General features: G+C 44.9%; 1 protein-coding gene across 1 annotated transcript; it reads left to right on the forward strand.

Moving 5' to 3' along the window:
* Positions 1 to 8,929: 8,929 nt before the first annotated feature.
* Positions 8,930 to 68,285, forward strand: GASK1B (golgi associated kinase 1B). Its single transcript, XM_066573592.1, has 4 exons — positions 8,930 to 10,134; positions 52,200 to 52,414; positions 63,861 to 64,087; positions 65,455 to 68,285. Exons 1-4 carry the CDS (start codon positions 9,243 to 9,245, stop codon positions 65,660 to 65,662), a joined length of 1,542 nt encoding a protein of 513 aa, XP_066429689.1. The 5' UTR covers positions 8,930 to 9,242; the 3' UTR covers positions 65,663 to 68,285.
* The last annotated feature ends 75,894 nt before the right edge of the window (positions 68,286 to 144,179 follow it).

A 144,179-nucleotide genomic window follows, 5' to 3' on the forward strand; every position in this document is an offset into this window, starting at 1 on the left:
CAGGGCTTAATTTTGGAGTAGGGCTTATATTTCAAGCATCCTCAAAAAGCCTGAAAAATCATTTTTCATCCTCAAAAATTCTGGAAAATCATGCTATGTCTTATTTTCTGGGTATGTCTTATTTTCAGGGAAACAGGGTAAATGTAAATGTGATAGATGGTATTTCATATCACATGATGACGTGTCACAATAACAGAAAAGGTAAGGCTGGCCATGCACTTTAGCCAGCTGACAGCTATTTCTCCTGGCCCATTCCCCCATACACAATTGGCTCGCCTGATTGTGCATGTGCTCTTAATGTGGAGAGTAAAGTTAGCCGCTGTCAGATACATGGCTTATCTCCCCTGAGGACAAAAGGAGATTCAACATGCCTGACTCTTCTTACCCTCTGACATTGGGGAAGTTTGGGGACACCACCATGCACATTACATTTACCATATTTTGGGAATTGAGGGGAAGTGGGACACAACAAAAAAATCTCAGAAAAGTTTGCATATACACACCTTACTATTTCTGACACAGTTATCACATTTTGCCTTGGTCCACCAGCACTGTGTATGTGCTGATATAATGTCCTCAAATGACCCCAGTTGATGTGTGACCCTTTAAATATCAAAATATTTCATCATGTTAGCCTATTTAGAGCCTATGTTAGAGCAGCAGTCCTGACTTGCAAAAATAGTAGTTTGGATAACAAGTGTGCCCTACTGATTTTGAGTTTTTCTGTTTAGTCTTGCTTTGGTATGTATATTCTAACCTTACAAGCAGATCTAGGGTCAAAGAGCTACAGCATTATTTCCCAACTCTGGTCCTCAGGTACGCCCAACAGGTTATGTTTTCAGGATATCCTATAGTGAGAACCCCCGTGGCAATGTCTGAGGCACCGACAATAATTACATCACCTGTGCAATACTGAGGAAATCCTGAACACATGACCTGTTGGGGTGCCTGAGGACTGGAGTTGGGAAACACTGAGCTACAGAGTCATTCCTGGATTTTGTTGCACTCTCAGCATTGTGAGTGTGGAATAAATGATTTTATTTAAAGGGGTTGTCTCGCGGCAGCAAGTGGGGTTCAGCACTTCTGTATGGCCATATTAATGCACTTTGTAATATACATCGTGCATTAAATATGAGCCATACAGAAGTTATTCACTTACCTGCTCCGTTGCTGGCGTCCCCGTTGCCATGGTGCCGTCTAATTTCAGCGTCTAATCGCCCGATTAGACGCGCTTGCGCAGAAGGGTCAATCAGGAGGCTGGAATCGGCACACGTGACAGGGCGGGGCTACGCGACGACGCGTAGAAGGGGGCGGAGCCAGAACGCCGCTCGTGCCGGACCAAGCCGAAGGCAGAAGACCCTTCTGCACAAGCACGTCTAATCGGGTGATTAGACGCTGAAATTAGACGGCACCATGGCAACGGGGACGCCAGCAACGGAGCAGGTAAGTAAATAACTTCTGTATGGCTCATATTTAATGCACAATGTATATTACAAAGTACATTAATATGGCCATACAGAAGTGCTGAACCCCACTTGCTTTCACGAGACAACCCCTTTAATGTTCAGCAGATCAAATGTTGTTGTAGTTACAGTATTTGTCTCAGTGCAGCACACCAGATACAGAAGACGTACAGATTTGTAAATGTTACATTTTTTGCCAGCAGAGGGCATAAAAAACTGTTCTTTTTAGCCCATATTCACATGGCCATACTGCAAGTTGTGCCCTAGAAGCTCGGACGCAACTCACATCAGACAGTCCGTCTGTTGTGCAACCTGCATGAACACTGCACAGTGTATGTCCCATTGTCATGTGTGAAAACGGACAAGAGTACGACATACAGTGATTATTTCACACAGACCCTTGACCCGTATGTAAAATCACTCACGTGTTTCGCCTTATAGGCCATAATTACGCCGTGTTCTGTCCATGGAATACACAGACAGCACACAGCCCAAAACTTCAGTCCCGTGAATTTGCCTTTAGTAGTAGGAAGAAGAGAGATAAAGGGATTATCCCGTGGAAGACATTCATTACCAATATACAGATTGGGTAATAAATGTATGGTTGCTAAAGTTTTCACAGTAAAGAGGAAAAGAAGGCTTAGAACCCCCAGTTTAGTCATTTGTGGGGGCCTCCAGCGATCATATGCTACTTATCCTGTGGACTGGAGACAAATATCTCTTTAAAAGGGTTTTGCCATTAGAATAAAAAAAAATTCTATACTTCCCTACTCCTTCCCCGTCAGTCTTCTTACCGCATTTTCTCCTCCACAATCTTCTCCTGGCTCCTCCAGTCCCCGCGGTCACTTTACCTCCAGCCGGCCGAAACCTCTTCTACCTGTGATGTTGCGTACATTCTCGGCAGCCTCCTGTGAACACTACATCACTATTGCCGGACTGTGTATGCACGGTGTCTTGCAGCTAGTGTACATATAATATATGAACACTCGCGCCAAGATACCATGAATGCGCAGTCGCGGTAATAGCCCCCAATAGCCCTAGCCTGAGGGTGCTGGGGATTCGGCATTCCCTGCTACACTATGTCACTAGTGACGTAGTGTACACTAACCTGCAGGAAGCAGAATGCTGCGAATGTACGCTACATCACAGGAAATAGAAGAATCAGACGGCTTGAGGTGATGTGGTTGAGCCAGGAGAAGATGCGGTGAAAAGACTGACGGGGGAGGAATAGGTAAGTATAGATTTTTTTTTTCCAATGACAGAACTCCTTAAAATGGTCAGTCAACTTAACTTTCAAGTAGAGTAAGGAATGGGCATCGGCATACCACTAGGGGTCACAATTGTGACATACCACGGGCCCCCACCATATACACTATCACTGCCGTGGGCTGGCTTTAGGTGACACTCAAAGAGGGGAGAGATGTTACCTGGGGCAGCCATCAGCCAATTCCAGACTTCCTCAGTGTGCGGTCTTCCCTTCCACTGAGGGACTGGAGATGTGATTTGCCACAACTTTAGTCTATCAGTGCACTGCCGGCAACATGACTGGTCCGGCCGATGGTGGTGGATAGCGGAGGAGGGGAGCGGCGACCATGCGGTTCAACAAGGTATGTGCAGTATATAATCATATATGTATAGCTGCTATAAGTTACACCAGCTGTATATATATATATTACTGTATATACATGAGATTTCCAGGTTACACCAGCATGCTCCAGATCACTATATACAGGGGGATGTACATCTACTGTATATAGTGATATGGACCATGCTCGTGTAACCTGGATATCTCCTGTATGAATTATATATGTACAGCTGATATACCTTACACATCTCCCTGTATACAGTGATATGGAGCATGCTGGTATAACCTGGGAATCTTCTGTATATGATTATATATGTATAGCTGGTATAAGTTATACATCTCCCTGTATATAGTGATATCGACCATGCTGGTAGAACCTGGATATGTCCTGTATATAATTATATATGTACAGCTGGTATAAGTTATGCATCTCCTGTATATAGCGATATAGACCATGCTGGTATAACCTGGGTATCTCCTGTATATGATTGCATACTTTATACACAATTAAAAAATCCATGTGGTTTTAAAGGGGCTGTCTCGCGGCAAACATCAAAATTTTACATTACCCCATTCCCCCTGTCACCCCCCTGGCATAAAATAGCAATTTAAAGCGGTTTTTAAGCCGCTTGCTACTCACCGATCCGACGAAATAAGGACTTTAAAAAATCTTCTCCCTAAGATGGCCGCCGGTCCTTTCCCAGGGATGCACTTCTGTTTTCTCCCATGGTGCACCGCGGGTCTTCTCCCATGGTGCACCATGGGCTCTGTGCGTTCCATTGCCGATTCCAGCCTCCTGATTGGCTGGAATCGGCACATGTGATGGGGCGGAGCTACGCGATGACGCGTAGAAGGGGGCGGAGCCAGAACGCCGCTCGTGCCGGACCGAAGAGAAGCCAGAAGACCCTTCTGCGCAAGCGCGTCTAGAAACGCCAGAAGACAGCAGAATTAGACGGATCCATGGAGACGGGACGCTAGCAACGGAGCAGGTAAGTGAATAACTTCTGTATGGCTCATATTTAATGCACGATGTATATTACAAAGTGCATTAATATGGCCATACAGAAGTGTATAACCCCACTTGCTGCCGCGAGACAACCCCTTTAAATAAACAAGTATATTTTTTTAAATCCACACCTGGTTTCTAATTGTGTATGCAGTTTTTTTTTAAATGTACATAGTTTTTGAATATCGTATGCAGTTTTTTATGTGTGTTTTTTTTAAAATTGTGGTTCAAAAATGCTGTCACAGTGTTCAGTAATGAGGGGACTCCCCGCGGAGATGAAGAAATCCTTGGCCACAGCTATTCCAGAGGATCGTGATCTTCACTGTATGTTGTCAATGGGGTTGGCGCTGCTGCTGCCGGCCCCATTGACCACAAGGTAAAACCCCTGGATATGACAGCATCCAGGGGTTTCACATCCAAGGAATGTGCATTTTATGTGCAAATTTTAAACGCAGCCAAGTGCGTTTTTTTTTCAGCATGACGCTTGCTTTGTTTATGCGAATTTCTGTGCGCATACATTTTGCGCAAAGAAAAATGCGCAGAAAGCAAACGGCTGTCTGACTGAGCCCTAAGGGACTATAAACCAATTTTCACTTGGTCCAGGAAATGTGTCATGTTTGGAAAGCTTATGCCAAGGGGCCACATAATGTATAAAAATTCATTTTGCAGCTGTATGCGGCACAATTTAGGTATGGGTACGGGTATAGCCCCTGGTAATAGGTATAGGCTTTGGGCCTGAAAACTAAGGTGGGAAGGTAGGAGTATAGACGCTTGGAAACACTGCAGTTAATGGCTATGTACATCTTTGCACTTTTTTAAATCAATGTGTTTTTGGAAATGAAGACTTTTTTGAAATTTAGTTTTCATAAAAGATTTCTGATAGTTTGATTTCTGTACTTGTATTGTTTTCCAAGACACTGCAGACTGGTGGGCTGTATGTATTACAGTGTCTGGGGATGGTGGAAAAGATCAGAAAGACAGAGAGAAGAGAAAGCTACTATTCAAGGGGGTTGAATCAACCTTGATAAAGTTTCTGCTCTTATTGAGTAAGAGGGAATGAAACAGCAGGTACTCAGAGAGAAAATAAGATATATGGGGAAATAGCTGTGTAGTATTGAGTGGGCATGGTTATGCTACACAGCCTCTGACAGATGAGAGGGGAGGCGTAACTGAGCTAGTGCACATTCATGAGTAAGACTAGCTGATCAGTACTGTAAATATCCCCAAGCCAGTGCTGGAAGCCTGAATGTAGGAGAGGCTGCAAACCAAGTATGAGGCTTTCTTAATACATTGGAAGGAAAACTCAGTACAAAAAAAATAAGTGCATCATTTTTGTACTAAGATATGTGTGTATTGATTTTTCCTGCACAAAGGTATTCATCTTTAAAAGGGTACATTAGGGTAAAATAATTGGAGATAATGGGCATTGTATAAATTATCCCAGTTGTGCCTATGTACTGTACCAGGTACATATATCCCTTTAAGCTGTGAATTCCTGGGTATTCTTATTTATTATCATACATGTCCATTGTAGAGGCTTCTTCATCTGCATCTCCTATATTGATATCACAGCACAGTGGCCATGCTTAGTTTACTACAAGGTACCACTAGATTAGCATTTGTTAAGTTCATTACAGTGAGTTTATTAAATACAAAAGTGCTTGAGTGCCCAGTTCTTTACTATTGCAGCTACAAACACATAGCCAACATTCCCATATTCTTTAATATGTCTTAAAAACCACCATATCTTCAGTGGATAATCTGATGGTCATGTGGAAGGGGAGATGCAGAATTTAAAGTTATAACAATTAATCACGCAATACTTAAAAAAATGTATCCGGTTTTATTACTGTGAACCTGTTAGATGAAGATAGCTGAAGCCGAATATAACAGTTTTGTCATTTCATTTGATATTCCATCACTAGATGGCAGAAAAGGAAAGAACAAGCCGCATGTTGTTAGAGCCAAGTGTGCAATGATAACCATATTGTGGGAGAAAGAAAGAAGTCCAATTTGTAAGTCATTCCTTGTGGGCACAGCCACTGAGTGAACCAAGAATGTGAGCTGTGACTGCAACATGTACAGAAGTGGTGCCGCTAAGTTACCGATGGTATGATAAGTGTAAGGCCTGTTTCACACGGGCGACAGCAAAATCGCTGCTACAAAATTGCAGCGATATCGCTGCTATATACACGCAATTTTGTAGCATCAGTGATGCTTTTTTCTTGGGAAAACTGTAGCATAGCGCCGCTGCTACCCGCAATTTTCTCGCGCTATAAAACCACACGATTTTATAGCGAGAAAGTTAATAGGACTTTTTAATGTTATAATCGCATTGCACGAAAATCGCAAGTCCGTGAGATGCGATAAACTAGGAGCTCCATAGGGAAACATGGGCTACAAAATATCGCAAGTCGCTGGCATATCTAGCAACCCACGATTTCTTTCTCTTGCAATGTCACAGGCTACAAAACATCGCTAATATGAACACAATAGGAAAGCATGGACTTCGCATACATGCGATTTGTCGCACTGTCGCATCGCGTGAAACAGGCCTAAAGCTAAGTCCACACGGACGATCGCGATTTTGCCGTGAGAAAATCGCGGCAAAATCGCATCTTTATTCACTGTGATTTATGAGTGCCAGCGGTGCTTTTTTTTGGAGAATAATCTGACATAGCATTGCTGCCGCCAGCAAAAAAAAGTGCACGATTTTTTTATCGTGAAGGTCAATGGGACTTCGTAATGTTAAAATCCCATCGCAACGTGCGTTTGTAGCGTTGCAATGCGATAAATAGAAGCCTCCATAGGAATACATGGGAGATTTAAAAATCGCATATCGCAGAAACATAGAGCATGCCACGATTTTTTATCCCCTCAACATCGCATCAGTGAAAACATCGCAGATAGGAATGAAACTGTTGTAAATCATTGGTTTCATATTCTGCTTTTTTACTGACTATCACAGCAGGCAAAAATCGTGTGATTTTCGCCTGCGCTGAAAAATCGCAACAAAGTTGCGTGTAAAAAAAGCACCAGAAAATTGCAAGTGGCACCAATGTTTTTGCAAGAAAAAGCATCACTGACGCTCAAACATTTCATGAACAAAAATGCGATTTTGCCGTGATTTTCTTGCGGCGATATCGTGAAGGTAACCTAACTATAGTTCTTGCATGTACATGTTGTGTTTATTGGTGCATGATCCCATTGATTTCAATGGGCAATTAAGTTGAATTAGTTTAATATGTGCTATGTTCGTGCTATGTTCGTGCGCAATATGCATGAAAATAGCACGTTGCTTATTTTTTTTGCGTGAACGAAATGCATGTGCAAAATACGATTATGTAAACGAACCCATTGAAATCAATGGGTTATATCCACTGTGTATTAATGTGCACAAATTTTGGGCCTGTTTGATTTCAATGGGTTCATTCAGATGCATGTATTTCAGCCACGCAAAAAAAAAAAAAAATAGAACATCCTCTATCTTTCTGCGTATTTGCGCATCAAAGCTCCCCATAGAAGTCAATGGGGGGTACACAAATGCATGCGCAATACCTAAGGAGATGCGTGAAACACTGCGCTGGAAAGAGAACACATTTGGAGCTCAATAGACAAATTAGGCATTTCAAGCCATGCATGCTTATGTCCCGTGTGCAAAATAACATGCTCTGCGAACTGAAGAAGTACAGTAAAATACGCGAACACGTTTGCAAAAACGCTTCGTTCATTGCACAAAAAAGTTAAGCTAAGGTGTGAGCAATTATGCCTCTGCTTGTATGAGGCCAGCCTTAGGTCTAATTTACAGGGCCGTAGTTACGCAGGGATTTAGCTGCGTAAAAAAAAATCGTCCAAAAATCGCGACCAAGCGAAGAATTGGATTCCAATGTATTCACTCAGATGAACGATTTTTGGGTGCGTAAGAAAATTGCGCAAAAAAAAAAATAGCATATATGCAACTGTTTTCAGTCACCAATTTAATATGCTGCGTCAAAAGATAGATCTTGCCCTATCTTTAGCTCCCATAGGCTTCTATGGAAATTGGAAAAAAGGGAGGGGTTTTCCTGCGTACAACATTGGGAAAAAAGACAGCTGGCTCTATTTAAGCATGTTTCGTCTTTCCGAGGATTTCTACTAATCGATGGTTTTCTTCACTTCAGCGTATTTTTATGGCCGATACGCAGCAGTGAATGACATGAAATACACTAATTAAGATCGGGAATCGATCACGGCAATTCTTCATTCGTGTGCTTATATGGCGTGTACGGGCGAATGTATAAACGCGTGAATCAGGCCTTACATTGAGTTACTTCTAGTGTTCCATACAGATCTCATCCAGCACGTAAAGCCCAGCTCTACCCTCCCTCTATGTTTGGACACATAGGAGCAGATCAAATAACTCCACGTGGCTCACCTTTTCCACGGCTACATAGAGCAGCGTTATTTCCTCACTGCAGAGCTCCCTTCCTACATGTAGGAAGAAAACACCCAGAAACAGAAGACGAGGTCAGTGAGCAGATGATTCCTCAGCTGCTGACTACAGAGAGATTACTGTACTTCCACATCACATATTACAGCTCGAAGAGAATTGGTTTTTCCAAGCCAGAACTAACAAGATCCAGCAAAGTCCAGGCAGAGCGAACAACCAAGTCTGCAGCCGGACATGACCCTATCGAACTTCATCGACTAGCAATGAACCGATCATTGTGACCCGTCATTGTTATAAGGCAATTACTAGGAAATCAGGGCGTTGGAGTCTTTAGACATTGTTTCCATTTAAGTATAATACACAAGTATGTTTCTAATTCTCTCTGGAATTCCTATGCTATTATATAATAGAGAGTTACTGTCTGCTCTTACCAGCATAGTTTTATATGAAGATACTCATTATGAGCCGAGGAATTAACTCTTAATGCACAGAAACATTTCCTGGCAGGGCAGAGAAGAGCTCCCAGTAACAATTGCTAGGCAGGCAGCCCCTGACATTTGCACTGGAGATCTCCTCCTCTCTGTGTTTACACAGTTGTCTCCATTCATTCACTTCCCTAGTGGTTGATAGAGGGTCACAGTTACATTCCTCTTCTCAGGCTCAGCACAGGCTCCTTCCACTGCTTCATATAGTATTTTTAAGCAGCATGCAAGATCCCAGCAGGAGATCCCAGCTTTTTAGCAGCTGTCACTATGTAGGATGCCTGAAGAGATGACCTCTAATCGCCCAGGAACACTCAGGGGCTCATTCATACTAGTATTTTTTTCCTGGATCTTTAGGGCTTGGGGTGGAAGACGACCCAAGAGCAAGAGGAATCTGCTGCTGGTCTGCATTGCTTGTTTGCTCTATGGGATTTTTGTAGTATCCCAAGCAGGTCATTTTTTCCCACAGCATAAAGATGCTAGGAGGGCTGATCAGACGGATGGAGATGGAGCTTCTGAACAACAGAGGAACTTTTTGGAACAAAACACTTTTTATGTTGAAAATTCCCAGCCACTTGGAGGCTCTCTAAACAGTTCTACAACACTTCAGCCAAATGTTGTATATATCACCTTGAGGTCCAAGAGGAGCAAACCTGCCAACATTAGGGGGACAGTGAGACCAAAGAAGAGGAGGAAGTTTGGAGTTGTTGGACAACATGAGTTTGGATATAGCATGCAGGACAATGGTAGACTGGAGGACAAGCTTGAAAGGTATATACACAAAGGAACCCCTACTCATAACTCCAGAGACACGGAGGCATTCATATTGAAGGATGCAAGGGAGGATAGTCAGCAGAGTAACATTAGGATTTACAGTGACCATGCTCCTCCTTGGTTTAGTGCTGAAGACATCAGGGCAATGAGGTTCCTGGCTGACTCAAGGATACAGAAAATAACACAGCTGCCTTCTAACCAGGCATATCTCATATATGAAACCCCGTCCAAGAAAAAGCTTGCTCCATCCTTGCCAGCCTCAGCATGCCAGGGAATTTGTGGTCTTGTTAGAAGACCCTTGGACATGAGTGAAGTGTTTGCTTTCCACTTGGATCGGGTACTGGGGCTTAACAGAACTCTGCCATCTGTGAGCAGAAAGTTTGAGTTCGCCCAAGGTAAGAGGATGTATTGTTCTATTGTAGTGTCGATCTGCTTTCCTGATGTATTACAGACACCTGTCACATCTACTTTTAGACCCTTCTATGTATTAGTATAGACTACTCCTGCGGTGTGTTCAGAAAAGCTTGAGCATTGAAAGCAAATGCAGGTAAATGTAAATCCCTATATAAAGTTTCTCTCTCCTGCCAAGAGAGTAAAAAATCTCTTCGGCTTCCTGTTTACAACTTCTGAGTGACAGAGGATGCAGAATAAAGGGTCGTTTACACAGCTAGATAAATTAAGCATGCAACCAACAGTGATGTAGCGATCTTATATAGTTTGCTCATTGAACAGTAATTGAGAAGTTTTGATCTTGCAATCGATAACTACGCCATTAGTCAACCCTTCTGACACTGTTTTCTAATTGGCAAATCGTATAACACCTTTTTATACCAAACAATGCAGCAGCAGACGAATGATAATTTTCAGGTCCATAAGATCGAATCAGCGATAACTTACCGATTTATCGCTGATCTTTTGCTCGCAGCACGCATTTACACCTGACAATTATTGTGCAAACCGCTCACTCTAACAATTATTTGCACAATAATTGGGCTGTATACAAGGGCCTTAACCATCACAGCTGCGTTCTAAATAACAACAGATAGAACAGAACCTTGCCTTTTACTTTAGGGAAAATAATGTTTTCTAAAGGGTCAGGAGTCAGGACTACATTATAGCAGACTACATGTTATGTTATGCCAAGTCAATTAGCAAGTGTTCCAACCTATATGAAACTATCCTTGGAACTCACTTGCAGGGTCATAACAATAGGGGATGCAGGGGATGTGGTTGCAGCAAGGACCAGAAGCCCTAGGGGGCCCATAGGGCCTCTCTTCTCCATATAGGGAGCCTAGTACTATGAATAAAGCATTATAGTTGTGGGCCCTGTTACAGAGTTTGCATTGGGGCCCAGAAGCTTCAAGTTACGCCTCTGTTTGGAAGAATTCTTACAACCATATAAATCACAACTCTCGTGTCATTTATTGCACATCCAAGTATGGCAGGTTTCACATTTGCATTGGAACCTCCAGTCAGCGGTTCCGCCACAGATCCAGCTCTAAATACCTGATGAAAATGCGCTGCATGCAGCACTTTTCTTCCGCCCAGAGGCCGGGAACTGAGCAGAAACTTAATGGACCCCACTATAGTCAACGAGTTCCATTTGGTGCTGTTCGGTTCCGTCCTGAGACAGAGCCGTTCGGCCGCAGGGATTCCCCTTTCCTGTTTCTCGAATGGAGCAGGACAGCTTAACCCCAGGCACAGGTGTGAAACCACCCTATGTGTGCTTTTGTTGTCTGTATCTTTCTTCTGTCAATGCACTTTTTTATGTGGGTGGATGAAAATTATTAGTATATTAAGGCCCTTTTAGACGGGACGACTGTCGGGCAAAGGATGCCTGACACTTGTCCGCGCACATACTCGCTCTCATGCTGCTGCACAGGAGCTAGTATCGTTAGCTCTCAGCGGGGAGGCTGCAGGAGATTTCTCTCCTCTAGCTCCCCACCCCTCTCTATTGACATAACATAGCGGCCATTCAGTACTGAACGGCTGCTATTTACACTGCATCATTTATGCTGCATAAACAATGGACGATGAGCTGATCACTCAGTGTAAATAGCAGCTGTTCAGTACTGAATGGCCGCTATGTTACGTCAATGGGGAGAGGCGGGGGAGAGCGAGGAGAGAAATCTCCTGAAGCCTCCCCGCCCTCCTGCTGGCCGCTCTGTTAGCGAGCCAGCGATACTAGCTCCCGTGCAAGAGCATGGGAGCGAGGACACACAGAGATGAGTGTCGGGCATCGTTTTCCCGACATTCATCCCATCTAAATGGACCCTTAAGTTAAATTGAGTAACTTTACCTGTGAGCATGGAAAAAAAAATAAACAACAAAACAACATGTTATAGGTTGATGTGTTTTTTTTTCCTATGGAGAGCATATTTGTCATGCAAAAAGGAAGGTCCCAGTAAAGTTGAGCATAGGACCCACAGAACACAGCAAAGAGAACCTCTCACCCAGCAGTAGGGAATGCCTACCGTTCATTAACGGGTGCCTGGCAAGGAGTGCTGGAAGGACAGTCTGCAGAATAGCGCTCTGGAGTCAGTGGGTAAGGATAGGGCCTATTCACACTAGCTTTTTTTCACAGAAAGCACTGGTCTCATTGGCTGAGCGCTCAGCCAATCACAGGCATCTCTCAGCCATTGATTGACAGCTGAATGCTGCCTGTGATTGGTCACAGCACTCAGCCAAACACAGGCAGTGCTCAGCCATTCATTGAATTGATGCCGTGTCGGAGAGAAGAGCCGGACTGTTCTTGTAGGTGAGTATAATTTTTTTTTTTTTACAGCTAGCTAGGGATGATTTTCAGGGAAGGGCTTATATTTCAAGCCCTTCTCTGAAAATCATCGCTACAGGGGCTGCCTGCAAACCACTGCTTTCAATGGGGCCGCAGCAGTGCCGACCCCATTGAAAGCAATGGGATAGCATCATGGACTTCTACCACAGCTGTGACAGAGAATTCCTTCATCCCTTTCAATGGGGCTGGCGCTGCTGCCGCCTACCCCGTTGAAAACACTGGGCGTTATCGCAGAGTTTTCTCTGCGCTGCGAGGATCTTGCTTTCGCATCGTTAGAAAAAATACCACTAATGGGTAGGCTCCCTTAATTTTCTGATTGTAGAATCTGACCTACATTTAACAGCATTTAGAGATTTGCTTTACAGCAGCTTCATGGGTCATCCACACAATGGATAGGAGGGACCCATTGACTAGTTTGTAGACTGTTCTAGGCATGTCCTGTGACTGGTGCAGGAGTCATTTTGCAGGGATATGATGAAGATAGTCACAGCTTTTCAAGTATTCAGAATAGTGGATCCTGTGTTATCTACATATAGGGGTTACCTCTCAGTGTAATCCTGTCTGTCTCACTAACATAGATGACTGCTGCATAGTTTTCTAAACAGATCAGGAGGTATTAGCCTATTATGAAGTGCTGTGAGCACTGAATAAAAATCCCCCAAAATTCTTAAAAAATGTGATTTACATAATAGGTCATTTTCTCTTTAAATCCATAGCATGTCAACTATTTGTTTTGCATTTGTATAGCTTTCATGGAGTGGGCTGAATTTTACTGCAAATTCTCACTACAATCCACATATAGCACATATGGATTTTTTCATTGCTGATTTTCCACTGTGGAAATTACACCCCATAAGGCAGTACCCTTAATCTTCACACATTTTTCACATGCTCGTGAATGATCTTTTGTAATATTCAATTCACTTACTGTGTTGTACAACATTTACAAATCTGCAACATTTCAACATGGTTTAGCATTTTATAGGGGTAATAAACATAAAAGTGACTGATAAACACATAGAAGAGATAAGCTTGCCCACAATGTGAAGAGATAAGTTTGCCCACAATGTCAGCCTCCAGGATTTCCTGCATGTTCCTGAAGTAAACAGATGGTTGAGGGGGTGAGGTTTAGCAAGGGTTTGGGACTTAGCATCTCTGGACTCCTATTGCAGACAAAGGAAGGAATGACGTTTCCTTCTGCAGCCAGTTGTCTTGTAGCCAGTACCAGGATTGTAAAGGAAGTGGCTGTTGGACATTAAGTGAACAATAGGTTTTTTTTCCCCTCATTTTCCTTTATGTTCCCTTAAACAATTAATAACACATTTTACTAAGGATTCACTAGATTTAAGTTTGTTGTATCCAATCCATTTGATGCCATAGAAAATAATAAAATGTTCTTACTTATAGAGCTATATTTTTGACTCTCTGATTCATGAATCCGTTTCACTTGAGATCATTCGACAATTAGGTTTGTTGTTACTTTGTCTCTTGAAATATATTAAACAAACCAACTCTTTATGTGCAGAAATCACCACCTTAGGGCGCCCATAGAACTTAAATGACGCCCAGCGTGATATGTAGGTCTTTTCTCTAGCAAGGGTTATCAACCTATAGAATCAATCGTAGTCGGTGTGGAAGGGTGAGGGGCACAAGGGATACGTATTAGGATAGGAGGGGAAAGAAAGAGAAATGAAGAGCCCCGCAGATTTACCCCACAGCTTAGGACTGCTCAGTTCATTTTAGGGCGTTATGCCATCCTCCAGCCATCTGTGGAAGGAAGGAGAATCTCGGAAATCTGTTCACCTAGTCCATGTAGAGTAAAAACCCGTAAATTCTTCATCATGGTCATGACATCTAAGTTCTTTCAAGTATTTCACACTATCTTCAGAATTAAAATAGTCTGTTTCCAATTTTTAGGAATAATCTGGCACACAGCTAATATAAAAAAATCTCAACAAGTGTTTCGTAGACCTGCAGACTGGGCTCGGGAACATGGAAAAGAGTGCAATCTCCAGAGTGATAACAATTGAGAAACCACTCAAAGCCTAGAAATATCTATCCGTAATGGAGCTAGAAGTGGGCACTCCCACCATATATGTAGCATTGAGCCCGTGAATGAGGAGCATCTCCAACATTGGTCTGAAATTGATTGTAAATTAAAAAAGTATTTTTTTAATTTTGAGTAGGGGTCTTATACCACTTTGATACTATTTTGTAGTTAAGCTCTTGTAGCCTACTTGATATAGAGATTTTAAAGGTCAATGTATAGGATTTGTCCCACAGCTCACCAGAATAGGATCTACGCAGCTTCTTTTCCCAGGACCCAATCTGGCTTTAAAATCCTACATCTGTCTGTTCAGTAGCAATCCATAGACCGAGGAGACCACACGTGAACGAGCCTCTGAAGACAGGCACATTTTTTCAAAAGGAGTAAGTTCAGCAGTCAAATTAGATGTAGGTATAAGGGTGTTGATATAACTGCGTAACTGAAAATATTAAAGCCAAGATCCTAATGGAGGTCTGGACTCTCCCGCTAAGTCAGAGAGACTTTGTATACATAACTGTCCCATCACATCAGCAAAATTATATAATGTATCTACAACAACTAGCTCTTCTGGCTTGGCTAGTGAAAGGTCTCTGATGTTAGTTGGCAGAGGTATCATCACTTATTAAGGAAAGCACCTAGAAGGTGAGTGAGGAGACTTATAAGGCCATTCATGCTCCTCTGGGAAATATATGGAGGTGCTCTCCTTAATGAGTGATTGAGTCTCCTTACTTACCTTTTAGGTGCTCTCCTTAAGGAGTGATGATACCGCTCTCGAATCACGTCATAGGCCTCTCACTAACCAAACCAGAATGCTATTGCACACTGATGAGGCGCAACCACCCCGAAACAGCTGTCTGTGTATAGTTTTTGGAATCGATATGCAAGAATGCTGCCATTCAATAGGTGGTGCTGCAGAGATATTGTTCTTTATGTGCCTTCCAATCTTCTGCTACATGGTAGTAACACAAAAATTGGAGAGCTGGATCAGACCTATGATGAAAATTGAACAGCGACAGCTGAACTCCATTGACTATAATGAGGTTCTTTCCTTTTCTGTCATACCCTTCGGTATTTTCCTGGATGAAATAGCTCAGCCTGCTGCATGATTTTGTTCAGTATTTTCAGACAGAATTGCGCTGGAGGTCGTAACGCAGCCTCAGATGGAGATTTGAACAGAGCCTAATCCACATTGAGAAATGTTCCCAAATTTGTCAGCCTGGAGTCTGGACTGTACAACTCACAGACAATAGGATTGTTTAGATGAGAAAGAATCGTAGCAAACTTTAAAGAGAAGTATAAATTCTTTGTTTCCCATTTTCTGACAGGCCTCCTGCACACGAGCAGGTCGGACCCCACGTGCGGGATTCCCACAGCGGAATTCGAACCAGTGCCCAGACATTGACCCTTGTGTTCCTGTCCAGTGTTTTCTGTCAGTGCTGGGGATATGACGGCCGGCGCTCCGTTGCGCATGTGGAGCAGCCGCCGGCGCTAGGCGATGATGCGGATCCCACTTTCTCAATTTCTGCTCATGGAGATGAAATTGCGATTTACCATAGTATGCTATGGGGCGGTATTTGCTGTGAAGCCTGGAGGCCGATGCCCACCGCGGACTCAGCTGGAGTGAGCGGCAGCGCCATCATGAGAGCCGCTGCTGCAGAGGTATTAGCAGCAGCGTCTGCATGTAATGTTGCATTTCATTTTTCCAGGCCTAGAGGGTTAGGGTGAGGGATTTTACATGAAATGTTAGCCTAACAGGACAAGTAACCCCCACGCTAAGCCTCCAGGCCACGCAGACATTCATGCCGACTCTGCTGCTACCACCCTTGAGAAAACCGCCAATCGGGAGTTAGGGGTGTGAGAGGGGAGTTCCTCCTGTCAATCCCCTAGCTTCCAGTGGCGTCAAGATACAATAATACCGGATAAAACATTGCTGTGCTAGAGGTCTGTAGGCCAAAACAACAGAACTCTGGCTCTAGTTCTGGGATTTCCGGTTAGGCCGCTGGGGAATCTTTGACCTCACTTCTGTCTGGCAGAGTGCCATGGGGGATGCATCTCTGTGGGCCCTGTGATCGCCATTACCAGCAACCACCAGCAACCACCAGCATCATTACTGAGAGAAGTGAGGGGGAGGCTGGGAGAGGCGAGGGCCTGTGCTATGGGTGCCGTTTCTCCCTATTAGAAATAGCGGCAGCCATCTTAATTTACATAAGGAGCACCATCTAATCGCAAATTTAAAGTTTCTTTCTCGAAGTGACACACCACCCGAGTTATGCTCGGTTTTTGGGCGAATTTTGACACACCAAGCTCAAAAGGTTACTTATCACTGCTCTAAGGACATCTGGTGTAGTAGTCCTAAGTAACAAACCTCACCAGTAATCGGTCTGCTGCACATTTGCTTACTTTAGTATCAATATTAAAATAAGCAAAAATACTACACTTAGACACCAATAACTCTGAAGTGAGGAGCACTGCTTAGTTTAACGGCTTTCTCACACCGTGCAACATCATAGCTGCACTGGTCATTGCTAGTATATCTCCAGACTCTCCAGTCATTGATGCCATTACAGGACTCGGGACACAATGACTTTGTACCATACGTTTATTCTGTACCATTGTGCGTAGGATTTTTCTCTATGGTAACAGCAGAATGTTTTTATTTCCATGGCTTCTTTCTTCCCAGAGGACCAGTGCTAGCTAATATCAGCACTACTACTCAGCATCTTCCATGTGGAGCTTTATTATAGCGTTTCTACTGTATTATTTAGAGACAGCATTAAATATCCAAGAGATGGCAACTTTTGCTTAAAGGGGTTGTCCCGAGGCAGCAAGTGGGTCTGTACACTTCTGCATGGCCATAATAATGCACTTTGTAATGTACATTGTGCATTAATTATGAGCCATGCAGAAGTTATAAAAAGTTTTATACTTACCTGTTCCGTTGCTGGCGTCCTCGTCTCCATGGTGCCGACTAATTTTCGCCCTCCGATGGCCAAATTAGCCGCGCTTGCGCAGTCCGGGTCTTCTGCAGTCTTCTATGGGGCTCCGTGTAGCTCCGTGTAGCTCCGCCCCGTCACGTGCCGATTCCAGCCAATCAGGAGGCTGGAATCGGCAATGGACCGCACAGAAGAGCTGCGGTCCACGGAGGAAGAGGCCATCTTCAGCGGTGAGTAGAGAAGTCACCGGAGCGCGGGGATTCAGGTAAGCGCTCCGGTGAGCTTTCTTTACCTCCCTGCATCGGGGTTGTCTCGCGCCGAACGGGGGGGGGGTTGAAAAAAAAAAAAACCCGTTTCGGCGCGGGACATCTCCTTTAATAGTAAAGCCTTTCAAGAACATCAGTGCCTCGAGTGACATAGTTATTAGACTAGTAGTACTAGACCTGAATAGAACTTCCTGACTTATAATGTTAAGTAATGACAGCAGAATGCCGTATTCAAGGGGCTCTATATTTGTATAATGAACTAACTACTTATTTAAAGGGTTGTCCGATTTTGTTTTTCTGAAAGCTGGTATCTCACTTGAAAAAATGCTTTAACACAAAAGATGACCTGCCAACTCCCCTGACATATCTGCTTAATTAATTTCTTGCATTCCCCCAAGATAACAATAATTCTGGAGCCTTGAAATTACTTTCCTGGAGCATCTTTTTTTTAGAACTCTGTATAGTGTTATTCCTCCTGTATGGATAAATTGACAACTGAATGCAACCATTCCCCTTGTCAGTGGGGTATGTGCCTACATGCTAAGGGCTCAGTCACACTGGCGCATCGGCGCCTGTATTACTGCAAGAGGAAGACGGCCGTACCTCAAGTCTCTCTGCAGTGTCGGGAGAAAGAACATGTGACCGGCTCCATTGCCGGTCATGTGTTCTTTCTTCAGCGCTGCAGAGAGACGTCCGTCTTGAGGTACGGCCGTCTTCTTCCTGCAGGAAGGGCTCAGTCACACGGGTGCATCGGCGCCTGTGTACGGGTGCCGATGCGCCCGTGTGACTGAGCCCTAAGATACTGCCTAAATAGTACTGACAGTGACAGAATGTGTAAAGACACTGTTGGATCAGCACCGGGGTGAAGTAACAGTATTAGCTCCGGTCAATGTGACACATATGTCAGTGCATGCTCGGTGCCATCACTTCTCTGGGGGTCGACTGGGAGGTGTGTGTCCCAGCTGGCCAATCGGTACCTTCAGTACACACTTTTTTTTGGCTCCTGCTTATGAAGGATGCTGGTTATACTACTAGTCTGTACGTGTTTTGGTCACATCAGCGGCCTCTTTCCTGCGTCATTTTCAGAATAATTTGTTTAGTGATCTGTACGTTCTGGTGTGTTTTGACATCTTTCTCCTGACTGTTGTTGCTACTGTATTCCACCCACTGTGTTTTCCAGAAAATAAGACCTACCCTGAAAATAAGCCCTACCAGATTTTTGTGGGATTTTTCGAGATGGCTTTCTTGAAATATAAGTCCTACCCCCAAAATAAGCCCTAACAGCATTACAATTAAAAAAACAATACATTACCTAGCATGCGGATCCTCCTGCTGCTCTCCTGAGCTTCAGCGCACCTGCTTACAGTCCTCAGCCGCCTACAGAACATTGCTTCCTGATTCATAAATCCCGCCTCCAGAAAGCGATGGCTCTGATTGTCTGAACAGTGTTAAAGAACCAATCTATGCACTGCCCGATGAACGAATACGATGGCTGTGATTGGTTCATCGAGCGCTGCATTGATTGGCTGAGCAGTACTCGAGAGCCAATCACAGTCATCGTGTTGTGGAGGCGGAATTTATGAATTAGCCAATCAATGCCACCGTTTAGCCAATTCATAAATCCCGCCTCCACAACACGATGGCTGTGATTTGTTCTTTGACCGCTGCATTGATTGGCTAAGCAGCGATCGAAGAACGAATCACAGCCATCGCTTCCTGGAGGCGGGATCCCAAAATAAGACCTAGTGCCTCTTTTGGTGCAATAATTTATATAAGACAAGGTCTTATTTTCAGGGAAACACGGTAATTAGTACATGTTTCTTTTCATCTATAACATATTCTTGGTTACCATCTGCAGCAGACTTCATTCCTGTTTTCCAGCTAGGGAAAGTCAGAGTCGCTCCAGGTTCCTGATGTGGGTCACCCTCGTCAGGGTGACTGCTCTGTTTTTAGGTAGGGTCTCATTGCATTCGTAGGTTAGATTCAGATTTCCCCTTTCCCCATTTTTTTGTTTTGTTCATGTTTTTGTTCTTTACGTTTAATATATTGTGTGTATATCTGGCTTCTTTGGGGTAATAAATGACGGCTGATCTAGACAAGGTATTTCTTGTCCAGTTTATATGTAACAGATACCTTTACACTGAGCAACTGTCGTTCAAATAGTCGCTTAGAAAAGTGCCAGTTGTTTGTTTGCTTTTACACGCAGCGCTAATTGTTCACTAGTTGTTTGTCAAGATATCATTCATAGAGGGAATCTGCATGCAAATTTGTTCACCTGTCATTCAATTATGAACAATTATGACCACATCAGATGTTTTTGATCAACCAGCAACTATTTAATTGGTAAGGGGAAATGAAATGACTAGCGACATCGCTTATGCCTGTGGCCATGTTTACACTGAGCTACTGTTTGCATTTCCTTTTTTGAGTCATTAGTTGTCCAATAGTCATCTCATGTAAAGGTACCTTAAGGACCCACCCTATTTAAAAAGGAGAGTCCAGCTGTCCGTTTGTTTATATATTTCCAGGAAGAATAACAGAGGGTCGGCAAAATAAAGAACTCTCAGAAAAGAATTCCAGAAGTGTTTTTCTAAGGGAAATGCAAGTATTTCCTAAAAAAAAAAGTTATGTAAAGAGAGCTGACGGATCCTCTTTATTAAGTACTGCAAGAACATTCTCAGTAGGTGACCTACAAATATGGTGGTTCAGCTGTACACCTCTGTTGCCTGCAAGCTTAAGCACCTGACAGCTGTGCCCAGCGACTATCGCCCCAGTGCTAGAGAATTAAGGCAGAGCCCGCCAGAGATCTCTTCTAGCCCACCCGCCTCCTTTTACAGTAAATAGGAGTTGTTCAAAGATTGTTTGCACCGACCAAGGAGCCTCTCAATACTTGTTCCTTTTCAGCGTGCTGAAATCCAACAATTAATGACAATTGAGAAAATTCTTGCTATAGGGGGACGTGTGTACAAGGGCCGATAGTTGCCATAATCGCTCGTTTCAGCAATTTCAAGCTACTATCAGCCGGTGTGCAGATACCTTTAAAGGGCCTAATACTCTTGTGCACAGGCTTGATTCTAGGAACACAAGTAGAGGATTAGCAGCAGGTTAAGGAAAAATGTGACAGATCTACTTTAATCCCCCTGTGTTTACCTTGTGGCTAATAAGTAGGTCCATATCAGTATTTGTTAAATAAAATGGGATTTCCAGAGTGTAGATCAAAGTGTCACTGATCACAGCTATAGATATGCTAAATAAATACACCTGCGTATAGGAAGAAGGCAGCTTGACATGCCTCCACTCATTGACTGGGAGCATACTCTGTGTGTACTTGGGGATTATAGAGGAATGCAGAATTGCTTGGAAGTACATGGTTGTCTTCTCAGTGTATAGACAGGAATTCTACGCTGTCAACTGTGTTCAGTATAAAGTGAATACAGATAAGCTATATATGCAGTAAGGAGGCTCAAAAGGTGCTGCCAGGGGTTTGGTCATAGGAGAGGGTACTTTTGGCTGAGGAGGACCAATTTTTTTTTCTCCAGCTCAAAAGAATGTGCTCTAGTCTCTTGGAGCAATCTTAGGGTACTTTTAGACAGGACAACTTTCTGGCATGTAGGAGATAGTAATTCAGTGAATGGAGGTGGAGCGCACTGGAGATCTATTCTAGCTGTCCACCTTCATTCACTGTGAACAGGCAGTCATTCGAAGATGAACGTCTGCCTGTTTATAGTCTCTCACTTGTCGCTTTGTTCCAGTGAGCTGATACAAAGGTGACTAATGAACGATTTCTTGCTTATTACCCTGTCAGGTCGCATGCTTAACCCTTTCCAATCCAATTTGTATCCTGGTTTTCTTAGAGGGCTTACCCTTTTTCTGCAGTTATACAATGGCGCTATATGCTGGCTAAAGCCAGTACTGCATGAGGTGACACGTTGGATAGGCTGCGACAGCAGAGAGGCTGGCAATATACAGTAAGAGAACCCTGATGCATGTCTTCCAAGATCGGAGCTGTACAATGTCTTCAGAGGTCAGACAGTGGATTGGAAAGGGTTAAAGCCCTTTTAGACAAAACGATTATGGTTCAAAAAAACCGTTCAAGCAAGCGAAAGTGAATGATAATCCTTCAGTCTAAACACAGTAGGTGTCCCTGTGCTGTCAAATGCAACTTGCACTCGAGTTATTCAGCAGCAGCAAGCAAGTTGGCCATGTGACTCTGGCCTTTGACTAAATATATTTAATTATTTATTTTAATTTTCCTGATAACTGAGGTTTTTCCTGCTGTTTATCAGTTTTTTTGACATTTCATGTACTTTTTCCAATAACAGCGCATTCTTTTGATAAACTGGTGCCCAGAACTAAACTGCACATTCTAGATAAGACTATAGAACATAGCTTGTAATAAAAGAACTGTTTAAATTGTGTACAAAATAGGAAGGGTGAAAGTATAGCAGGAACAGAGGAAGAGAATCTTTAAATCTTATTTCAGAGATTTATGACATCAGTGGGATATCAGGATGTTGCTGTTTCTGGGACTCCCACATACATTTACATGGCCAACTCTTCATTCTATCTCCAACTATATGTGGCTGTCACCCGCTGCCTTGGATGGCTGAATTGGGATCAGGGGACATTCATTCTCCCAATAGGTGATAGTTCTAGAGGTGTGCTGCTTGCCTTAGAGGGGTTGCGCCATCAGACACAGTAGCAGATAGTAGAAGATTGGCATTACAAGCTGTTATTTAAAGGGGTTGTCCCGTGCCGAAACGTTTTTTTTTTTTCAACCCCCCCCCCCCCCCCGTTCGGCACGAGACAACCCCGATGCAGGGGTTAAAAAAGAACACCGCACAGCGCTTACCTGAATCCCCGCGCTCCGGGGACTTCTTACTTACCTGCTGAAGATGGCCGCCGGGATCTTCTCCCTCGGTGGACTGCAGGGCTTCTGTGCGGTCCATTGCCGATTCCAGCCTCCTGATTGGCTGGAATCGGCACGTGACGGGGCGGAGCTACACGGAGCTACACGGAGCCCCATTGAGAAAAGGAGAAGACCCGGACTGCGCAAGCGCGTCTAATTTGGCCATTAGATGCTGAAAATTAGACGGGCACCATGGAGACGAGGACGCCAGCAACGGAACAGGTAAGTGAATAACTTTTGATAACTTCTGTATGGCTCATAATTAATGCACAATGTACATTACAAAGTGCATTAATATGGCCATACAGAAGTGTATAGACCCACTTTGTTTCACGGGACAACCCCTTTAAGGCCCTTTTACACGGGCCGACTGTGGGGTGCTAGAGCACCTGACAGCCGTCCCAGCGATGACCGCTCATTGAATGGAGGCGGAGCATCTAGCACAGAGGCTCCCAAACTTTTTTGCCCCGTAGACCACTTGCCGATGCAAGTAAACATTAGGATTTGGGGTGAAACAAATCAGAACCTACTAAAATTCTTACATAAAATTAATACACAAATATTGCTGTTAATGGGAGGGATGGGCCTGATGCTCTGATAGCAATTGTTCAATATTTGGATTTGAGCTAGCGAGGTACAGTCTCAAATCTCCACCTCCAGTGATTCGCAATCAATTTATTTTTGTTTTTGTAAGAATATTGGTGACCGTGCTAAAACCGCTTTCTACAAGGTATGAAGATGGAAAAGCTATCAAAACCTTTTTTGCAATACTCCATAATGCAGGATAAGCAACAGGTTCGCACTAGAGATGAGCGAACTTACTCGGTTCGGGTGTTTTTGGACCCGAGCACCGCTTTTTCTGAGTAACGGACTACTCGGACGGGAGTGCGCGGGGGGTAGCAGAGGGGATGGGGGGGGGGGGGAGAGAGAGCTTCCCCCTGTTCCCCACTGCTACCCCCCGCTCCACCATGCCGCCCCCTGGCGAATCTTTTCGTCCGAGTAGTCAGTTACTCGGAAAAAGCGATGCTCGGGTCGAAAAACATCCGAACCGAGTAAGTTCGCTCATCTCTAGTTCGCACACAATGCATTGCTGCCGGTATGAAAACTTGTAAAAACTTGCACATGAACATAGCACACCACGAAGCAGATAGATATAGTTCGCACACAACCTCTTGGGCTCTGGCGGATCACAGGAAAATGATGAGCAGTAGAAACTGTATAGGTAAATTAGTGACTGCGCAGGTCTGTTTTGTCTATCGCCAGAGCCCAAGAAGTTTTGTGCGAACTCTACATAAACAATTTTATGAAGTATCAAAGAGGTAAGTAATTTCTATGTCTGTTATAAGTATTATGTACACAATCTGTGTAAGGTGTATTATGTCATTTATAGAACGCCTAAATGCTGATGACCTGCCTAAATGGAGTCCGCTGACATGGACCACCAACAAGTCAAAATCGACCCATGGAGGTCCATATAGACCACTTTGGGAGCCTCTGGTCTAGGAGATTGTCTGTTACGAGCAGGCATGTCCAAGTATATCTGCATCTCTATCCCTCCAGTAGCTTCTCCCTCACATCTCCATAGACTTCTTTGGACAGCACGAGTCCTCTGTCTCCTCCTTTTCTTATTCTCCATCTTGTTATCTCTGTTACTAGAGACGATCTAATATGTAAAAACAGAAACAAAAGGCTCAAGGTCCAGCAGGGTCCCACTGTAATCAATACCAAAACCATAACTCCATTTACCCCTGAGGACGCCAGATGTCTGGCGAAACATGTTGGGGGAGCTCTAGTGCTATGTTATAGCTGCAAATCTATGTTGAAGGCATTCATTCCCTCACTACTGATTGTGGTACTTTCAGTATACTAGCACCACTGATACCAGTCCAGATGGTTATATAGGTTTCTATGACTCAGTGTGCATAAGCCATTGTGCTGGAGTCGGTGGATTGAGCGCTAACACCCCTGTTCCTAATAAAGTATATATACACCTAATGTATTTAGTAAGGCAGGTAGTCTATATGTTCAGACTCTTTGAGTTTGTATAATCCTTTTTTTTGCTACTACAGCATATCTGTTTTTTTATCTCTTTGAGGTGAAACTTTATATGTGATAAAAGTTTACTTTTAAGGGAATCCACTCAGAGTTGTTTGATTTGGCAAATATATTGGTTTTGGTATTGTTACTAGAGATGGACATCACTTGACAACAGGCAGTGGATAGCAAATTGGAAGAGAGGAAGGCACCTTTTAAGCACAAAAACTAGTTTATGTAAAGTGATTTGCAGTTTGCATTGGCGGTCACATAAGCACAAGTTATTTGAAAAGTTAGTATCGCCAGCAGTCTGCTGCACTATCCTGTACAGTTGAAATAAGTTATGCTGAGGTATACTGGCCAGATAGAGGACAAAAAGAAACTCTTTTGTCTTCCATGGAGTAAATGGAAACATTTGAGCATACACCTGGAACTTTTCAGAATGCACTGAGCTTAAATTTGTTAACATGTTTTTTTGTAATCTAGCTAAAAAATAATGGTTTGTGGCCACTGGCCAGGATAAGACAAGAAGTGACAGAGTTCACATCGCGTGTTAAGTATCTAATGCTCTTGCATTCTCTTATCTCTAAGTAGTTTCCTCAGGAAGGTGACTCCGACTGAAAATATGTCTGTTACCTGCTGATACAATTGTTTTGTTGCACTAATGTTGTTAACAGATTTACCCCTAAGAAAAGTAATTTTTTCCAATATGGTGGCGACAAATAAACTACTTACTGAGCAGCAAAAAATATGTAAAATAAGATAAACATATTGCACAAAGTTTGTTCTGCATTCTGGCAAAATCATTTTTTTGAAGACGTATGTGAGTTTATATCTGGACGACTATAACTATTTGCCCTGCAGCTCTCAGATGACTGAGTATTTGGACTAAAATGTCTGGCAGCTGTTAATTAGAAGGCGGCTTTCTTGTGTGCATTATTTTTACTGATTGTGAATATGTAGATAAATTAAGAGCTATCCTCATCACATGTTTGCTATTTTTGGGATATATGATGGTCATGCATGTTTCAGTTACCCCATAGAACGCATGCCCCATATTTATACTTCTGTACAGAATGCCTCTACGGTTGCATCGTTCTGCCATTGACTCCAATTGTAAAATAAAATCTGTATATCACAGGGTTTTTTAAGTTTCACTTATATTGTTAAGCATAGTCCAATACAACTTTTTAAAATAGGCTGCTGTGAAAGGTAGTTGGAAGCTGAAGATTTGCACCAGGGCTCATGAGCCTCAACTAACATTTATGACTACGGGACCTTTCATATAGGTGGAATATTTATTCCACACCTCAGCGGAATTTGACGCATGAAATCTGCAGTAAATCAGTGACGTGTGAAGGCACTCATATTGTTATTTTAATAAAATCTAAACTACTATTGTATAACCTGCTTAATTTACCACCCATACCGCTGTACCAGACTCAACATGTTTCAGCCTTGTCAGTATATACAGTGAGTCCAAAAAACTTGTTAGTTTTTTTCTTACATTTTATGTTGTGGCTTTGTGAAAATTAAAAAAAAAAAAAGTTTCCCCCCATCATTCTGCACTCAATACTCTATATTGACAAAGTGAAAACAGAATGTTAGAAATCTTTTAACTAATATTTTGCATTGACATAAGTATTCACATCCTGCACTCAATACTTACACTACCGTTCAAAAGTTTGGGGTCACCCAAACAATTTTGTGTTTTCCATGAAAAGTCACACTTATTCACCACCATGCGTTGTGAAATGAATAGAAAATAGAGTCAAGACATTGACAAGGTTAGAAATAATGATTTGTATTTGAAATAACATTGTTTTTACATCAAACTTTGCTTTCGTCAAAGAATCCTCCTTTTGCAGCAATTACAGCATTGCACACCTTTGACATTCTAGCTGTTAATTTGTTGAGGTAAGCTTGAGAAATTGCACCCCACGCTTCTAGAAGCATCTCCCACAAGTTGGATTGGTTGGATGGGCACTTCTGGCGTACCATACGGTCAAGCTGCTCCCACAACAGCTCAATGGGGTTCAGATCTGGTGACTGCGCTGGCCACTCCATTACCGATAGAATACCAGCTGCCTGCTTCTGCTGTAAATAGTTCTTGCACAATTTGGAGGTGTGTTTAGGGTCATTGTCCTGTTGTAGGATGAAATTGGTTCCAATCAAGCGCTGTCCACTGGGTATGGCATGGCGCTGCAAAATGGAGTGATAGCCTTCCTTATTCAGAATCCCTTTTACCCTGTACAAATCTCCCACCTTACCAGCACCAAAGCAACCCCAGACCATCACATTACCTCCACCATGTTTAACAGATGGCGTCAGGCATTCTTCCAGCATCTTTTCATTTGTTCTGCGTCTCACAAACGTTCTTCTTTGTGATCCAAACACCTCAAACTTGGATTCATCCGTCCACAACACTTTTTTCCAGTCTTCCTCTGTCCAATGTCTGTGTTCTTTTGCCCATCTTAATCTTTTTCTTTTATTGGCCAGTCTCAGATATGGCTTTTTCTTTGCCACTCTGCCCTGAAGCCCAAAATCCCGCAGCCGCCTCTTCACTGTAGATGTTGACACTGGTGTTTTGCGGGTACTATTTAATGAAGATGCCAGTTGGGTACCTGTGAGGCGTCTGTTTCTCAAACTAGAGACTCTAATGTGCTTATCTTCTTGCTTAGTTGTGCAACGCGGCCTCCCACTTCTTTTTCTACTCTGGTTAGAGCCTGTTTGTGCTGTCCTCTGAAGGGAGTAGTACACACCGTTGTAGGAAATCTTCAATTTCTTAGCAATTTCTCGCATGGAATAGCCTTCATTTCTAAGACCAAGAATAGACTGTTGAGTTTCCGATGAAAGTTCTCTTTTTCTGGCCATTTTGAGCGTTTAATTGACCCCACAAATGTGATGCTCCAGAAACTCAATCTGCTCACAGGAAGGTCAGTTTTGTAGCTTCTGTAACGAGCTAGACTGTTTTCAGATGTGTGAACATGATTGCACAAGGGTTTTCTAATCATCAATTAGCCTTCTGAGCCAATGAGCAAACACATTGTACCATTAGAACACTGGAGTGATAGTTGCTGGAAATGGGCCTCTATTCACCTTTGTAGATTTTGCACAAAAAATCAGGCATTTGCAGCTAGAATAGTCATTTACCACATTAGCAATGTATAGAGTGCATTTGTTTAAAGTTAGGACTAGTTTAAAGTTATCTTCATTGAAAAGTACAGTGCTTTTCCTTCAAAAATAAGGACATTTCAATGTGACCCCAAACTTTTGAACGGTAGTGTAGTTGAAGCACCTTTGGCAGTGATTACAGCTAGAGATGAGCGAGCACCAAAATGCTCGGGTGCTCGTTACTCGGGACGAAATTATCGCGATGCTCGAGGGTTCGTTTCGAGTAACGAACCCCATTGAAGTCAATGGGCGACCCGAGCATTTTTGTATATCGCCGATGCTCGCTAAGGTTTTCATTTGTGAAAATCTGGGCAATTCAAGAAAGTGATGGGAACGACACAGCAACGGATAGGGCAGGCGAGGGGCTACATGTTGGGCTGCATCTCAAGTTCCCAGGTCCCACTATTAAGCCACAATAGCGGCAAGAGTGGCCCCCCCCTCCCAACAACTTTTACTTCTGAAAAACCCTCATTAGCAAGGCATACCTTAGCTAAGCACCATACTACCTCCAACAAAGCACAATCACTGCCTGCATGACACTCCGCTGCCACTTCTCCTGGGTTACATGCTGCCCAACCCCCGCCCCCCCCCCCCCGCATGACGCAGTGTCCACAGCGCACACCAAAGTGTCCCTGCGCAGCCTTCAGCTGCCCTCATGCCACACCACACTTATGTCTATTTATAAGTGCATCTGCCATGAGGAGGAACCGCAGGCACACACTGCAGAGGGTTGGCACGGCCAGGCAGCGACCCTCTTTAAAAGGGGCGGGGCGATAGCCCACAATGCTGTACAGAAGCAATGAGAAATCCAATCCTGTGCCACCTCCATCTGGAGCTGCACATGTGGGCATAGCAATGGGGAACCTATGTGCCACACACTATTCATTCTGTCAAGGTGTCTGCATGCCCCAGTCAGACCGCGGTTTTTTATAGTCACAGGCAGGTACAACTCTGCAATGGGAATTCCGTGTGCACCCACAGCATGGGTGGCTCCCTGGAACCCACCGGCGGTACATAAATATATCCCATTGCATTGCCCATCACAGCTGAAGTAATGTCGTGCTTAATGCAGGTGGGCTTCGGCCCACACTGCATGCCCCAGTCAGACTGGGGTTCTTTAGAAGTGGACACATGCAGTTACAACTCCGTGTGGACTGACAGCATGGGTGGGTGCCAGGAAGCCACCGGCGGTACATAAATATATCCCATTGCATTGCCCATCACAGCTGAGGTAATGTCGTGCTTAATGCAGGTGGGCTTCGGTCCACACTGCATGCCCCAGTCAGACTGGGGTTCTTTAGAAGTGGACACATGCAGTTACAACTCCCTGTGGACACACGGCATGGGTGGCTCCCTGGAACCCACCGGCGGTACATAAATATATCCCATTGCAGTGCCCATCACAGCTGAGGTAATGTCATGTTTAATGCAGGTGGGCTTCGGCCCACACTGCATGCCCCAGTCAGACTGGGGTTCTGTAGAAGTGGACACATGCAGTTACAACTCCCTGTGGACCCATGGCATGGGTGGCTCCCTGGAACCCACCGGCGGTACATAAATATATCCCATTGCAGTGCCCATCACAGCTGAGGTAATGTCGTGCTTAATGCAGGTGGGCTTCGGCCCACACTGCATGCCCCAGTCAGACTGGGGTTCTTTAGAAGTGGACACATGCAGTTACAACTCCGTGTGGACCGACAGCATGGGTGGGTGCCAGGAAGCCACCGGCGGTACATAAATATATCCCATTGCAGTGCCCAACACAGCTGATGTAACGTCAGCTGTAATGCAGGTGGGCTAAAAATTCATTTGATTACACTGTAGGCGAGGGCCCCCAAAAATTGGTGTACCAACAGTACTAATGTACCTCAGAAAAATTGCCCATGCCCAACCAAGAGGGCAGGTGAAACCCATTAATCGCTTTGTTTAATGTGGCTTAATTGGTAACTAGGCCTGGAGGCAGCCCAGTTAAAATAAAAATTGGTTGAGGTGAAAGTTTCAATGCTTTAATGAGCATTGAAACGTATAAAAATTGTTCACAAAAATTATATGACTGAGCCTTGTGGGCCTAAGAAAAATTGCCCGTTCGGCGTGATTATGTGAGGTTTCAGGAGGAGGAGCAGTAGGAGGAGGAGGAATATTATACACAGATTGATGAAGCAAAAAGGTCCCCGTTTCTGATGGTGATAGTGAACGATGCTTCCATCCGCGGGTGCAGCCTACGTATTGCTTAGGTATCGCTGCTGTCCGCTGGTGAAGAAGAGAAGTCTGGGGAAATCCAGGCTTTGTTCATCTTGATGAGTGTTAGCCTGTCGGCACTGTCGGTTGACAGGTGGGTACGCTTATCCGTGATGATTCCCCCAGCCGCACTAAACACACTCTCTGACAAGACGCTAGCTGCAGTACAATCAAGCACCTCCAGGGCATACAGCGCGAGTTCAGGCCACGTGTCCAGCTTTGACACCCAGTAGTTGTAGGGGGCAGAGGCGTCACCGAGGATGGTCGTGCGATCGGCTACGTACTCCCTCACCATCCTTTTACAGTGCTCCCGCCAACTCAGCCTTGACTGGGGACCGGTGACACAGTCTTGCTGGGGAGCCAGAAAGCTGTCAAAGGCCTTGGATAATGTTCCCCTGCCTGCGCTGTACATGCTGCCTGATCTCTGCGCCTCCCCTGCTACCTAGCCCTCGGAACTGCGCCTTCGGCCACTAGCGCTGTCGGATGGGAAGTTTACCATCAGTTTGTCCACCAGCGCCCTGTGGTATAGCATCATTCTTGAACCCCTTTCCTCTTCGGGAATGAGAGTGGAAAGGTTCTCCTTATACCGTGGGTCAAGCAGTGTGTACACCCAGTAATCCGCAGTGGCCAGAATGCGTGTAACGCGAGGGTCACGAGAAAGGCATCCTAACATGAAGTCAGCCATGTGTGCCAGGGTACCTGTACGCAACACATGGCTGTCCTCACTAGGAAGATCACTTTCAGGATCCTCCTCCTCTGGCCATACATGCTGAAAGGATGACAGGCAAGCAGCATGTGTACCCTCAGCAGTGGGCCAAGCTGTCTCTTCCCCCTCCTCCTCATGCTCCTCCCCCTCCTCCTCCTCCTCTGGCCATACACGCTGAAAGGATGACAGGCAAGCAGCATGTGTACCCTCAGCAGTGGGCCAAGCTGTCTCTTCCCCCTCCTCCTCATGCTCCTCCGCCTCCTCCTCCTCCTCAATGCGCTGAGATATAGACATGAGGGTGCTGTGACTATCCAGCGACATACTGTCTTCCCCCGCCTCCGTTTCCGAGTTCAAAGCGTCTGCCTTTATGCTTTGCAGGGAACTTCTCAAGAGGCATAGCAGAGGAATGGTGACGCTAATGATTGCAGCATCCCCGCTCAGCATCTGGGTAGACTCCTCAAAGTTTCCAAGGACCTGGCAGATGTCTGCCAACCAGGCCCACTCTTCTGTAAAGAATTGAGGAGGCTGACTCCCACTACACCGCCCATGTTGGAGTTGGTATTCCGCAATAGCTCTACGCTGCTCATAGAGCCTGGCCAACATGTGGAGCGTAGAGTTTCACCGTGTGGGCACGTCGCACAGCAGTCGGTGCACTGGCAGATGAAACCGATGTTGCAGGGTCCGCAGGGTGGCAGCGTCCGTCTTGGAGTTGCGGAAATGTGCGCTGACCCGGCGCACCTTTCCGAGCAGGTATGACAAGTGTGGGTAGCTTTTCAGAAAGCGCTGAGCCACCAAATTAAAGACATGGGCCAGGCATGGCACGTGCGTGAGGCTGCCGAGCTGCAGAGTCTCCAGCAGATTACGGCTGTTGTCACACACGACTATTCCCGGTTGGCGCAAGCCAGCGGTCGGTCTGCTCTGTCAGACCCTGCAGCAGTTCGTGGGCCGTGTGCCTCTTCTCTCCTAAGCTGAGTAGTTTCAGCACGGCCTGCTGACGCTTGCCCACCGCTGTGCTGCCGTGCCGCACGATACCGACTGCTGGCGACGTGCTGCTGCTGACACATCTTGATTGCGAGACAGAGGTTGCGTAGGAGGAGGAGGAGGGTGGTTTAGTGGAGGAAGCAGGAAGCATACACCGCCGCAGATACCACCACAGAGCTGGGGCATGCAATTCGGGGGGTGCGTAGGACGTGAGCGGTCCCAGGCTCTGACTCTGTCCCAGCCTCCACTAAATTCACCCAATGTGCCGTCAGGGAGATATAGTGGCCCTGCCCGCCTGTGCTTGTCCACGTGTCTGTTGTTAAGTGGACCTTGGCAGTAACCGCGTTGGTGAGGGCACGTACAATGTTGCGGGAGACGTGGTCGTGCAGGGCTAGGACTGCACATCGGGAAAAGTAGTGGCAACTGGGAACCGAGTAGCGCGGTGCCGCCGCCGCCATCATGCTTTTGAAAGCCTCCGTTTCCACAAGCCTATACGGCAGCATCTCCAGGCTGATCAATTTGGCAATGTGCACATTTAACGCTTGAGCGTGCGGGTGCGTGGTGGCGTACTTGCGCTTGCGCTCAAACTCTGGCGCTAGCGACGTCTGGACGCTGCGCTGAGAGACATTGCTGGATGGGGCCGAGGACAGCGGAGGTGAGGGTGTGGGTGCAGGCCAGGAGACGGTAGTGCCTGTGTCCTCAGAGGGGGGTTGGATCTCAGTGGCTGGTTGGGGCACAGGGGGAGAGGCAGTGGTGCAAACCGGAGGCGGTGAACGGCCTTCGTCCCACCTTGTGGGGTGCTTGGCCATCATATGCCTGCGCATGCTCGTGGTGGTGGCTCCCCAGCTGATCTTGACGCGACAAAGGTTGCACACCACTGTTCGTCGGTCGTCAGGCGTCTCTGTGAAAAACTGCCACACCGTAGAGCACCTTGACCTCTGCAGGGTGGCATGGCGCGAGGGGGCGCTTTGGGAAACAGTTGGTGGATTATTCGGTCTGGCCCTGCCTCTACCCCTGGCCACCACACTGGCTCGGCCTGTGCCCACACCCTGACTTGGGCCTCTGCGTCCTCGCCCGCGTCCACGTCCTATAGGCCTACCCCTACCCCTCAGCATGGTGTATTACCAGTAGTGCAGAAACAGAACGCTGTAATTAAATGTGCCGCTTATTGGCCTGTGGTTGGAGGCTGACTTCGCTTACGGAACGCCAGGAAATAATTTTGCGCAAGCCTGCTGTAACACTTAGCTGGCTGCGTATGAATTAGGAGGACTACTACACCCAGCACAGACCCAGAACACTGAGGACAGTCACAGGCAGCCCAAATATATTTTTTTCCCCAAATGTTTTTGCAAAGGCCCACTGCCTATATTCAATAAATATATCTCTTCTCTCTCTGCGTCACCGCTACTTGCCCTGGAGTATGTCAAATAACTGCAGAGTGTTGCACTGTGGACTGGAATACAGCGGTGATTTAACAGCCAACACAGAGCCAGGAAATAATTTTGCGCAAGCCTGCTGTAACACTTAGCTGGCTGCGTATGAATTAGGAGGACTACTACACCCAGCACAGACCCAGAACACTGAGGACAGTCACAGGCAGCCCAAATAGATTTTTTTCCCCAAATGTTTTTGCAAAGGCCCACTGCCTATATTCAATAAATATGTCTTCTGTCCGTGCCTCACAATATATGTGTTCTGTCCCTGCCTCACAATATATGTCTTCTGTCCCTGCCTAACCACCACTTCTGGCCCTGGAGTATTACTGCAGGGCGCAATGCTCTGCACGTCCGTTATACGGAAAAAAAAAAAAAAAGTGCAACACTGCAAAAAGCAGCCTCCACAGTACTGCACACGGTTAGATGTGGCCCTATGAAGGACCGTTGGGGTTCTTGAAGCCTAAAATACTCCTAACGCTCTCCCTATAGCAACTCCACCAAGACAGCACTTTCCCTAAACTATGTCAGAACGCATCTGTGGCGAGCCGCGGGAGGGGCCGATTTTTATACTCAGGTGACACCTGATCTCGCCAGCCACTCACTGCAGGGGGGTGGTATAGGGCTTGAACGTCGCAGGGGGAAGTTGTAATGCCTTCCCTGTCTTTCTATTGGCCAGAAAAGTGCGCTAACGTCTCAGAGATGAAAGTGAAAGTAACTCGAACATCGCGTTGTACTCGTCACGAGTAACGAGCATCTCGAACACGCTAATACTCGAACGAGTATCAAGCTCGGACGAGTACGTTCGCTCATCTCTAATTACAGCCTCCTGTCTTCTTTGGTATGATGCCACAAGGTTTGCACATCTGGAATTCAGGATTTTCAGCCATTCTATACTGCAGACCCTTTCAATCTCCATCAGTTTGAATGAGGACCATCTGTAGATGCCATTTTCAGGTCTTTCCAGAGATGGGTATCATTGGGTTTAAGTCAGGGCTCTGGCTGGGCCACTCAAAAACATTCAAAGAGTTGTCCCTAGGCCACTGCTGTGTTGTCTTGGTTGTGTGCGTAAGTCATTGTCTTGGAAGGTGAACTTTTTGTCCAGTCTGAGATCCCTTGTGCTCTGGATCAGGTTTTATTAAGAATATCTCTGTACTTTGCTCCATTCAGCTTTTCATCAACCCTGACAAGTCTCCCTGCCCCAGTTACTGAAAAGTACCCCCACAGCATGATGCCGCCACCACCAGGCTTCATTGTATGGGTGGTATTGGGCAGGTGATGAGCAGTGCCTGGTCTCTTCCAGATATGACACTTAGACTTGAAGCCAAAAAATTCTATTTTAGTTTTATCAGACCACAGAATCCTGTTTCTGACAGTGTGAGAGTCCTTCAGGTGTTTTTTGGTCAACTCCAGATGGGCTTTCATATATGTCTTTCTGGCCACTCTGCCATAAACCTCAGATTGGTGGAGTGCTGCAGTGATGGTTGACCTTCTTGACAGTTTTCCCACCCGCATACAGGATCTTTGGAGCTCAGTCAGAGTGACCATGGGGTTCTTCGTTACCTCTCTTACAAAGCCCTTTGCACCATTTTGTTACAGTAGATTTTTTGTATTGTGACCCTCTATCACGGGTTTTTTGAGTAGTCTCATGCATATACTGCATAAATGTCCACATGAGCATTTAATTGAGTAGACCACGGAGGACGTTCTGCGGTTGTAACAACCAGAGATAGTTAGTTATTCTTTTACCTGAATATTGTTTGTCCCAGGAATATTTCAAGTTGTTTGCTTGGGCTCTCACTTTCCATTACCATGTTCCCTCCATGTCATAAGATGCTTTTACAAGGAAGGATTATCATTGAAGAAATCACTGGATCGTTCAAATGGGAATGATGAACGTTCAGTGTAAACACGGCCAATGACCAAACGATAATTTGTTTGCTTATTGTTCATCATTCATTTCATGTAAGCATAAAAATCATCATTGGCTCATTCGCTGATTGTTCGGTTTAAGCACTGATTGTTCATTCTTTCTCATTCACTGCTACAGCAAACTGAACAATCCAATAAAATAAAGTAAACAATTTATCTTTGTGTTTAAACTGACTGCCCGAGTGAATGAGCGAACTGTGTCATGGTATACTCCTTCACTTGGGTGAACGATTATCGCTACGTGTAGAAGTAGGTATAAGAACCGCTATAAGAACAGCCATGTAAAAAGAGCCTAATGGCCCTTTAAGACACAACGCGCTTCGGTAGCCTGTTTAGACTGCACGATTCCCATTGATAATCCTGCAGTTCTCATTCACTTATCATTCAGTGTTTCACATTCCTATATGAAACACCGAATGCTCAGTGTTTAACCTGCCCGACAAGTGAACGAGCCGGCGCCGATTCTCGTTCGTCGTTGACTTGAACGATTATCATTCACTTCCGTTGCTTTGACTGATTTTCTGAATGATGATCGTTCCGTCTACACGCACCATAAGTTCCTTTTCTGCAACAATGACTGTAATAAACAACCAAACAGAAATGAATGAAGCTGAAGAATTCAGATGATTTACTGTCGATCTTTCTTCCTTTACATCCTTCTGACACTTCGCACTTTTTACCTACTTTCTCCGCTTCTAGCTTGTTTCTTTGTCTTACAAAAACTTAAATCCTTTCATTAATTCAGTGCTGGTGCAGATAGATTAAATGAAATTTGCTATTATGGTCAGCATGGGATTTCCTGGAAAGGCTCTCAGTTTACAGAATAAAGATTATCTCAGTCTAAAGTCAAAAATTGGATTTTAATACTTTGATCTCACAAATGCAGGCTAACAGCAAATAAATAGTAAAAGATTATTGGCCTTAAGCCAGTTATCCAGCCAGCTGTATTTTACTATGTAGTTAGATCCACTGCTTTGGAAATGCCTGCCGTATTACTGTAGTTTCCAGCTTTCCGCCTTACAATAAGGGAGACTAATCGTTCAATCCGATAACCAGATCCAGTGTCACTTTCTACAAGCACCATACCTATACATATACATATACATAACACATAACATATAAGGGTAATATAATAAATGATTCTCCCACATGCATGCAGTAATTCTATATTAAAAGCATGTATGTAGGAAATTAAGAAATCGGAAGGCTAAAGGATGGTTCATTGCAATTGGGTTATTGTTAAAAACGTATGGAGGCTGAATGGAGTATATGTTTAATTGTATACTGTTTGGAATATAGATGGTCTATAGACTGAGAGAAGCAGAGTCTAGAATAGAGATGTATCTGTAGAACCATATGAACACCACCGCACTTTTTCTGCGGTCCTCTGAAATTGCCTTTGATTATATTAATATTAAACAGAAGCGAGAATAATGAGGACCAACATCTTGTTTCATTTTAAGAGGTTCGGCAGGTCAAACTATCACCTGAATTGATTGTAATATCTGGTTTCAATGACATTTCAAAATGTCATTATGCTAGAGATTTATATACTTAGGTTTATTTTTATGTAATACCTTCTATTTGCAAAAGGTTGAGAGTACAGGCATTCTACATACCTATGTGACATGCTTATAGATGTGCAAAGAGAAAACATTACAAGGTCGGACTTTGACTTGTAGGAAAGCTACCTTCTAATAGGTGATGCTGCTGAGGCATTGTACCATCTTCCTTTTGCATACCAGATTTTCCAGAGGAGACCTTTTAAGTCTCCTACGACGTCTAGACTGTCTCCACAAGGAGAAACTGTGCCACTTCCAACATACTTATAGGGGTGTAGGAGACGTAGACCATGACAGTAATACTCTAAGATAGAGGTCTTCAAACTTTTGTATCCTGTGAGTCACATTAAGCTTTGAATGATTGGTTGGAGCCATATTATCTTGTGTGGCCCTGAATGTTAAGGCAGCAGATTACAGTCCTAAACTCTCACTCATGACCTAAAGGTTGTGGGTTCAAATCCCTGCATGGTTCAGGTTGCCGGCTGAAGGTTGACTCAGCCTTCTACCCTTTCGAGGTCGGTACCCAGTTTAATAAACAAATTCCCTGAAAGCACTGTGGAATACAAATAACAAGTCCCTCCCTATTAAATTAGAAAATGTAAGGGGTTAGTATATGTCAACAACCAGTGCTAATAACTGGGAGCTCCAATAATGAATCACAGAGTTGAGGTCGCGGATCACTATGTCCAGATATGGCAGAATATCTCTGGTGGTCATTTTGCTGCAAACTCATGACAGATTCACTGTGAATTTCACCTGCTACATTGAAAGTATTAAAATCCACTGTGAAAATCCATGACCAATTCCCAAGAGAATGAGCATGCTGTGAATTTGAAAATTCTGCTTGGAAAATGTTGCAGCATGTGAATCAGATTTATAAAATCTCATCCACTTGCCTTGTACTGGAATCTGACCAGTTGCTCAGGATGGTATGAGGTGTTATAGCATTAGGAGATGAGAACTTGGTGGTAAGCTAAAAACAATATCACATGTCCATAAACAATGACAAACTTTTTACCTAGGTAACAATAGAAAGCATGGTATAATTCAATATGGGCCTACTGCAGTATAATGTACAATCGCATGTTCAAATCCCCTAGTGTGACTAAGAAAAGAAATGTAAGATTGAGTTTAATAAAAAATATTAAAAATTCATATCATTTTTTTTAAAGAACCTTTTTCATATTTCATACAACAAATCAAAACAAACTAAAAAAATTAGGATTGCTGCATCCATAAAAGTCCTAGCTATTAAAAGATTACAGTATGCAGAGAAAGCTATAAAAAATACAATGGCAGCATTGTGTTTTCTTGGCCACCTCGTTTTCCGCCGAAAATGAATAAAAATGTTCAAAAAGTGGTACGAATAAAAATTACAGCTTGCCCTGCAAAAAAGGGAAGACTCCACATAGCTAAATAGATGGAAAGCTGAAAACGTTACCAGTCTCAGAATATGGCAACAGAAATTTTATTCTTAAAAATTTCTTTAGTATTAAAAAATAAAATACAATATAAATTTAGTACTGATGTAATTGTACTGACCCACAATATAACGTAATACATGATTTTTACCACACTGTGAACACCGTAACCGCAAAACACCATTCTGCAATTGTGTTTTATTTCTATTTCACCCCACTTCAAAGTTTTTAAAGGCTTTCATTACATTATATGGTACATTAAATTAAGCCCACCTAAAAAGCCAATGGAAAAGATTAAAAAAATGGTTCTTGAAAGGTGGGGATGAAAAAACGAAAATAAAAAAATGGCTGGCTTTCAAGGGTTTAATGCTCTGTGCGGCTCAACTCCAACTAATGTATTTTGAAGTGGCCCATAACGTAAAAAGGTTGGCTATCGTCTTCCCTCTTATATTAGGGAATTGCATTAATAACAATGTTATGCACTAGGGATGAGCGAACGTACTCGTCCGAGCTTGATATTCGTGCGAATATTAGGGTGTTCGGGATGCTCGTTACTCGTAACGAGTACCACGCGGTGTTCCGGTTACTTTCAGTTTCCTCTCTGAGACGTTAGCGCGCTTTTCTGGCCAATTGAAAGACAGGGAAGGCATTACAACTTCCCCCTGTGACGTTCAAGCCCTATACCACCCCCCTGCTGTGAGTGGCTGGGGCGATCAGATGTCACCCGAGTATAAAAGTCGGCCCCTCCCGCGGCTCGCCACACATGCCTTGTGAGTTAGCTGAGGGACAGTGCTGCTGGTGCCGGAGCTGCTGTAGGGAGAGCGTTAGGAGTCAGTGTAGGCTTCAAGAACCCCAACGGTCCTTCTCAGGGCCACATCTAATAGTGTGCAGTACTGTGTTAGCACTGTATTTTTTTTTTTTTTTCAAAATTGGATCTGCAGAGCATTGCGCCCTGCAATAGGGACAGAAGTGGTGGTTAGGCAGGGAGAGTGTTAGCAGTGAGTGTAGGCTTCAAGAACCCCAACGGTCCTTTCTAGGGCCACATCTATCCGTGTGCAGTACTGTCCAGGCTGCTGTTAGCAGTGTTGCATATTTTTTTTTTTTTCTCAAAACCGGCTGTGCAGACCATTGCACCCGGCATTAAAACTACAGGGATAGAATTGTGTAGGCAGGGCCAGAAGACATACATTATGCATTGAATAGACGCAGTGTGGCTTGTCTTTTGAAAAACAAGGGAAAAAATTGTATTTCGCCTGCCTCTGACTGTCCTCAGGGCTCTGGGTACGTGTGTGCTGCATGCAGAACGTTAAAAAAAATCAGACGCAGCCAGCTACGTTTTACTGCAGGCTTGCGCCAATTTTTTTCCTGCATGGGAAATCCCTGATCTGCTGGAGCCAATAACTTTGCATCACTGCAGTTCTCTGACACATTTGCAGGGCCACAACACAGTTATTAAACTTAGTAGTATTCATTGAATACACGCAGTGTGGCTTGTCCTTTGAAAAACAAGGGAAAAAAATCTATTTCGCCAGCCTCTGACAGTCCTCAGGGCTCTGGGTACGTGTGTGCTGCGTGCACAACGTTAAAAAAAATCAGACGCAGCCAGCTACGTTTTACTGCAGGCTTGCTCCAATTTTTTTCCTGCATGGGAAATCCCTGATCTGCTGGAGTCAATAACTTTGCATCACTGCAGTTCTCTGACACATTTGCAGGGCCACAACACAGTTATTAAACTTAGTAGTATTCATTGAATACACGCAGTGTGGCTTGTCCTTTGAAAAACAAGGGAAAAAATTCTATTTTGGCTGCAGGCTTGCGCCAATTTCTTTCCTAGCTTGGAAATCACTGGTAATACAGCATGCTGAGGGGTAGGGGTAGGCCGAGAGGACGTGGACGCGGCCGAGGACGCGTAGGCCCAAGTGAGGGTGTGGGCACAGGCCGAGCTCCTGATCCAGGTGTGTCGCAGCCGACTGCTGCGCGATTAGGAGAGAGGCACGTTTCTGGCGTCCCCACATTCATCGCCCAATTAATGGGTCCACGTGGGAGACCTTTATTAGAAAATGAGCAGTGTGATCAGGTCCTGTCGTGGATGGCAGAAAGTGCTTAGAGCAAGCTATCATCCACCCAGAGTTCTGCGCCGTCCAGTGCTGCAAATCCGAATCCTCTGTCTGCTGCTCCTCCTTCCTCCCAGCCTCCTCACTCCACTACAATGACACATGCTCAGGAGCGGGAAGACTCCCAGGAACTGTTCTCGGGCCCCTGCTCAGATTGGGCAGCAGTGGTTCCTCTCCCACCAGATGAGTTTATCGTCACTGATGCACAACCATTGGAAAGTTCCCGGGGTCCGGGGGATGAGGCTGGGGACTTCCGGCAACTGTCTCAAGACCTTTCAGTGGGTGAGGAGGACGATGACGATGAGACACAGTTGTCTTGCAGTGAGGTAGTAGTAAGGGCAGTAAGTCCGAGGGAGGAGCGCACAGAGGATTCGGAGGAAGAGCAGCAGGACGATGAGGTGACTGACCCCACCTGGTGTGCAACGCCTACACAGGACAGGTCTTGAGAGGGGGAGGCACGGGCAGCAGCAGGGCAGGTTGCAAGAGGCAGTGCGGTGTCCAGGGGTAGAGGCAGGGCCAGACCAAATAATCCACCAACTGTTTCCCAAAGCACACCCTCGCGCCATGCCACCCTGCAGAGGCCGAGGTGCTTTAAGGTCTGGCAGTTTTTCACCGAGAAGCCTGACGACCGACGAACAGTGGTGTGCAACCTTTGTCGCGCCAAGATCAGCCGGGGAGCCACCACCAACAGCCTCACCACCACCAGCATGCGCAGACATATGATGGCCAAGCACCCCACAAGGTGGGACGAAGGCCGTTCACCGCCTCCGGTTTGCACCGCTGCCTCTCCCCCTGTGCCCCAACCTGCCACTGAGATCCAACCCCCCTCTCAGGACACAGGCACTACCGTCTCATGGCCTGCACCCACACCCTCACCTCCGCTGTCCTCGACCCCATCCACCAATGTCTCTCAGCGCACAGTCCAGCCGTCGCTAGCGCAAGTGTTGGAGCGCAAGCGCAAGTACGCCGCCACGCACCCGCACGCTCAATCGTTAACCGTCCACATAGCCAAATTTATCAGCCTTGAGATGCTGCCGTATAGGGTTGTGGAAACGGAGGCTTTCAAAGCTATGATGGCGGCGGCGGCCCCGCGCTACTCATTTCCCAGTCGCCACTACTTTTCCCGATGTGCCGTCCCAGCCCTGCACGACCACGTCTCCCGCAACATTGTACGCGCCCTCACCAATGCGGTTAGTGGCAAGGTCCACTTAACTACGGACACGTGGACAAGCACAGGCGGGCAGGGCCACTACATCTCCCTGACGGCACATTGGGTGAATTTAGTGGAGGCTGGGACAGAGTCAGAGCCTGGGACCGCTCACGTCCTACCCACCCCCAGAATTGCGGGCCCCAGCTCGGTGGTGGTATGTTCGGCGGTGTATGCTTCTTCCACTAAAGCACCCTCCTCCTCCTCCTCCTCCTCCTCAACCTCTGTCTCGCAATCTAGATGTGTCAGCAGCAGCAGGACGTCGCCAGCAGTCGGTGTCGCGCGGCAGCACAGCGGTGGGCAAGCGTCAGCAGGCCGTGCTGAAACTACTCAGCTTAGGAGATAGGAGGCACACGGCCCACGAACTGCTGCAGGGTCTGACAGAGCAGACCGACCGTTGGCTTGTGCCGCTGAGCCTCCAACCGGGCATGGTCGTGTGTGACAACGGCCGTAACCTGGTGGCGGCTCTGCAGCTCGGCAGCCTCACGCACGTGCCATGCCTGGCCCACGTCTTTAATTTGGTGGTTCAGCGCTTTCTGAAAAGCTACCCACGCTTGTCAGACCTGCTCGTAAAGGTGCGCCGGCTCTGCGCACATTTCCGCAAGTCCCACACGGACGCTGCCACCCTGCGCACCCTGCAACATCGGTTTAATCTGCCAGTGCACCGATAACTGTGCGACGTGCCCACACGGTGGAACTCTACGCTCCACATGTTGGCTAGGCTCTATGAGCAGCGTAGAGCTATAGTGGAATACCAACTCCAACATGGGCGGCGCAGTGGGAGTCAGCCTCCTCAATTCTTTTCAGAAGAGTGGGCCTGGTTGGCAGACATCTGCCAGGTCCTTCGAAACTTTGAGCAGTCTACCCAGGTGGTGAGCGGCGATGCTGCAATCATTAGCGTCACCATTCCTCTGCTATGCATCTTGAGAAGTTCCCTGCAAACCATAAAGGCAGCCGCTTTGCGCTCGGAAACAGAGCCGGGGGAAGACAGTATGTCGCTGGATAGTCAGAGCACCCTCCTGTCTATATCTCAGCGCGTTCAGGAGGAGGAGGAGGAGCATGAGGAGGATGAGGAGGAGGGGGAAGAGACAGCTTGGCCCACTGCTGAGGGTACCCATGCTGCTTGCCTGTCATCATTTCAGCGTGTATGGCCTGAGGAGGAGGAGGAGGAGGAGGAGGATCCTGAAAGTGATCTTCCTAGTGCGGACAGCCATGTGTTGCGTACAAGTACCCTGGCACACATGGCTGACTTCATGTTAGGATGCCTTTCTCGTGACCCTCGCGTTACACGCATTCTGGCCACTACGGATTACTGGGTGTACACACTGCTCGACCCACGCTATAAGGAGAACCTTCCTACTCTCATTCCCGAAGAGGAAAGGGGTTCGAGAGTGTTGCTATACCACAGGACCCTGGCGGACAAGCTGATGGTAAAATTCCCATCCGACAGCGCTAGTGGCAGAAGGCGCAGTTCCGAGGGCCAGGTAGCAGGGGAGGTGCGTAGATCGAGCAGCATGTACAGCCCAGGCAGTGCAACAGTCTTTAAGGGCCTGGACAGCTTTATGGCTCCCCAGCAAGACTGTGTCACCGCTCCCCAGTCAAGGCTGAGTCGGCGGGAGCACTGTAAAAGGATGGTGAGGGAGTACGTAGCCGATCGCACGACCGTCCTCCGTGACGCCTCTGCCACCTACAACTACTGGGTGTCGAAGCTGGACACGTGGCCTGAACTAGCGCTGTATGCCCTGGAGGTGCTTGCTTGTCCTGTGGCTAGCGTCTTGTCGGAAAGGGTGTTTAGTGCGGCTGGGGGAATCATCACAGATAAGCGTACCCGCCTGTCAACCGACAGTGCCGACAGGCTAACACTCATCAAGATGAACAAAGCCTGGATTTCCCCAGACTTCTCTTCTCCACCAGCGGACAGCAGCGATACCTAAGCAATACGTAGGCTGCACCCGCGGATGGAAGCTACGTTCTCTCTCACCATCCAAAACGGGGACATTTCTGCTTCATCAATCTGTGTCTAATATTCCTCCTCCTCCTCCTGCTCCTCCTCCTGAAACCTCACGTAATCACGCTGAACGGGCAATTTTTCTTAGGGCCACAAGGCTCACTCATCTAATTTTTCTAAACAATTTTTATATGTTTCAATGCTCTTAAAAGCGTTGAAACTTTAACTTGAACCAATTTTTAGTTAAACTGGGCTGCCTCCAGGCCTAGTTACCACTTAAGCCACATTAACCAAAGCGATTAATGGGTTTCACCTGCCATCTTGGTTGGGCATGGCCAATTTTTACTGAGGTACATTAGTACTGTTGGTACACCAATGTTTTGGGGCCCTCACCTACAGTGTAATCATAGCAATTTGTATGTTCTTCGCCTGCACTCATGGTACAGAAGTGTGTGTGGGGTTGGCCTACACTTTAGCTACATAAATGTAACTTGGGCCTTGGCTATACTGCAGCTACTGAAATGGAACTAAGACTGCGCTCCCACTATACTGCTGCTTCGGAATTGTTCCTGGGGCCTGTGTAGGCTGCTACTATTACTGAAATGGAACGAAGACTGCGCTCCCACTATACTGCTGCTTCGGAATTGTTACTGGGGCCTGTGTAGGCTGCTACTATTACTGAAATGGAACTAAGACTGTGCTCCCCCTATAATGCTGCTAGTGATATGTTAGTGGGGCCTGTCGCTAATGCTACGGCTGAAATGTTACTAATTCTGGGCTCTGCCTATACCGCTGCTAATGGTATGTCTCTGGGGTGTGGAAACAGAGGCTTCCCAAAGACATGATGGCGGCGAGGCCATTTCCCACCAACGCTGTTACTGTTAAGGTGCATATAACCACGGACACGTGGAGAGGACACGTAGTGCCTCCAAAACATCCCCCGCCACGGCCCACTTAATCCTGGCCACATTCCGAAAACCAACAAAATAAAACCGTGCTACTAGGTCCGCAGTCACCACCACATTACCACCAACGCGGTTACTGTTAAGGTACATATTACCAGTCTGACTGGGGCATGCAGTGTGGGCCGAAGCCCACCTGCATTAAGCACGACATTACTACCTCAGCTGTGTTGGGCAATGCAATGGGATATTTTTGTGTATCGCCGGTGGGTTCCAGGGAGCCACCCATGCTGTAGGTGCACACGGAGTTTAACCTATATGTGTCCACTTGTAAAGAACCCCAGTCTGACTGGGGCATGCAGTGTGGGCCGAAGCCCACCTGCATTAAGCACGACATTACTACCTCAGCTGTGTTGGGCAATGCAATGGGATATTTCTATGTACCGCCGGTGGCTTCCTGGCACCCACCCATGCTGTGGGTCCACAGGGAATTATAAATGCATCTGTTTCCACTTGTAAAGAACCCCAGTCTGACTGGGGCATGCAGTGTGGGCCGAAACCCACCTGCATTAAGCACGACATTACTACCTCAGCTGTGTTGGGCAATGCAATGGGATATTTCTATGTACCGCCGGTGGCTTCCTGGCACCCACCCATGCTGTGGGTCCACAGGGAATTATAAATGCATCTGTTTCCACTTGTAAAGAACCCCAGTCTGACTGGGGCATGCATTGTGGGCCGAAGCCCACCTGCATTAAGCACGACATTACTACCTCAGCTGTGTTGGGCAATGCAATGGGATATATTTATGTACCGCCGGTGGGTTCCAGGGAGCCACCCATGCTGTGGTTGCACAGGGAGTTGTAACTACATGTGTCCACTTCTAAAGAACCCCAGTCTGACTGGGGCATGCAGTGTGGGCCGAAGCCCACCTGCATTAAGCACGACATTACTACCTCAGCTGTGTTGGGCAATGCAATGGGATATATTTATGTACCGCCGGTGGGTTCCAGGGAGCCACCCATGCTGTGGTTGCACAGGGAGTTGTAACTACATGTGTCCACTTCTAAAGAACCCCAGTCTGACTGGGGCATGCAATGTGGGCCGAAGCCCACCTGCATTAAGCACGACATTACTACCTCAGCTGTGTTGGGCAATGCAATGGGATATTTTTATGTACCGCCGGTGGGTTCCAGGGAGCCACCCATGCTGTGGTTGCACAGGGAGTTGTAACTACATGTGTCCACTTCCAAAGAACCCCAGTCTGACTGGGGCATGCAGTGTGGGCCGAAGCCCACCTGCATTAAGCACGACATTACTACCTCAGCTGTGTTGGGCAATGCAATGGGATATTTTTGTGTATCGCCGGTGGGTTCCAGGGAGCCACCCATGCTGTCGGTCGACAGGGACTTCACAATAGGGAGTTGTACCTGCCTGTGTCTATGAATTAAAAAGCCCGGTCTGACTGGGGCATGCAGAGACACCTTGACAGAATGAATAGTGTGTGGCACATAGGTTCCCCATTGCTATGCCCACGTGTGCAGCTCCTGATGGCGGTGGCACAGGATTCTATTTCTCATTGCTTCTGTACAGCATTGTGGGCTATCGCCCCGCCCCTTTTAAAGAGGGTCGCTGCCTAGCCGTGCCAACCCTCTGCAGTGTGTGCCTGCGTTTCCTCGTCATGGCAGACGCACTTCTAAATAGACATGAGGGTGGTGTGGCATGAGGACAGCTGAAGGCTGCGCAGGGACACTTTGGTGTGCGCTGTGGGGGGGAGGGGGGGCGGTTGGGCAGCATGTAACCCAGGAGAAGTGGCAGTGGAGTGTCATGCAGGCAGTGATTGTGCTTTGTTGGAGGTAGTCTGGTGCTTAGCAAAGGTATGCCATGCTAATGAGGGCTTTTCAGAAGTAAAAGTTGTTGGGAGGGGAGGGCACTCTTGCCGCTATTGTGGCTTAATAGTGGGACCTGTAAACTTGAGATGCAGCCCAACATGTAGCCCCTCGCCTGCCCTATCCGTTGCTGTGTCGTTCCCATCACTTTCTTGAATTGCCCAGATTTTCACACAAGGAAACCTTAGCGAGCATCGGCAAAATACAAAAATGCTCGGGTCGCCCATTGACTTCAATGGGGTTCGTTACTCGAAACGAACCCTCGAGCATCGCGAAAAGTTCGTCCCGAGTAACGAGCACCCGAGCATTTTGGTGCTCGCTCATCTCTATTATGCACCTGAAAGGACAAATAATACAGAAGCTTAGCCGGATTGCAGCACTGGATGCATTGTGGAAGGATCTGCATTACGTTTTGCTACAGTGATTCTCTGTTCTACTGTACATGTTATAAGTGCAAAAGTGTGTCATGAGTCAAATGAGCTTATTAGAGAATCAGTAGATTATTCTAGAAAATAAATTACTTGGGTTTCCCTTGTTCGGACTATAAAATGACTAGCTCTCTCTCCATTCTTTGTAATAAGCACTTTGGCTTGGGTCCCACTTTGTGGTTTTCTGTTAGATCTGCTGTATCCAATTGCTTCTGCTACAGATAGAGCTGAACAGTGACAATGACAGTTTGGCAGAGGTCCTGACTAAATGTAAGCATGATGATTCTGCTGTTGGAGGTTGTAGGCTATGGTATGACATGCTAAAGAACAATCAAAAGGCTCTTCTGATACATCCCTCATTGCATTGCATTGTTGTTTTACATTAAGGAGCTACAATAAAATTGCTTAAAATGCTAATTGTGCAGTCATAGCATTATTTATTTATTTTAAGCATTTATATAGCACATACTTATTCTACAGTGCTGTATTTCATTTGATGTCCCCATTGGGGCTCACAGTCTATGTTTTTGGAGTGTAGAGGATACTGGGGTACCTGGAGAAAACCCACGGAAACAAAGGGAGAACATACAAACTCCATGCAGAGGTTGTCCTTGGTGGGATTCGAACCCGGGACCCCAATGCTGCAAGACAACAGTTCTTATCACTCTCCAATGTTTTGTGCCCAATTTTTACAGCTTCAACATGGGCACAAGTGTGCGAATTCCGCTGTGGGCTGGATTCTGTGTATTACAAGTACATTTCTCCATCTCTGTTATGGACGAGTGTCTATGATGCTGTGAATTCGGGTCAGTAGACTCTTGGTCGAGCCAGGATACTCATCTATAATACACTTCTATAAAATGAGGCCTTGGGTTGGGATGTATAACTTCAGAGTTCCTGTGGACAGGTGTGGCACTGTTTTTTGAAGAAAGCAGTTTCTTCAAAAATGTTCCTCTAATTATGTTCCTCTAATCCTGTATAACCACTTTTAAAATAATGAAGAATCAAGACAACCAAGAAGATCTAAGTAGAGATATACAATTTCTTTTGGGTAAAAACCACAAAGTTACTTATTCCACAGTTATATAACAACTCATTATAATTAAAGGACGTTAACCCTATAATTTTTATATATATGAAATATCTGTTCTAAATTTGTCTTGGGAAATGACTTCTGTTTTAACCAGACTTTTTTTTACCTTCAAATTAGGGCAGCATAAAAGTTCTGTATAAACTATGATTGTGAATGCAGTAAGCTAACAAAGCTACTAATGTCTATCTAGTAAAAAAAAAAAAACATTTGGAGGGGGGAGGGGGGTGTAGCACAATGTTTCCCTCAAGGTATGTGAACCTTTTAAAATGGAGAGGTGTTTGGCATCATAGGTTCTGTCCAACATGGACACCATGATGCAGCATTCTGTGCCCAATATGTTTTTCTGGTAAAATGTCAAACATCACAATGGAGATCCAACAGACCTCATTATAGTCAAAGGGTTCCATCGAGTAACGTTGGTGTCTGCCATGCCAACAGTCTGGTTATGTTTGTTATTCTGATCCTCAGATGGAGCCAAAGAACAGAAATAACAATGCAGGCCTAACAGAGTTTTGCTGTACAATTTCACCTTTTTAAGGTATTCTATTCAGTTCACCCTTAGCCATAAGCCAAAAAGACAGGTGTTCAGGGCCCAGAAACAGGGAATGCCTGAGAAGGTGTGAAAAAATGTAAAAAAATTAAAACGTGAAATACAGTTTTACACAATTTTAACAAAAAGCATTAGAATTGTGTTCCAGAAAACAAGGAAAGGAAGGTTGCATTAGTTAGACACAATAAATCAAGCAAGTAATTAAAGAGTTAAAGCATACCAGTACTTTCAAATAACTTTTCAGAATAAGGTGCCGTGTGTGTACATGGGGAATCTTACTATTTCTTGCCATTATATAACTTGTATGCGGCAGGTATAACCAGTTTTCCCTCTGTAGGCTGTTTCTCTGTTTTTCACTTCTCTTTGAGCTGGTTGGAGGAGCCTACTGTCTAATTCTGTCTTCTCTAATGCTCTAAAACAAAGAGAGATAACATCAGCATGGAGGACATTGTGCAGCAGTACTGAGCAGTGTAGATGTCTCTCAAATTAGAACCCACTTCTAGAGTTACTTATTACATATACAAGTACCAAATATTGGGGATACAACAAAATATACATGTAAAACTATAGGTCACAGCTGGTCGGGAAATGAGGTAACCTGCATGAGCCCACTGAGAAATCAGGATGGTGTAAAGAAACTTTGAATGTTCATAGTGGAGCGCTGACAATTAGTGCTTATATACACCATAACTAGAGATGAGCGAACGTACTCGTCCGAGCTTGATATTCGTGCGAATATTAGGGTGTTCGGGATGCTCGTTACTCTTAACGAGCACCACGTGGTGTTCGGGTTACTTTCACTTTCCTCTGTGAGACGTTAGCGCGCTTTTCTGGCCAATTGAAAGACAGGGAAGGCATTACAACTTCCCCCTGCAACGTTTAAGCCCTATACCACCCCCCTGCTGTGAGTGGCTGGGGAGATAAGGTGTCACCCGAGTATTGAAATCTGCCCTTCCCGCGGCTCGCTACGGATGTATTCTGACATTAGTTCAGGGAAAGTGGTATCGTGTTGGAGCTGCTATAGGGAGAGTGTTAGGTGTATTGTAGGCTTCAAGAACCCCAACGGTCCTTCTAAAGGCCATAAATCGTCTCTATATGAGCTCAGTGGGACCGGCGGCAGCAGCGCCGACCCCATTGAGAACATATAGAAGACAAATCCTTCTTTTCTGCCACAGCTGTAACAGCTGTGGCAGAGAAGAACGATGTTTGCCCATTGAATTCAATGGAACCAGCAATACAGCAGGTTCCACTGAATGCAATGGGCTGCCGGCGATCACAGGATGAATGGTCGGGAAGGGGTTAAATATATAACCCCTTCCCTGCAATTCATCCAGAAATGTGATACACTAAAAATATATACCGGCGTATAAGGCGACGGGGCGTATAAGACGACCCCCCAACTGTCACCTTATACGCCGGCAATACAGTGGAGCAAAGAATAAAAAGCATTACTCACTTCTTCAGACGATCTGCGCCGCTCCTGTAGACTGTCACTCCTTCCTGGTGTTCTGCGGTGCTCCTGCAGGCTGTCGCTCCCTCCTGGTTCCCGGCAGAGCATTGCTTTCTCTACGAAAGGCTTTAAATCCACGCCTCCAGAAACACACGTGCCTTCAGCCAATCACAGCCAATGACAGTGATGTCATTGAATTGCTGTGATTGGCTGTGTTTCTGGAGGCGGGGATTTCAAGCCTTTCATAGAGAAAGCTTTAGTCCGTGGACCAGGAAGGAGTGACAGTCTGCAGGAGCGGCGCAGATCGTCTGAAGAAGTAAGTAATGCTTTTTATTCTTTGCTCCACTGTATTGCCGGCGTATAAGGTGACAGTTGGGGGGTCGTCTTATACGCCCCGTCGCCTTATACGCCGGTATATATTTTTAGTGTATCACATTTCTGGATGAATTGCAGGGAAGGGGTTATATATTTAACCCCTTCCCGACCATTCATCCTGCGATCGCCGGCAGCCCATTGCATTCAGTGGAACCTGCTGTATTGCTGCCTCCATTGAATTCAATGGGCAAACATCGTTCTTCTCTGCTACAGCTGTTACAGCTGTGCCAGAGGAGAACGATCTTTACGCTGACAGTGCGGGGGGGGGGGGCACTCTTGCCGCTATTGTGGCTTAATAGTGGGACCTGTGAACTTGAGATGCAGCCCAACATGTAGCCCCTCGCCTACCCTATCCGTTGCTGTGTCGTTCCCATCACTTTCTTGAATTGCCCAGATTTTCACACATGAAAACCTTAGCGAGCATCGGCGAAATACAAAAATGCTCCGGTCGCCCATTGACTTCAATGGGGTTCGTTACTCGAAACGAACCCTCGAGCATTGCGAAAATTTCGTGCCGAGTAACGAGCACCCGAGCATTTTGGTGTTTGCTCATCTCTAACCATAACTTTGAAGCCAAAAGTGACGGGTAGCCACCGATGTGAAGGGTGGTAAGTATCACAGAGCGGCATATGAACATTAAATAAATAACATATGTGTAAAAAGTACCGTAAGAGTCTGAAAGTGTGTTCTGATTTGAGAGAGGAGGTTATGTGGAAGGAAACATTTTTCTGGTTATTTCCCTGTGGGATCCAGGATTGTTTGAAAAATAATAGCGGTTCCAGCATATTAATAGCGATACCACAGTGGACTTTATTTATACACACGATGACCTCCGTATTTATTTTACTTGAATTATTATATTTGTTTTATAATCTGATATTAAACCCTGTGATTTTTATGTGATATATTGAATCCATTATATATCTCTGGTTGTGTTCCCAATGGTATAGCTCTGAGTATATCATTAGCACTATTGTTGTTTTGTACATGGATAATAGTTTGTAAAATGCTATTGAAAACACTGAAAAACTAAAAATAATTGTAAGTACTAAAGCCACACTTTGGACCTGACTTGGTTCGGAGGGTCCCGGCACACTGTTGACCCATCTGTGAGTTTAGCTTGTGTTTCAGTGTCATAAGCACCTTTCATGGCTATACAAAATCCGACTTATGCCCTAAGTCTTGCATACTCATGCTGGCTGTTCCTTTCAGCGAGAATAATGTCAAACACAGGTTATCAAGCATGGTATGTGTGTGTACAAGTGGTGCATTTAATATAACACTCAACAAAGTTATGTGATTACATATTTTCCAAAAGAATTTAACATTGAGTTGCATTCTTACACAGTATAAGGGTGATGAGAGCATATTTTAAAGCAACATTTAACAGATGTTCAAGGAGAGATTAGATGCTTTAAGCAGTTGGAAATGTAATTGGTTTATTTACTGGCCAAGTTAGAATAAACCTGAAATTTAGTAGATGGGAAACTCCAAGAATGAAGAAGGCTTAGGCTCTGTTCACACACCCATTAGTTTCCATTCCTTCGGGTTTCCATTTCCTTTTGAATGTAAGAATTGTGTAACCTGGAAAATTATACTTTCTTGGTAAAGGAAAAATTGGAACCTGATGAAAAGCTGACCCCATTTTATGCTACTGTGAACCTTCAGGGTTTCCAAGGGTCCATTTCAGAATGGATCCGTCATTGATGTCATGGCTCCCTTAGCAATGAAAACCATGAAACTAATGCGAACAAAGCCTTATGATGGTTTGGAAACTGGTCTATGGTACATTTTGTAATAAAAGGCAATTATCTTAGGCTCTATTTATTTCAGAAAATCTGTCATACAATGGATTCAGATGTCTACCATCAGGCCACACTTACATAATGGGGTGCAATGAAATGTCCCTAATTTTTGCAGCAAGTATAGCATGGCATGCTACGCTATCCTTGTCACCATAAATGACAGAAACCCTGTTGGACTTTCTAAGTGCAGCTGTGAACACAAGAAATATGCTCACATACCATGTGTCAGTACCAATAATCTAAAATGCAGCTTATTCTTTGTTTTGCAGATGTTCTTCCGTGTCCTGTTATTTTGTGGGACTCCTTTTTATTTCCAACTGACAACATCACACAATCTTCCATAAAACTAAAATGGGGAAGTTACCAAAAGATACTTACACATAAGTGTTGGTGGAATGGAAAAGTCCCCAAAACAGATCTGGGATGTCCAGAAGTCCATCATCACGAATGGTCCAAGATGGCACTTTTTGACTTTCTTCTTCAAGTAAGAACAAATTGTAACTGTAGTAAGTTTTATGTTGACCATACACTGAAGCCCTGATATACATTTTCTAATAAGAAGAAATCACCAATACTGTAAGGAATATATAGAATGGTCTCATGATATATTGTGCACATGGACTTCATGTACATAGACAGTTCTGTATGGATATCCACTTGTAAACATATACATTTATCAACTCATGTTCTTTGAGATCTTGGCTTGGGGGCTCAAATTGCAATTGAGTGCAAATTATATCCCTCCGATATACATCTAGTGGATATATGGAATAAAATTGCGTTTTAAAACTGGGGAACCTCCATATCTAGAAGCGTTTTATTATAGGATAATGTTTTACTGTATAATACAATACTTCCTTCACATGGGTATGTGAAACCTGAAACTAATTAAGGCATTTTTACTGCACTAATGACATGTGGAGCAGTGTCGTTATATCCTGCTTATATATAATACGTTCGTGCAGAAAGAATTCAGAAGACATAAATAGGATGACGCCCTACAGTAATGGCTCCTTTGTGCCGTACCATAGTCCCTTTGTGACTATGCTATGCTTGGAATGTAGTACAAAAATCAGGAGGATTATATTGACCCCAAACATAGAAATAGTTTGGTGTGTGTCACATTTTAGAATACACGTCAGCTTATTAATAGGTGTCTGCTTTTCATCTTATAGACCCTATCAACAGCTTGGTCAGATGAGTGGGAAAATATGAGCGTGTTACTCTTGTCATCTCAGGTCCATTTTGTTTCCCAAGAAAATAGACATATGAAACAAAGAGCTTTATGAGTGTAGAGAAGTGGAGTGTTTGCAGCGTCCATTCACCCGTAAAGTTGTTACTTATCATAAATTAATGGCATAACTCCAAACCAAAGAGGGCCAGATAAAGGTGCTGTTAATCCAAGTAAAACATTCTCCCATTCCCCAACCCTTGTGTGACAACCCACACACATAATGGAAAATGCAATGGGTGGGTTCAGTGCTGCTCTCGTAGATATCGTACATAGCCAAATTCTCTGCTCTCAACTTGAACTGCAATATATTTGCAATGAAGGTTAGTTATTACAATGGAGGTTGAAGGGATGGAGGATTTTTTTTCACTCTTTTTGTGTATGCAGGTAATGGTTTTCTTCATATCACAGAGTATAGTACATTTAGGTTGAGTTCACATGAGGCATAATTGTTTCAAATATTTGGAATTCGGCACCACAAATCTGCTATGTACAGTATAATGCAAGTGAATGGAGTTGCAGGAAAAATACCTGCATGTATTTTAGGGCATGATGTGAAATTGTAATACAAATTGTAAATTCCATGGCAAATTCACAGCATAATGTATGTAAAAATATACAGTACCCACATAACACATGCGGATTTTGCAGCAGATTCGCAGTTGAGTTCCGCCATGTGTACACTTCGTCTTAGATTCTGTTTTTTTTTTTAAACAATTGACCATAAGTGATTGGGCAACAGATGGATAAAATAATGAGTTTGTATTAGAGATGAGTGAACATACTCGTTTAGGGCGATTTCGCAATCGAGCCCCGTTTTTTTCGAGTAACTGACTACTCGAGCGAAAAGATTCGGGGGCGGCGTGGTGGAGCAGGGGGTAGCAGTGGGGAACGGGGTGAGAGCTCTCTCCCCCCCCCCCCCCACTCCCCTCTGCAACCCCCCGCTCACCCCCGGCGCCCGAGTAGTCAGTTACTCGAAAAAAGCGGTGCTCGATTGCGAAATCGCCCTAAACGAGTACGTTCGCTCATCTCTAGTTTGCATCCTTTTTTACTCAGGTTTATGGATTTACAAGCTTTTGGGTGCCTTCACACAGGCTGTAAATGCTGCAGAAATTCCACAGCATTTACAGTACGAGCCATGTAGAGGAGATTTCTAAAATCTCCTTTGCATGGTTCCAAAGTTTTCAGTAAGGAATCTGTAGTGTTTTTGAAAAAAGCTGTGGTTTCTAAATCCGCAACATAAATAGAAATTTATGCTGCGGAATTCTACCCTTGAAATCAGGGCCATAGCTAAAGGCCCCCGAACTTCTCTTAACCCCTTAACGCAGAGGTGTAACTTGAAGCTCCTGGGCCCCAATGCAAAACCTGTACCAGGGCCCCCAACTATAATGCTTTATTCATAGTACTGGGCTTCCTATACGAAGAAGAGAGGCCATAAAGGCCCCCTAAGGCTCCTGGGCCCAGGTGCAACCGCATCCCCCTATAGTTACGCCAGTGCTTGAAATACAAGGGTTAAATCTGGCAGTAGATCTGTAATTAAAAATGTGACCAAATCCACACCGGTTTGTATGGATTTGGCCACTGTGGTTTTGGTGTGTATTCGCTAATGGTTTTTACTTGTGGAAAGTCTGCAGCGAATATGTCACATTTGAAGGTGGGCCTAAGGTTTTTTCACACACAGGCTTTTGTATCAGCTTTTGATGTCCTACGTTTTTCCAAAAAGTGGGTGGAACTTAGCAAGAAGAGAAATGTCTTCCCGCATTTTTTATAGTGCAAATCTATGTCAGTTCATAGATGGATTTGTTTTTCTGGCACACAGACAAAGAAAAGACAGAGCAAATTTATTGAGAGGCACACAGCTCCTAATAAATTAGGCATGTCTTACTAGAGCATTCTTCAGATTTACACTAGGGCAACATGGCGACTTTGGTCTTCACAGGGACAGAGCAGCCAAAGATCGCTGTGTAGCCCTGCGAACTTGCACTATCATTGAAGTCAATGAGGTGGCAGTGCAACTTGCAAATTGCCTGGACTATTTCCCGCAAATCAAAACCCGCTTCTCACTCAACCAGCCAAAAGCCTTCAGTACACTGATGAGGGCTAATGCCTTCAAACAGCCTGCCTGTGTATGGCTATCTCTTGCTTCTGGAGAAGACTCCGGTCTTGCCTAATATTCCCAGTCATGTTACAAGGCATTTTAGAAGGTCGGACATTGACTTTTAAGAAAGCTACCTTCTAATAGGTGGCCCTGCTGAGGCATAGTAACAATCCAATTTGTATACCAAATTCCCCAAAGGATCATCGCATGGTCTTCAAAGTCTTCTCATGCCTGAGTGGTCTCAACACGGAGAAACTATAACCCTCCCGGCCATATCACAGGCCTCTCACCCAGCCAATCAGAAACCTACTGCACACTGATGACGGGCAAAATCTCTGAAAGTTTGTCTGTACATGCTTATCTTTTCTTTTTAGAGAAAACTCTGGTTTATATTCCCTGTCATGTTACAAGGCTTGTTAATAAGTCAGATATTGTCTTGTAGGAAAGCTGCCTTTCAATAGGTAGATGCAATGCTGAGACATTGTACCTTCTTCCATTTGCATGTAATGTATAAGACCTGTTAATAATCACAGCATTCCTCACCATCTAGTCACATTCCCCAGGTCTATAACGTACATGCTAGCACACTTTAGGAAATCATTATATTCCAGGCCCTTCAAAGTCAGATCCCATTGATTTTCTCGAGTTAATATGTTACATGGAGGCTAAACAGAAGGGATTTATTAACTAATGAGTTATTGCTACATAATTATAGCCTGGAAAATGTCAACAACAAAAATTGATGGTCCTAAATTCCTCATGGTACGACGGAGCGAAGTGTTCTCTACTGCATGAGAGAACAGCAGTATTGTCCGAGTACAGTGCAGAGCTGTGATTGTATTTCATGATAATCGTACTATAAGACCCCTTTCACATGACCCTATTAGTAAATAGCCATAATACAGATCCATAAGGCTGGATCCACATGGGGCTGATTTACAGCTGAATATCCGCAGCGGGCATATCAACAGTGGAAAGTCTGCCTCCAAACCAACACTATCTAAGGGCTCGGTCAGACGAGCGATTTTTTTTAATGTGCGCTCAAAAAGAGCGCTTCCAAAAGAACCAATGAGTTCCTCTAGAAGTGCTCATATGAGAGAATGTAGGTGTGCTAAACGGAGCGCACCTAACAAAGCTAGGACAGCGTTTTTAGGAGTTTCCATTGACTTCTATGGGAGCAGCAGTTATTGGAAACTTCTGCGCTGGAAATAGATTCCCCGCTGCTTACAGCAGGACATTTAAAAGCTGCTGCATAGAAAGCACATTTTAAATGTTCCACTGTAAACTCCTGTTAGTCCCCACGGGGATGAAGGGACTCCCAGAGGGTTCCCTTAATCCCCACGGGGGCTAACAAGAATTTACAACGGGACATTTAAAAAGTGCTTCTGCGCAGTACCTTTTAAATGCCATGCTGTAAGCAGCGGGGTGTTCCTCCTGCCCCCCTGCTGGGCAATTGCCCAGTAGCGGGGGCAGTAGGGGACTCTTTCCCCCTCTCTCCCCAAGGGAATTCACTATAGCGGGGAGAGAGAGGAAGTGGAGTTACAGGGCTTTCCCTGAGAGCATGAGGGGGGTGGGAGAGGGCAAAGGGATCCACCCCTAGTCCTGCCCATCTAGCACCACCCCTTCTATGGATTGCTATAGGAAATCTCTGTGAGAATCCCTATAGCCCTGGCCACTCATTCAAGCCCCTGTCCACACTCTCTGGGCTATGGCGATATCCCTTGGGATTTCCCCATAGCAGGGAGATAGAGGGGAACTATGAGGGCTTTCCCCATAGCAAGGGAGAGAGCGGAGCTATGGGGGATTAACCTATAGCCCTGCTCCATCTCTGCTCTGGGGGAAATCCCCAAGCCCTGCGGGGCTTCTTTTTTCTCTCCTCCTGGAGCAGCTGCTCTTCTCCAAGCGCAGCTGCTCTAGGGAATAGGTGAATTTCAGGCACTTAGAAATTTTGCCTGGTCACGCGATTCGAGACTTGCAATTTTTTTTAAGCGTGCCTATACATGCGCTAAAAAAATCACTCGTCTGACCGAGCCCTAAGGGGGATTTTGAAGCAGGTTTTATTGTGTATTTCTGTGCGGAATTTACCCCATCATTGAGAAGAGGTGAATTCCACAGCAATAGAATTGATATATTGCAGATTTGAATTCCGCACCGCATGTGAATTTCCACGCAGGTTTTATGTGGATTATTTCCGCAGCTTGTGGACGAGATTTTCAAACTGTCATCCACTTCACTGCTATTGTAATTGCAGCAGAATTTACATGCGTAGGGTCCACATAGAGATTCCGCAGCAAATCTGCCCCATCTGCATGTCCCTTATATGACTGTATTATGAAACAAGATGCATCAATATTAGAGATGAGCGAGCGTACTCGGAAAAGCACTACTCGCTCGAGTAATTTGCTTTATCCGAGTATCGCTGTGCTCGTCCCTGAAGATTCGGGTGCCGGTACGGAGCGGGGAGCGGGCGGGAGAGAGGGAGAGAAAGATCTCCCCTCCGTTCCTCCCCGCTCTCCCCTGCAGCTCCCCGCTCCGTGCCGGCACCCGAATCTTCAGGGACGAGCACAGCGATACTCGGATAAAGCAAATTACTCGAGCGAGTAGTGCTTTTCCGAGTACGCTCGCTCATCTCTAATCAATATTCCATTGTATTCTCTCAGTATTACATCTGTATTTGAATGCATTGTTCTTATTTTCTATTTAGCAAAAATGATGTACAATAAAAAAGAACAGATGTAATTACAGATGTAATACAGAAGAAATAGGAATAGGGATGCATCATTATTTTAATCACTCACTATAGACTTCCATGGGCGTATTACACCCGTAAAGCAGATAAAACTGGCGCATGTTGTATTCTTAAAATACGTAACTCTTTTACTTATCCATCAACGTCGCTGTATGGGGGCTTATTTTTTGTGGGACGAGTTGTATTTTTCGATGGAACTATTTAATGTTTCATATAATGTACTGAAAAAATTCTAAGTGGAGTGAAATAAAAAAAAAATAAAAAAATTCTGCCATCTTCGGGTGGTGGTGGAAGAGAAGGGTGGTGGGGGGTCTTCTTTCTACAGTTTACACATTGCAACAAAAATGACATGACAACTTTATTTTATGGGTCAGTATTAGAGACGAGCAAGCACCCAAATGCTCGGGTCCGAGTTATTCAAGTCGAGCTTTTCGTAAAATTCAAGAGCTCTATTTGAGTAACGAACCCCATTGCCTACAATGGGAGACTTGAGCATTTTCGTGTGTGGGACGACGGGTCCCGAGCTTTTTTTTCTTTTCTTGGTTCGTGTGTGTGTGTCTCTCTCTTGTCAGTATGATTACACCAATACAAAATTTATACCGTTTTTTTGTTGTACTATTTCTAAGGTATAAAATATCTTTGAAAAGAAATACTATTTTTTTCTGCTGCCATCTTCTGACAGCTATAACTTTCTTATTTTTCCATCGACATAGTTGTGTTTTTGCGAGTTGTCCTGTAATTTCTATTTGTACAATTTTAGAGTGCATGTGACCTTTTTTTTTTAATCGCTTTTTATTACATTTTTTATTGGAGGTGCAGTGACCAAACAAGCGCAATTGTGGTGTTGTTTATTTATTTTTTTCTGACAATGTTCACTGTGCAGAATAAATAATACATTACTTTGATAGATCAGACTTTTAGGCCTCATGTCCACGGGGAAAATCAGATCCGCTGCAGATTCTCAATGTAGAATCTGCAGCGGGTCCCTCCTGCCCCGCGGACATGAGTGCCGAAAATAGCAATTTAAAAGCATTTACCTATCCGTAGCGGGCGGGGACGCTCTGCTCTTCCTCACGGCCGGATCTTCATTTTCGGCCGGCGGATAAATTCCTGACGCCGGCGGCACGTCGCCGACGTGCCGCGCGCATGCGCCGGGCACATCCGCCGAGCCGAAGCAAGGGAGATGCGGCCGTGAGGAAGAGAAGAGCTTCCCGGTCCGCTGCGGGTGAGTAAATGCTTTAAATTCCTATTTTAGGTCTCCCGCGGATCCGGACGGCTTCCATAGGCTTCAATAGAAGCCCGCGGGAGCCGTCCCCGCGGGAGACCCGCATGAAAATGGAGCATGGTCCAGATTTTTTCATGCTCCATTTTTTTTTAAATCACTTTTATTGACGATCCGCGGGTATTTATGTACCCGCGGGTGGTCAATGCATCCCTATGGGGTGCGGATCCGCGTGCAGGTAATCCGCTGCGGATCCTAAATCATATTTTCCCCGTGGACATGAGCCCTTATGGATGCAGCAATACAAAATATGTTTTTGGAGTTTTTTTTAGATTTTTTATTGTAAATATGGCAAAAGGGTTTTTTTTTTAAAAACTTTTATTACTTAATTAAAAAAAAAAATTATTAATGACATTTTTTAAACTGATTTTTACATGTTCTTAGGAGACAAATACTTGTGATGATTTGATCGCTCCTGCAGTATGATGTAATACCATAGTATTACATTATAGCCTAATTGAACAGGCATTGTATCAAGCCACATCACAGGCTTGGTTTGTTAGGCAATTTGCAATGGCATCCCTGGGGGCTTTCAGAACCCCCCAGCTGCCATGGTAACTAGACGTGTCCCGGGATCTAATCCAGGACTATAACTGTAACAAGGGAACATACTCTACGTCTAGAGGAAAGAAGGCTTCTGCATCAACATAGAAGGAAGTTCTGTACTGTAAGAGCAGTGAGACTATGGAACTCTCTGCCTGAGGACGTGGTGATGGTGAACTCACTAAAAAAGTTCAAGAGAGGCCTGCTATAATCACTAATTGCTTCGGAAGTGTTAATGATCTAGAGATTATTGGGGTTGTCAATTTGGAGTCGGGAAGTAATTTTTTTCTCCTAAAATTAGGAAAATTGTCTGCTTCCTCGTGGTTTTTTTTTCCTTCCTCTGGATCAACATTGGGTGGTAATAGGCTGAAACTAATGGGCATACGTCTCTCTTTCAGCCTTACACATTATGTTACTATGTCTAAAAGAGGCCTGAGTGCAACAGTTGTACTATAAAAATTTATTTTTGTAGATCCTACAGTGTTCTAGATCCTACACAGTATGTAGCTCCTCTTAAGGCCTTTGACACACTTGCCGTGAGTCCGAGTTGCACCTTCATTCTTCAGAGCCCCCAGTACTTCTCTACTGCATGGATCCCTGCCGCTGTACTAGCAGGGGAGTGGGGACTCCTACCGGTGCTTTTAGCATCTCTGGCTAAGTCTTGGCCCTGAGAGCTCAGAGTCTAGCAGTGTTCATGTCACTTTTCACAACGGGTGAGACCCTCAGATGTATGTGTGTAGCGTGAGGCAGCGCCTCTCCATTACACGTGGGTAGTACCTCTAGAACAAGGGTAGCTGACTGGTTTGCTTCTCTTCCTGTTACCTTGAATGGCCATTAATCCTAAATTTTGTGTCTTCGAATTAAACAGAGTAGAATAGAAGATCGAAGACAGAAGAAGATCACATGGCCCATCTAGTTAGCCCATATATTATTTTGTTTTCCTCTTAGGATAGATATATGCTTAGCCCAGACTTTCCAACCACATCTACTGGAAGTTTGCTTCCAGCATCTACTACTGTTTCAATAAAATAATGTGTTCTGATATAGCTTCTGATCTTCGCCTCATCTAATTTCAGACCGTAACATCATGTAAGCGTTGGAATTAGCAGAACGAAGTATTTTTGGAATGAACCTGGATGCTTTTATAAAGCAGACTAACTTCAGACACTGGATGAGAGAATGTTTGTGGTTGTGGCAGTCTGCCTTATCATCACGGAAAAGACCTTGGTCTGTCTGGCTTAAAAGCCTATATTTAGCAGTGGCATCATACTTTTATGTTCTCCAAGCTAAACATAACTTTGCCAGGGTGGTGTCTGGGTAAGCAGGAAACTTAGACAATTTCCTGAAATAGTGTTTAGGTGAGGAATGTCTTAAATGTGGTCACATTTGTTCACTTTTAAGATAGAAGGAATGATTTACATTCACAATATATCAGTATAACACGAAGAGAGTCTTCCGAAATCATTCTATGGTAATTCATGCAAAAAATACAGTTTTAGTAGCAATATTATTGTTATTTTTATTAGTAGTATTTTGCAACACATATTTTAGGAAGTCTAACATCAAAAATTATACTATATAAATTGGATTTTATTATAAACATGTACTGTATTTTCTGGCGTATAAGACGACCTTATAAGCCCGAAAAATCTGCCCCGCAGTTGGGGGTCATCTTATACACCAGGTATACAGATAATGAGGTGCTGTCCCCCCCCCAAAAAAACAATACTCACCTCCCACTGCGCTGCTGCAGGCTGTCGCTCACTCGTCCAGAACATTGCTTTCTGCAAGCGGGGCTTGAATGCCCCACCTCCAGAAAGCTAATGCTCTGATTGGCTAACTTAGTCTGGCGTCAGCCCATCACAGCCATTCATGACGTCATTGAATAGCTGTGATTGGCTAACGCCAGACTAAGTTAGCCAATCAGAGAATTAGCTTTCTGGAGGCGGGGCATTCAAGCCCCGCTTGCAGAAAGCAATGCTCTGCTGGCATGTACATTTTAAATGTCAGGGGTATGTTTGCATTTTGCTACTATCCACCCTGAGCCCACCACTTCGGTCCCTGAGGCTCCTGCAACGGTCATGTGCCATACATTATTCATGTGACTGCTTAAGCCAATCACTCACCTAAAATATAGGAAGGTGTGCTGCCCTCTGTGGCGTGGAGTGTTAAGGCAGCAGAAAAAATCCAATCCTAAATGACCTGAAGGTTGCAAGTTTACACTCCGCATGGTTCAAGTAGCCGGCTCAAGGTTGACTCAGGCTTCCATCCTTCTGAGGTCGGTAAGATGATTACCCAGCTTGGTCGGGGGTAATAAATAAATTACCTGAAAGCGCTGCAGAATAAGTACAGTTTTTATGTTTTTTTCGATTCCCTGCATTTAGCAACTTTTTGAAAAGTCCCAGAAACTCTTGTAAATTAGCTATTTGAATTTTGAAAGTTGATGGTCTATTCTTAAGAAAGATCATCAATGTTAGTTTTGTTGGGTCTGACTTTTAGCATCCTCGCTGATCAGCTGTTTGACAGAGCAAAACGCTCAGACAGCATGACAGCCCCCTCGATGGTCTGGAAATCGGTTCATACTGCCAAATACATACTATTAGTAGCGGCATTGCAGAATGGGACAGAGTTGCAATACCCTGTACCACACTAATAATAGCATGGCATTCCGCAGTCAATCTCCAGACCAATGTAAACATTAAGAGGCTGCAACACTTGTTCAAGTGTGGCAACGCCTTCAAATAACTGATCCAAGGGAGTCCTGAAAGGTGGAGCCCAACTGATCTAATATTGATGGTCTATCCCAAGGATAGGACATCAATTTTAAAAGCCTGGATTACACCCTCAATGTAAGAAAAAGGGGAAAAAAACCTTTTGCTAACATAAAAAAATTAGAAACCAGCATTATGAAATCTACGGGCTTTATTGAGGCATAGAGAATGGAAGGAAGTCCCTTTCCTGTTGTATTGGATCTTTTTCATTCTGTATGCCTCCATACAGCTTGTTGATTTCACATTTTCACACAACGGTGGCTACTTATTTATTTCCTTACATGGTTCACTATAACTCTACACCTGCCACATGCACTGCAGAGTATCTGGTGAGCTGGAATTTTCCTTGTGATAGCCTAAAAAAATTAGCATGTTTATTTAAATAAAAAGAGGATGATGAGCTGGCTCCTGGATAAGTAAAGCGAATTCCCAATCCCAGGGGCGTAACTGTAGGGGAGGCAGAGGATGTGGTTGCCCCTTGGCCCAGGAGCCTTAGGGGGCCTATAATGCCTCTTTTTTCCATATAGGGAGCCCAGTACTAGGAGGAAAACATTATATTTATGGGCCCTGTTACAAAATTTTGCACTGGGGCGCAGAAGCTTCAAGTTACGTCTCTGCCCAATCCTGTTTGCATTCCCCCCCATGAGGGGGCTGCAGTGTGACTTCGAAACATAGAGAGGACTACCCTGGTGCCCACTGCTGCTCTTGTATTGTAAGTTACGATTAAGAGACTGTGCCTCTGCAATTGAGAAGACCATTGTGCACCTCTGCTTGTTGTGATAGATTGCTGTGCTTAACAATTCAAGCTTGTCATTTGCTGCAGTTGAATTTTGTCTGCCCCATTTTAAAACAGGGATTCCCCTACGCCATACAGCACTGTATATTTTGGGAACATTGCCTCCAAGCCACAATCTTACATAAATACTTTGAACTAGAAGTCTACTGTATTCATGATTAACAGCCTTTTCACTGCTGATTGACAGCCTTCTCCCTATGTACTAGAATAGGGAGTGATCTGCCAATGAATGGCTCATGAACAGGCGGAGTCGAAATAATATATATTTATGTATTGGACTTTTTCATCACATCGCTGAACACCTGCTGCAAAGGCAGCAGTGAGACACAACAACATAAAATAGTTGACAGGTTCCCTTTAAGGTTCATCCCTAGGTGAACATATGCCATCTATCTATGATATAATAAAACTGTGAGTTGAGATCATTAATATGTACATTATTCTTGTTATGTTCACCCAGGTTTACAATCGCCTCGATAAACACTGTTGTGGCTTCAGACCTCGGAAAGAAGATGAATGTGTGCAACAAGGGCTACACTTGAAATGTGATAACCCCAGCAATATTGAACTTACACACATCGTCCAACGGAAACATGACCCCCGCCACTTAGTATTTATTAACAACAAAGGATATTTTGATAGAAGTGAGGATAATTTGGATTTTAAATTGTTGGAAGGAATCAAAGAGTGAGTATATCATCAGTGGTGAAATAACGAACCTCAATTATTATCAGCTGATTACAGATACACTGTTTATATTTGTGCATGTTAGTTACCCTGGCAATGAAAGTAACATTTGGAAAAGTCTAAAGCAAACTTTCAACAGAATTTAGTACTTTATCCTGGCTTTAGCTAATAGGATAAACATACATTAATAGAAAATTTACAAGTGGTTTCTTGGAGTTAACTGCTGTCATTACAGTTCATCCCCATTCCATTCAGTTGGACCAGACATAGTCCGTGGAAAGAGTGGCACTTTTTTTTTTCTTTAAAAATATAGGCACTTTCTAATCTCAAACAAGCTCTTTAGCTTTTTAATAAAACGACTTTTTTTAACCTTTTTTATTTTTTCAGTGTTGCATTCTGAATAGAGATGAGCGAGCGTACTCGCTAAGGCAAACTACTCGAGTAGTGCCTTATGCGAGTAACTGCCCGCTCGTCTCTAAAGATTCGGGTGCCGGCGGGGGGCAGGGAGCAGCAGGGGAGAGCGGGGAGGAACGGGGGGTGGGGGGGGAGATCTCTCTCTCTCACTCTCTCTCCCCCGTTCTTCCCTGCTCACTCCCGCAACTCACCGCTCTCTCCCGCTGGCACCCGAATCTTTAGAGACAAGCGGGCAGGTACTCGCATAAGGCGCTACTTGCTCGAGTAGTTTGCCTTAGCGAGTACGCTCACTCATCTCTAATTCTGAAAACTATAACTTTTTCTTGTCAACATAGCTGTATGAGGGGCTTGTTTTGTATATGATGATTTGCAATTTTCAACACCACTATTTTGGGGTACGTATCACTTATTGATCAACTTTTATTTACTGCTTATGGGGTAGTGCAATTTTTATGTTTTACATTTTTCACAGTGTGCCGTAAACAATGCATTAACTTTATGCTGTGGGTTGGTACAATTACAGCATTACCAAAATTACGTAGAGGCTTTACATGTTTTACTATTTTTGCACCATAAAAACACATAAAAGGGTTGTTTTCGCATTATCTTCTGAGACCTGTAACTTTTTTATTTTTCCATTGATGCTGCCGTGTGAGGGCTATCGACCACAGCATCTAAAGGGTTAAATGGCCGCCATTGGAGTTATCTCTAAACCTGGCCATCGCAGCAGATTGTCAGCTATATGTTACAACAGAAATCTGCTACTGATGGCACTGCGCCATACATGTACAGCAGTTTGCAGGAACGACTTGCTTGCTGTGCTGTACATGCGCAGTGCTGAGCCAGTGACATAATATTATTTACAAACAGATATATAACTATCTTCACTTTTCAGGAATTGTGCTGCAGGAGGTTTATGTATCCTACTTCATTATCTTAATTTCTTTTTCTAGGTTTCCTGAACCAGCTGTTTCGGTGCTAAAAAGTTACAGACTTCGAGAAAAACTCCTGCAGTCATTTTTTCTAGATAAAGTATTTTGGGAAAGTCAAAGAGGACGTCAAGGGATTGAAAAACTGATTGATGTGATAGAGAGAAGGGCCAAAATCCTGTTGACTTATATCAATGCCTATGGAATAAAAGTGATACCGATGAATGATTAAATTGACCAAAATGGCCAGACAAGCCTCTGAAATCATAGAATGACATGTTTTCAAACTGTAAGACATGCAGTGATTCCAGGATATAAGCTTTGTTTAGCGAAGTTCAACATTCTGCCATGTAAGTTACTGAGAGAAAATATTAAATGGAAAGGAGATGGAAAGATAAAAAAGGTATTAAAGGGGTATTCTAATTAAGTGACATTATTTTCCAGTGAGTAGGTGAAAAATCAAGTAACCAGAATACCCCTGTAAGAATATGATCATTAAGATCAACTGTTCAGAATGTTAAAGGTTATGTCCACCTTTGAAGACTGTTACTGCATCTTATAAAAAATAACAAATTTTCAGCCACTTTAATAATAATCCTCATTAGAATATTCTATGGTTTTGTATATACAGCTTCTTTACAGACCTATATGTTTCCATGGTAACAGACTACAAATAAACCCTGTGTGTAATCTGACCCTTTGGCATTATAGTTTTTTCTTCGGTTGGAACATTCCTTTTTGCTAATATAGGAGACTGGATAACAGGGAAGTATTTGTAATCTGTAACAATGTAGACCCAAATGCCTATAACAAAATCCACTTGCATCAGTTTTTCGATTTTTGATTTGTTGGAGCAGTAAAAAAAATGGTTGAAAAGGTGTACATACTTTACAAGTAACAGTGGCCTTAATAAAACAGAAATATAAGAATTCTGGAAAGCCAATGACTATTTATCAAAATTTAGAAAAAAAAATAAGCCAAATTATGGGCTGACTCTTATCCAAAAATATTGTGTGCCCCAGAGCTTCGGATAATAGATAGTAAAGCTACATAGTGATTTACACAGGGATGGGCAGACTAATTATGCCATCTGGTTATGGCAGCCTCTCCATATAATTATCACCGTCTCTCCCTGAGCACTTCAAAACCGCCAAAGCATCAACTAAGAAACAAAGATCACAAAAAAAAAAAATATATATATATATTCAAAATATTTTAGGGAACACCTAAATCACACATCAGATCATGTTTCGCACTGCGTCTCTAGACTCTTTCACGTTTGTCACATGTGCTTATTGTAAACCTGCTCTCATCTGTGAAGTGAACAGAGGGACAATGGTGGACCTGCCAATCCTGATGCTATTTGGTGAATGCCAAATGAGCTGTATGGCACTGGGCTGTGAGCACAGGTCCCACTACAGGACGTCAGGCCTACATGCCACCCTCACAGAGTCAGTTTATGCTAGTTTTGTCAGAAACTTGTAGATCAGTGGCCCATTGGAGGTCATTTACTAGGGTTCTGGCAGTGCTCTTCCTGTTCTTCCATGAACAAAGGAGCGGATTGCCTTCGTGATGTTGGGTTGACGCCCTTCTACGGCCCTATCCAGCTCTCCTCATGTATCAGCTAGTGCATAAAGAACCTATGCAAAGGAAATCTTGGATGATATGCCAAAGTGAAGTAATCTAGTGCCAAGTCTGTTGCAATAGAAAAACGTCTGTATTTATTCATAGCACGATGATAAAGACAGAGCACAGCCAGCTCTGCTTACTCATTTCAGCTGAAAGCCTTACTCAAAGCCAAAACAATTACAATCAGATGAATGGACTTAATTTTCAGTTACAGAAATGTCTGCAAAAATCTACCACATGTGGAAAGTACCCTAATAGACCATATATAGGAACTATAAGAAAGCAACACATGAAAAGGTTGATGTAGAACTTCACTTCTTATGTAATAGTTTCTCAGAATGGTTTACAAACATATCAAACCGCATGGGCTAATATGGATAACCTCTTAGTCTAAATAGGACCAAAACATGCATTTCTCTGTGTATACTTGTCTTCAGCTCTGGATTATTATTTCTAACCTTCTTTCATTAGGATCCTTTTACTGAAAGTATTAGATTTTGACTGCATTTGAGCAATTTCTTTGTAGATTGCTAGAATCAGGGATATAATATAGGTCCCAACATAACATTAAGGCTCTTAGTGACTGTTAGAAGGGGAATGGTTCAACTCTGGGTCTACCGTCCAACAGCAGTTCAGGGCATAATCCACCTTACTTTGGTAAGCTACCCAAAAGCTTCAGTGCAGAATGACTACATTCCCTACATAGAAGTTAGGAAACAGAGAAGACCTCCCAAATCCTTAAAACATCACCTTTAGTTAAACAACTTTAAAACAACCCTTCGGTTCTGGGACAAAAGTCTGTCCCGGAACCGGAGAGTGGAGGGGTTATATTACCTGTAGATGATCTTCTCATCAATCTCTTCATTTCACCAGTTTTGGGTGCCATTTTCAAGCAACCAAGATGGCCACCACCATCCTTAGACTTCCTAATCACACACAGAATTAGGACTACCAATACACTATACCTGCTCTGTGTTTGATCAACCCTAGACAATCACAGAGCAGTGCATAGTGTAATTATTAGAGATGAGCGAGCATACTCGCTAAGGACAATTACTCGAGCGAGCATTGTCCTTAGCGAGTACCTGCTCGCTCGGAAGAAAAGATTCGGGTGCCGGCGCGGGTGAGCGGTGCAGGAGTGAGCAGGGAGGAGCGAGGGGGAGAGAGAGATCTCCGTTCCCCCCTGCTCTCCCCCGCCGTCCCCGCCCCCGAATCTTTTCTTCCGAGCGAGCAGGTACTCGCTAAGGACAATGCTCGCTTGAATAATTGTCCTTAGCGAGTATGCTCGCTCATCTCTAGTATTTATTAAATGGCGGCAGCCATCTTGGCCACCCGATAACTACACCTAGAACCACCAGAATAAAGGGATGGCCAAGAAGATCAACTATAGGTAATATAATCCCTTCCATCATCTGGTCCAGGAACAGAACTTTGTCCTGACTTTTGAAAGTTTTGAGTCTTGCTATGCTAATTTTTGTTAACAATTCTCCTTACCACTAACCCATTTGAATGCTACATTTTCTCCCACAGATTTCCTATGTATTTGAGAAAAATATCTCACTGTGTCTCAGGGTGGCATTACATTACCAAGGTATTCTCACCTAAAATAAACTGTTCTAGTGTGTCCAATGGAGCAGCATCAAAAGGAACATACTACCATCAGAGGCAGACAGTGTTACAATCATGGACTGATATGTTTTTACGGGTGGTGTATAACAGAGCTGCAGACAGTCCATGTATGGCCATGTGGAGCCTCCATAAAATACCATATTTTCCCCTATACCGTGACATGACAGTTATAGCCCATAAGAATATATTGAGTATCATTTAAACTGTGCGCAAAATGCATAACAGCTTGCTTCCCTTATTACCTCCTCTCATCATCTCTCCCTCCTTTCCTACTTACCCTTCCACTAATTCTATTTCCATGTGTTGTTATAAAGCGTATATTACAGAAGCGTAATCCGTAAATACTTGCTCTACTAACAAAATGTTGCATATATACTTTGTTATCTTATATGGTTTATTTTTACTCTAAACATTTGATATGTTTACAGCAGAATTCAAGGAAGAAGAAGACATTGCACAAAATGTATTTAAGTATAGGATTTTATATGCAAAAGTTGTACTTTTGTCAGCACTTGAGTTATGTCATAGTTGAAGGCATTCACAGTATATGATTCATGAACAGCAATAGTTATGTATATAAACTTTACCTGCAAAAGAATTATACTGGATTACATTGTGAAACACTAATAACAAAGAGAAGTCACTAATTTACCATGTTGGTAAGTGCTTTATTTGTTACATGTTGATAAGGTGAATTAATAAAGAATAAATCAAAACACTTTTTTCAGTAAAATATTGAATATGTTTATGGATTATATGTTTATGGAAACAAATCCCCTGTGTTTGCCTACACTGAGATCTAATTGGCCGCAAATGGACCCTCCTGATTAGAGAAGGAGTCATTGAGGCGTATAATACAGCACAATTTGCTAGTCTAATCAGATGCCTCCAGTCTATCATCAGGACTGGAGGTTATGCTACCTGACCTTTTTGTTTATTTACTTTTGGTTTTGGTGCTATTTGTTCATCTTTAGGCACTATTAAGTGGGCGTTATTATAGCCTTTTATACTTACATAGGCAGATTCTCCGCTATTATCATTAGGACTATTCAGCCCTGGCCAAATTTATTAGGGACTAGGGATTGATCCTAGCAATACCTGTCTGGGCTTATAGCCTTAGGAGTTTTCCAGTCACTCTATAGGGTCAATCAGCACAGTATATTTTGTTGCTAGCAAATACCGATACGGATACAGGGCGGCTGTTCTTTATAATAAGACGACCACCCTATCAACATGTGGACGGGGTTACCATGTTGTTAACACCATTATGGTTACCTTAAATATATTGCCCTACATATATAGGTAATCACTCTATTAAATGTACAGTATTTTCATTACTGTGGTTACCCTATGCATACTGCTCCACTCTTTTGGCCGACACTATTTTGAAGTGCGGCATTTTTAGGACAAATTGTCCAATTGGAGGCATTAAAATAAAATAAAAGGTTCACGATAGGTTCCTGATGGGCCGGTTGTGCGGCTGAAACACGTTGAACTCTGAACCACAATTAGGAATCATGAGTTTTTTATATCACTCTGAATCATGAACTATAAATCCTCAAAGAATCATGAACCATCAGTTATTTACATCATTTTGAGCCACAAATTATGCATTATTAATAGAGATGAGCGAGTATACTCACTAAGTCACTTTACTCGAGTGAGTAGTGCCTTAGCCGAGTATCTCCCCACTCGTCTCTAAAGATTCGGGTCCACCGTGGGTGACAGGTGAGTTGCGGCGGGGAGCAGGGGGGAGAGAGAGATCTCCCCTCCGTTCCTCCCCGCTCTCCCCCGCCGGCCCCCGAATCTTTAGAGGCGAGTGGGGAGATACTCAGCTAAGGCACTATTCGCTCAAGTAAAGTGCCTTCGCGAGTATATTCGCTCATCACTAATTATTAAATATTACTCTATATTCAGTATTAGAGATGAGCGAGTATACTCGCTAAGGCACATTACTCGATTGAGTAGTGCCTTAGCCGAGTATCTCCCCACTCGTCTCTAAAGATTCGGGGGCCGGCGGGCGGCGAAGAGTGGGGGGGAGCGGGTGGGGAGATCTCCCTCTCTCCCGCCCGCTCCCCTCCCCGCGCTCTCCGCCGCAACTCACCTGTCACCCACTCTGGCCCCCGAATCTTTAGAGACGAGCGGGGAGATGCTCGGCTAAGGCACTACTCACCCTAGTAATGTGCCTTAGCGAGTATACTCGCTCATCTCTATTCAGTATATTAGAGTTATTTTTGGGCACTAACCCGGCCGTATTATTCTCACTGAAGATATTGCAAATAATATTACCCCCTATTACTTGAAGGGTCTAGGAAGTGTTATACCACATTGTCCTTTAGAAGAGACCCTTTATGCACCATTGAGTCTCTTTGATCATAATTAGAGTCCGACCTAGACCTGATAATTGCAGAAACATTTTGAGGGGTTCATTTGCAGGAATTCATTTATTTGTGTTGTCTGTCCTCTAATCTATATTATTTTAATTGTACACAATAAAAGTTATATTTTAGAATCTAACCTGTGAAAGGGCTACGACTAAGGTCTGAAACACATAAGTAGTGGGCATCATTTTGCCTGTGCTGGATCCTATGTAAATTTGCAGTATAGCTGATATGATTGCAATGAGCTTTATATTCTAGCTAGAATTCTTCTTTTTAATAGTTTCCGTATATTAGGTGCATTTAGATCTGTCTGAACCCTCATCAACACTGATGATTTTGAAAAGCAAAATCTCACTCAATTGCCTGCTTTTGGAATCTTATTTCTGCTAGCAGAAAACAGCGCAGTGTTCCAAATTGGATTGCAAATTCCCCCATAAACTGTAATTTAGTTACTAGCAAGCTCAGAGACTCGAAAATAAGTAAAAAAAATAAGAAGCTAGCTGGGAATATGAACAAAAGCTGAAAAAAAAGTGGAACAAATATAAATGTGCAGAATGCAATTTCAGAATTGCTGCTCTAAACAGGAAATTCATTGATTCCCAGGTCCTTAGATTCCCATGGGTACATCGCAAGAGCATGGGAGATGGGAGACAGCTGTGGAACAAGAACATTACCCAGATTATCTAAGTTAAATAAATGAACCTCTACAACCTAAATTAGTCAGTATAATTTTATTTGCCTATGCCAGCAGTAGTTCAGGAGTATGTACATAAGAAACATGTCCTCTGTAATTCGATACAGATGGCAGACGTACATGACATATTGTTCTCCTTACGTCTTATTCATGACTCTAAAGGAAATATTACTCATGGATAATAAGAAGGTCACTAATTCATGTCTTAAATATGTATTTGGAAATATGTAATGTTAGATAAAATCTAAAAGCTGTAACGTCCTTATAGGGATTGTTCAAAATTGGTCACAAAGGAAACATTTCCTTATACATAATGGGCCTCATTTAGTAACATTGCCTAAGGGCTCAGTCACACAGGCATATTTTATCCTATGTTCAAATCTGACTAAGGACAATATCTGCATGGAGTTTGTATGTTCTCCCTGATTCGTGTGGTTTCTACTTCATAATAATCACCTTGAGGCCCTTTTTCGCATGAGCGTTCTCACGGTCGGCCTATATATGCTACGATCTGATGCATTGGATTCCAATGCATCGGATCACATGGCTGTATTCCCGCAACGTGAAAGCGCTTGGCTGGGCCAATATAGCACCAAGCGCTTTCACGCCTGCTTGCAAAGATAGCCCTGGAACTATCTTTTGGGCCGTAATCCGTCAGCCCCTGCAAGGGCTCCTATGGGAGCCAATGACAGCGGCCGGAAAAGGGAGGTGAGAAGGAGTTTAGCAGCGTGATTGCTAAACTCCCTTCCTCTTCTCTCCTCCTCTCTCCTCCCCTCCAGCTGTTTGCAATGGGAGGGGGTGGGATGGGGGCTGAGCTAAGCTCCACCCCACCCCTCCCATTGCTGGCTGTGGATAAGGGGTGGGAGCTTAGCTACGCCCTCTCCCATTGCACACAGCCGGATGGAAGGAGAGACAAGGTGAGCCAGCAAGGGGGAGGGAGGGGAGGCCCAATGGCATTGTGGCCTCGGCGTGTATGCGCCGGGGGGTGATGCCGTCTGAATGGGCGCACAAATGTTAGATTTGTGCACCCGTTCATGCATTTCTACAGCGCTGGCGGGCGCACTTAAAAAAGCCTGCGGCCGTGTGAAAGTGCCCTCACTTATATAGTTCATACGTTTATGGAGGAGAAGGGGGAAGAGGTAGTATGGTGGCTCAGTGGTTAGCACCATTGTCTGGCAGCGCTAGGTTTCTCAATTTGAATCTCACTGTTATCTTTATGTGCTATATAAATAAAGGGGATTTTTTTGAAACACAGGGAGAACATACAAACTCCATGTAGATGCTGCCAGATTTGAACTTAGGACCTTAGCAATGCAATGCAACATTGCCAACTACTGAGCCAAACATTGTAATGAATCAAACATTTAGCAAAATGTGCTCCCCTAGATATATGAGTTTTAGAACAGCATTTTAGCATTTACCACACACCCCACTATATAGAGGTCAGATTGTACTTTTGTCAAACTTTTGACATGTCAGAGAGTTATGTCAAAAGTTTATCAGTGGGGTTCCTGCTGCTGAGAGCTGCACTGCAGCACTCACCTGAGCGATGTGCACCTCCGGCTATTTTCACTGCTTTTTCAGCTTCTCTTAATAGTTGAAGATGGCCAAGTGGAGGTGTATTAAAGGTATCTATGGACCTCTATTACACTGTCTTCTGCTATTTGGAAGAACTGGAAAGCAGCAAAGACAGCCAAAAGTGCACAGCGCTCTGGTGAGTGCTGCAGCCCCTTCATTCTAATGATCAGTGGGGATCTCAGAAGCGGGACCTCCACTGATCAAAACTATTGACATGTCTCTGACTTTATCAAAAGTTTGACAAAAGTGCAGTCACTCTTTAGCATACATTGCTTGGAAAACACAAAGGCAATTGACATTAGTTTTTTGCGATTTTACAGAATTGTTTTACATAATACAAGTAGATGAGTAACTTGAAACTGCAAAATATTTAACAAGACCCCCAGTTATAATGCTTCATTTACAGTACTGGTCATCTCATATTGGGAAGAGAGACCTTATGGACCCCCTAAGCTCCAGAGCTTGGGTGAAACAACACCCACTATAGTTATGCTCCTGAATACAGATATATTCAAAAACCTGTCAAATATAACGCGTCTCAATATTCACTGTTATGATGAATATTAGAGCAAATGGTACTTTAATGACCAAGTGACCTATGGTAGATACAGGATCGAAGACAAAAAGGAACACAGCAGAAACAATGCACATAACTTTTACAGAGTCCAACCCTATTCATGGATTGCCTGCTCTGTATATCATTTCACTTATTTTATGTTATTTTGAAACCCTAATTGTTGGTGTAACTTGCCTCAACCAAGCCAAAAGCAGAATGCAAAGTTCAGTCTGCTCACATTGTGCCTTTCGGCTGCGTATTTATGCAACTGAAAATAGCTTACACCCGCGTATTTTGCCTATTCTGCCTTGTTTTTGTGCATGCAAAATATGCGCAACATTGCATTGATATATGCAGGTTTCCTGCATACTTCTCACATATTTACGCATGCTGATTGATTTCAATGGGCTTCTATGGTGCATAACACACACCAAGATGCCGCATATTTGAAATCAATGGGTTCTATTCATTGTATATTATGCGCACAAGAATTGCTCATGTAATATATGGTGCAAATTCGCTCGTGTGATCACGCCTTAATTCCTTAACGGTACATGGTGTATATTTATATCCTGGTGGTTCGGGGTTTGTATGGAAGAGGGTCGGGGGTCAGTCCCGCTCCATATATTGCGGTCGCAACAGCTCAGATAAGCAGCGCTACTCATCAGAGCCATTAACCCTTTAAATGCTGCTGTCAATTCTGACCGAGGCATGTAAATGCTCAATTGATGTTTGGGGGTCTCGCACTATCACCCACGATGAAATTGTTGGTTGCCATAGGATAAAGTTATGTCATTTTGGTTGCCGTGTTTACGCCATAGAAACAATACCTCCCCCAAAGATCGCAAAATTTCGCTTTTTTTTAAATTTCACTACATTTAGAATTTTGTTTAAAGTTTTTCAGTACATTATATGGTACATTAAATAGTATCATTGAAAAATACAACTTGTTCTGCAAAAAACAAGCCCTCATACAGCTATGTCGATGGATATATAAAAGAGTTGTGATGTTTGAAAAGGGGAGAAGAAAAAACGAAAGTGGAAAAAAAAACGCTGGGTCCTTATGGAGTTAAAGGTGGCCATACACATTGATAGAAGTATGTTGATGGTTGACCAACCATTGAATGAATAATTGTCTGGTGAACAATCCCTTCTCAGATCTAGTCATACACATCTTAGTTCATATTAGCTGTTAAGCCTGGCCATTAGAGATGTGCGAGCATACTCGCTAAGGACAATTACTCGAGCGAGTATTGTCCTTAGCGAGTACCTACCTGCTCGGAAGAAAAGATTCGGCTGCTGGCGCGGGTGAGAGGTGAGTTGCGGGAGTGAGCAGGGGGGAGCGGGGGGGAGAAAGGGAGAGAGAGATCTCCCCTCCGTTCCTTCCTGCTCTCCCCCGCCGGCACCCGAATCTTTTCTTCCGAGTGGGCAGGTACTCGCTAAGGACAATGCTCGCTCAAGTAATTGTCCTTAGCGAGTATGCTCGCTCATCTCTACTGGCCATACATGTTCAGTCACATCAGGTGAAAGGCCAAAAGATGTTTTGGGGGGAAATCAGAAAACAAACTAAGGGAACTCAGCATCAATGGATAAATAAAAGAAATGACTTTATTTAATATGCAAGTTTTTAAACATGAAACGTTCACACAAGTGAAAAAATAGCAGACTGGCAGAGATGGAAAAAAATAGGGCTAAGTCAACGCGTTTCTGGCTACTTGCCCTTACTCATGACCCCTAAAGTGACACTCTTTCATAATTTCCCCTATGTCAAAGAAAATAGTTGGCTTTCTAACATTTCAGTTGATGTAGATCTGTATTTGAATTCCACGGTTTTCCAAATCTAGAGTGCTCTGTATCTTTAAATATTTGCTCAGAGTCAGCCCATTATACAAGACCCTTGTCCGTTCCTGACCAGCCAACAAGTGTAGAATGTGAAGGTTTACATAAATGGCTTTATCAGCACTGACTAAGCAGATAAGGCACTTTAAACAACAGTAGGGTTGATGTATTCAGGGTGATACAAAAGGTCAAAGTACAAAAGAGTTTCCACATTCTGTTAGAATCACAGTCTTTTAAATTGTTTTTGTGCCCATACTTGAACTTGACCCTTGACTACACAGCCCATCATAATCTGCTATATACTGCCAGCTAGATACCATGAAAGAAAGAACAAGCATGTATATTTCTCATCTCACAAAGAACTCCGCTAATATCATTCTTTATTATGGATGTTGATTGAAAAAAAACAAATGACATCAGTCTATGTCAATCCCAATAAATATATATCTGTATATGGAAATGTAGAGCACAGTGATTGGAACTGGCATTTTGGCATAATGAATGTAGCACTGATACAATAATCCTTTTGATGCAGGGCTTCTAATAACACATATATTTAAAAAAAAACAGGGCATACAGAGAACGTCACACATTAAAGACATGCACAATACCTCATCCCCACTATGGCTCTGTCCACACTGCCACTATTCACAGCTTCTAATGGCTGTCCTGGCAGATGTGATGGAAAGAATAGCACCGCTGTTACTCTTGTCAGTATGTTAGAAACCCAAATTACCGCATTGTAAGTCTACGTGCTCCATTGGGCGCAGTAGTATATTGCGTCGGATCCAGTAATCTGCTGTGGATTATAAACGTGAACTGCGATGCAAGTATGAACAGAATCTTACTATATCCCTGCAACGCGTTTGCTGTGCTTCCCTCTGATTTGTGTATTTAATCAATATAATATGAAGTAATTTTACTATTGAGCATTATATGTCTGTCATGATAAAACAACATATACACAGTTGCTATGGTCTGAGGGCTTCTTCAGAAGGGTGTGATTTAGTCCTCTTATGTAATGATAATCACGGCCACATAACGGGACGAAACAAAAACATTCATTCTAATGCTTTTGTTTTCATTAGCGGTATTCTTGCCCGTTAATAGTACGTGCGGGAAAAATAGGTCCTGCCCTATCTTCCCGCTTTATTCGTCAAACTCGCGCATACTAGCATGGAGTTTGAAAAGTTCGAGAAAAAGAAAAGAAACCCTGTTCATACGCAACTACACTCCACAGTTACGCATAAGGCCGTGTGTTTTTGCCCTTATTTTTCTTTTTCTTGTAACTGTTGGCTCTTAGTCACTCCTGGGGTTCTTTCATGCACTAGAACGTCTCCTTGCATTGGCTCTCTTTGGAAGTCCTTTGGGACAGGGTGTCCTTCAACATAAGCATGTCCCTTATATGTACACCACGGACACTATGAGAAACTCTTACAGGTTTTTCCTTTAATTGTTTGGCTATAATCAACATCTTCCTCTACAGATCCTTTTCTGTTTCTGCCCTTAGGCTGGATTCACACGGGCATTGGCGTTTTTACGTTCACCCGCCGTCGACGCAAAACGCATGAACGGGTGCACAAACCTAATGTTTGTGCGCCCGTTCAGATGGTCCACTCCCGGCGCACATATGCCGGCTCTCACCCCTTCCCTCGCTCCCGCTGGGCAAGGGGAAAAGGCAGGATGGGCGGGAGCTAGTGTGCTAAGCTCCTGCCCCCTCTTCGCCCCTTGTCGCAGCCAGCAAAGGGAGGTTAGTAGAGATGAGCGAACGTATTCGTCCGAGCTTGATACTCGTTCGAGTATTAGCGTGTTCGAGATGCTCGTTACTCGTGACGAGTACCACGCGATGTTCGAGTTACTTTCACTTTCATCTCTGAGACGTTAGCGCGCTTTTCTGGCCAATAGAAAGACAGGGAAGGCATTACAACTTCCCCCTGCGACGTTCAAGCCCTATACCACCCCCCTGCAGTGAGTGGCTGGCGAGATCAGGTGTCACCTGAGTATATAAATCGGCCCCTCCCACGGCTCGCCACAGATGCGTTCTGACAGAGATCACGGAAAGTGCTGTCTTGCTGGAGTTTCTATAGGGAGAGTGTTAGGAGTATTTTAGGCTTCAAGAACCCCAACAGTCCTTCTTAGGGCCACATCTAACCGTGTGCAGTAGTGTGGAGGCTGCTTTTTGCAGTGTTGCACATTTTTTTCTTTTTGTATATCGGCCGTGCAGAGCATTGCGCCCTGCAGTAATTATACATAGTCCAGGGCCAGTAGTGGTGGTGAGGCAGGGACAGAAGACATATTTATTGAATATAGGCAGTGGGCCTTTCCAAAAGCATTTGGGAAAAAAAATCTATTTGGGCTGCCTGTGACTGTCCTCAGTGTACTGGGTCTCTGCTGGGGGTAGTTGTCCTCCTAATTCATACGCAGCCAGCTAAGTGTTACAGCAGGCTTGCGCAAAATTATTTCCTGGCTCTGTGTTGGCTGTTACATCACTGCTGTATTCCAGTCCACAGTGCAACAGTCTGCAGTTATTTTACATACTCCAGGGCCAGTAGTGGTGAGGCAGGGACAGAAGACATATTTATTGAATATAGGCAGTGGGCCTTTCCAAAAACATTTTGGAAAAAAAATCTATTTGGGCTGCCTGTGACTGTCCTCAGTGTACTGGGTCTGTGCTGGGGGTAGTTGTCCTCCTAATTCATATGCAGCCAGCTAAGTGTTACAGCAGGCTTGCGCAAAATTATTTCCTGGCTCTGCTGTGCGTTCCGTAAGCGAAGTCAGCCTCCAACCACAGGCCAATAAGTGGCACATTTAATTACAGCGTTCTGTTTCTGCACTACTGGTAATACAGCATGCTGAGGGGTAGGGGTAGGCCTAGAGGACGCGGAGGCCCAAGTCAGGGTGTGGGCACAGGCCGAGCCAGTGCGGTGGCCAGGTGTAGAGGCAGGGCCAGACCGAATAATCCACCAACTGTTTCCCAAAGCGCCCCCTCGCGCCATGCCACCCTGCAGAGGTCAACGTGCTCTACGGTGTGGCAGTTTTTCACAGAGACGCCTGACAACCGACGAACAGTGGTGTGCAACCTTTGTCGCGCCAAGATCAGCTGGGGAGCCACGAGCATGCGCAGGCATATGATGGCCAAGCACCCCACAAGGTGGGACGAAGGCCGTTTACCACCTCCGGTTTGCACCACTGCCTCTCCCCCTGTGCCCCAACCTGCCACTGAGATCCAACCCCCCTCTGAGGACACAGGCACTACCGTCTCCTGGCCTGCACCCACACCCTCACCTCCGTTGTCCTTGGCCCCATCCACCAATGTCTCTCAGCGCAGCGTCCAGACGTCGCTAGCGCCACTGTTTGAGCGCAAGCGCAAGTACGCCGCCACGCACCCGCACGCTCAAGCGTTAAACGTGCACATTCCCAAATTGATCAGCCTGGAGATGCTGCCGTATAGGCTTGTGGAAATGGAGGCTTTCAAAAGCATGATGGCGGTTCCCAGTTGCCACTACTTTTCCCGATGTGCCGTCCCAGCCCTGCACGACCACGTCTCTCGCAACATTATACGCGCCCTCACCAACACGGTTACTGCCAAGGTCCACTTAACAACGGACATGTGGACAAGCACAGGCGGGCAGGGCCACTATATCTCCCTGACGGCACATTGGGTGAATTTAGTGGAGGCTGGGACAGAGTCAGAGCCTGGGACCGCTCACGTCCTACCCACCCCCAGAATTGTGGGCCCCAGCTCGGTGGTGGTATCTGCGGCGGTGTATGCTTCCTCCACTAAACCACCCTCCTCCTCCTCCAACGCAACCTCTGTCTCGCAATCAAGATGTGTCAGCAGCAGTTGGTGTCGCGCGGCGTGGCAGCACAGCGGTGGGCCAGCGTCAGCAGGCCGTGCTGAAACTACTCAGCTTAGGAGAGAGGAGGCACACGGCCCACGAACTGCTGCAGGGTCTGACAGAGCAGACTGACCGCTGGCTTGCGCCGCTGAGCCTCCAACCGGGCATGGTCGTGTGTGACAACGGCCGTAACCTGGTGGCGGCTCTGCAGCTCGGCAGCCTCACGCACGTGCCATGCCTGGTCCATGTCTTTAATTTGGTGGTTCAGCGCTTTCTGAAAAGCTACCCACATTTGTCATACCTGCTCGGAAAGGTGCGCCGGGTCAGCGCACATTTCCGCAACTCCAAGACGGACGCTGCCACCCTGCGGACCCTGCAACATCGGTTTAATCTGCCAGTGCACCGACTGCTGTGCGACGTGCCCACACAGTGGAACTCTATGCTCCACATGTTGGCCAGGCTCTATGAGCAGCGTAGAGCTATAGTGGAATACCAACTCCAACATGGGCGGCGTAGTGGGAGTCAGCCTCCTCAATTCTTTACAGAAGAGTGGGCCTGGTTGGCAGACATCTGCCAGGTCCTTGGAAACTTTGAGGAGTCTACCCAGATGGTGAGCGGGGATGCTGCAATCATTAGCGTCACCATTCCTCTGCTATGCCTCTTGAGAAGTTCCCTGCAAAGCATAAAAGCAGACGCTTTGCATTCGGAAACGGAGGTGTGGGAAGACAGTATGTCGCTGGATAGTCAGAGCACCCTCATGTCTATATCTCAGCGCGTTGAGGAGGAGGAGGAGGGGGAGGAGCATGAGGAGGAGGGGGAAGAGACAGCTTGGCCTACTGCTGAGGGTACCCATGCTGCTTGCCTGTCATCCTTTCAGCGTGTATGGCCGGAGGAGGAGGAGGATCCTGAAAGTGATCTTCCTAGTGAGGACAGCCATGTGTTGCATACAGGTACCCTGGCACACATGGCTGACTTCATGTTAGGATGCCTTTCTCGTGACCCTCGCGTTACACGCATTCTGGCCACTACGGATTACTGGGTGTACACACTGCTCGACCCACGGTATAAGGAGAGCCTTTCCACTCTCATTCCCGAAGAGGAAAGGGGTTCGAGAATGATGCTATACCACAGGGCGCTGGGTACACACGGAATTCCCATTGCGGAGTTGGGGATTCCCAGTTGTACCTGCCTGTGACTATTTATAAAAAAACGCGGTCTGACTGGGGCATGCAGACACCTTGACAGAATGAATAGTGTGTGGCACATAGGTTCGCCATTGCTATGCCAACGTGTGCAGCTCCTGATGGCGGTGGCACAGGATTATATTTCTCATTGCTTCTGTACAGCATTGTGGGCTATCGCCCCGCCCCTTTTAAAGAGGGTCACTGCCTAGCCGTGCCAACCCTCTGCAGTGTGTGCCTGCGGTTCCTCCTCATGGCAGATGCACTTATAAATAGACATGAGTGTGGCGTGGCATGAGGGCAGCTGAAGGCTGCGCAGGGACAATTTGGTGTGCGCTGTGGACACTGGGTCGTGCAGGGGGGGGGGGGGGGTTGGGCAGCATGTAACCCAGGAGAAGTGGCAGCGGAGTGTCATGCAGGCAGTGATTGTGCTTTGTTGGAGGTAGTGTGGTGCTTAGCTAAGGTATGCATTGCTAATGAGGGCTTTTCAGAAGTAAAAAATTGTTGGGAGGGGGGGGGGCAGGGGGCCCACTCTTGCAGCTATTGTGGCTTAATAGTGGGACCTGGGAACTTGAGATGCAGCCCAACATGTAGCCCCTCGCCTGCCCTATCCGTTGCTGTGTCATTCCCATCACTTTCTTGAATTGCCCAGATTTTCACAAATGGAAACCTTAGCGAGCATCGGCGATATACAAAAATGCTCGGGTCGCCCATTGACTTCAATGGGGTTCGTTACTCAAAACGAACCCTCGAGCATCGCGAAAATTTCGTCCCGAGTAACGAGCACCCGAGCATTTTGGTGCTCGCTCATCTCTAGAGGTTAGCCCTGCCTCCACCCCACCCCCTTCCATTGCAAACAGCCAGCAAAGGGCGGAGAGGAGCAGGGAAGGAGCTGGGAGTTTAGCAGTCATGCTACTAGACTCCCTCCCACCTCCCTTCTCCGGCAGCTGTCATAGGCTGTCATGAGGGTCTATGCAGCCGGCGGCGGTGTAAAAGCACCTGGCCGAAATGCACTATCTTGGCCAGCCAGGCGTTTTTACACCGTGGTAATATGCCCATGTGCATTCATGCATTGTAAACTAATGCATCAGAGGGACAGCATGTATCGAGCGGGAGTGAGAGCCCGGCCGATATACGCCCGTGTGAATCCAGCCTTAGGGTGACTTCATACCGGTGTATGTCCAATAGCAGCTTACTCAGTGCGACGTATTTGCGCTATGAACAATGTTTTTTTGCATGTATCAGTGTATTCTACTGCAATGTTTGCGCCCGCAGGGCAGGGTTTTATGCACATGTAACACAACCATGCCCCGATTTAAATGGCTATTTAGCTTAAAGGGGTTGTCCCGCGAAAGCAAGTGGGGTTATACACTTCTGTATGGCCATATTAATGCACTTTGTAATGTACATTGTGCATTAATTATGAGCCATACAGAAGTTATTCACTTACCTGTTCCGTTGCTAGCGTCCCCGTCTCCATGGTGCCGTCTAATTTCAGCGTCTAATCGCCCGATTAGACGCGCTTGTGCAGTCCGGTCTTCTCCCTTCCGAATGGGGCCACTCGTGCCGGAGAGCTGCTCCTTGTAGTTCCGCCCCGTCATGTGTGCCGATTCCAGCCAATCAGGAGGCTGGAATCGGCAATGGAGCGCACAGAGCCCACGGTGCACCATGGGAGAAGAGCCGCGGTGCATCGTGGGTGAAGATCCCGGCGGCCATCTTACTAAGGTAAGTAAGAAGTCGCGGGAGCGCGGGGATTCGGGTAAGTACTGGACGTTTTTTTTTTTTTTTACCCCTGCATCGGGTTTGTCTCGCGGCGAATGGGGGGGCTATTGAAAAAAAAAAAACCCGTTTCGGCGCGGGACAACCCCTTTAAAGATTTGTTCTTTTCCCAGTGGAATTGTGCAGTGCCTCGTGCATCTCCTTGTGTATTCTGTGCACACTTGCACACCCCACCATTGGCTTCTATGCGGACCTGTGTTGAACAAATGCACATAAAAGTAGAGTATGTTGCAATTTTTTCCATGCACATGAAATGTGCATGAAAAGAAAGGAAATGTGAATGAACCCATCCTGGCTGAGCGCAGGGACCAATCAGGGGCAGCTCTCAGCTGTCATTTAATAGCTGAGAGCTGCCCCTGATTGGTCCTTGCGCTCAGCAAATCAGAGGCAGCACTCACTCACCCATTCATGAATTCATGAATGGGTGAGTGAGAGCTGCCTCTGATTGGTGAGGGCTGTCACCAATCAGAGGCAGCCCATTCAGCAGGCGGGGATTTTAAATCCCCGACTGCTAAATACTACACAGAGCAGTTCAGGAGAACTGCCGGCCGGCCGCGGCTGAACTCCGGCTGCAGGGACAAGGTGAGTATAATTTTTTTATTTATTTATTTATTTTTACACATTTTTGGATGGTTTTCAGGCAAGGGCTTATATTTTTAAGCCCTTCCCGAAAATTCATCCTGCGCTTGCCGGCAGCCCATTGCTTTCAATGGAGCCGGCTGTATTACCGGCTCCATTGAATTCAATGGGTGAACATCATTCTTCTCTGCCACAGCTGTTACAGCTGTGGCAGAGGAGACTGATCTTTATAGTATATGTTCTCAATGGGTCGGTGCTGCTGCCGCCAGCCCCACTTAGCACATATAGAGAACACAAGGAATCGCAGAAGGCAGATAGGCGCGATCTGCGATTCCTTGTGTCCTATAATTTATCGGACATCCGCATAAAAAGCGGCCATGTGACCGATCCCATTGCGAAGCAATGGTTCTATATATGCGCAGATCGCATGCGCATCCGCAAATTGCGGCAAAAAACGGTCGTCTGACCGAGGCCTCAGTGCGTTTCCACAATAAAAAATGCAACATTACTCTATTTGCTGATTTTCTTGTTGATTTTATGTTACTCATTGATCTCTATGGAGCGGATACGCGCAAGTTCTGTAACATAAATAGGCATGCTACGGATTCGTAATTCACAGCTATTTTCAAAAATATTAATGCTTTTCCGCAGCAAAAAAATCCACATTGTGTAAAGTGGACTTGTTGAATCTCTTTCACTTGCCTTGTAGTGCAACTGCTGCAGAATTTCTGTGGCGATTCCACAAGTGGAAGTTTTGCAGCACTTAGTGCCCGTGTGAAGGCGGCCTAATTCATGAAGTAATAGTATGTTTAAGGCATGCAGTGGTTAAATAACAGGATATTTAATATGCAGACAGGGAATAGCACAGCATGCCCACACACAGCTATGACAGTATCACACAGCTGTTATCCACTGTCTACTCTGAATGCCGCACATTTTGCCAAGAATGGACATTAATTGTTACAGATAATCCCCACATGTCTTGTTGGGATTCAGAATCCAAGTTTCCTGATACTGATTGCAGTTTGAAATAAAAATGCACGGAACAATTAAATAGAAACAAATAATATATACATAATATTTTATGTGGCATATATATCTCCTTATATGTATAGTATGACTAACATGTTTATTCAAAAGACTATACTGTAATCTTATATTCTTAGTGTTACTTATACAAAGAATTGTTATGGCTACTGTACATTCTCTGGACTCCAAATGTAAAATATGTAATTGAACCTTCCTACTTGGTATAGTACATTTAAATTATGGGGGTCTTAAGTGGCAGAGGGGCTTTTGAGCATCCTCGGGCTCTAGGGGCTGGGTATGATGGCTACTTCTGTACCCCCTCTGTCCGAACAAACTATGTGGTTTAGTTATATTGGGGACTTAGGTTGCTGTTTTTAATGACTATTAAGATGATTCCCTACATCTTTCATTTTTTTTTAGAAACGTTATCATAGTGTTGTACTGACAAAAATTCCTTTTCTAGTAATTTCACATGAAAGTTTGTTTTGTAACCATAGCTTAAGGCCGCTTTCACATCTGCATTGAAATCTTTATTTCTCGCTCTACAGAGCGGGAAAATGGACCCCCCACCACAGATATGAAAGTAGCCTTACAGATGTAGTGATGTTTGAAGCTGTCCCCTGTAATCAGTATGATTTTATACATATTGTGGCCCAGACCTATAGGCCACTTCAGAATGTCTTTCATGTTTGTCTTATGCATTTGTATTGTCTGCAACTTCTGTGTGCATGAAGTATGTGGTGCACCTCTGCAGAAATGAAAGGGTTAATATCTGCAAGTGAGCTGTCTATGTCTAGTAATGTATCCCTTTGTGTAGTGAGCCTGTCGTCACCTGACCATGCTATATTTTAGTGTTTGCTAAGTGTGAGTGAGAGGAGAGAGTCAGAGGTCGTCTGTCAGAGCCTACAAGAAGTCAGTCTGAGTTGGAGAGAGAGTTAGTTTCTGAAGTGCAGTGGAGGAGGGCATGAGTGAGCCTACTACACTTTAGGAGGAACTGTGCCTTGCCTTGCTGAGGCCCAGAATGGAGGCGGCAGAGAGAATGGCCTTATGGCTGCTGGAGGACTATTACTTTCGGGAGTGTGCAGCCTAAAGCGAGAGAGAAAGAAAGAGGAGATCACCATGCAGCAATAAGAGATGCTTGAACAAGTGAGTGTTGGCAGCTTGAGAGTTCGGAGGGAAGAGAAGTGTGTCGTTTCCAGGAGTGGAGCTGTACAGATAACTAGGACTGTGGGCCCGACATTCATCCTGTGTTTTGCCTCCCTGTCTCACTACTCATTTTACTTGCACCTGTGCTGTATACTGGCATATGTACCACTGAACTGTTATTGTTGTAATTTACAAGTAAAGCAACAGTGCCGTCTGTTCCTGGCATTGTTTTTATCTATACTCTGTGTGTGTGGACTATCATTTCACCATCCAGCTTCACCGCAGAGAAAGGAACGGTGGTGTCACCCATGACACAAGGACTAAGAGGTAATCTATTCTGTGGGTTATCCTCCAAGTTTCCCCTTTCTCAAGCATCCCCCTCGGGCTCCTTGGACGCGTCTCTGGCTATCCTCTGGGTGGGAGACATTGGTGCCACCATGACAAGTTCTGCGGCTCATCCCCGCTGTCTCATAAAGCTAGGGCCTGCTCCTTGGTTGCTGCATACACAATGCACTACTTTACTTGCATTTGATCAGAGGCTAGGACAAAGATGCATATTAGTTCCTGTCCCTTGTGGAGGGAACTGAAAAACAAAGTATCTCCCAGTAATTGCACACACATTTATACATATGTATATATACAATTATACATACAGTACACATAAATAAAACTTATTACGCAGCGCTTTCAGGTAATTTTTATTCATCACTCCCCACCAAGCTGGGTGCTCATTTTACTGACCTCAGAAGCATGGAAGGCTGAGCTGACCTTAAGACGGCTACCTGAACTATTTGGGGATTGAACTTGCAACCTTCAGGTCATGAGTGAGAGCTTACACTCTGCACCACACAAGGCTCTAGTATACATGTGCATTATAATATGGTATAATACTGGGCTGAAGACATCTTTAGAACTAGCCTAGCCTCTGTTCATGTCTGAGCTCTTGATATGCATTGTTCTGCACTGTGATAGGAGCAGAACAATGAAAAATCACATAAGTGCTGGATCCGACATGTTACAAACAGGAACAGTGCCAGATGGACCCCATTGACTATAATGGGGTCTGTTGGGTTTCCCTGATGTCATGCAGCCCTGGATAAAATAGCTATTTTGTATGGAATTTTGGCCTGTATCTGTGATGTAGATGGGAACATAGTCATGAGGTCCAGAAGAGAAGTCAGTCTCAGTATGCATCCTCATGTAGACAGGACGGCAGACATGCTGTGATGTTACTACAGCTGAAAAGGCACAGACAACTGGCGAATGGGATGGAGCTTATTGGAAGATGTAATAAGGGATGGACCTTTGCTGGGACCTGTTGTGTCAATACCATGAGTGTTTCTGTTAGCTTAAGAAATTAACTGATGCGGCAGCCGACCACTCACTTACAGTGCAAATTATTTATTTGTAAATGTTCTGCACGGTTATCACATCAGTAGATTTCTAAAACTGGCATGGACTATTGGACAGGGCTAGCGCCCCCTCACTTACTGGATCTGGAGAATGTGCCCTGATTTACCCCCCAACTATGCCCAGCAATTGATACAGAACTCAAGGGAAGGCTCCAGTATTGAAGTGATTGTCCCTTTAAGAAAAGGCTATATAGATTTATACAGGTTTAATGGTTTAGCTGAGACACTGTGTGATCATTTCTACATTCTATATGTTATGTGTCATTTAATAATATAATATGTCTTACAGCGACTTGTCCACAGCCCTTATCTGTATTATTAAAGTCATGCCACGAGTGCTCCTTCTAGGCCAGACAGGTGTTCCAAACTTTAGGGATGGGAAGATAAGTTATTACTTAGACACAGAAGTGTGGACTGTGTAATTTCCTCAGCCAGGCTAAACATCCAACAATAGCAGCTGTATCTGTGGGAAAACAACTGCACTAATTCCTGTCTGTATGAAAACCAACCGTGAAGATCTGCTTTCCTAACAGTCGAGGATACTGTATGCAGCTGCATGAAGCTGTTTTATGACTCGGAGTCCAGAACATTGCATTATTTCTGTACTTTTCAGGAAGTGTGGCTATCAGATGTACTGAATGCCACCTCAAGATCTGAACACTTGGCTTTTTATCAAGACAATGAAAGACTAATTGGACATCCAGGAAACCTGCAGAGCAATCCAAATGTTGTAAGACTTTTAAACAATGCAGGATTGCTATTATGAATGAAAGACTCTCATAACTGCAGTAAATAGTTCGAATGAACAGATAAAATGCAAGTAGAGTAAGACAACGCTAATCCAATTAATCATCTAAAATCTCATAGTATTAATAAAGGATTATTGTAAAAAAAAAACCTGTAATTTATCCCATCTTCACTGGATAAGGATTATGTGGCTGATCACTGGGGGTTTCACTGCTGGAACCCCCAGCAATCCCAAAAATTATGCACCAGAAAACCTCCCTGAGAATGGGTGATGGTACACACACGACAGAGGATGAGGATTCAAGATTGCTGGGGTCCCAGTGGTCAGACCCAGTGGCGTAGCTATAGGTGTTGTAATTGCGACATGGCCTCTAAGCCAGCGGGGCCCATCGCGCTCTGATGGTCTGTGCCCCTATGATATGGTCATGCTCGGTGCTAAAGCTCTGAAATAGCCTAAAACCGTATCTTTATTATAAATTCTTATACCAAAATGGGGAGATTTTCATCCACTTGATGTAAACTATGTAGGTTCTTGCAAAATTACATTAAACAGAGATATTGAAAGCTGTGAGGAATTGTTACAGAAAAAAGTTAACTTTTATTAAAAAAAATGAATCATCTTTACAGGCTAAAACCGTGAAACCTTTTGTGCCTTAATGACCAAGCTATTTTCATAATATTTCATCATCATATTGCAAGAAACATAACCTTTTAATTTTTTCATTGACATACCCAGATGAGGGTTTTTTATGTTTGTTTTCAGAATAAGTTGTATTTTTAATGACATTATTTTGGGGTTTGTACGTGTTATAAGACTTACTTGAAAGGTGAGAAAACACCTGTGGGTGTGGCAGGAAGAAAGGTAAAAGGATTAGATCCTGCCACACTCAGGGGAAAACTGATTGCCAGCCAGAGAGAGAGGCTGTAGGAGCCTGAGGTCCGTGTGGACCAGTCTAAGCCTGTCACCATTTAGACAGAGGAGGACGCCCTCTAGACGCCCTGGATGGGGATATTGATGGAGTCCCTGTGGGTTGTGAACTCTGGACGTTGTATGCTGTTGTATCTTTCACAAGTTTGCTGTGCTGTGTATAGAATAAATGCTGGTGGAAGCGAGATTTACAAGAAACTGCAAGTCTCCTGGAGCCTTTATGTGTGTGGTGCCCACTCGTCCTGAGTAAAAGATGGCAATCTCGATAGGCGAGTCACCCCAACAATATTTTGGAAAATTAAAAACACTAAATCTTCTTTATCACTGCATTATAAGACCCATAGCATTTATATTTTTTTTTATCAGCAGAACTGTACAAGGACTTACTTTTTGCAGGACAACCTGTAATTTTTATTGGTACCATCTTGGGCTACAGATGACTTTTTGATCTTTTTTTATTCCACTTTTTGGGAGGAAGGATTGGCAAAAAACTGCAATTCTAGAATTTTTTTTGGCTTTATTCTTTTTTACAGTGTTCACTGTGCGGCATAAATGACCTTTAACCTTCATCCTACTATTACAGGCTGAGCTGCATGACTTACATGGAGGCCTTTCTCAGGCCTCCGGCTGCCACGGAAACCCATTAGCATCTTGTGATTGTACTGTGGTGTGCCAATGAGTGATGGGGGATCCCTTTTACCGCTGTTACCCACTTATATGCTGCAATTGCGACTGATAGCAGCATGGAAGGGTTAAACAGAGGTTCTTTTATTCATAGCAGGATCTCAGGAGATTTGTGCCGATTTAAACATTCAATGTCGTAAAAAAGTGATTGTGCCAGTTTAAAGCCCCTTAGTGATTGTCATAAAAAGGCACATGGCTGGTCACTAAATGGTTAAGTTGTCCCTGCCTTTAAAACAATCAAAAAATGTTAAAAACAAAACTACACTCAATATACAGTTATAAGTAACCTTTTTTTACAGTAGATTTCTTCTATATGTCTGACACAACTCAAATGTAGAGCCAAAGAGCGAAGAATAATTTATTCATTCCCTAATTACTGGTATTCTGATGTGTAAGTGGTAAAGGCCAATAAGTGGCTGAGGTCAAAGGATTATTCACTGGTACAAAGAATGAAAAGCAGATCTTTAATATATAATTAGGCTACTGGGGTTTTGGTTCAGTTACTAGAAGCTTACTTCATACTTTTAGAATTTCCTACAGATTTGGCAAGCTCTCTGATTTTCCACAATTGTCTCACAATGTAAAGTATTCCATGTAAGAACAAAAAGTCATTCTTATTATGACTAATGTAGATGGAGATATTGCTCTCACACAATTCTCTAACTGATGATATCACAGTCATGTTCTAGCTTACGGATGTGCATGCATTTACTGATTTTTCATTCATTTTTTGATGAAATCTGTATGGTAATTTTTTAATCTGATGTTAGAGCCTTGGACTCCCACAAGATCTTACACTATACTATAAAGATACAGAGATATACCTTTGGGCTGGTTTATGTAGACTGGCTTTTTACAAGCTGGTCTAAGTAAACATAGTAATGGTGTAAAGTGGGCCAGAAGTATTAAGTAGTGCATATATCTTAACACATTTGGTGCGTCTTGGGGTCGTTCATGTATCAAATATGAACTATGTGTCGAATAAAAGTAGATTCAGCTATATATTTGCACACCTTCCGATGTTGAGTTTTTTAAAAAAGTGGTGGGGCCAACATAAAGTACATAAAAGTGTGACCTCCGTATGCCTGAAAACAGGTGTAAAAATTTAAGTAAATCTGCCTCTGTGTGTTCTAGCCTTTTAATTTCAGGGCATTGTGCCAACTTCAAAACTGTTAATAGGTGGTAAGAGTCTGTGTCTACCAATGAACGGAGTGGCGGTCAAGCACACGCTCTACTGCTCCATTTATCTTTTTGGGACTGATCGAAATAGCTGAGCACTGTGTTCGAGTTAGGCTTGCTTCACATACATGTTTGTTTTTATTTTATTCTAAAAATGCTTGTAAGAAAGCCAACATTTTAATATTAATAGGTATATGTGTTTTTTACAGGCATTTTTTGAGTTGTATTTTTTTTCACACATTTTTAAAATGTTTTTTTTTTTTGGTCGTGTCTTAAAGAGATGCCTATGCAAAAATAGCAGAAAACTTAAAAAAGAAAACTGAAAAACTACAGCCTGTGGCGAATATAAACAAATGAAAGTAACTCAAAATGCACAAGGGAAAAAATGCCTAAAAAAAAACTTAGTGGGGCTTATGTACTATTAAAAATTTGAAACGTTTTGTGGCGTATTTACTACATGTTTTAGGCACTTTTGGACACTTTTTGTGCTGTGTCTAAAAAAGGGGCAATCCTTCACTGAAAAGAGGCATTTCCTAAATGCAACAACATGCCCTAAAACCTGTGACAAAAATAGGGCAATAGGCTAAATGGTGCAATTTTTGTTGTATACTAAGCCGAGAGGTGATTTAAGGTTAGACTAGATAGTTACTGTGATAAATCTGGTGCATTTTAAGACTGTCTAGTTTAAGTTTGAATTGTCTATTAGATAGTATCAAAGTGCTAACGAACACTTGTCCGTGAGTTTTTAAGAGCTTCACATGCACCGCCCCCTGATCACATGATGGTGACATCATCATAGGTCCTAAAGCATATATAAAACACAGAACATCACCGCAGCCGTGTGCTCACAGGACCTGTAATAATGTCACTGTCATGTGATCAGTCACATGGTCTCTGAGCTCGACCCCTGATCACATGACGGTGACATCTTCACAGTTCCTTCATGCTATTAAAAACCTGCGGAGCCGGACAGTTGCCATGTGCTGACAGGAAGCCCCCGCAGCCTCAGTTGCTGTGAATACAGAAGTACTCAGTCTGGCACTTTGTAGCTGGTTGTGAGACAGCTGCACACCTGTGTGGAGACTCAAATAAATGACACCTCACAAATCTCCATATACATAGCTTGCGATGCATATTGACCAACAACAGTGAAGCATAGTCCTTCACCACTATCTTCACATCTCCTGAACATGATATCATGCCATCTCAAGTGATAATGCCAACAACAGTCCTGCCTTCATCTAATCGTCAACCATTGTCTAGTGATGAAACCCATTGCTGTTGTGCAAACATGTCCCCTGTGAAGCTAATGCAGATTACATGACACAGAGACAAGCCACGATTTCACCTCAGCCACCAGCTGAAGTTTGTAAGTCTCGTGCAGCAGATATGCGAAAGCTACAAGTGAACATATCTCCTCAACGAGCAGCTGAAGTTCTTAAATCACATGGAGCTCATATGCGAAAGCTACAAGTGAACATGTCTCCTCCGTGAGAACTATTTGACAGAAATATTTTGACCAACTCCAATCCCTTTCACTATATCATACATTAGTAAGTGGCACATTGCACCACCAGAAACACGGGCACTATAAATAATACTACTAGCTAGTTAGTAAATAAGCCCCAGTGTTTGTAGTGCATTTCATAACTCTCTTGCTACTTGATTACAAATGGTCATGGGGCAACTTTTTTCTTTTTGTAAGAAGGAACATTAGTTTCATTACTATTCAACAACATATTGCATGTTTAAAATATTTATGTCATGGTACAGAAACTGTATTCTAACAAAAAATATGTCAACTTCCTGTTACTCGTTGGTTACTATAAAACCCAATGAAAATTCTTGAAAAGAAAAATGCCCACAAGAATGACATTAAAATATAGCATTTCTTTTAGAAAAACAATATATCTTAACCCCCCTTCCCTGCCAAATATGGAAAAATCAAACAAAATACCATCCTAGCAATTTGCCCTTTAAAGGGGTATTCCCAAAATTGACTTTTATCACCTATCCACAGTTCTGGGCCGCTATCCTCTTTCAGGGGATCATCTTGGTCCATTTCTTCAGTCTAGTTCAGGAACGAATCACCGGGCTCACAATGCTTTTGGGACTAGCAACCGGTATGCGCTGCGGTTACTTCCCAAATCCGTGGGGGATGCTCCCTATGATGAAGAGGTGGACTTCATTTGCTCTGCCAATTTTAGATGAACTTTATTGAACAGGTTACACGGATGCTTTTCCTCCCTTTGTGCAATTTTCCTTGCACTATTTCAGCAGCACCTCCTTAGCTAAGTAGTCACGTACGCCATGAGCGGCTTGCACTGGGGCCTCCAGCACTGCATGGAGATGCATCGAAGCAGGGGATTATATATTCTCTCTTTATTTTTCATATTTTTAAACCTGTGAATGTTTTTATAAGTCCTGAAAAACCCCTAATGTTCCTTTAATATAACACAAATGAGCCTGACCGGTATTGGACTATCAAATATTCTCGATATTTGGATGGTCATAGAAAAATATACAGGAATCAGTTGCTAGGGTGGAGAACTTCCAGGAAGGAAGCCTGCAATAAAACACTAAATACGGTATTATGATGCAATGTCCACATGAGCCATATGGGTTTTGCTGCAGATTTGCAGCATTTTTTTCTCTATACATTGCAAACTGTGAAATTTGGAGCAAACATTCATAATATAAATTGACATGCTGCAGATTTCAAATCCACACAGTTAGAGAAGAGCAAGGCCGCAACAGAAAAAAAAAGAATTGATATGCTGCGTCCCGAGAATCCGCGCCGCAGCGCTGGCTAATGCTGGCTTTGCCGCGACGGATTGTCCGCCCCGTGTGGATGAGATTTTGGACAAATCTCGTCCACGTGGTTAGCTAAACACGGGATTAGCGGCCGCAGGCGGATCTACCACAGCGCAATTCCGCGGCAAATCCGCCCTGTATGAACCCAGGCTAAACTTTCTACATTTTCTACATTTTTTTGCATGGCTGTACTTTAACCCTTTCCAATGCATTTATTTTTTCTCATCCATTCTTCCCAGCTCCAAATAAATTGCAGCTGGGGAGAATGGATTGGAAAAAATACATTTTCCCTTCACCCTCCTGATCTGACAGAGTTCAGGAGGGTGCAGGTGCTCACTACACCATGGGAGGAATGCGGAAGTATTACTTCCACATTCTCCCTTCAGCCTCCCGCCTTGGCGATCACGTGACAGCTGGGGTCAGGTGGCACACAGCGGTCACATGATCGCCGGGCAGAATGCGGAAGTAATACTTCCGCATTCTCCCTTCAGGCTCCCGGCTCAGCGTTCATGTGACAGCTGAGGGTCAGGTGCCACCGGCGGTCACATGATCGCCGGCCGGAATCTCCGTGCATTACATAGCGCTAATTCAGCGCTATGTAATGTGTAAAGGAGAAGGCAGAAAGGGTTAAAAACCCTTTCTGCCTTCTCCTCGGAGGTGCTTGATGAGGATCAGTGCAGGAGTGCATCTGCACCCGATGTGTCTGACGATCAGGTGCAGATGCACTCCTGCACTGCAGTGTCGAGCCTGTGCCGACATTGGAGCTGTGGAGGGAAATGATGATGTCGGGGCAGGCCCGACATTGGACTGGAAAGGGTTAAATGTTTTTAAGAGTACGTTCACATATAATGGATTTTGATGCAGATCCACATAAAAATCCACAGCATATTCTGTGCTACTGAATTTGGTGTTGGCCCGCACCAAAATGTGCATCCAAAATCCACACCATTTGGTGTGCATTTTTTCATCCTTTCTAATGTGGATGCTGGACAGCTGATTTAAGCGATTCAGTAGAATGAGTGACGTCTGTTTTGAATCCGTGTCAATATCCACACCGATTTGAATACAGATTTTGGTGCAGATTTTTTGCTACATGTGAACGTAACCTTAATCAAATAAATATCCAAGTTGCTACTTCTGCTAGTCTTCTTCTTCTGGTCTTGTGAAATTCCACATTATATTGAAGATCTATGCTGGCCAAATAATCAGACTTTTTGGATTGTTGAATGATGGAATGTAGTTGTACTTGGGTGCTACCCTTATCCCAGGGACTCTTATTCCAAATATTAACTAGCAGGATGAGATCTATTGTTCATATTAGTAACAGGAAAGTAAACTACATTTAAATGACTATATTTGAAGACAATAATACTAGTTTCTATAATTATTATACCAGACAAAGTAAAATTGGTTGTTCAGCTAGAGATACTTTTATCAGAAAACTGCAACCTCATAAAAGCAAACAGTACATTCATTTCCTAGCATATCTTTTGTGTGATAGATAGCATGAACTTAAATTATTTTCAGTTTTAATTATTTTACTGCCCTCTGGTGGAGACATGGTACGTTGTTTTACTGAAATAATTTCAAAGGCATTTGTGTTTAATCTAGAGATGAGCGAACACCAAAATGTTCGGGTGTTCGTTATTCGGAACGAACTTCCCGCGATGTTCGAGGGTTCGTTTCGAACAACGAACCCCATTGAAGTCAATGGGCGACCAGAGCATTTTTGTATTTCGCCGATGCTCGCTAAGGTTTTCATGTGTGAAAATCTGGGCAATTCAAGAAAGTGATGGGAACGACACAGCAACGGATAGGGCAGGCGAGGGGCTACATGTTGGGCTGCATCTCAAGTTCACAGGTCCCACTATTAAGCCACAATACCGGCAAGAGTGGGCCCCCCCCCCCTCCCAACAACTTTTACTTCTGAAAAGCCCTCATTAGCATGGCATACCTTTGCTAAGCACCACACTACCTCCAACAAAGCACAATCACTGCCTGCATGACACTCCACTGACACTTCTCCTGGGTTACATGCTGCCCAACCGCCCCCCCTCCCCCCCACAGCGCACACCAAAGTGTCCCTGGGCAGCCTTCAGCTGCCCTCATGCCACACCACGCTCATGTCTATTTAGAATTGCGTCTGCCATGACGAGGGACCGCAGGCACACACTGCAGAGGTTGGCACGGCTAGGCAGCGACCCTCTTTAAAAGTGGCGGAGCGATAGCCCACAATGCTGTACAGAAGCAATGAGAAATAGAATCCTGTGCCACCGCCATCAGGAGCTGCACACGTGGGCATAGCAATGGGGAACCTATGTGCCACACACTATTCATTCTGTCAAGGTGTCTGCATGCCCCAGTCAGACCGGGCTTTTTAATTCATAGACACAGGCAGGTACAACCCCCTATTGTGAAGTCCCTGTGGACCCACAGCATGGGTGGCTCCCTGGAACCCACCGGCGGTACATAAAAATATCCCATTGCATTGCCCAACACAGCTGAGGTAGTAATGTCGTGCTTAATGCAGGTGGGCTTCGGCCCACACTGCATGCCCCAGTCTGACTGGGGTTCTTTATAAGTGTACAGATGTAGTAAAAACTCCGTGTGCACCTACAGCATGGGTGGGTGCCAGGAAGCCACCGGCGGTACATAGAAATATCCCATTGCATTGCCCAACACAGCTGAGGTAGTAATGTTGTGCTTAACCCTTTCCAATCCAATTTGTATATGGTTTTCCTAGGGGGCTTACTCTTTTTCTGCCGTTATACAACGGCGCTATATGCTGGCTAAAGCCAGTACTGCATGAGCTGACACGTAGGATAGGCTCCGACAGCAGAGAGGCTGGCAATATACAGTAAGAGAACCCCGACGGACGTCTACCAACAACGGAGCTGTACAGCCTTAAACCCTAATGTCTTCACAGGTCACACAGTGGACTGGAAAGGGTTAATGCAGGTGGGTTTCGGCCCACACTGCATGCCCCAGTCAGAATGGGTTTCTTTATAAGTGGAAACAGATGCATTTATAATTCCCTGTGGACCCACAGCATGGGTGGGTGCCAGGAAGCCACCGGCGGTACATAGAAATATCCCATTGCATTGCCCAACACAGCTGAGGTAGTAATGTCGTGCGTAATACAGGTGGGCTTCGGCCCACACTGCATGCCCCAGTCTGACCGGGGTTCTTTACAAGTGGACAAATGTAGGTTAAACTCCCTGTGGACCCACTGCCTGGGTGGGTGCCAGGAAGCCACCGGCGGTACATAGAAATATCCCATTGCATTGCCCAACACAGCTGAGGTAGTAATGTCGTGCGTAATACAGGTGGGCTTCGGCCCACACTGCATGCCCCAGTCAGACTGGGGTTCTTTAGAAGTGGACACATGTATTAAAAACTCCGTGTGCACCTACAGCATGGGTGGCTCCCTGGAACCCACCGGCTGTACACAAAAATATCCCATTGCATTGCCCAACACAGCTGAGGTAACGTCAGCTGTAATGCAGGTGGGCTAAAAATTCATTTGATTACACTGTAGGCGAGGGCCCACAAAAATTGCTGTATCAACAGTACTAATGTACATCCCAAAAATTGGCCATGGCCAGCCAAGAGGGCAGGTGAAACCCATTAATCGCTTTGGTTAATGTGGCTTAAGTGGTAACTCGGCCTGGAGGCAGCCCAGTGTAACGAAAAATTGGTTCAAGTTAAAGTTCGAACGCTTTTAAGCGCATTGAAACTTATAAAAATTGTTCAGAAAAATTATTTGAGTGAGCCTTGTGGCCCTAAGAAAAATTGCCCGTTCAGCGTGATTACGTGAGGTTTCAGGAGGAGGAGCAGGAGGAGGAATATTAGACACAGATTGATGAAGCAGAAATGTCCCCGTTTTGGATGGTGAGAGAGAACGTAGCTTCCATCCGCGGGTGCAGCCTACGTATTGCTTACGTATCGCTGCTGTCCGCTGGTGGAGAACAGAAGTCTGGGGAAATCCAGCCTTTGTTCATCTTGATGAGTGTTAGCCTGTCGGCACTGTCGGTTGACAAGCGGCTACGCTTATCTGTGATGATTCCCCCAGCCGCACTAAACACCCTCTCCGACAAGACGCTAGCCGCAGGACAAGCAAGCACCTCCAGGGCATACAGCGCTAGTTCAGGCCACGTGTCCAGCTTCGACACCCAGTAGTTGTAGGGGGCAGAGGCGTCACCAAGGATGGTCGTGCGATCCGCTACGTACTCCCTCACCATCCTTTTACAGTGCTCCCGCCGACTCAGCCGTGACTGGGGAGCGGTGACACAGTCTTGGTGGGGAGCCATAAAGCTGTCCAGGCCCTTAAAGACTGTTGCACTGCCTGGGATGTACATGCTGCTCGATCTACGCACATCCCCTGCTACCTTGCCCTCGGTACTGCGCCTTCTGCCACTAGCGCTGTCGGCTGGGAATTTTACCATCAGCTTGTCCGCAAGGGTCCTGTGGTATAGCAACACTCTCGAACCCCTTTCCTCTTCGGGAATCAGAGTGGGCAGGTTCTCCTTATACCGTGGATCGAGCAGTGTGTACACCCAGTAATCCGTCGTGGCCAGAATGCGTGCAACGCGAGGGTCACGAGAAAGGCATCCTAACATGAAGTCAGCCATGTGTGCCAGGGTACCTGTATGCAACACATGGCTGTCTTCACTAGGAAGATCACTTTCAGGATCCTCCTCCTCCTCCTCCTCCTCAGGCCATACACGCTGAAAGGATGACAGGCAATCAGCCGGTGTACCGTCAGCAGCGGCCCAAGCTGTCTCTTCCCCCTCCTCCTCATCCTCCTCATGCTCCTCCTCCTCCTCCTGTACGCGCTGAGAAATAGACAGGAGGGTGCCCTGACTATCCAGCGGCATACTGTCTTCCCCCGCCCCCGTTTCCGAGCGCAAAGCAGCTGCCTTTATGGTTTGCAGGGAATTTCTCAAGATGCAAAGCAGAGGAATGGTGACGCTAATGATTGTAGCATCGCCGCTCACCACCTGGGTAGACTCCTCAAAATTACCAAGGACATGGCAGATGTCTGCCAACCAGGCCCACTCTTCTGAAAGGAATTGAGGAGGCTGACTCCCACTGCGCCGCCCAAGTTGGAGTTGGTATTCGACTATAGCTCTACGTTGTTCATAGAGCCTGGCCAACATGTGGAGCGTAGAGTTCCACCGTGTGGTCACGTCGCACAGCAGTCGGTGCACTGGCAGCTTAAAGTGATGTTGCAGGGTGCGCAGGGTGGCAGCGTCCGTGTGGGACTTGCGGAAATGTGCGCAGAGCCGGCGCGCCTTTACGAGCAGGTCTGACAAGCGTGGGTAGCTTTTCAGAAAGCGCTGAACCACCAAATTAAAGACGTGGGCCAGGCATGGCACGTGCGTGAGGCTGCCGAGCTGCAGAGCCGCCACCAGGTTACGGCCGTTGTCACACACGACCATGCCCGGTTGGAGGCTCAGCGGCGCAAGCCAGCGGTCGGTCTGCTGTGTCAGACCCTGCAGCAGTTCGTGGGCCGTGTGCCTCTTATCGCCTAAGCTGAGTAGTTTCAGCACGGCCTGCTGACGCTTGCCCACCGCTGTGCTGCCACACCGCGCGACACCGACTGCTGGCGACATGCTGCTGCTAACACATCTTGATTGCGAGACAGAGGAGGAGGAGGAGGAGGGTGCTTTAGTGGAGGAAGCATACACCTCCGCAGATACCACCACCGAGCTGGGGCCCGCAATTCTGGGGGTGGGTAGGACATGAGCGGTCCCAGGCTCTGACTCTGTCCCAGCCTCCACTAAATTCACCCAATGTGCCGTCAGGGAGATGTAGTGGCCCTGCCCGCCTGTGCTTGTCCACGTGTCCGTAGTTAAGTGGACCGTGGCAGTAACCGCGTTGGTGAGGGCGCGTACAATGTTGCGGGAGACGTGGTCGTGCAGGGCTGCTCCCTCGGACTTACTGCCCTTACTACTACCTCACTGCAAGACAACTGTGTCTGATCGTCATCGTCCTCCTCACCCACAGAAAGTTGTTGAGACAGTTGGCGGAAGTCCCCAGCCTCTTCCCCCGGACCCCGGGAACTTTCGAATGGTTGGGCATCAGTGACGATAAACTCCTCTGGTGGGGGAGGAAACGCTGCTGCCCAATCTAAGCAGGGGCCCGAGAACAGTTCCTGGGAGTATTCCCGCTCCTGAGCAGGTGTTATTGTAGTGGAGTGAGGAGGCTGGGAGGAAGGAGGAGCAGCAGACAGAGGATTCGGATTGGCAGCAGTGGACGGCGCAGAACTGCGGGTAGACGATAGGTTGCTCGAAGCACTTTCTGCCATCCAGGACAGGACCTGCTCACACTGCTCATTTTCTAATAACCGTCTCCCGCGTGGACCCATTAATTGAGCGATGAATGTGGGGACACCAGAAACGTGCCTCTCTCCTAATCGCGCAGCAGTCGGCTGCGACACACCTGGATCAGGAGCTTGGCCTGTGCCCACACCCTGACTTGGCCCTCCGCGTCCTCGGCCGCGTCCACGTCCTCTAGGCCTACCCCTACCCCTCAGCATGCTGTATTACCAGTGATTTGATTTCACAGGCAGCTAATAAATTGGCGCAAGACTGCAGGCCAAATATAATTTTTTCCCTTTTTTGAAAACGAAAGGCCCCACTGCCTCTAGTGAATGAATAATCTAAGTTTAATAACTGTGCTGTTTTCCTGCTAATGTGTCACAGAACGTGAGGGTAGCAGAGTTATTAACTGTGGCAGAGCAGGTATTTTTTTTCCCAATTAAGGAAAGCAAATGGCGAAGCCAGGAGTAAAACGTAGCTGGGTGCGTCTGATTTTTACAGGTTGCACACGCAGCCGACACGTGTCCACCGGCGTTAGGACGGACAGAGGCAGGACAAATAGAATTATTTTCCGTTTTTTTGCACCAAAAGGCAGCACTGCGTATATTCTATGAACATGAGAAGTTTAATAACTGTGCTGTTTTCCTGCTAATGTGTCACAGAATGTGAGGGTAGCAGAGTAATTAACTGTGGCAGAGCAGGTATTTTTTTTTCCCAATTAAGGAAAGCAAATGGCAAAGCCAGGAGTAAAACGTAGCTGGGTGCGTCTGATTTTTACAGGTTGCACACGCAGCCGACACGTGTCCACCGGCGTTAGGACGGACAGAGGCAGGACAAATAGAATTATTTTCCGGTTTTTTGCACCAAAAGGCAGCACTGCGTATATTCTATGAACATGAGAAGTTTAATAACTGTGCTGTTTTCCTGCTAATGTGTCACAGAACGTGAGGGTAGCAGAGTTATTAACTGTGGCAGAGCAGGTATTTTTTTTCCCAATTAAGGAAAGCAAATGGCAAAGCCAGGAGTAAAACGTAGCTGGGTGCGTCTGATTTTTACAGGTTGCACACGCAGCCGACACGTGTCCACCGGCGTTAGGACGGACAGAGGCAGGACAAATAGAATTATTTTCCGTTTTTTTGCACCAAAAGGCAGCACTGCGTATATTCAATGAATAATAACTGTGTTGTGGCCCTGCCTATACAATTCTTTCCCTGCAGTATCAATGGAGGGTGCAATGGTCTGCGGAGGCGATTTTGAGAAGCAAAAAAAAATGCAGCACAGCTAACAGCAGCCTGGACAGTACTGCACACGGTTAAATATGGCCCTAGAAAGGACCGTTGAGGTTCTTGAAGGCTACACTCACTCCTAACACTCTCCCTGCCTATGCAGCACTTCTGTCCCTAATGCCAGGTGCAACGCTCTGCAGAGCCGATTTTGAGAAAAAAAAAAATTGCCACTGCTAACAGCAGCCAACACACAGCTATCAGTGGCCCTAATAAGGACCTTTGGGGGGTCTTGAAGCCTACACTAACTACCAATTCTTTCCCTACAGCAGCTCCAGTACAAACAGCACTGTCCCTCATCTAACTCACACGGCATCTGAGGCGAACCGCGGGAGGGGCCGACTTTTATGTTCTGGTGACACCTGATCTTCCCAGCCACTCACAGCAGGGGGGTGGTATAGGGCTTGAATGTCACAGGGGGAAGTTGTAATGCCTTCCCTGTCTTTCAATTGGCCAGAAAAGCGCGCTAACGTCTCAGGGAAGGAAGTGAAAGTAACCAGAACACCGCATGGTGTTCGTTACGAATAACGAACATCCCGAACACCCTAATATTCGCACGAATATCAAGCTCGGAAGAACACGTTCGCTCATCTCTAGTTTAATCCTTCATATAACAAAACTAAACTCTCTGATAAACAGGGGCAAACTGTTAAAGAGCCATTAAAGCCACCGGGAAAATTCCTGATGGACCAATGGAGTCCTGGGGCCGGTGGAGAGGGAGAAATTTTTTAAAAATCTATTTGGTGAAATGCATTGAAATGAAAAAAAACCAAAACAATATACTCACTTGCAGTATTCATTCGCCGTCTTCTGGGTAGATCATGTGATTGCTGTGCTTGTCCCAAGATCACTCTACCTGGAAGTCGTCAGGTGAATAATGCGGGTATGTTGACTACAGAGGACGGGAGTGGGAGGAACAATGCAAGTGAGTATAATGTTTCTTTTATTTCAATGCATTTCACCAAATCAGTCACTGTCTCCTGTGTCTGCAGAGTGGAAGGAGTGACACAGGATATATATATATATATATATTTTTTTTAATTTATTTATTTATTTATTTTTTTGCGACACCATTACTGAGTAGCGGCCTTTGAGAGCCACTATTACTTATTGGGGACCTATGAGGCTATGATGGGCACTGATACTTGGTGGGGGCCTATGAGGTACACTAATACTCGTTTGGGGTCTATAAGGGGATCTGGTCTTGGTCGGGGCCTCTAAGGTTTATTAATACTGACTGAGCGCCTGTGAAGTGTATTATTAATGAGTAAGTGTCTATATTGGACATTATTACTGAGTGGAAGCCTTTTTACTGTGTGTTTGGAGCACTAAAAGTGGCATTTACTATACTCGGCCTATAGGAAGCTAAAACTAGGGATACTATCACTGTGTGGGACATCACAAGGGAAAATATTCTACCTGGGGAAGTATGGTTAGGAAGATTATGTATACATTTGAAAAATAAAGCCAGGTCGCTGGAAAATTGAGGAGTCAAGTTGTCATGGCAGTCTAAGCCAGATGAAGAAGAAGGCCTCGTTCAGACGAGCGTGTTTACATGCGCATATAGGAGCACATGAAATTGTGCTTCTATTAGAACCATTGGTTCCCTGTGGTGTATTCACATGTCCGTGTTTTACAGGCGTGAAAACGCACGCATAGGATAGGACATGCGTGCACCATAGGTCAGTGGTGCATGTCAATATTCCCTACAGGGGAGTCCCCTTGTCACTGAACATTGTGAGAGCACTGTCACAATGTTCAGGAACAAGGGGACTCCCCGCAGGGAGTAAAGAATCCCCTGCAACAGCTGTCACAGTGTTCAGTGTTGATGGCACTCCCTGCGGGGAGTAAAGAATTCCCTGCCACAGCTGTCAATAAATTGGCTTGAATTCAATGAATGGCCGAGCGCAGCCTATGATTGGCTGAGCGCTGTGACCAATCACATTCAGCACCCAGCTGTCATTCAATGAATGCCTGAGCTCTCCCTGTGATTGACTGAGCGCTCAGTCAATCAGATACAGTCGTTTAACTGTAATCTTTAATAAAATTCTTAAAAACTTGTTATCTATTTAGACCACTAGGGACATCACAATGCGATCTTTGGTGTGCTCAGCATAGCAAAGAATTATTCCCTGTGAGTCTAAAACTGGAAAGCAATCTATTAGGCAGTTCTGAAGGATCTTCCTAAGACCTCGTTCACACAGGCGCAAAGGCATCGCCGCAAGAAAAATCCCCGCCTTCTGGATGTGCTGGCTGTGATTGGCTAAGCGTCAGCCAATCACAGCCAGCACTTGATGAATGGCTGTGATTCGTTCATTCACAGCCATTCATCAAGCACTGGCTGTGATTGGCTAAGCGTAATCTAATCACAGCCAGCGCTTCCAGAAAGCAGTCAAAGTTGCATCGCACTGCACAAAAAACGCATTTTCATGTGATGCAATGCAACAGAGAAGAAGGCTCCATAGGGAAACACAGGCTACAAAACCTCGCATGTCGCGGGCATATCGCCGGACCCGCAAGGTTTTTGTGTCGGGTTTTCGCATGCTACAAAACATTGCATATTACAAAACATCGCATGTGTGAAGGAACCCATAGGAAAGCATGGGCTTCTCATACATGCGATTCGTAGCATTGTAGAAACGCGACAAAATTGCGCGACTTTGTCGCCTGTGTGCAGGGGGCCTAATAGTCATACAGATGTGGCATGCCTGGAAGACTTTCCTAGGTCTCTGGCTGAAAATGGTTAACCATCGCCATCCTGTGATTGCATTTGCAGTGGGTCAATGGGGACAGAGGGAGCTCTCTCCCACTGGTTAAACACGCTAAGCGTCAGCCAATCACAGCCAGTGCTTCCAGCAGCCAGGGATTTTTCATTTCCTGTCCAGAAGATGAAGAAGAGAAGCAGTGCCAGGACCCGGGGAGAAGCTGCCACGCCGCCCCAGACAGTGCAGGAGAGGTATACTTTTTTTTTCTTCAGCTACAGCTTATTTTCAGGGTAGGGCTTATATTTCAATCCCCCCCATGAAAATCCTCACATTTGATGCTACAAAGTAGCGCTACAAAATCGCCGCGAGAAGACACAGCAATATCACACGGTACAGTGATGTAATATCGCTGCGATTTTCTTGCGGCAATACCGTGTTGCCAGTGTGAACGAGGCCTTAGGCTGTATCCGCATGGGCGATTTTGTAACGCAATTCTGTAGTGATGTGACAGGGTTACAAATCGCATGTATGTAGAGCCCATACTTTCCTATGGGTTCATCCTCCACGAGCGATGTTTTGTAGCCTTCTACATTGCGAGACTACAAAATCGCGGCATGCTCTAAACAGCTGCGATTTGTTATGTTTTGTCGCCCATGTTTCCCTATGGAGCCTCCTTGTGACGTTCATGCTATGCGATGCGATGCGATTTTAACTTTAGAAAGTCCTATTAACTTTCTTGCTACAAAATCGTGCAATTTTTTCGTGTGAGAAAAATCGCATGTAGCAGCAACGCGATGCTACATTTTTAACAAGAAAAAAACATCACTGACGCTACAAAATTGCGTGTACATAGCAGCGATATCGCTGTCGCCCGTGCGGATACAGCCCTAAATTCAGATGCTACGTAGTTGGGGCAGATTTTCAGGCTGAATTCTGTACAGGGAATCTGCAGGTAATATTCATTAGATATAAGTATATGAGTGATATTTGTCTGCCACCTCTACACGGGCATGCTGCAGAAATTAAAATCCCCACAGCTTGTACATCTGTGGTAGATAAAAGGTAAACATTCCGGCAAAACTGGCAACACGATCAGCATGCAAATGTCGGAGTTAATAAATGTGGAATTATGACCTTTTTATTCCACAGCTTGTGAACATGGCCTAAGAGGAAATAACTTGCAGGGAAGATGGAGACGGGAACCTACATTACACTCTACAATCCGGACCATTAAAAAGAAGATCTGATGGAAGTATAGGACTAGAATAATGGGTTCATAAATCCACTGTCAGTATTGTTTAGGGCACTAAAGACAGTGAAACATCATGAGGGAATAGTGTTTCCAACATAGAGTCACTTGATTTTCATATCCCTAGGCTTCCACCAGATTGCTCTCTGTAATGGTATGTATTTAGCATCATATTAATGGCACCATACTGTGAGATAACTTGCATTAGCATGAAAGCCAATGTGATAACTAGCAAAACTGCAAATCACTTTACCTAAAATTACGTGTTTCTGCTGTAAAATGTATTATTAAATATTGTAAAACTTACTAACCCTTTCCAATCCAATTTGTATCCTGGTTTTCCTACGGGGCTTGCTCTTTTTCTGCTGTTATACAATGGCGCTATCTGCTGGCTAAAGCCAGTACTGCATGATATGACAAGTTGGATAGGCTCTGACAGCAGAGAGGCTGGCAATATACAGTAAGAGAACCCCAACGGACGTCTTCCAACGTCAGACAGTGGATTGGAAAGGGTTAAATACATGTTTTTTGGGGGGGATATTTCTGCACTTGTACACCAGCCATAGGGTGGTTGAGGACAGGAAAAGTGTCTATTATGCTTATTGTGTTGCATCAAACATATGATAACTTATGCTATGTTCACATCTGCATTAAGAACCTCCATAAGTAGGTTTCGTCACAAATCTGGCATAAAACGTCATAAAAAAAAGTCCAGCATGAAGGACTTTTACATCCAGTAAAATGCTGAACGGCTGAATGGAAATTGCATGGACCCAATTATAGTCAATGGGGTCTGTGTGGTGCAATTCACTTCCGTCATTACAGTATATGGATCCATTTGGCTAAAAGGTTCTCCTTTTCTGCTCCTATGGATGTGAACACAGTTTTATTTGCCATTTCAGTAAATTTGTAACAAAGTGTGCCAAATCTACAGTATGTGTTCCATGACACTATTCATAAATATTCTCCACTGAGGATATCTAGTAAAAACATCAAATAGAAAAACTGGCCAATCAGACCTCAGTGCTTTTTTCTTAAACTACTCTTGAAAAATGAAAGCTGCACGAGCGAGCATTGCCCTTAGCGAGTACCTGCCTGCTCAAGAGAAAAGGTTCGGGTGCCGATGCGGGGGAGCAGTGAGTTGCAGCAGTCAGCAGGGGTGAGTGGGGGGGAGAGAGGGAGAGAGAGATCTCCCCGCAGTTCCTCCCTGCTCTCCCCCGCAGCTCCCTGCTCGCCGCCGGCACCCGAACCTTTTCTCTCGAGCCGGCAGGTATTCGCTAGGGGCAATGCTCGCTTGAGCAATTGCCCTTAGCGAGTATGCTTGATCATCACTAGTTGCTATAGGTAACAATGACAGCCTGTCTGCTAGGCAGCTTGATAAATGAGGACCGTTGAGCAAAGAATGGACTTTAGAAGATGCAAAGGCATTTTGCACGGTATCAATAGCTTTCCATTACACTGCCCTAAGTAGGAGAGTGGCTCAATGAAGCTATAACTTACAGGAGCCATCTCAAATTGTGTCTGAAATTTGTTTTGGTGTTATCCAGTTGGAATTAGAGATGAGCAAACGTACTCGTCCGAGCTTGATACTCGTTTGAGTATTAGCGTGTTCGAGATGCTCGTTATTCGAAACGAGCACTACGCGATGTTCCAGTTACTTTAACTTTCATCTCTGAGACGTTAGCGCGCCAATAGAAAGACAGGGAAGGCATTACAACTTCCCCCTGCGACGTTGAAGCCCTATACCACCCCCCTGCAGTGAGTGGCTGGCGAGATCAGGTGTCACCCGAGTATATAAATCGGCCCCTCCCGCGGCTCGCCACAGATGCGTTCTGACAGAGATCAGGGAAAGTGCTGTCTTGCTGGAGTTGCTATAGGGAGAGTGTTAGGAGTATTTTAGGCTTCAAGAACCCCAACGGTCCTTCTTAGGGCCACATCTAACCGTGTGCAGTAGTGTGGAGACTGCTTTTTGCAGTGTTGCACTTTTTTTTTTTTTGTATATCGGCCGTGCAGAGCATTGCGCCCTGCAGTAATTATACATAGTCCAGGGCCAGTAGTGGTGGTGAGGCAGGGACAGAAGACATATTTATTGAATATAGGCAGTGGGCCTTTCCAAAAACATTTGGGAAAAAAAATCTATTTGGGCTGCCTGTGACTGTCCTCAGTGTACTGGGTCTGTGCTGGGGGTAGTTGTCCTCCTAATTCATACGCAGCCAGCTAAGTGTTACAGCAGGCTTGCGCAAAATTATTTCCTGGCTCTGTGTTGGCTGTTACATCACCGCTGTATTCCAGTCCACAGTGCAACAGTTTGCAGTTATTTTACTTACTCCAGGGCCAGTAGTGGTGACGCAGAGAGAGAAGACATATACAGTGTATATAGGCAGTGGGCCTTTCCAAAAACATTTGGGAAAAAAAATCTATTTGGGCTGCCTGTGACCGTCCTCAGTGTACTGGGTCTGTGCTGGGGGTAGTTGTCCTAATTCATACGCAGCCAGCTAAGTGTTACAGCAGGCTTGCGCAAAATTATTTCCTGGCTCTGTGTTGGCTGTTATATCACCGCTGTATTCCAGTCCACAGTGCAACAGTCTGCAGTTATTTTACATACTTCAGGGCCAGTAGTGGTGATGCAGAGAGAGAAGACATATACAGTGTATATAGGCAGTGGGCCTTTCCAAAAACATTTGGAAAAAAAAATCTATTTGGGCTGCCTTTGACTGTCCTCAGTGTACTGGGTCTGTGCTGGAGGGTAGTTGTCCTAATTCATACGCAGCCAGCTAAGTGTTACAGCAGGCTTGCGCAAAATTATTTCCTGGCTCTGTCTGGGCTGTGAAATCACCGCTGTATTGCAGTCCACAGTGCAACACTCTGCAGTTCTTTGACATACTCCAGGGCCAGAAGCGCTTAGTCAGGGACAGAAGACATATTGATTGAATATAGGCAGTGGGCCTTTCCAAAAAATTGGATAGTCAGAGCACCCTCATGTCTATATCTCAGCGCGTTGAGGAGGAGGAGGAGGGGGAGGAGCATGAGGAGGAGGGGGAAGAGACAGCTTGGCCCACTGCCGAGGGTACCCATGCTGCTTGCCTGTCATCCTTTCAGCGTGTATGGCCGGAGGAGGAGGAGGATCCTGAAAGTGATCTTCCTAGTGAGGACAGCCATGTGTTGCGTACAGGTACCCTGGCACACATGGCTGACTTCATGTTAGGATGCCTTTCTCGTGACCCTCGCGTTACACGCATTCTGGCCACTACAGATTACTGGGTGTACACACTGCTCGACTCACGGTATAAGGAGAACCTTTCCACTCTCATTCCCGAAGAGGAAAGGGGTTCGAGAATGATGCTATACAACAGGGCCCTGGTGGACAAACTGATGGTAAACTTCCCATCCGACAGCGCTAGTGGCAGAAGGTGCAGTTCTGAGGGCCAGGTAGCAGGGGAGGCGCAGAGATCAGGCAGCATGTACAGCGCAGGCAGGGGAACATTCTCCAAGGCCTTTGCCAGCTTTATGGCTCCCCAGCAAGACTGTGTCACCGCTCCGTAGTCAAGGCTGAGTTGGCGGGAGCACTGTAAAAGGATGGTGAGGGAGTACGTAGCCGATCGCTCGACCGTCCTCGGTGACGCCTCTTCCCCTCTACAACTACTGGGTGTCGAAGCTGGACACGTGGCCTGAACTCGCGCTGTATGCCCTGGAGGTGCTTGCTTGTCCTGCGGCTAGCGTCTTGTCAGAGAGGGTGTTTAGTGCGGCTTGGGGAATCATCACGGATAAGCATACCCGCCTGTCAACTGACAGTGCCGACAGGCTTACACTCATCAAGATGAACAAAACCTGGATTTCCCCAGACTTCTCTTCTTCACCAGTGGACAGCAGCGATACCTAAACAATACGTAGTCTGCACACGCGGATGGAAGCATCGTTCTCTATCACCATCAAAAACGGGGACATTTTAGCTTCATCAATCTGTGTATTATATTCATCCTCCTCCTCCTGCTCCTCCTCCTGAAACCTCACGTAATCACGCCGAACGGGCAATTTTTCTTAGGCCCACAAGGCTCAGTCATATAATTTTTCTAAACAATTTTTATACGTTTCAATGCTCATTAAAGCATTGAAACTTGCACCTGAACCAATTGTTATTTTAACTGGGCTGCCTCCAGGCCTAGTTACCAATTAAGCCACATTAACCAAAGCGATTAATGGGTTTCACCTGCCCTCTTGGTTGGGCATGGGCAATTTTTCTGAGGTACATTAGTACTGTTGGTACACCAATTTTTTGGGGCCCTCGCCTACAGTGTAATCCAATTAATTTTTTGCCCACCTGCATTACAGCTGACGTTACATCAGCTGTGCTGGGCACTGCAATGGGATGTATTTATGTACTGCCGGTGGGTTCCAGGGACCCACCCATGCTGTCGGTCCACACAGAGTTGTAACTACATGTGTCCACTTCTAAAGAACCCCAGTCTGACTGGGGCATGCAGTGTGGGCCGAAGCCCACCTGCATTAAACATGACATTACCTCAGCTGTGATGGACAATGCTATGGGATATATTTATGTGCCGCCGGTGGCTTCCTGGCACCCACCCATGCTGTCGGTCCACAGGGACTTCACAATAGGGAGTTGTACCTGCCTGTGTCTATGAATTAAAAAGCCCGGTCAGGTTGGGGCATGCAGTGTGGGCCCGAAGCCCACCTGCATTTAATCTGACGTTAGCTCTGCTGTCCAGGGCACTGCAATGGGATATATTTATGTACAGCCGGTGGGTTCCAGGGAGCCACCCATGCTGTGGGTGCGCACGGAATTCCCATTGCGGAGTTGGGGATTCCCAGTTGTACCTGCCTGTGACTATTTATAAAAAACCGCGGTCTGACTGGGGCATGCAGACACCTTGACAGAATGAATAGTGTGTGACACATAGGTTCCCCATTGCTATGCCCACGTGTGCAGCTCCTGATGGCGGTGGCACAGGATTATATTTCTCATTGCTTCTGTACAGCATTGTGGGCTATCGCCCCGCCCCTTTTAAAGAGGGTCGCTGCCTAGCCGTGCCAACCCTCTGCAGTGTGTGCCTGTGATTCCTCCTCATGGCAGACGCACTTATAAATAGACATGAGTGTGGTGTGGCATGAGGGCAGCTGAAGGCTGCGCAGGGACAATTTGGTGTGCGCTGTGGACACTGGGTCGTGCAGGGGGGGGTTGGGCAGCATGTAACCCAGGAGAAGTGGCAGCGGAGTGTCATGCAGGCAGTGATTGTGCTTTGTTGGAGGTAGTGTGGTGCTTAGCTAAGGTATGCATTGCTAATGAGGGCTTTTCAGAAGTAAAAGTTGTTGGGGGGGTGCCCACTCTTGCCACTATTGTGGCTTAATAGTGGGACCTGTGAACTTGAGATGCAGCCCAACATGTAGCCCCTCGCCTGCCCTATCCGTTGCTGTGTCGTTCCCATCACTCTCTTGAACTGCCCAGATTTTCACAAATGAAAACCTTAGCAAGCATCGGCGATATACAAAAATGCTCAGGTCGCCCATTGACTTCAATGGGGTTCGTTATTCGAAACGAACCCTTGAGCATCGCGAAATTTTCGTCCCGAGTAACGAGCACCCGAGCATTTTGGTGCTCGCTCATCTCTAGTTGGAATGCAAAAAATATTTTGTGTTGAGACGAGAACATGGCGTTTTTTTTGAGCAGTGATCATGTATTGCATAAATCCTACATCAAAATCCCATTATAATATACCTCTCCTCGTGTAATGTTGTTTGCAGTGTTAAATGGAGCAAAAAAATCTGCTTCAGACAAGACCTAAATAACAAGAAGAAGCTCAAGGACATAGAAGTCAAACTAATTAAAAATCCCACAAGATAGAAATAAATTGTCACTACTGTACGCTGCTAACATGCATGAGAAATAAGAGGCACTTTTAAAATACTGTGTCTTATACTCGCTCCACTGAAACAGATCAGTCCATAGTTTTTGGCTATAGAACAAAGATATTTCGTTGACTCAGTCAATGACAATTAGTCAGATGCTTTCTATTGGGACTGTATTATATTTGAATATCACACTTAATGGGGCTAGGGATTCCGCTCATATTTCTCCGCTAGTAACACTCTAAAGTCGTCCCACCTGCTGCATATATCATGTTCATGCAATTGTCTACCACTATCCATGGAAATGGATTTGTTTTAGTTACTAGCACAAATTGCCTGAAAGCTTGGGGAAACGGGCAGGGGTGGGTGGGGGACAAAGGTGGACGTGCAGTAAAAAAAAACTCATATACTCACCTCTTTCGCTGCTCCTAGGTCCTGGCCTGCGCCACTCTGTTCACTGCCATGTGGAGTGTTCTGTGACCATTGCAGACAGTTTTTGGCTTCAGTGTTGCAGAGCCACACTAAGGACAGCACCTGCCCATAGCGATCGTGTGATCACTCAACCCAAAAGTCAGCAGCAGACAGTGTGGCCCAAATTGCTGAAACTAGGAGCAGGATGAGAAAGGGGAGTATATGCATTTTTTTAATTTTAATGTGCTTTTAAAGACACCATTGGGGGCATTATTACAATTAAGGGGCTACGAGGGGCATTGTTCTTATTACTACAAAGGGGCCATGGGGGTATTATTATTTTTATAAAGGTGCCATGAGGGGCATTATTATTACTGTAAAGGGGCCATGAGGAAATTGTTATTAGTATAAAGGGGCCATGGGGGAATACTTATTAGTGTAAAGGGGCCATGAATTAAAAGGGTGAAATCTGTGGATCCGCAATAAAAGGCTCATAAAAAAGTATTGAATTATATCACACAAGCTGTCAGAAGATTGCAGGTCCAAGTCCCCTATGAGGACTAAAAAAGGTGAAAATAAGTTTAACACAATTTTTATAAAGATTTAAAAAATATATATTGAAAGTAAATAGAAAATCTTAGCAGTATACACAAATAAATCAAAGCAAAAAAACATCATAAAGCTATAATTTGTATTGTCACATCTGTAAAAGTCTAAACTATTAAAATATTGAATTATCTATACATAACAGTAAACATCCTAAAAAAGTCACAGTGCCAGAATTGCATTTTTTGAGCACCACTTTGCCCCCCAAAATGAGTAGGAATAAAAAGCAATCAAAACCTTGTATGAACCCAAAATGGTACCAATAAAAACTACAGTTCACCTTCCAAAACATTCAAAAAAGGTGATCAAAAAAGCCTTATGTACCCTAGAATGGTACCATTAAAACTATAACTCATCTTAGTCATCTGAAGAGATGGCAATTAAACGAATCCCTCTTAAAAGAACCAATAACCCTTGCTGCAATTTCTGAACGCCTAAATACATATCTTTCCACAAACATAAATCCAGAAACATAGCCGGTATGGGTATGGTTAGCCCATAAATAGAGATGAGCGAGTGTACTCGGAAAGGCACTACTCGCTCGAGTAATTTGCTTTATCCGAGTATCGCTGTGCTCGTCCCTGAAGATTCAGGTGCCGCTGCGGCTGACAGGTGAGTCGCAGCGGGGAGCGGGCGGGAGAGAGGGAGAGAAAGATCTTACCTTCGTTCCTCCCCGCTCTCCCCTGCAGCTCCCCGCTCCGTGCCGGCACCCGAATCTTCAGGGACGAGCACAGCGATACTCGGATAAAGCAAATTACTCGAGCGAGTAGTGCTTTTCCGAGTACGCTCGCTCATCTCTACCCATAAAGCTTTCATGAAAGGTCAGATAATTCAGATTGCCTCTAACAAAAAGAAAGAGAAAACACAAGCACGATTATCCCTAGAAAGCAGACTGTCCTGACTAGAGTCCACAAATCAACAAAGGCCTAGTATCGCACTAACCAAAGAGATAAGAGACACGAAGATCCAGCTAAATCTCCTATACTCTGCCAGAGCGGAGAAAGCTTTACAGTAGACACAATCCCAATACTTTAAATTGGCTAATAAGCCAAGTACATTTTTGGCAGCAAAACTCAAATCAGTGGAAAGAGTTAATACAGTACATTCAATAAGATCAAACAATGGCAGCTGCACCCCAAACCCTAATAAAATTGCTCAAATATTCAACCAGTTCTATAGCACATTATATAAATATAGACCCCAACAAAAGCCATCAGAGCCCCTATGACTTTCTAAAAAATATTTCCCTACTGGTACTCAATAGCGCCCATAGGGAGCAACTTAACCAGCCTATCATGAGGGAGGAAGTGGAAAAGACAATAAAAAATTAAAGCCAGGTAAAGCCTCCGAGGCAGACAGATTTATAGCAATATACTACAAAAAAATTCATCAACTACCTGTCTGGCACATTGAAACACTTCTACAATGAGATATTGGCAGAAAAAGTGGCTCCTGAGGAATTCTTAAGTGCTCATATTACAATCCACCCCTAAGCCCAACAAAAACCATACTTCTCCGAAGAATTACAGACCAATATCCTTATTGAACTTGGACTACAAAATATTAACAAGTGTTTTAGCTAGCTGTATTAATTGCTTCCTACCTGCACTTAAACACAAAGACCAAGTAGGATTTATCCCTTCCCGACAGGCCCTGAACAATGTGAGAAAAGTTCTTGACTAGAGATGAGCAAGCACCCAAATGCTCGAGTCTGCATTATTCGAGTCGAGCTTTTCGTAAAATTCGAGAGCTCTACTCGAGTAACAAACCCCATTGACTACAATGTGAGACTCGAGCATTTTTGTATGTGGGCGCCGAGCTTTTTTTTCCCCTCTAGATTCGTTCTCTCTCTCTCCTGCCTGCCAGACAAAAAAATTGCCAATGATGGGAGGGGACAAAACAGGCATGTCACAGCGGGGAGGAGCCAAAAACTAGGGCGGGGTCGAACACGGCTTGATGCTTGTTCGAGTTACGAGCACCATCGAGTAGGCTAATACTCAAACGAGCATCAAGCTCGGCAGAGTATGTTCGCTCAACTCTATTCTTGACCTTATTCACATCTCATTATCACAAAAAAGACCACTTGAGAACTAAGCTTTAGATATAGAAAAGGACTTTGATAGCCTATCCTGGGATAACCTTTTTCGGTCCTAGAGAGATCAGGAATAAGAGGAGAGTTTGGGACAGTGCTACGTGCCCTCTATTCTAACCCCTCGGCCCAGTTAAAAATCCCTTTGTACGTTCCAAAATCTATCGCCATTCAGAAAGGTATGAGGCAAGGCTGCCCCTTGTCCCTGGCCTTGTTTGCATTAGCTATGGAACTATTGGCTACCCTTACTAGAGCAAACCCCAGTATAGCAGGCATTAGTTGTGGAGTGGGCGAACACAAGGCAAACTCGTTTGCTGATAATATTCTTCTCACCTTGACCTCTAACATCACTCCCAAATCTCTTGAAACTATTAGACTCCATTGCATCAGCTTCAGGACTAATAGTAACTCCTTTCAATCGGTATCAGGACTAATGGTAAATTTAGATAAAACTGAAATTTCCACCCACAAACACAAAAGCTAATAGAACTCAATTTTGAATTTCAAGCCCACCCACACTTTATCACTTATTTAGGGATCAAATTCACCCCCAACTTGGGCTTGCTTTATAAATGGAATTATCCTCCATTAATCACCGCCCTCAAGTCTGATATGAAAAAGTGGGAACAATTCAATTTATCATGGATTGGATGGATTAATTTGGTTAGGATGACTTTACTACCCAAAATCCTATATTTGTTCTGATGCCTACACATTAATATCCCCATATTTGATATGGAAGATCTTCAGCAGGCTATTTTCTAATTCATATGGAAAAACAAGAGACCTAGAATTAAGCAGAAAATAATGTATTATCATAGAAGGGTAGGTGGTCTGTCAGTCCCTAATCTACTTAAATACTATACAGCTGTCCAATTATCTCAACTTCCACCCATTTTTGCGGGAGCCAGAGCACCACTTTGGGTTGGGATAAAAGCCACCTTGGTGAAACCAAACTCCCTTAACGCCATTTTTTGGGACAAAAACTTAAATATTACAAATTTTCAACAAGTAGCACCCCTAACATATCACTAATTTCTAATTTGGAGGAAAAACAAATTCAAATATTCATTAATATCAAATTTACCTCCTCCATTGCCTATTAAGCCCAACCCAGGCTTCCCACCAAGTTTACAAGGGGGATACTTGTGATGGAGAAATATGGGATAATTCCTTTTACATCATTTTCTAATACGAAATACACACCCCTCACCACAACAACTCAAAGAAAACCTGTCGGTGCCCAACCACTTATGGTTGGAACTGAACCAGATGCTTCATATGTATCCTAATACCTACTACTCAGACCAGATACAACCCCTCAACTTTTGAGAGTAGATGTCTATGGAACCCATTACTCCCAGGCACTATTTCCCTTCTATATTCCATAATGAATCAACCCCCAGAAGGTGTCAAATTGCCATTTATGTTGCGATGGGAGGATGAATTAAAATAGGCCCCTTTCCATGGAGCATTGCTGCAACTTCATATTGAAGGGCAGTCATCAAGTCACTATGGCGGAAACTTCATTCAAAATTTTACACAGAGCCTATCTAGTCCCGGCTAGAACTCACAAGTTCCACATGGATACATTCCCTGATTACCTTAGAGCAACACCTTGGGAACAATGTTCCACATATGGTGGACATGCGCTAGAGCATAGTCCTTCTGGAAGCAGGTGGCGAGGATTATAACTAGAGTGATAAGCAAAACGTTTCCTCTATCTACTATGGCATGCCTGTTGGCTGACAAACGTATATGATATAATAACCAGCAACATAAATTGTCCCAGTATATCTGCATGGTGGCCAGAATATATTTGGCCTCGCAATAGTTGTCAGCTTCTCCACATATTAAACCAGTCATTGACAGAATCTCTAAGATAATGCTGTATGAAAAACGTTCAGCAATGAGGGATGATACAATGGAAAGGTTCCTCAGAACCTGGCGTCCATGGTCTAGTTATCTTGACCTGCCGGGACTCCCGTGGCTTATGGGGACATAGAATTAGACAGTTAGAAGATAGCTTGATAGGAGGGGAACTGGAGGAGGAGACCCCTGGATGGTTTAGATACCACCTACTATCACCCATTTCTATACTGATACTTGCTGTTTTTTTATATTATCAGTAGCTAAACATAGATGACTTATATAACTGTTATTGTTGTTATTATATGATTGGATATGCTATGACTATTTTTTGTTATACTTCCTGCGAGGGAAATCACCAACATAAAAGGCACATGTAATTTGATTTAAAATAAATAAGAATCCTTTTGAAATGAAAACTACAGCTTGTCACATAAAAAACAAGCCCTCACAGAGCTCTGTCTATGAAAAAATAAAAAAAAGTTATGGGACTTGGAATGCAATAATATAAAGAAGAATTCCAAAAACATAAGGTTTTTATTGTGCAAAAGTGGAAAAGCCTAAAAATACGATAATTTTGGTATCGTCGTAATTGTATCAGCCCACGGAAAAAAATTATCATGTCATTTATAATGCATGATTGGCGCTGTAAAAAATAAATAGTGGCAGAAGTGATGTGTTTTACATTATATGTACTATGGGAGCGTAGTACACAGGATGGCCTGCAGAGGGCTATAGAGACAGGTATTCTGACACCACAGAGAGTTAATATCTATTGGGTGTGTCAGGAAACATTACAAAATAGTCAGTTTCTGACACAGTCAGGAGGGGAGAGAGTACTAGCTCAGTGGAGCTAGGAGGGCTGCTAGCCTGAGGTCCAAGTTAGACCAGTGAGATGCTGTTGGGATCTGTTTGGAAAAAGTCATGCGCCTGACAGAGGAGGATGCCCTTCAGATACCCCAGGTGGGGTAATGACAGTGGCCCAGTGTGTTTGTGAACCCTAAAATTATGGACTGTGTATGATATGCTGTTCAAGTTTTGCTATATGCTGTGCAGTGGAATAAATACTGGCAGGCACCAGATTTTAACTCTTTGCAATCCAATTTTGGATTCAGGGTTTCCTAGGGGGCTTACTCTTTCTGCCCTTATACAATCGCGCTATCTGCTGGCTAGAGCCAGTACTGTGGTGTGGGACATGCTGGAGAGGCCCCGCGACAACAGAGCGACCAGTAATCTACAGTAAGAATACCCTGCCGACGTCTTCCGACATCGGAGCTGTACAGCCTTCAATCAGAATGTCTTTAGACGTCAGACAGTGGATTGGAAAGGGTTAAAGAAATCCTTGCTTCTGGAGTTTATCTACATATGTGGTGCGCCATTACCCTGAGGTTGAGGTCAGCAATCCGCAGGTGAGTACCCCTTAGCCACAGTACCCAACAATTGTACCAATAAAAACTAGTTTGCCACGCAAAAAAACAAGCCCTCATTTGGCATGTTGATGAAAAAATAAAAAATATTATGACTTTTGAAAAGTGGGGATGAAAATTCCCCAAAAATCGTTGCGTCCTTATGGCCAAAATAGGTTGTGTCCTCTCTACCTTCTAGATAGAAGAACATTTCATTTTGTTCTCTGGGAACAGATTGCATTATCCTATAATGGGAGTTTGTTATTTTGCACTTTCCTGTATCTATCACTGCCACTGAAAATCCACAGCAATTATTCTTATTAACCCCCTGTATTTCCTCATCAAATACTACCCAAGCGGCGGAACGGTTCTCACCTCAGTGAATCCTTTTCTGTGTGTTTCTGTCAAATGTTAGCATACATTTCCACTGGGTGCGGGATAACTCTCCTGAAAACGGCATGCAGATTACATTTACATAGCTTTACCCAAAGCCCTGCAGTGTATGACCGAACCAATTAACTTTCTGTTCATTTTTTATTCCGTTTGCTTTGTAGCCAAATACACAGTAATGAGGGATATTGCAATGTTATTTTACAGTCACTATAAAGCACAGACTTTTCCATCTGACGGATCTATCTTGGAGACTGAAGTAGGATTGATATACAACGTGCTTTTCTTTAGATACGGAAGGAGGGAAAAGAAAAAAAAAACTTTAATTGGAACAAAAATGCTCATCGCGTATCAGAAAATATCTAAATCCTTGTACTATGCTTTCCCATTGTAAGATATTTTCGGATAATCCGGAAGATACATTTTAATTGATCCAATATGTTATATTTGTATTATGATGCTTTGGGGGAAATGCCTACTGCTCTCAATTGCCATAACAACAGCCTGCATACAGAAAACTAGATCAGCTGTGTGTCAAAGTAAACGGGTTACCATGGAAACTAGCTTCATTTATTAAAGACGGCAAGCAAGCTTAATCAGTCAGAATGCACCCTGCTATCAAGATCCCCATTAAATGAATGCACATTTTTATAAATAGCATGCAAGTATACACAAGACAAATACGTCTATTTTTACATTAAAAGGCTATTAAAATGTGTTTAGTTTTAACAATGTATCATTACATTTAATTATAGATTGCAAATCAATAAAAGTTATTTAGCATATTCGCTTATAGTTATGCTTGCTGATATCAGACAATGCAGTCGGATGATCTAGATATACCGTTAGTAAAGCCCCTTTTACACGGGGCGACTATTGGGAGCTAAAGCACTCAACAGTTGTCCCTGCAATAATCGTTCCTGTGCTTCTACACAGGAGTGACCATTGTTTGGTGAATGGAGGCAGAGCGGTGCAGCCCACCCATCTTCATTCACAGTGAGGCCGCGGTCAGACGAGCGTTTTTTTTTTTTAATGTGCGCAAAACAAATCACGTCTATTAGAACCATTGGTTTCCCATGAAGTGTTCACATGTCAGCTTTGTAGTGGCGCAAAATACTCGCACCTGCAAAAGATAGGACATGCGTGCCTATAATGCATGCCGGTAGGGTCCGTGCTGTGCATAAAGACATTGTGTGATGTCTGTTAATACCCACGGGGAGTCCCCTCATCACTGAACACTGTGTCAGCACTGTCACAGTGTTCAGTGATGATGGGACTGCAGCTGGGACAAAAGAATCCCCTGTCAGAGGTATCACAGCTGTCACAGAGGACGGCAATGCTATCCCATTGCTTTCAAAGTATTAAAAGCAATGGAATGAAGGCAACCCCTGCAGCCAATCAGAGGCAGCACTTTCTGGAGGCAGGGATTTTTCAGATGAAGACAGATGGGGAGAAGAGCCGGACAGAGCTTCTAGGTGAGTTAAATTTTTATTTTATTTTTTTTCTACAGCAAGGGATGATTTTCGGGGTAAGGCTTAGATTTCAAGCCAACCCCGAAAATCATCTCTGCAGGGGTTGCCTTCATCTCATTGCTTTCCATCGGGCAACAGCAGCGCGTGCCCCATTAAAAGCAATGGGATGGCATCGCAGTCCTCTGCCACAGCTGTGACAGCTGTGGCAGGGGGTACCTTCATTCCCGTGGGGAGTCCTATCATCACTAATCATGCCATGTAAAAGGACCTTAAAGCATTGTTTCTGATTGTTCAAGTTTTCTGAGAACTGATACAGTATATCTTAATACAATGATGCTGAAAATGCTTTATCAGATTACACACAGGCGTATGCAATACTGAACTGGGGTATTTTGGTCTCACCAGAGGAATTTGGTAGACCACCCTGATAATAGTATTTATACGTACTCCTTCAATAAATATTAGACAAATGCTCGCTTGGCCAACAACTATTTCTCCTGACACCCCCAAACTCATGAACGCTTGGTTTGGCTGAGTCTTCATATATTTACCATGTATAGAAAGAAAGCTGGAGTCAGACAGCTCTGGCAGGGCCAGGAACAACAAAAGGATCAGGTGTTGAAATTCATCATGCCCGATCTTCCTTTTTCTCAACATCACCTGTCAGGTAAAGGTTGGCTGGGCACTATACATATGCAATAGTTGGCAAGTCCCACCAGATGAGTTTCCACGAACATGTATGAGTTACAACAGCAACTGATGCTCTTTATGTCATTGTGATTTGCACTTTTCGGGACCTCATATGCTCTGTTTTAGCCTAGTATTGTGTAAGAATCTGCATAAATATATAACAACAGATTCAGATGATGGATTTGGGGAGAAGAAGTAAGTATCTGCTTAGAGCTTGTGCATATTGCTGTTTGGCAGATCTGTGTTGTAAGAATCCATTACTGGTCTATACAAGACTATGCGACTCTGAAAGAGTTTTTGGCCAAAACGTGGACTTTACAGGCAGGCACAGTGGAAAGCAGGAAGCGGGTGAGTATGAAAAATGCTGCACCTGGGTCCCTGTCACCTGTACCTTCATTTCCAAATTCCTGGAACGTCTGATCTTCTATTGCCTATGAAGCTATCTCTCAGCTATCTTTCTTTTTGACCACTTACAGTCTGGTTTTCGTACTCTACATTCTACAGAAACTGTCCTTACAAAAGTCTCAAATAATCTCCTGATGGCTAAATTGAATGGTGACTACTCTCTACTGCTTCTTCTAGATCTCATGGATCTAATGGAATCCAACACTGTAGATACAGTATGTTTGTTGTTTTGAGCATCATATTTAGCTCCAGTCTTTCCTTTGCTCCCTATTTTCAATCACTTGCCCACTCATGTCACTTACACCTCAAAAATATCCCCACAATCCACCCTTTTCTCGCTGTGGATGTATTAAAAAATTCTTAGCGATGTCCTGATTAGAGATGAGCGAGTGTACTCATTAAGGACAGAAAATGGAGAGAGTATCGTCCTTTTCAAGTACCTGCCTGCTCGCCTGCAAAAATTAGGGTGCCAGCGGGGGAGGCAGGGGAGAGCGGGGGGGGGGGACAGGGGGAGATTTCCCTCCCCCGCTCCCTCCTGCTCCCTCCCGCAACACAGTGCTCACCCCCGCCGGCACCCGAATCTTTGCGGGTGAGCAGGCAGGTACTCAGTAAGGACGATACTCGCTCGAGTATCTGTCCTTACCAAGTACGCTCGCTCATCTCTAGTCCTGATCCTGTGCCAGTTACTGCACTGCCTGCCCTTCCACTATAGAAAGCAATTCATTCATTCAATTCAACTCATCATTCTCATCCATACAGCTCTTCACAGTGCTGCACCTTAGTATATCTCCTCCCTAATTTCTGCCTACTAGCATACCTGCGCTCTGCACTCTGCTAATGACCTTAGACTTTGTAATCCCAACCTCTCTCACTCAGAGGCGTAACTTGAAGCTTCTGGGCCCCAATGCAAAATCTGTAACACAGCCCCCAACTATAATGTTTTATTCATAGTACTGGGCTTTCTATATGGAGAGGAGAGGCTTTATGGCCCCCCTAAGGCTCCGTGGCCCAGGTGCAACTGCATCCCCTATAGTTATGCCACTGCTCCCACTTCTGTCTCCATGATTTTTCCTGAGCTGCACCAGTTATCTTGAATACTCTACCCGAGACAGTCTGGTTAATTCCCAACACCCACCGTTTTAAATGTGAGCTAAAAGCGCATCTTTTTAAGGAGGCCTACCATATTTTTTTATCTTTCTCTTCTTCATTTATTCAGCTTTTATATTTCCCTCTTGGAAAACTGACCACTTTCATCCAATTGTATCGCCCACACCCCATACACCCTAAAGCACTTCATACCTGTATATACACAGATACAGGCTGGTGATTGATTCATACAGCTTTATGTATAGTACCCTACTAATTTAAAAGATGGCTGAACCACTGTAGAGAACAAGCTCTTAAATTTTCTTGTAGTCCGTAAGCTCTTGTGAGAAGGGTCCTCACCCCTGTTGTTCAAACTGTCAATTGGTTTAATCAAATACTGTAGGTTATGTCTTATTTTGTATATGTTCCCTCTGACTTGTTGGCGCTATATAAATAAAGACTATTATGTGATTTAAAGAGTAGAGCAACTCGTGGTGGGAAGTAAATGGCTATAAATGAACCCAGAAGAGAGAAAGATGTTATCTGTTATGTGCTTGCTTTTTGTTAGTTATAGACCATTGCAAGATATGCATACAAAACATAAGGAGGCAGAATTATGAAACTATATAAGAGAGAAACTGTCTTTGCTACCCATAGCAACCAATCACAGCACAGCAATCAATTTTCAAGAACACTATAAGAAATGAAAGCTGAGCTGTGATTGGTTTTTAACTTATGGCCAGTTCCTTAAATCTGCTCCATTAATTTTTCTCGTTAGTGGAATTTCCCATGAATTTAAAATATAAAACTATACAGATGTATTGATTCCGTCCATCTCCAGTTTGGTAAAGACTCCAACTCATCATGAAACTAGTTTAACCCAATATCAGAACATGCTAACTAAACCTGTAAATGTCACAACTCAACCACTGTGTGAACACAATAGACACATATGGAATATAGAATCTTGTGACAGAATATCACAAAATCACGCTGTTATGAAAAGTTGCTTATCACGTGACTCATAGCTGAACATTTCCAACTGTGTGGAAAGGTAAGAAAAGATGGTTCTGTATGAGATAAGAGCCCTCTTATATTATGTAAAATAGGGCAGTTTATTGTCTGATAGGTAAACCGAATGTTAAGGTGCGCCACTGCTCTCACTGTTCACCTTTTGCTGGAGCCGCAGTTGGACACCATTACTGTCCACTTGCTACATGCTATGCTGTGTCCTACCCTGTTTCCCTGGTCTCTCTACTTGTAGGGCTTCTGCACACTCCTCTTTCTTAAAGGGCCAGTCGGAGCTTCCCTATTCTCTCCCCATCCAATCATGAGCCACTCTCAGCTATATTAAGGAATCCTTCCATTTTGGAGGATGCTTAAGCAATTGATCTCCTGTAGCCATTGTGGTAAAGCCCCAGTTTGTGTATTCCAGTTCTGCCCCTTGCTTGTATTCCTGAGCATTGTCTTCTGTGCTTTTTGACCTCGGCTCTGTATTCTAGAGATCGTTATCACCTGCTGCCTGCCCTGACTTATCAGCACTATCTTTGTGAAGACGAAATCTTGCTTGGAGAGGGCAATGGTGAAAACTGGGGGTCCCCATCTGCTGCCTTCTTAGAAAGTGCAAAGTGAAACTGGTGTGTGGCAAGGTGGATCTATAAACATCTGCCAGTCTTAAAATATGTCACGTTTATTACAGTGGCTTATGTTAAATGATAGATCTGACCCACCTTATGCATTTTTCTCTAACTATATATGACCTATTAGTTGTCTTAACTTCCGCCAGTTTTAGACTATGCCCTTGCCCAATAAAGCCAAACCCCCTGACTGCAAAGCTATACCACTATTTAAAACTGTCTAAGACACATCATAAATGTTGTGCAAAGCATGCAATACAGTTTTCTGGTGCAATTTGTGGCAGAAACTTGTACATTTTCAATAGTAAATATGCCCCAGTATATATTCATGAGATCACATTTTCAACTTTTTAAAGTCCCATTAGGGGACAAAAAACAAAATAAGAAAGCGTTTAATAAAGTTTTTTAAAAATATTAAAACTTAAAAAACTCCTCTTTGTTTCCTATTTATCAAGAATAAAATCTAAACATAAAAATATGCATCATTTGTATTGCTGTTTCCATAGAAGATTGAACTATTAAAATATCATTTTAGTTATTAAACATGGTAAACAGTGCAAAAAAAAAGACAGCACCAGAATTGCAACCTCGCCTTCCCAAAAAATTAAATGAAACATGATAAAGTTTTATGTACTTTAAAATGGCCCAATAAAACTAAAGCTAACGCTACAAAAAACTAGCACTTGCACACAGGGGAGTAACTAAAGGCTCAGGGTCCTGATGCAAAACGTGAACTGGGGCCCCCCCCTCTATCTGTATCTGTACCCGTGCCCATACCTAAACCATGCTGCACAGAGACATAACTTGAAGCTTCTTGGCCCCAATGCAAAACCTGTAACAGGGCCCCCAACTATAATGCTTTATTCATAGTACTGGGCTCCCTATATGGAGAAGAGAGGCCTTACGGGCCCCCTAAGGCTCCTGGGACCGGGTGCAACTGCATCCCCTGCATCCTCTATAGTTACGCCCCTGCTTACACAGCTTCATGGACGGAAAAATAAAAACCTCACGGGTCTAGATTATGATGACACATAGCAATTTAGAAAAATAAAGTTTTATTTTTTAAAAGCAGTAGCACATGGCTGTGATGGGTAGGGGTTAAAATATATAAGTGTAGAATATAATTCCCTTAAACCAGTAGCATTATGCCAATATACAAATAATTTAGAATATTGTACATCTTAACATCTGATTAAAATTCCGAAGATCGTTGGAACTTTTGCTCTCCAGAGCTTATACTGAATCCTTCCAGCAGGAGTAGTTATGCAGTTGTTGATACATTTTAATTCCACATTAACAGGTTAGAAAATAGCAAATAATTGTTGAATTTGGATTAATGTTGCTTGTGAAGTTATTTTCTAAAGGACAGAGAACATTTAAAGATAATGGGCACATATCAAATAATTGATAGACATGAGGATACTAAGGAAACCTTGCTCAATTAAACACAATTCAATACAACATGTTCATTCTCACATCTTCAAGTATATGCACTGTAATTACTACTGTAAGCTGTTTCACATGTAGTAACTGAAATAACCACGGGAGGGCAGTAAAAAGCTTTATTTCCATTGGCTTGTCAAAAACAGGAAGTCTTAAAGGCCTTTTTTGTACAAAGCAATTTCTGTCAGTCTAGCCGAGTGAGAGCAGCATAACAACAAGCTTCTGCACTTGTCTTGCACTGGGCTTTTCTATCACTTTTACAGTGCTTCCATCTTTTCAAATATTGTCTCTTCAGCATTACTAAAACATAAGAGTTCTCAGAACGGAATCATTTTCAGAATGCTTTGTCCCTTCTACGCATTAGCAGGGCTCTTGCTCCTTCAGGCTTGCTTATTCCTCCAGTCTTTGCTAGTTTGCTTCATATTATAATGAATATTGCTACTAAAAGATTCATTGTAATAATGCTCATTCCATGTAGCCTTTATATCTAATATCGGATAGATCTCTATTCTTTGTCCTTTCGTCACAGAAATTACATTGTGTTCCCCTTCTGCTAGCTCTTTAATCTGTCTTTCTACCTTGCATATTGTGCTATCACACATTCTGCTGTTCTTCTGATCTCACTTCACAGGACTCTCATATAGTTAACATCTCTACTTTTCCTCCTTACCACAGGCTTTAAATAAAATATGAATAGGCACTGCAAAGGCAATATATCACCATATTAATATTAAAATTACATTTCAGAAATTGCTTTCATGTCTCCACCGCTTTATTATGATAATGGCAAGTGTCGTATTTGCAGAGTGGACATAGATATTGTTGTATGATTATTTCTAGCAGCATATTAGTCCACCTAAATACACAGTACAGACAACTTTGTTGGGGTGTCAGCTAATACTGTGCCATTTACATGTTGCCTATGCTGAGTAAATTAGCTATTCTGGAGTACTAGAGTTGTGTTACTATAACAAACGGGCATATTATATGACATCTTGTGAGATGAGTGCACCTTAAAACTAGATTTCAACACATATGTACCTGTTGTATGCATATTAACCTCTGAAACCTATTTAAAGACATATTGGATGTTGCGATCTTGCTTAGGTAATTGTCATGTTGTGCTCCTGGGACCTGTAGTATTATGTACTTCCAGGAGCACAGTACTGCAGGGGTGGATGATTTGGCTGGCTGTGTGCTATATCCTTGTCCACTGTTCCTGCCTATCACCATCTAGGACAAAACAGGTGTTCTTTAGGTTCCTGTGTGGAGCCATCCTTATCAGGACGATCACCCCGCTTATAGGCAGGGTTCCCTTTTTATAGTTTAGTTGTCTTGTTAGAGTAGCGACTCACATTGAGGTGTCAGTCCCCAGTGCTCATTGTGACATAGACTCCACTCAGGAGGAGAAGGACGGTGAAGAGTAAGAGAAGGTGGAAGATGATAAGGTGTTTGACCTTACATGGACAGATAGGGAGAGTTATGATAGCAGCTTGCAGAGAAGGAAGGAAGAGGAGGATGTTGCAGGGCAGCACTATGCTAACATAGGGAGTAGGGTGTAACATACAAATATAAGGGCTGTACCATTACCATCAGCTACTACTAGTCACAGTAGCACCACTTTAGACCCACAGTTGGGTCAGCTCTCAGGACATGTGCAATCAGAGCATTGTTTGAAACCACACATGATGACAGAAGAGCATGAGTATGAACAGTCACATGAACTCCCACCACCCACTGCCTTGGAAAACCCACCGGAGCTAAAGGGAAAACAGTTAGCCTCATCCTTCTCCCTCTTCTGCTGCCTCTTCCTCAATCTCCCTCCCTGTTCATGGAATAGCCTCTGAGAACAGAGAGACAGTTTCGTGTAGGGGAAGTAGTACACCTACATTGGGCCTCTCCTCCACAATTGATGATCAGGCTGCAGGCTTCAAAGCTAAGAATGGGAAATGGAAATCAGTTATATCCAGTGATCAGACTAACTGATTAAAGTAATACACTTTCCCTTTATTTCTCCACTGGCCCTTGACCTGTATGACAACTTTTCCCAACCATGATCCATCTCTGCAGAATTTAATGCCTAGACATCTTTAGATACTTTTCTTGCATCCTAACTACCTATTCCCTTCCTGTTATCCAAATTTCCCATCCTGCTGACCCTTTAAAAGTACAATTTTTCCCCTTCCTTTAAATCATGCCTGTAATTGCCCCAAGTGCCCCCGTAAACGGTTCCAAACAGATGTATCAAAAAGTAATAGTGCCTCACGCAATAATAGTGTCTACTTTTCTGCTCAACACAGCAATATTGCCTCTTTTATGCTCCACACAATAGTAGTTTACTCCTTTGACTTAAACCTGGTAATAGTGCTCCTTTAGTGGCATCAATTCTGTAGTAGTATCTCTTAGTGTATCCACACACTAACAGTTCCACCTGTTTGTGTCCACACACAGAAATAGTGCTTCTCACACGGAGATAGTGCCCCTTTGGTGCCTGCTTCATAGTAATGGTGCCCTCAAGAAAGTTAAAATGCACCTTAAGTGCTCCTATACAGTAAAAGTAACTTTGAATGTCCTTCTAACTCTGCAATAAGTGTGAAACCATTCAATCCTGATGGTGTTATACCACTATACCGTTTCAGTATATATTTTCAATGTAGAACAGCCCACCAATGTCTCCCTGCTCTACATTGTATTTAACTTTATCCATGTCCTGAATTCTCTTTTTTTTAGATGACAGATGAGAAAGTGATGGTAGCAAACAGAGTAAAGGTCCTTTTACACAGAGCAATTTATTGTTGTAACAAGCGAACGAGTCATTTGCTTTCACTTACCCACGCAGATAATCATTTTTTTCATCATTTTCTTATTCAGCTCATTCATTCCATTGTTGCTCTCTCAGGGGAGTCTGGAAATGCCTGGAAATGGTTTGCAAATGACTGACTACTCTTTGCATGCAATGACTCACAAGTGACGAATGATGATTTCATGCCAAATTATAAGCAAACAAATTATCGTTATTGGCCATGTTTACACCGAACGATTATCATTAATTCTAGCAAAATTTAACAATAATTTGAACAATAAACACTCTGTGTAAAAGGGTGCTATGGTGAAGAGAGTTTGCAGTTCAACTAAAATAATGGGGTGACATGTAAGTCACTAACTTTGCTATTTTGCAATTTTTGCCCCAGTTCGATAGGTTTTTAAATCTAAAACAAAAACGGAACTTCCAATTTCACTCTGTCAATTATATATATATATATAATATAATATATATTGCATAATATATTGCATTCGAGCAGACTTTGACTCGCAAACCTCTCTTGTGGTTTGCAAGTTAAAGCCTGCTTGAATGCTATATATATAAAACTATAACTTCCAATCTCAATCCGTCAATCATATATATATATATATATATATATATATATATATATATATATATAGCATTCCAGCAGACTTTGACTTGCAAACCTCTCTTGTCCTCTAGGCAGCTTCTGTAATAAGGAGAGAAATTTAGATGGACAATTTTTATTGAATCCGAAACTGTATACAAGAAGGGCACCTTGGAAATTATTAGGTTGTTTAAAACAGTTCAACTCAATTCTCAGTGACCAAGAGTCTCTTCACTTCTAATACATTCTTTGAAATTCATGCCATTAAAGAACCTCATGTTCTTCAGAGAGGAAAGGTAAAAGCCTTGAGGCAGACTTTTGGTGAAAAATAATCCAACATTTTCCCGCAGAAACATATTGAAACAAGTTATGGATGTCACCAGTGAGAAATGATGTTTGAGCTGAACAATAATTGAATAATGATGAGAAAAGACAATTGAACACCTGTTTGATAAAAGTTATATTCTGATACAAACTGGCCACAATTATAAATCGGCTTACAGTCCTGAAGTTACAAAAGTGTGTATAGAAATGCATTTAAAAATCAGTCAAAATAAATGCCGCTCACACATATTAGTTGTGCTATGTGCTTCCACCTTAACGGCATTGTCCAGGATTATAAAAATGCGGCTATTTTTTTGAATAGCTGTGAGTGGTTCTTGACCGCCACGGCTCAGCCAGTCGCTGCAGCACTCGATGAACCAATCAGAGGCAGCGCTTCCTGGAGGCGGGATTTTTGAACCCTCTGACCGGGAAGCACTGGCTGAAGACTGTAGACAAGTGTGCCAGGAGAATTGTAGCGGAGTGGACAGCACCTGCAAGGTGATGTATTCTTTTTTTTTTCTTTAATGCAGCTAGGTCTTATTTTTGGGATAGAGCTTATATTTCAAGCCCCCTGAAAATCCCAGCAAAAGAGTGCTACACAGTTGCACGACTTTGAAGCGCCACAAAATCGCGATCTCACAGTGAGAAAACGCAGCGATAATCGCACAGAACAGAGCTGCTATATTGCTGTGATTTTCTTGCGGCAATATTGCTGTCCCCCATGTGAAAGAGGCCTCATAGTGTATAGTGATGATCTAAGGATCTATGTATTGCTCTGATCTTGCGTTTGGCCTACTGGACCTCTCCATTTAGTCCTAGGCCCTAAAGGGATCCTGTCACCATGAATTTTCTATCCAATCTACCAGCATCATGTGGTAGAACAGGAGAAGCTAAGCAGATTGATATGTAATTTTGTCTAAAAGCGTTCAGAAAAACCTGTAACTTATCGATTGAAATCCTTCTACTTTCTATGTTTAGGAGTCCAGTGGGTGGAGTCACTCAATAATTGGCAGCCTTCCATATATAAACATGCATTCAGATGTAGCTGTCAAATGATAGGACTGTCCACTGAACTCCTAAGCATAGAAAGAGCTAAATAGTAAATGAATAAAATACAAGTTATACTGAATCTTTTCCCACAAAACTATATATCAATCCGCTCAACGCCTCCTGCTCAATAACATACTGCATGCAGATTGGACACCATGTTCAGTGTGACAGGTTCACTTAAACTTGGAACACTTTGTGTATCACCTGTAGCTCACAACTAAGCTTGGTGTGACTATGCAATAATTAATATAGAAACAAGTGCTAGCTCAAAGGTCTACAACCTATAGAAACTCCAAAGAGTAGGTAAGGACTCCCTTGTAGGTGGTCCCTGATGAGGACCAGAGGGCCCCATAGCCTTATATTTGCCAGCATAAACCAAGGCATTTACTCAAAACACCATTTTGCATTAATCTTGTTGAGTAAGTGGCATACTATTTGCTTTCAAAATGAGCTTTGCTATATTGACTGTTTATCTAATGTATCAGTGCTGTATATATGTTATTACTAGAGATGAGCGAACACCAAAATGTTCGGGTGTTCGTTATTCGTAACGAACTTCCCGTGATGCTCGAGGGTTCGTTTCGAACAACGAACCCCATTGAAGTCAATGGGCGACCAGAACATTTTTGTATTTCGCCGATGCTCGCTAAGGTTTTCATGTGTGAAAATCTGGGCAATTCAGGAAAGTGATGGGAATGACACAGTGACGGATAGGGCAGGCGAGGGGCTACATGTTGGGCTGCATCTCAAGTTCACAGGTCCCACTATTAAGCCACAATAGCGGCAAGAGTGGGCCCCCCCCCCTCCCAACAACTTTTACTTCTGAAAAGCGCTCATTAGCATGGCATACCTTTGCTAAGCACCACACTACCTCCAACAAAGCACAATCACTGCCTGCATGACACTCCACTGCCACTTCTCCTGAGTTACATGCTGCCCAACCGCACCCCCTCCCCCCCACAGCGCACACCAAACTGTCCCTGCGCAGCCTTCAGCTGCCCTCATGCCACACCACCCTCATGTCTATTTAGAAGTGCGTCTGCCACGACGAGGGACCGCAGGCACACACTGCACAGGGTTGGCACGGCTAGGTAGCGACCCTCTTTAATAGGGGCGGGGCGATAGCCCACAATGCTGTACAGAAGCAATGAGAAATACAATCCTGTGCCACCGCCATCAGGAGCTGCACACGTGGGCATAGCAATGGGGAACCTATGTGCCACACACTATTCATTCTGTCAAGGTGTCTGCATGCCCCAGTCAGACTGGTTATATGCACCTTAACAGTAACCGCGTTGGTGGTAATGTGGTGGTGACTGCGGACCTAGTACCACGGTTGTATTTTGTTGGTTTTCGGAATGTGGCCAGGATTAAGTGGGCCGTGGCGGGGGGATGGTGGGGGGGCTCTCTTGTAGTGTCGGTAAAGGTGAAATTCTTGGACTGCCGCCAGACGAACCAATGCAAAGGCATTTGCCAACAATGTTTTCCCTGTTGGAGGAGGAGGGGGATGTTTTTGAGGCACTACGTGTCCTCTCCACGTGTCCGTGGTTATATGCACCTTAACAGTAACCGCGTTGGTGGTAATGTGGTGGTGACTGCGGACCTAGTACCACGGTTGTATTTTGTTGGTTTTCGGAATGTGGCCAGGATTAAGTGGGCCGTGGCGGGGGGATGGTGGGGGGGCTCTCTTGTAGTGTCGGTAAAGGTGAAATTCTTGGACTGCCGCCAGACGAACCAATGCAAAGGCATTTGCCAACAATGTTTTCCCTGTTGGAGGAGGAGGGGGATGTTTTTGAGGCACTACGTGTCCTCTCCACGTGTCCGTGGTTATATGCACCTTAACAGTAACCGCGTTGGTGGTAATGTGGTGGTGACTGCGGACCTAGTACCACGGTTGTATTTTGTTGGTTTTCGGAATGTGGCCAGGATTAAGTGGGCCGTGGCGGGGGGATGGTGGGGGGGCTCTCTTGTAGTGTCGGTAAAGGTGAAATTCTTGGACTGCCGCCAGACGAACCAATGCAAAGGCATTTGCCAACAATGTTTTCCCTGTTGGAGGAGGAGGGGGATGTTTTTGAGGCACTACGTGTCCTCTCCACGTGTCCGTGGTTATATGCACCTTAACAGTAACCGCGTTGGTGGTAATGTGGTGGTGACTGCGGACCTAGTACCACGGTTGTATTTTGTTGGTTTTCGGAATGTGGCCAGGATTAAGTGGGCCGTGGCGGGGGGATGGTGGGGGGGCTCTCTTGTAGTGTCGGTAAAGGTGAAATTCTTGGACTGCCGCCAGACGAACCAATGCAAAGGCATTTGCCAACAATGTTTTCCCTGTTGGAGGAGGAGGGGGATGTTTTTGAGGCACTACGTGTCCTCTCCACGTGTCCGTGGTTATATGCACCTTAACAGTAACCGCGTTGGTGGTATTGTGGTGGTGACTGCGGACCTAGTACCACGGTTGTATTTTGTTGGTTTTCGGAATGTGGCCAGGATTAAGTGGGCCGTGGCGGGGGGATGGTGGGGGGGCTCTCTTGTAGTGTCGGTAAAGGTGAAATTCTTGGACTGCCGCCAGACGAACCAATGCAAAGGCATTTGCCAACAATGTTTTCCCTGTTGGAGGAGGAGGGGGATGTTTTTGAGGCACTACGTGTCCTCTCCACGTGTCCGTTCCATGTAAGCAATAGTAGCACTCAAGACAGGCCCCAGTAACAATTCTGAAGCAGCAGTATAGCGGGAGCGCAGTCTTCGTTCCATGTAAGCAATAGTAGCACTCAAGACAGGCCCCAGTAACAATTCTGAAGCAGCAGTATAGCGGGAGCGCAGTCTTCGTTCCATGTAAGCAATAGTAGCACTCAAGACAGGCCCCAGTAACAATTCTGAAGCAGCAGTATAGCGGGAGCGCAGTCTTCGTTCCATGTAAGCAATAGTAGCACTCAAGACAGGCCCCAGTAACAATTCTGAAGCAGCAGTATAGCGGGAGCGCAGTCTTCGTTCCATGTAAGCAATAGTAGCACTCAAGACAGGCCCCAGTAACAATTCTGAAGCAGCAGTATAGCGGGAGCGCAGTCTTCGTTCCATTTCAGTAGCCTTAGTATAGCCAAGGCACAAGTGACATTTATGTAGCTAAACTGTAGGCCAACCCCACACACCTTTCTGTACCATGAGTGCAGGCGAAGAACATAGAAATTACTATGATTACACTGTAGGTGAGGGCCCCAAAAAATTGGTGTACCAACAGTACTAATGTACCTCAGTAAAAATTGGCCATGCCCAACCAAGATGGCAGGTGAATCGCTTTGGTTAATGTGGCTTAAGTGGTAACTAGGCCTGGAGGCAGCCCAGTGTAACGAAAAATTGGTTCAAGTTAAAGTTCCAACGCTTTTAAGCTAATTGAAACTTATAAAAATTGTTCTGAAAAATTATTTGAGTGAGCCTTGTGGCCCTAAGAAAAATTGCCCGTTCAGCGTGATTACGTGAGGTTTCAGGAGGAGGAGCAGGAGGAGGAGGAATATTAGACACAGATTGATGAAGCACAAATGTCCCCGTTTTGGATGGTGAGAGAGAACGTAGCTTCCATCCGCGGGTGCAGCCTACGTATTGCTTACGTATCGCTGCTGTCCGCTGGTGGAGAACAGAAGTCTGGCGAAATCCAGCCTTTGTTCATCTTGATGAGTGTTAGCCTGTCGGCACTGTCGGTTGACAAGCGGCTACGCTTATCGGTGATGATTCCCCCAGCCGCACTAAACACCCTCTCCGACAAGACGCTAGCCGCAGGACAAGCAAGCACCTCAAGGGCATACAGGGCTAGTTCAGGCCACGTGTCCAGCTTCGACACCCAGTAGTTGTAGGGGGCAGAGGCGTCACCAAGGATGGTCGTGCGATCCGCTACGTACTCCCTCACCATCCTTTTACAGTGCTCCCGCCGACTCAGCCGTGACTGGGGAGCGGTGACACAGTCTTGGTGGGGAGCCATAAAGCTGGCCAGGCCCTTAAAGACTGTTGCACTGCCTGGGATGTACATGCTGCTCGATCTACGCACATCCCCTGCTACCTTGCCCTCGGTACTGCGCCTTCTGCCACTAGCGCTGTCGGCTGGGAATTTTACCATCAGCTTGTCCGCAAGGGTCCTGTGGTATAGCAACACTCTCGAACCCCTTTCCTCTTCGGGAATCAGAGTGGGCAGGTTCTCCTTATACCGTGGATCGAGCAGTGTGTACACCCAGTAATCCGTCGTGGCCAGAATGCGTGCAACGCGAGGGTCACGAGAAAGGCATCCTAACATGAAGTCAGCCATGTGTGCCAGGGTACCTGTACGCAACACATGGCTGTCTTCACTAGGAAGATCACTATCAGGATCCTCCTCCTCCTCCTCCTCCTCCTCCTCAGGCCATACACGCTGAAAGGATGACAGGCAATCAGCCGGTGTACCGTCAGCAGCGGGCCAAGCTGTCTCTTCCCCCTCCTCCTCATCCTCCTCATGCTCCTCCTCCTCCTCCTGTACGCGCTGAGAAATAGACAGGAGGGTGCCCTGACTATCCAGCGGCATACTGTCTTCCCCCGCCCCCGTTTCCGAGCGCAAAGCAGCTGCCTTTATGGTTTGCAGGGAATTTCTCAAGATGCATAGCAGAGGAATGGTGACGCTAATGATTGTAGCATCGCCGCTCACCACCTGGGTAGACTCCTCAAAATTACCAAGGACATGGCAGATGTCTGCCAACCAGGCCCACTCTTCTGAAAGGAATTGAGGAGGCTGACTCCCACTGCGCCGCCCATGTTGGAGTTGGTATTCGACTATAGCTCTACGCTGTTCATAGAGCCTGGCCAACATGTGGAGCGTAGAGTTCCACCGTGTGGGCACGTCGCACAGCAGTCGGTGCACTGGCAGCTTAAAGTGATGTTGCAGGGTGCGCAGGGTGGCAGCGTCCGTGTGGGACTTGCGGAAATGTGCGCAGAGCCGGCGCGCCTTTACGAGCAGGTCTGACAAGCGTGGGTAGCTTTTCAGAAACCGCTGAACCACCAAATTAAAGACGTGGGCCAGGCATGGCACGTGCGTGAGGCTGCCGAGCTGCAGAGCCGCCACCAGGTTACTGTGTCAGACCCTGCAGCAGTTCGTGGGCCGTGTGCCTCTTATCGCCTAAGCTGAGTAGTTTCAGCACGGCCTGCTGACGCTTGCCCACCGCTGTGCTGCCACACCGCGCGACACCGACTGCTGGCGACATGCTGCTGCTAACACATCTTGATTGTGAGACAGAGGAGGAGGAGGAGGAGGAGGGTGCTTTAGTGGAGGAAGCATACACCTCCGCAGATACCACCACCGAGCTGGGGCCCGCAATTCTGGGGGTGGGTAGGACGTGAGCGGTCCCAGGCTCTGACTCTGTCCCAGCCTCCACTAAATTCACCCAATGTGCCGTCAGGGAGATGTAGTGGCCCTGCCCGCCTGTGCTTGTCCACGTGTCCGTAGTTAAGTGGACCGTGGCAGTAACCGCGTTGGTGAGGGCGCGCACAATGTTGCGGGAGACGTGGTCGTGCAGGGCTGGGACGGCACATCGGGAAAAGTAGTGGCGACTGGGAACTGAGTAGCGCGGGCCGCCGCCTCCATGATACTTTTGAAGGACTCCGTTTCCACAACCCTATACGGCAGCATCTCAAGGCTGATGAATTTTGCGATGCGGACGGTTAACGTTTGAGCGTGCGGGTGCGTGGCGGCGTACTTGCGCTTGCGCTCGAACACTTGCGCAAGCGACGGCTGAACGGTGCGCTGAACTACACTGCTGGATGGGGCCGAGGACAGCGGAGATGAGGGTGTGGGTGCAGGCCATGAGGCGGTAGTGCCTGTGTCCTGAGAGGGGGGTTGCATCTCAGTGGCAGGTTGGGGCACAGGGGGAGAGGCAGGGGTGCAAACCGGAGGCGGTGAACGGCCTTTGTCCCACCTTGCGGGGTGCTTGGCCATCATATGTCTGCGCATGGTGGTGGTGGTGAGGCTGTTGGTGTTGGCTCCCCGGCTGAGCTTTGCGCGACAAAGGTTGCACACCACTGTTCGTCGGTCGTCAGGCGTCTCTGTGAAAAACTGCCAGACCTTAGAGCACCTCGGCCTCCGCAGGGTGGCATGGCGCGAGGGGGCGCTTTGGGAAACACTTGGTGGATTATTCGGTCTGGCCCTGCCTCTACCCCTGGCCACTGCACTGCCTCTTGCAACCTGCCCTGCTGATGCCCTTGACTCCCCCTCTGAAGACCTGTCCTCCTGAGTAAGCGTTGCACACCAGGTGGGGTCAGTCACCTCATCGTCCTGCTGCTCTTCCTCCGAATCCTCTGTGCGCTGCTCCCTGGGACTTACTGCCCTTACTACTACCTCACTGCAAGACAACTGTGTCTGATCGTCATCGTCCTCCTCACCCACAGAAAGTTGTTGAGACAGTTGGCGGAAGTCCCCAGCCTCTTCCCCCGGCCCCCGGGAACTTTCGAATGGTTGGGCATCAGTGACGATAAACTCCTCTGGTGGGAGAGGAACCGCTGCTGCCCAATCTAAGCAGGGGCCCGAGAACAGTTCCTGGGAGTGTTCCCGCTCCTGAGCAGGTGTCATTGTAGTGGAGTGAGGAGGCTGGGAGGAAGGAGGAGCAGCAGACAGAGGATTCGGATTGGCAGCAGTGGACGGCGCAGAACTGCGGGTAGACGATAGGTTGCTCGAAGCACTTTCTGCCATCCAGGACAGGACCTGCTCACACTGCTCATTTTCTAATAACCGTCTCCCGCGTGGACCCATTAATTGGGCGATGAATGTGGGGACGCCAGAAACGTGCCTCTCTCCTAATCGCGCAGCAGTCGGCTGCGACACACCTGGATCAGGAGCTTGGCCTGTGCCCACACCCTGACTTGGCCCTCCGCGTCCTCGGCCGCGTCCACGTCCTCTAGGCCTACCCCTACCCCTCAGCATGCTGTATTACCAGTGATTTGATTTCACAGGCAGGAAATAAATTGGCGCAAGACTGCAGGCCAAATATAATTTTTGCCCTTTTTGGAAAACGAAAGGCCCCACTGCCTCTAGTGAATGAATTATCTAAGTTTAATAACTGTGCTGTGTCCCTGCTTATGTGTCACAGAACGTGAGGGTAGCAGAGTTATTAACTGTGGCAGAGCAGGTATTTTTTTTCCCAATTAAGGAAAGCAAATGGCGAACCCAGCAGTAAAGCGTAGCTGGGTGCGTATGATTTAGCAATGTTTTTCACGCAGCTCACACGTCTCCACAGGCGTAAGGACGGACAGAGGCTGGACAAATAGATTTGTTTTCAGTTTTTTCCCACCAACAGGCAGCACTGCGTATATTCAATGAACCTGAGAAGTTTAATAACTGTGCTGTGTCCCTGCTTATGTGTCACAGAACGTGAGGGTAGCAGAGTTATTATAACTCTTGGAGAGCAGGTATTTTTTTTCCCAATTAAGGAAAGCAAATGGCGAACCCAGCAGTAAAGTGTAGCTGGCTGCGTATGATTTAGCAATGTTTTTCACGCAGCTCACACGTCTCCACAGGCGTAAGGACGGACAGAGGCTGGACAAATAGATTTGTTTTCAGTTTTTTCCCACCAACAGGCAGCACTGCGTATATTCAATGAACCTGAGAAGTTTAATAACTGTGCTGTGTCCCTGCTTATGTGTCACAGAACGTGAGGGTAGCAGAGTTATTATAACTCTTGGAGAGCAGGTATTTTTTTTCCCAATTAAGGAAAGCAAATGGCGAACCCAGCAGTAAAGCGTAGCTGGCTGCGTATGATTTAGCAATGTTTTTCACGCAGCTCACACGTCTCCACAGGCGTAAGGACGGACAGAGGCTGGACAAATAGATTTGTTTTCAGTTTTTTCCCACCAACAGGCAGCACTGCGTATATTCAATGAACCTGAGAAGTTTAATAACTGTGCTGTGTCCCTGCTTATGTGTCACAGAACGTGAGGGTAGCAGAGTTATTATAACTCTTGGAGAGCAGGTATTTTTTTTCCCAATTAAGGAAAGCAAATGGCGAACCCAGCAGTAAAGCGTAGCTGGCTGCGTATGATTTAGCAATGTTTTTCACGCAGCTCACACGTCTCCACCGCCCGTAAGGACGGACAGAGGCTGGACAAATAGATTTGTTTTCAGTTTTTTCCCACCAACAGGCAGCACTGCGTATATTCAATGAACCTGAGAAGTTTAATAACTGTGCTGTGTCCCTGCTTATGTGTCACAGAACGTGAGGGTAGCAGAGTTATTATAACTCTTGGAGAGCAGGTATTTTTTTTCCCAATTAAGGAAAGCAAATGGCGAACCCAGCAGTAAAGCGTAGCTGGCTGCGTATGATTTAGCAATGTTTTTCACGCAGCTCACACGTCTCCACCGCCCGTAAGGACGGACAGAGGCTGGACAAATAGATTTGTTTTCAGTTTTTTCCCACCAACAGGCAGCACTGCGTATATTCTATGAATAATAACTGTGTTGTGGCCCTGCCTATACAATTCTTTCCCTGCAGTATCAATGGAGGGTGGAATGCTCTGCAGAGGCGATTTTGAGAAGCCCAAAAAAAATGCAGCACAGCTAACAGCAGCCTGGACAGTACTGCACACGGATAAATATGGCCCTAGAAAGGACCGTTGAGGTTCTTGAAGGCTACACTCACTCCTAACACTCTCCCTGCCTATGCAGCACTTCTGTCCCTAATGCCAGGTGCAACGGTCTGCAGAGGCGATTTTGAGAAAAAAAAAAATCCCACTGCTAACAGCAGCCAACACACAGCTATCAGTGGCCCTAATAAGGACCTTTGGGGGGTCTTGAAGCCTACACTAACTACCAATTCTTTCCCTACAGCAGCTCCGGTATAAACAGCACTGTCCCTCATCTAACTCACACCGCATCTGAGGCGAGCCGCGGGAGGGGCCGACTTTTATATTAGGCGAACACCTGATCTCGCCAGCCACTCACAGCAGGGGGGTGGTATAGGGCTTAAACGTTGCAGGGGGAAGTTGTAATGCCTTCCCTGTCTTTCAATTGGCCAGAAAAGCGCGCTAACGTCTCAGGGAAGGAAGTGAAAGTAACCAGAACACCGCATGGTGTTCGTCACGAATAACGAACATCCCGAACACCCTAATATTCGCACGAATATCAAGCTCGGACGAACGCGTTCGCTCATCTCTAGTTATTACATGACTTCACACATACAATAATTTAGGTTTACAAAATATTTTAGTAAAACTTTAGTAAGCCAGACACTTAAGATTTTAAAACTGATACAGCAGTCTTTTGGTGAACCAATAAATGCTACTGGCGTCCATCCTGCAGAGAGTAATGTGATTTGCCGGAATTGATCACATTCCTAAGCCCTCTGGTGAAGTTCAATTACTTAAAGGCGGCAGGGAGTATCTGACAGTGAATTTCAAGTGATAAGTAGAAAAGGCTGAATGAACTATTTGACATCTCTTGAGTCAAAAAATGTAAAAAAATAAAATACATAAAAATGTATCAGATCATCCCTCCAGTGATTCACAGTAGCTATGATACATCTACTATAGAGGTTGTCCCACAAACATATTATTTATAGTTAAATACAATCCACAATTATAAACATTCATTTGGACTATGATACAACTTTTGGAATTTAGCCTCTGTACACCACCATATGTGATTGAAGTTTAGGATTTTCAGCCTCAGGCCCAATACACACGGGCGGATTTCTGTTGTGGAATCCGCAGTGGATGTCTGACCACGAATTCCAAAGCAATGTCCGTCCATAGCATGCAATGTAAAATGATTCTTCCACGCAGACGAGCGGAAATCACTTGTGTATTTCCACTCGCAAAGGTAGATTCGCAATATGCTCTATTTTCATGTGGAACTCGCATGGACAGCTTCCATTTCAGTCAATGGAAGCTGTCCAACCTGCGGCGATTCCGAAATATCAATTTCGAAGTCGCCGTGGATCCGCATCTTCGCCGGCGTGCCATTCTCTGCACCATGCATGCGCACCGGCCGGCACATCCGCAGCACACAGAAGACTAATCCAGCCAGGTACATGGGAGGGGGGAGGAGTCTCCGGTCGGCACAGGGTCTGATCCCGCATGCAGAATCCAACCCGGCCATGTGCATTCGGCCTTAGTTCAAGGCTTTTAACCGATCAGCAATTACGGCCATTTTTTACATAGTCCCTCCATTTACACTGGCTGAAAATTGATTGGACAGTTGACTGATAAGCAGTTTCATGGTCCAGTATGGCTTATTCCCTCATTATTTCATGACAAATTAACTGGGTTATTAGTGGACAATTTTTTCCCATGCTGCACTATACCAGAGACAGAGCAAAAACTTTAGGAATGGCCACATCAACAATTTACTATATCAAAAGGCCTTGAAGAATACAGAAGACAGCTAAAGTGGATGCAGAATTCTCTTCCTGGGAAAGAAAAACCCCTCACAACATCTAAATAAGTCAAGAACACTCTCATGGAGTGTGCAAAGCCCTCATCAATACAGAGTAGGGTACATGATAGTTGGAGGCTGAATTCTCAAGGTGATTTGTTAACTGTATCAATGTTATTGGTGTATGAATACACACCTGTACACAACCCTTTAACCATTTGGGGGTTGACCGCACTATGTTTGCTTGTTTGTTTTTCATCTAAACAGAAAAAGGTTGTGTGCTACATTTCATCTTGGAGGTAGGGTGCTTAATAATGAATTGGCTGGTGCGAAATGTCAGCTATACTTGTGGATCGGAAGCAAGAGGTTTCTCCTTGTTTATTTGTATTTGGTAAAGTGCAACAAATGTTTATTTAAGCAAATAAATTCTATCCGACTTAAAATAGTCTAATATTTATAATTATATTTGTGTCCAATTACATTTAAAGGGGTGGTCTCGCGAAACCAAGTGGGGTTATACACTTCCGTATGGCCATATTAATGCACTTTGTAATGTACATTGTGCATTAAATATGAGCCATACAGAAGTTATTCCACTTACCTGCTCCGTTGCTAGCGTCCTCGTCTCCATGGTTCCGTCTAAATTCGCTGGCAGCTTGCTTTTTTAGACGCGCTTGCGCAGTCCGGTCTTCTCCATTCAGCACGAGCCGCTTCAGTGTGCTCCCCACTACAGCTCTTCTGCGCATGCGCAGACGAGCTGTCACTGCTCGGGAGCGCGCTGAAGCGGCCATTCTGCACCATCCTCTGTTAGAGGAAGGTGCAGAAACTGGAGCTGCCCAGCGGAGAAGACCAGACCAGCCCAGCCCAGCAGCCCCGAGAAGCGTCCCAGGTAAGTGATGGGTCGGGGGGGGGGCTGCCGCTGCGCCGGGGGGGGCTGCCGCTGCGCCGGGGGAGCTAGCGCTAGGCCGGGGGGGGGCTGTCGCTGCGATGGGGGGGGGCTGTCGCTAGGCCGGGGGGGGCTGTCGCTGCGCCGGGGGAGCTAGCGCTAGGCCGGGGGGGCTGTCGCTGCGCCGGGGGAGCTAGCGCTAGGCCGGGGGGGCTGTCGCTAGGCCGGGGGGGCTGTCGCTAGGCCGGGGGGGCTGTCGCTGCGCCGGGGGAGCTAGCGCTAGGCCGGGGGGGCTGTCGCTAGGCCGGGGGGGCTGTCGCTGCGCCGGGGGAGCTAGCGCTAGGCCGGGGGGGCTGTCGCTAGGCCGGGGGAGCTAGCGCTAGGCCGGGGGGGCTGTCGCTGCGCCGGGGGAGCTAGCGCTAGGCCGGGGGGGCTGTCGCTGCGATGGGGGGGGCTGTCGCTGCGCCGGGGGAGCTAGCGCTGGGGAGCCGGGGGCTAGCGCCGGTTACCTGCTGTCTGGTCGGCGGCTGCGGGGCGTCTGGTCGGCGGCTGCGATGCGTCCGGTTGCCATGGAGACACAGCTGGCGGCGTCTCGGGAGCGCGCACGTCGGGCTGCAGCGAGCGACGGGGAAAGAGCCGGCGGCCATCTTGAGGAAACTTTTATAACTTGCTGAAACGCTGGAACGGTAAGTACGAACCAGCTAGAAATGTCATTTACAGGGGGGCTTAGTAATGTGTGTTTAATGGGGGGGACTGGGCAAAAAAAAAAATTAACTGCTTCCTCGAGACATCTCCTTTAAGCATTTCAAATTGGAGGAATTATGTAAAAAATAGCTGAAATTACTAAACTGTTAATGCAAGATTTTTGTTAAACCCCTTGAATTAAGCCCTTTAAATCACATCTTGATGTTTTGTTTCAAATCCATTGTGGGAGTGCACAGAGGCTAAATTATGGAAATTGTGTTACTGTCTAAATACCTCTGAACCCAGCATAGGAAAAATAATTACACCCACTGCAATTACAATAAGGCTGCCTGTCCACGGGTGTTTTTGATTTGCGTTCCCCGCGGCGATAATTCGGCCGTGGGGAACGCAATGCACGCTTTCCATAGTGTTCCTATGGAAAGCGCTTCTCCCCTGTCCATAAGCGGAGAATCATAGCGATTCTCCGCTTGCAGCCGGCAATTCCACAGCATGCTTCGAATTGCCACGATTTTTCGCAGTCAGCCTATCTGACAGATAGGCTGACCGCTGAGATCTGTCTGCCGGCTCCTGCTCTCGAGCGGCGTCTCCCGTAGGATTTCGCAATGCCCATGGACAGGAGCCCTAAAGTAGAGAGAGCTATGTTGTCCCTGCTTACTTTGGCATGGCAATCGGGGTAAAATGTGATCAACATAAGATTTCTGTTTATATAAAAAATTCCCTATGGCATAAATATCTTTGTGTTTTGGTGGGCAAGTATAATCTGATACTTCAACAACATATATATATTTTTTACTCTTAGGCCCCCTGTCCACGGCAGTAAATCACACCGTCTGAAGCTTTCCATAGCATTGCTATGGAAAGCGCCGGCCCCCTGTCCACGATGGGAGAAACATTGCAATTCTCCGCTTGCGGATGGCAATTTGCAGCATGCTGCGAATTGCCCCGATTCTCCGTGATCAGATTAGGCTGACCAGCGGAGATTCGTCTGCAGCTCCTGCTCCCGGGCGCTCCTGGGAGCTCCGCCTCGGGAAACCGCAACGCCCGTGGACAGGGGGCCTTAAGGCTCATGCCCACGAACATATCAGAAAAATGCTGTGGGTGTCCCTGCAGCATTTTACCAATGTTCGTAAACACTGGCTATGCCGGCAGAGACCACGTATGGTGGCGGGTGTGCATGCCCGTTTATTACACACACGAATACCCTGTTCTGTTTCAGAGCGGAGTTGCATATGAAAACGCCGCACAATGTATTGCGTATAGACAGCGTTTCATACGCTGCCCATACCAATGTATAGGGCTCGCACTGTGAGGTACACAGAGAACCAAAGCATGCTCCGATCTATTTCTCATGCGTATCAATAAGCAGTGTCTACACACACATGTGCCTGGATCAATTAAAGTCCATTGACTTTCTTTGACTTTATTCACCATTTACCACTCTGCCGTGCAATGCACGTGTAATATGTGATGAAAACACGGTTGTGGACATGAGCTGTTAGTAAACGGTACAGTGCAGAATATCATAAGTGGCTTGTAACACACTACTACTTTGGAAAGTGACAGAAAGTAAATCTAAGTCAAGGCGAATGAGGAGAGAAAGTGCCTTATTATTTACGGGGTCTACTAGCATGGTAGCTCAGTGGTAAGCTTTGTTACCATGATGAACTGGTATCTTGAGTTCTAATCCTTGCAAGTGTAACACCTCCATAGAGTTTGTATGTAATTCTGTTGTTTATATTGGTTTCCTCTTACATTTCAAAAGCATACTGATAATTGACATGCTGTGAAGCAGATCTTAGTGCCTGAGATAAGGATGAAGGTGGACTGCATAATGACAGTCTTTGTACAGTTCTGTGGAATATGTTTATTAGTCATTAGTAATGGAATATTACTGCAGAATATATATAGTTAGTATTTAGTGCTGAGCTAACCGAACCAGTAGAACCCTGTTCCAGGGCAGACTTTGCTGAGCTAATCAGAGCCGGCACTTGATGAACCAATCACAGCCATTCATTAAATGACATCAATTAATGGCTATGATTGGTTAATTGAGCGCCGCCTTTGATTGGCTGAGGTGGCACTCCTGAACCAATTAGAGCAATCGCTTGCTGGATGCAGGGTATTCAAGCCCGTCACTAGCAAGAGATGTTTCGTTGGCATTGAGTACTACACGGAGCCTGCCGGAGCGCCGCGGCCCAGTGGGAGGGACCTGAATGGTGCCTGAGAGGTGAGTATAAGACACCCCCGAAAGTAAGACCCTGTGCCTCTTTGGGGGCAAAAATTAATGTCTTATTTTCTAGGAAACACAGTATCTTCCGGCAGTTTTTTCATGGCGTGGGGTTTGAAAGGTAAAAAAGACATTTACCTTGTTCAACTCCATAGAAGAAGCCTTAAAGCTGCATTCCCATGAACGTATATCGGCTCGGTTTTCACGCCGAGCCGATATACGTCGTTCTCATCTGCAGGGGGGGGGGGATGGAAGAGCCAGGAGCAGGAACTGAGCTCCCGCCCCCTCTCTGCCTCCTCTCCGCCCCTCTGCACTATTTGCAATGAAAGGAGGCGGGACAGGGGCGGGGCTAAGTCCCGTGAATTAGCCCCATCCCTGTTCCGCCTCTCCCCATTGCAAATAGTGCAGAGGGGCGGAGAAGAGGCAGAGAGGGGGCGGGAGCTCAGTTCCTGCTTCTTGCTCTTCCATCCTCCCCCCCCCCCCTGCACACGAGGACGACGTATACTGGCTCGGCGTGAAAACCGAGCCGATATACGTTCGTGGGAATGCACCCTTATGCTGTATAAGCAATGGGATATAATTAAGTCTCCTCAGTTGTGTCCTTGTAATTCCATGTCTATGTAAAGTTTCTATCCCTGCCCTGTTTTTCTGTGTGAAAACACAAAGAATTATAGAACAACCAATGGTCTAATTGAAACCATAATTTACTACTAAATAAGAAGGTGATATTATAGTTTGAGTGATATAAAATATGGTTTTAACTATCTCCAATACATTCTGTCTGCAAACACAATACACAGCAGCGTAAAAGTATGACATCACTTATCACATTATATCATGACATAATTATTATTATTAAGCCAATCACATTTTTTGTGTGGAGAATGTGGAAAGAAAAGAATCTTAAGGTATATTTTATGCATGTTTCACACAAAACTCTCTAATTTAAGGGGAGAAACAAAGCATTTGTTAAAAGTGTGTAGAGTCAGATAAATGATGGAGGTGATAATGGAATATAAATGAGAGAAGCTGGGAAATGTCTCTCAGAAGAAATATAGTTAAACTCAGGCTGATACAGAACCATCCTTCATACCAGCATGCTGGCAAATGAACGCCAAGGAAAAAAATAAGCCAGACTGTCTCCAAAGCCCATAGCACTGTGAGAAGACCTAATTAGGGTCAAGGTGACAGAAGTAAAAGACGAACAAGTTGTTTAAAAAGAGAAGTAAGGATCTAAGGCTGTT

This window comes from Eleutherodactylus coqui, chromosome 7 (genome assembly GCF_035609145.1).
Source record: "Eleutherodactylus coqui strain aEleCoq1 chromosome 7, aEleCoq1.hap1, whole genome shotgun sequence".
Classification (NCBI taxonomy): Eukaryota; Metazoa; Chordata; class Amphibia; order Anura; family Eleutherodactylidae; genus Eleutherodactylus; species Eleutherodactylus coqui.

Bases quoted from the DNA above. Each gene is read 5' to 3' on its own strand.
- GASK1B (XM_066573592.1), top strand. From the start codon at position 9,243: ATGCCTGAAGAGATGACCTCTAATCGCCCAGGAACACTCAGGGGCTCA. The intron at 10,135-52,199 runs GTAAGAGGATGT...TTTGTTTTGCAG, and splicing joins AAAGTTTGAGTTCGCCCAAG to ATGTTCTTCCGTGTCCTGTT. The intron at 64,088-65,454 runs GTGAGTATATCA...TTCTTTTTCTAG, and splicing joins TTGTTGGAAGGAATCAAAGA to GTTTCCTGAACCAGCTGTTT.